Source organism: Cavia porcellus, unplaced genomic scaffold (genome assembly GCF_034190915.1).
Source record: "Cavia porcellus strain 051 isolate PalLab524CR breed Dunkin Hartley unplaced genomic scaffold, mCavPor4.1 scaffold_3, whole genome shotgun sequence".
Taxonomy (NCBI): Eukaryota; Metazoa; Chordata; class Mammalia; order Rodentia; family Caviidae; genus Cavia; species Cavia porcellus.
Genome location: NW_026947486.1, coordinates 32,814,357 through 32,926,528, shown reverse-complemented (window position 1 = coordinate 32,926,528; position 112,172 = coordinate 32,814,357). Strand labels below are relative to the sequence as shown.

The 112,172-nt window shown below is 38.6% G+C and overlaps 1 protein-coding gene across 1 annotated transcript; it reads left to right on the top strand.

Annotated features, from left to right (window-relative positions):
- Positions 1-18,364: 18,364 nt before the first annotated feature.
- Msn (moesin) lies at positions 18,365-86,834 on the top strand. Its single transcript, XM_003462751.5, has 13 exons — positions 18,365-18,574; positions 59,038-59,121; positions 70,946-71,041; positions 72,749-73,023; positions 74,305-74,388; positions 75,955-76,101; positions 77,144-77,240; positions 78,986-79,149; positions 81,572-81,702; positions 81,950-82,110; positions 83,562-83,654; positions 84,003-84,227; positions 84,723-86,834. The coding sequence occupies exons 1-13, from the start codon at positions 18,563-18,565 to the stop codon at positions 84,885-84,887; spliced, it is 1,734 nt and encodes a 577-aa protein (XP_003462799.2). The 5' UTR covers positions 18,365-18,562; the 3' UTR covers positions 84,888-86,834.
- The last annotated feature ends 25,338 nt before the right edge of the window (positions 86,835-112,172 follow it).

The following is a 112,172-nucleotide window of genomic DNA, read 5'->3' as shown; positions in this document are numbered from 1 at the left end:
AAGTATTTATTTCAGATACCCATTTTTAAATAGGGTCTTGAAATTTGGGATATTCTGATTTTTTTAGTTCCTTTATGTATTCTAGATATTAGTCCTCTGTCTAAGGAACAGTTGGAAAAAAAAATTTTCCCACTATGGATTGTCTTTTAACTTCATTGTTAGTTTTTTTTTTCCTGTATAAAAGTTTTTAATGAAATAAGATGGCAGTTGTTTTTTCTTTGTAGCATTTTCTGTGAAATTGGAGTTTTGTTCATAAAGTCTCTGCCTATACTTATGTCTTCAAGGGTTCTAACTATCCTATTTTTCCTGCAGCTTTAGTGTTTCTGTTTTAATATTTAGATCTTTGATCTATTTTGATTCTCTTTTAGTGCATGATAAGAGACTTGGGTCTAATTTTAATCTTCAGCATATGTAAAGCCAATTTTTTCAGCATCATTCATTAAAGAGGCTATTTTTTTCCCAATGAATGTATTTGGTCCCTTTATCAAAGATAAGATGGGTGAGAGTATTTGTAGTTGTTCCTGCAGCTTCTCATCTGTTGCACTGAACCTCAGGACTGTTTTTGTTTTGTTTTGTTTTTACCAATAACATGCTGTTGTATCACAGTAGCTTTGTAGTATGACTTCCAGTCAGGGATCATAATACCCCCTGCTTTGCCTTTGTTTCCAAGGATTGCTTTTGCTATTCTAGCTCTCTTCTAGTTCCAAATGAATTTGAGGATTTTTTTCCCTAATTCTGTGAGGTATGTTATTGGTATGCAAGATGGCATCTTTAATTCCAGGTGTGGTAGCCTATGCTTGTGAAGTAGGAGATTGACTCAGGAAAATCACAGATTTGAATTCAACCAGGGCAATTTAGTAACTTAGTGAGATCCAGTCTCAAAAAAATTTAAAAGGTGAGATGGGGATGTAGTTCAATATGTATGTCCTGGTTTCAGTCTACAGTACCACTACCACCAAAAAAAAACAAAAAACAAAAAAAACCCCAAAAAACAAAAAACAAAAAAACAACCGCCAAAATCTGAATACAAACAAATGATAGGCAGATGGCACCTTCAGTGCTGTGTTCTCACAAACTGATGCAAGTGATGGGCAAAAAGAACCTAGCTCTTTCTCTCAGGCTCTAATCCTGTTAATGAAGAGAGAGCTCCCATGAGGTAACCACCTCCTAAAGGCCCCACTGGCTAATACTGCTGCATTGGGCTTACATTTCAGCATGAAATTTTCAAGCAACACAAATGTTCAAACCAAAACAAAAGAAGTACCTTGTGAATGAGCAGCGTGTGTGTGTGTGTGTGTGTGTGTGTGTGTGTGTGTGTGTGTGAATCCAGAATAACCAAGGGAGTATAGTAACTAAAGAGATGGGGCTGGGAAGTATAGCTCAATGGTAGAGTGCAGGTTTAGCATATATGTGACCCTGGGCTCAATAACTAGCACCAAAATGAAAACAAAATTAAACAAATGGTGTTAACCTTGCGTCAGAGCATTTGGGCTCATGTCTTACCAACTTTAGGTACAAATGTCCTTGGAAAAGTTATTTTTTATCAGATTTACCTTCCTTTTCTATATCACAGAGACAATAATGACATTTTTCAGTTTAAATTGTTGAGACAATTAAAAGAAATACTTACGCATATCCAGTATTCAGGAAGGTGCTTACATCCTAACAAGCACTCAATGCCAACTGAGTTTTTGTGAGTATAAGGAGTGTACAGAGGTAATAAATACACTAGTGAGGTTGAAGAGAATCAATTGTGTTTATTCTTTTCCATTTACTTAGTTTGTTTTGAGAGAGGGTTTTGTTATGTTTCTCAGGCTAGTTTTCAACTCCTGGCTACAAGTGATCCTCCTGTCTCAGTTATTCAAGTAGTTGATATTTCAAGCATGCAACACTATGCCTCACTTTGGTAGCCTTTAAAGAAGGATATGTAGCTGGAAATGTGAAGGGCTGGCTGTGGATGAGAAGAGAGTACTCAATATCATACTTTCCAGTTGTTACCAAGTGGAGCACCCAAACAAATTCTGACCTTTTTATTCAACTTACTGCTTCTTTTCACTAGGAAGAAAATGGAGGAAAAATAGTTGCTAAAAGTAAGGATGTATCACTTCAGTGAGGGGAAGAGAGAGCACTTAGGATGGGGTCTGTAGGACCAATATACAAGCTGTGTTTAAGAGAGCAGTGGAAGCAGATGAGAGTTAAACAAAAACACTGGCTTTGATCTTTGGATTCCAGCTCTTCTAATCACTGGTTGATTATGTAGCCTGGGGCAGTGCTTGTATAGTCTCTTAACCTTTTCACAGTACAACTAGGAATTCTTAACTTGCCAAAGCAAGAAGTAAATGAGGTAATATGGTATAACATGAGAAAATGGATACACATGACACATGAGCAAGCTCCTGGAATTACATATTGTACACACTAGGTGCTATAGGAAAGATTCTTAGATTGGAATCTACATCTGTGTGTGCAAGCATGTGTATGGGTGTGTGTGTATGTGTATAGAGGGAGAACATGTATACATTCACGTGTGAATAAAAACATAGTTGATGTATAATTCATGTTAGTCCTTTACAAAATATATAAATGAGATATAAATGATAAAGGTTTCCAAGACTTGCAAATTCTCTTATCTATTGGATGCTATCTGGGGAGGTGTTGACTTTCTTTGGGCTCAGCCCCTTAAATGAAATGCCATCCACCCCATATTGAAGGACATTACTGAGGAAGAATGTATAAGGTATACCCACGTTTTATTCATTTATCTAAACCAATGAATACTAAGTGAAATTCTACTCTCTGTGCCAGGCACTGGAGCCTTGCTGGTGAGCAGAACAGGCAGAGTTCCTATGCTCAGAAAAATAATACTGTAATGGAGGAATTATAATAGTTTTCCTTGGTTATTATAAAATCATTATAAACTTGATATTTTAAAACAAATTTATTTTATTATAACTCTGATAGGACTTGGAAATGGACTTTGAAATTCTAAAAATGATCAACAAGGATACATTCCTTTTAGAAGTTTTAGGGGAGAGTCCACTTCCTTGCTTTTTCCAGATTCTCAGACTGCCTGCATTCCTTGGCTTGTGATCTCTCCTTCATCTTCAAATCTAGCAGTAACAAGTTGAATCTTTACATCACTCTGACCACCTTTCATGCTTCTCTTATAAATGCCCAGTAGTTACATGGGAACACTTTATCTACCTTGATTCTATCTGTACCCTTAATTCCTCTTTGTAATGTAATATAACATTCATAGACTCTCAAAATTAGAATGTGCACATCTTTGGGGGACATTATTCTGCCTACTTCTGAGAGATAAATTTTAGACAAGTAATTGTACAGTTAATGTATTATTGCAAATGATAACAAGTATTGTGAAGGAAACAAACATCTGAGATTGAGAATAAGGGGTTTGTAAGAAACAGTCTATTTTAAAAAGAATTAGCAAGAAGAGAAGTGATATATAAACTGACATTTGAAGGAAAGGACAAATGCAGTCATGCAAAGGGCCCAAGGCACAATGTTCCAGGAACAGTGGACTAGGAAGAAGGAGCAACATCAATAATAAATCTAAAGTGGAAACTGAAGAGGAAATAGAAGTAGCCTACATCCAGCCTTGTTTAGGAAGTGGGAAAGCTCAGATGGCAGAATACTTTGTAAAAGATACATGAGTGAATGCATGAATGTGGTGAGGAGAGGAAATAGCATTATCTCTATTCCCAGATCAGTCTATGAGGTCAGATCAATGGAGAAAAAGTAGCTCCCCGAGAACAGTAAAACAAGCCCATACTCCCTAGTGTGTACTGTGCTGTTTCAGACTCCTATATGGAGGCAACTAGAATGTGGAACATCAAAGAGCAGTTGTATTTCAGGGAGCAAGTCAGCCAGTGTGTGAATCCATCAGAAGCTTTTGCTCAGGGAGCATCATCAATCAAGAAACTTGGCACTGGGCAGGTTTCTAGGAGATAAAAAGAGAAAGTAAGCCACAAACCTTTCCCACAGGAGCTGTGTCAAAGACTGCAACCCATATCATAGAAGAAATAAAACTTCTCCAATTTTCTCAAGAAAGCCTGCTTTTTTTTTTTTCCTCCTGGAACTCAGATCTCTGCCTTGAGCCTTGTACGTTATCAGACCAGTTTGACTTTCAACAGAGACACACCAGCTAACCTCTGAACTTTTTTCACTCTATAAAAACTACTACAATTGTAAATTCAAGAGATGTCCTCAAATCAAGAGAACTATAGGGCATTCATCATTTTCATTAAGTTACTTGATCCTTACTGCTCTTGTATCTGGAGATCCACAGGAAAGAACACTGATCTGGAAGTCAGGAAAGCTGGATTTTTCCTAGACCAAGTTCATTTATCTCTTGGCCTTAGCTTCCTCATGTATAAAGTGGGGACATGTAGTACAGAAGAGGTTAAAGATGTGATAGTTTAGGATTTTAATTTCTGTTTTCATTGTTTCATGAAGATGCCAGGGAGGTAAAATAATTAGTGATGGAGGACTATGGTATAAGAGTCACTGTTTCTGTGAGTTAAACACAGGGTTCTCTCTTCTTCCAAACATTCTGATACTCAGAAAAAAAAGGCTGGATAATTTTCAATTCAGTAATACAGAAATACATTTAGAACTCTGTTTGAGCCAGACTGCTTTGCCCCAATACCAATGCTTTGTTCCTTTTCCCCTGTGGCATTATATCATCATCACAACATCCTATAGAGTCACTGGGGAGGCCCAGGAACACGTGATGAGGCTGGCATACTTTGAACCCAGAAGAGGACCCTGCCTGTTTCCTGCTGAGACACAGCTATATATGGGCTCACATCTGTATGTACACGTTGGAGGGCCAAATATAAAACAGTACTTTTGTTGCAGTGGGAAGTAAGAATAAGATTCTTCAAATATAGTCAGGGATGTTTGAGAACTGTGTTTCTCCACTAAAAGAATGTGATAATGTTTCCTAGTCTGAAACTAGCATCTAAATAATGAACAAATGTTTTTCAGGATGGAAAGCTGCAGAAAGAAGAGCCTACTATATTCTGGACCTCCTTGGAAATTCAAATCAGGCCCAATGAAACACATATAGGCAAATGGACACATAAGCAGGCAACCATGGGGGCATATGGACAATATATATATATATATATATATATATATATATATGAACAAACAAAGGTATAATTAGGTCCAGGAAGGACACGGCACTTTATTTGCACCTCAAATACACCCAAATATGGTAACTCTTTTCACATGCACAAACATTTTATGGTTTTGAATAGTACTCATTGTATCCAACCTTATTTATCCTCCTGAAAATTCTGAGAGATGACTACTATTACTACCCCAATTTTTACTGATGATGAAAGGGAGGCTTGGATTAGTCAGCTGATTTACCTGAAGTTATTGAACTAATGAGTGACAAAGATGAGGCTAAAGCCATTTCTTCTTCTTTGTCCTCCTCCTCCTCCTTCTTCTGTCTCTGTCTCTGTCTCTCGTACACACATGTGTGCATGCACACACGAATCCTGCAGTTATCCTGCTGCACATTTATAAAGTCAGTATGGAAAAAGATAAAACACGTATACTTTCAGCAACAGCAGGAATTACTGTGCTAGGATCTTATGAAGGCCTCAGGATTGGGGAAAGTGGCTTTGGTCAAAGCTCTGGGCCATCATCATTTCTTTGTCCATTTATCCACGGATGGCATTTACCAAGCATTTAAGATGAGAGCTTTATATATTGGGCCAATTTTTTCAACTAACTCTGCTTAGATGAACTCTTTGATCTCCGCGCTCTACCACTTAGAATGTAAGAATTTTTTGTTTTTCATATCAGTACTGAGGATTAAAGCCAGGCTCACTCTATTACTATCTTCAGACGTTTCTGTTTTTTATTTTTGAGACAAAGGCTTTCTAAGTTGCCCAGGCTGACCTCAAACTTGAGATTTTTCAGCCTCAACTTCCCAAGTACCAGGGATTATAGGTGTGTACCACTGCACCTGGTTGGAATAATAAATTTCTTTCTTCCTTTCTTTCTGTATTGACTATGAAACCCAGGGCCTCCCATGCGCTAGCCAAGTTCTGTACCACTGAGATACATCCTCTGTCTGGAAGAATACATTTTGATAGTATTCCTCTCTGTCTCTCATACCAGATGGTAATCTTTGAGGTGTTATGCCTTCATGTTTGTATTTATTGAGCACAATATAAGGCTGTGTGAGCAGTAAACATACACATAAAGGTTTGTTGAATCAGTGAAATGAATGAATAATAAAGTCAAAAGGCCTGTTTTCAAATTCCAGTGTGTAATATTATCATGGCCAAGTAACCTCATTTCTTATCCATAAAATATTGACACCTACACTACTTAAGCTGTTTTTAGGAATGAAAGACACCATGATTTGAAGAAGTTGTATTCACCTGAAGACTTTTAACTTATCTGGCTTAAAAAATTCCTAGAATGTAGAAACTTCCTCTTCAACTACCCAGAGTGTAGATTCATACTTCCTTTGTTTACACACTTCCAATTATGAAGAACTTGGTAATCTCTGAGCAACTCTATCCAGTATTTGACAACTGTGGCCAAGGGAACCAGGAGAGAGGAGGAGAACAGGGAGGGGATAAAGGGTTTAAAATGATCAAGAGATATTATACATGTACCAAATCCAAATCATGAAATTATATTTGTGTGTGTGTGTGTGCGTGTATGTGTGTGTGTGCGTGTGTGTGTGTGTGTGTGAGAGAGAGAGAGAGAGAGAGAGAGAGAGAGAGAGTCTCACTCTATAATGCAGACTGCCTTGAACTCACAGTGATCCTCCTACCTCAACCTCCTGAGTGCTGGGATTACAAGCCTGTGCCACCACATCCAACTGTAACTTTTATGTATTGAAAACATACACTAAAAAAAAGAACCTCCTCCTTTGTGTTGCACTATGGCTTTCTCCCACTTTACCTAGCACCATTCTTTGACATTCAAAAATTCAAAGACATAGATAATATACTCTCCCCAATCTTCTCAACATTGAATAACTTTTGATCCTTCAACTATTCTTCATGTGTCTTGGGGTGCTAGACTTTTCCTAAACCATCTCACTTCCCTATAGGCAAAATTTAGTGTGTGTGTGTGTGTGTGTGTGTGTGTGTGTGTGTGTGTGAGTGTGTGTGTCCCCTAAAATGTGAGTGTGCACGGGAAAGTAGAAAGCAGGTTGCAGATCTCTGAGCAATGTTTGGCAAAGGAGAAAACATCACTTCCTCACTTTTCTTAAACATCAGCATTCTAGGTTTGAATCAACTGTTCTGACAGTCACAGTTCACTCTTAACATTATAAGATTTATTATCAACCAAAACCTCAGAGACTGTAACCAAAAATTCAGTATAATTAATATGATTTAATAAAAACTCAGAGATGTTTTTATCTATTCTGCTGCTAGGCCACATCTTACCAATGTTTTCCTAGCAAGGTTGACTTACTGGAATCAAGGATAGTCTTTATATTTGCTCCACTTTTAATATTTACCATTATTTGGATTTGCCATAACGTATTCTGACTTTGTTCCGCAACCTACATACATTCTCTCCAAAATTCTTCATATCTCTTCTTCTCTTCTTACTCCACCTTCTTCCTCTTTCTTTTCTTCTTATCTTACAAACTCTTCCTTCTCTTCTACTAAATTTTATATTATTAAAAAATAATTTATACTCATTGATAAAATCAAAGAATACACAAATATATACAATAAAAGGTAGAAATTCTCCTTTTATTCTCTTCTTCAACCTCAGTGGCCTCTATAGAGATTACTGTTGTTAACAGTTTTTTGTGCATTTTCTCTTTTTTCTCAGTACTTATTCTTTTCTGCAGTACTAGAATTGAAGCCAAGGACTTCTTACTGAACAAGATCTCTGGCACTTTTTTTTTTTTAAATTTGAGACAGAGTCTCACTAAATTTCCCAGACAGGCCTCAAATTAGTGATTCTATTGCTTCAGACTCCTGGGTAGCTACGATTACAGACATACACCACCATATCTAGCTTCTAAGGAACTATAAACATGTACAAACCTGTGAATACTTTAATTCATATTATTGATACTGTCCTGTGACTTAATAGTAGATCAGAAGTATTTTTTCATGGTAGCTCATGTTTTCAAAAGGCTGAACATGGGCCAGGGATTTAGCTCAGTGGTGTAAGTGCTTGCTGCCTGCCTGGCAAGTGCAAGGTCATGAGTTTGATCCTGGGTACCCCAAAAAAAGACTGAACCACATCTTGTTGCATGGATATAACATCATGTTTCTCTGTGTGCTAGAATTAAATAAATGTCCTTATATATGTTAAGTGCTATTTCACTGAGCTAACACCTCCAGTACCATCACAATGTCTTTGATCTCCTAGTGATAAACATTAAGGTTGTTTCCTTTAATTATTATAGTATTGCAGTGAAGATTGTTTAAAAACCTCTTGGTGCACAGTAAAATGTTCCTCTAAGGTACACTGAGAGCAGATTGGCAAAACATGTGTTCTCACTGTAGGCTGGACATATAGGCCACATTCAATATTTAGCTCCTATAAATTATGCTGCGATAAGCATGGGTATGCATGTATAACTGCAGCATAATGTCTTTAACACTTTTGAGAAGGTACCCAGCAAAGGAGTAGCAGGGTCAAATTGAATTTATAGTTTTAATTTTTTGAGTATTCATCATACTGGTTTCCATAGTCACTGAACTGGTGTATGTTCCCATCAACAATGTAGAAGAGTTCTTTTTTTCCTTCAAACTTGCCTGAATATATTACTATTTTATTTCATGATGATGGCTATTCTTTCTGGGATAAGATGAAATTTCAGGGTTGTTTTAATTTGCATTTCTGTAATGGCCAGAGATGCTGAACTTTTCTTCATATATATCCTAATTCTTTTGAAGAATATTAAAGTGTCGAGTGGTAAACTTTTAGTTGATGCTCATGAAGAGAATGTGTACTTTAATTGCTGCTAAAAGAAAGAAATCCTACCTAAGAAAGTGCACTTTTTTACAGAGCTATGTCATGACACCCATTGGGCCTCTGCAGGAAATGTAGAGTAAGTTCTGAAATAATGTTTTTTTTTTACTTGTATCTTGTAGTATTACAGGTGTAGGACAGTTCCACATCATAGTTCTGTGATTTTAAAATATCTTCTACTGCTCTATGTTATGTAGTAGTGACCATGCTTTATCAGAGTTGTTTTAATGAGGTTACTCTAGAATGTTTTCTTTCCAGATGATTGATAAGATTCTGGCGCATCCAAAAGATGAGAAGTATGAAATAAAAGTGGCTTTTATTCTGAGAATGTGGAGAGAATAAAACAAAACCCCCTGACCACTGAAGTCTGGCCTTCTCTCTGGCAGACATGTGGTGTGGGGGCATACATGTATCTTAGGTTTGGGGTGGTGCCTAAGGGGCATTAGTGATGCACAGGTAGCCCATTGGTATTCATTTCATGCCACAGGTAAATCGTCTAGGGGTGGGAAAAGCTGACCTCAAGATAGAGCCTCCTGGTTCCGCCTCCCAGCATCCTCCCAGCTACAGTATCCGGCCTAGGGCAAAATTCTTTCATTCTCATCTTTTGATTATTAGGAAAAAGGATGAAGATTTCTTTCTTGAACTGATTCCTGCTGGAAGGGGGCATTGTACTGGTATTTAGGAGTGTCGATGGGATGACGGTTGATGCCCATGTAGAAGCTGGTGCCAGGTATTTTAGCCAGGACAATTTTATCACTGGTGAGTGCACATATGTTAGACTGGAAAAACAAAAAGACAAGGTGTTATGAGGAGGCAAGCCACTATCATATTTAAGGACCTAGGTAAGGTAGAAGGAAAGGTGCCTTTGTTTTGATACGTCATTGTATCAGGACCATGTTGAGGTAGAATCATTGTCATGGTGAGGTAGAATTCTGAAAAATAAGCATGGGGTTAGGAGGAGTGAAGTTATGAGAGGTGATTATTCCCCCATTTGAAAGGGTAAAAATTAAGAGGGTAGGTAGGTAAGACTTGTCTCAGGTCCAGGAGTTGAATTGGAAAAAATAGGGGGAGTGGGGAAGGCCGTGGCTTTACCAGTATAGGGAAGGTAAGAGCCTAGGCCTTCAGGGATGTCATGTTTAACCAAACAGCTGAGGGTGGAAAGAACTAAGAGAGTTGTCACATAGAACATTATGAAGATGATCTTACACATGATGTGGGAGTCTTTAGGAAAGACTGTTAAGAGTCCTGCTGTAAAAATGATAATTAATAGAATGTAAGAAATTAGGAACCAAATTGGATAACAAAACATGACTTAGCCTGTGAACTGTGGTTGTGAGGGCTTCATGAAACGGAGACAGGTGGGTGACAGAAGATGAGATGACTACTCAGAATGATCAGATTTAGGGCTCGGAGGGCACCACTTAGCCTGAGTGATGTGAAACCAGGATGGGAGTCCAATAACTTTGACCACTGTAGGGGTTGTCAAGGAGACCAGATAGGGGGCACTCCACCTTGGTTGTAGTACTGTGGATTTAGAACATTTGAGATAAATTAAATCTCCTGGGGATATGGGAGGATCTGGTTTGGCCTCTCCAGAGGGTTGTGGAAGGCAGAGATCAGCATGTTGTCACAAGTGTCGGAGGAAGGAGAGGACTGGGACATAGCAAGGGGAGGGAGAGTTTGGGGAGTAGAAAGATTGTGGAGTAAGAATGGTCTGCCATACATAAGTTCAAAAGGACTTAAGAAGGTAGGAGCCCAGGGAAGTGCCCTGAGCTTGGCTAAGGCTAAGGGTAAAGTTGAGGCCAATTGCCTTTTCTACTTTTCCTGAGGATTGTGGATGGTATGCGATGTGTAGGTGATGTGTAAGCTTGAGGATACCTGTTGAGTGATCTGAGAAATAAAGGCGGGACCATTATCTGACTGAATACTCTGAGGTAGAGCAAACCTTGGAATGATTTCTTGTAATATGACTTTGGTAACTACATCAGCAGTTTCCCTCGTTGTGGGAAAGGCTTCTATCCATCCTGAAAAGGTACAAACAAAGGTGAGAAGACATTTGAGAGTTTTGTTGTGGGGCATGTGTGTAAAATCTATCTGCCAGTCCTGACCAGGTGTGTGTCCTCGAAACTGATGGGCAGGAAAGGAAGGGGTGCTATGTGTCCCTGAGGAGAGGTCCTAGCACAGAGATAACAGGTGTGAGTTATCTTAAGAATGATAGCTTTTAGAGAGGGGTGTGTGAATATTGGGGCCTGTGATCCTATATGAAAACAGTTGTGTAAGTCAGTGATGATGTCTAAGGCCTGTTGATGTGGGAGAACAAGTTTTGATCCCTGAAAAATCCATCCTTGAGTGTTTTGTGTGTAACCTGGTTTATGAAGTAGCTGTAATTGCTTTGGTGAATAATTAGGCTGAGGTAGACTGTTTGGGACTAACGGGAGAAGATGAGAAGGGCAGGGTCCTTGTGAAGCTAACTTGGTTTGTGAATCTGCAAAGGCATTGCCTTGAGCAATAGGATCTGTAGAGTTTTGGTGTCCTCTACAATGAATAACTGCTACCTGCTTTGGGAGTTGGGCTGCCTCTAGAAATTTAATGATAAGGGGAGCGTTAATGATGGGGGTTCCCTGAGAGTTAATAAAACCCCGTTCTTGCCAGACAGAGGCATGAGAGTGTAAAATGCTAAATGTATACTTTGAGTTGGTGTATATATTTATGACTTTGTCTTTTGCTAGTGTAAGAGCCCTTGTAAGGGCAATAAGTTCTGCCCTCTAGGAAGAGGTGCCAAGTGGCAGTGGATTTGCCTCTATAACTTTTGACTGGTTAACTATTGCAATAATGATTGGGAATCTGATAAAAAAAATGGCGCCAGATATGGCAACAGTAGCAGATCTTTGTTATTTTCTGTTTTTTCTTCTTTTTTTAAAATGGAGCATAGTATATATTTCCATAATCTTGCTCAGATGACTGCAGACCTTGGTACTGCTGTTGCCACTAAATGTAAATATATATATATATATATATATATATATTATACATATATAATTTGAATTGTTGGAACCTTTATACTGTCAACTTTGGAAAAAGTTACTTTAATTTATCATATTGAACTGGCATTGTACAGAAATTAACAGACACATTGGTCTAGAAACATTAAGCTTAATTTTTTCAGTTTACACAAAGATAACATACTCTATTCAGTATGTAAGGTCTTATCTACATGGGTTTGATTATAAAAACTAATAAAGTATTTTTTAATGAAGATAATAAACTGATGTGGAGTAAAATGTTATGATGTTTGTAATTTAATACTTTTGAAAGAATGATGAAGCAAACATGGCAAAATACTAACAACTGCTAGATGATGGTTATATGTGATTTACTATACTATTTTCCTGGTTTTAATTTTAAAATTTTACTTAGTTTGTTGAGACTACAGCTTCATCCCAGGTTCTTCACAAGGAGGTATATTCCCAGCCCTTTCTCTTTTTTTAAGAATCAGGGTCTCACCAAGTCACTTCCAAAGTTTCTCATCCTAGGATCAAACCTATGATCCTCCTTTTGGATTACAGTATTCAAAAATTTTTTAAAAGACTGTGGTTCCTGGAGCCAGCTGTCTCAATTCAAAGTCAAGTTCTGTCAGCTTCTTTTTTTATGGTTTGAATTTTCTCATTTTTTGTGCATAGTACTTTATTTTTATTGGTACATGGTTGTAGTACATAATGATTATATTCCTTGTGGAGAGTTAGTACATATACATAACACAACTAAATTCTTTATTTCATCTCCTTCTGTCATCATCTTTCTCTCTCCATTTCCTGATCCCCTTCTCTTCTGCAAAACACCTCTCTTTCTACTTCCTGTTATCTATCTTTCATTTTATTCTTTATATTTTGGGTTTCTCATAAGGGAAATCATGTAACATTTAAACTTGTGTTTTGGGACTTATTTTACTTAATACTTAATACTGAAGGTACATATATTTGCTACAAATGACTCAAGTTTATCTTTCTTTGTGGCAGAGTAGTACTTCATTTGTGTAAATACAATAATTTCTTTATGCATTTCCCTCTTAGAGGATATATGGGCTGTTTTCAAGATTTAGCTATTATAAATTGGGCTGCTATAAACATGGATATGCACATGTCATAGTAATATGATGCTTTTAATTCTTTTGGGAAGATATCTAAAAGGTGAACACTGGGTCAAAAGGAATTTCTAGTTTTAGTTTTTTGCTGTCAACAAACCATGTGACTTTTGCATAAGTTACTTAATTCCTCCGAACCTCAGTGTCTTCATTCTCTAACAATTCTTGTGAAGAATTGCTCTCTCCTCCAATGCTCATGATAGGTACCTCATTAATATTAATATATTTTATATCTGTCATTTGAACAGTTTTGTTTTTGTTTTTTGGTTTTTTTTTTTTTTTGCTTGTGATAAGTTAGCGAGGGTATTTGAAAACAAGATTTCCCTGTTGTTAAATTTACACTTTCTGCCCCTTTGTGCCTGTTTCCCTGGGGCAGAAAACAATACATTTTTATCCTATTAATTTGTTTGTGTAAAGAGCACAGCTAGTTAAGTGTTTGCCTGCTGGTCTACAAAAATGAAGAGAGTGACAAGGTGTCAAAGTGTGTAGCCTCAAGCTGATGTTTGTCTTCATTTCTTTCTGACACATTTCTCTTCTGTGAATGGAGAAAAGCAGCTTTGTTGATTCTTTTACTAAGGATCAACCAAAAACAAATGTGCTGAGTAAAGCCTAAAAGATCTAGTTTAGGTGTAAGAAGGGACTTCCCAACCCCGATGAAAATGAAAAGCAACCCACAAAACATTTTTGTGATGGGGGACTTTCAGCTGCTACCATGCGATACACTGGGTGGGGGATTTCTTCATCTGAATTATCCCTGAGATTTAGGATTGTTCCACACCCAGTTCATTTCGGCTGTTTCCTCTTTTGTTGTACTGAACTATGTCCTCTGAAATAGGATTGCCACTCAGAATGCAAAAGATATTTTACTATAATGAAGTTAGATGTAAGGTGAAAACAATATAGGGGGAGGTGATTACAAGTCGAATTTATCTCTATTGAGCTTGGCAGATGTTTTCACATAAATCAGTCTTATGTAGGTTTTTTAAAATGTATTTTTTTGATATTTGGTATTGAACCTAGTATCTTCATTGAGCTACATTTCTGTCCCTTTTTACTTTGAAACAGAGTCTCACTAAATTGCTGAATTGATAGATTACAGGCTTGTATCACCATACCAGGCCCTTGAAACTGCTTCTTAACTTTGCTTTTTATCTCTATCATCCCATATTCCTCATGGTAACCTTGGGTAAGTCCTTTCCTCTTTTTGATCTTCAATTTCCCTAATTTGAAGTGAAGACTGGAACAAAAGTCTAATATTCTCCTTTCATTTCTTACCCTTCTCCTTCTCAGGGGTCCAACCTTACCCCTTTCCCTCACCTCCTGTTTCTACCTACTTCCTCTGATACCACATCCTGTGAAATCTTTCACTGTCAGTTGGACTCCTGTTGCCCCCAATTTTAGTAGGGTGTTTATGCTATGCTAGCAGCTTGACATTCTGCTCAGCTCTCCTGTACATGTGTGTGTGTGTGTGTGTGTGTGTGTGTGTGTGTGTGTGTGTGTGATGTTGGTACAAGAGATTGACAATAACATATAGGGGGTTTCCACTTGTTAAAACGTTGAAGTCCCCAATCGACTTCTCCTTTCACTTTAGGCATTTAGCTTAGTGCCAAGCCTCTGTGGCCGCCCCTAGGTGAATGTGAATGAAGGAATCAGTGACTTTCTTAAACCTCTGAGGGAAAAGGGATCATAGAAGTGTCAAGGAGTGCGATTGGCTGCCATTCTACCCTTACTGGTGAGGCTCTCTGGTAAATGCTGCTATACCTGAGAACAAATGCTCAGCTCAAAAAGTAGTTTTGGCAAGGAACTTTGCTTACCATAGCACCATCAATAAATCTTTCTTTCCTTAATTTTATTTTACTAAACTGTAAAAATCTTCCACATAATGCTAAACTCATTTAAAAACCATGAGTACAACACTAGTAAATATATAGCTTATGAATAATTTCCCATTTTAAAAGGCAACACACAGCATACAAAAATGTAAACAAAGAAGTTATAATATGGTATGTGATTGATGTGTCTAAAATGATATATATATATATATATATATATATATATATACAGTACATAATTAATGTTAATTATGGACCAGTATGTTTTTCTATGATTTTCCCGTCTTGTTTCATTTTTCTCACAAACTGAATTCTGAACTTCTGCTTCTAAAATTGGTACAATCAGGCTATCCTTGGACATAAAATTATATTTCAACACAAATTTAGTAAAACAATGACACAAAAATATTTCATATTCATATTCATCAAATATCTGCTGGTGATGAAAAAATAAGCATGTGAAAATATTCTGTAAATCCTATGACATACAGATCTTAATTTTGTTACAGATGATTCTTTTATGCTAATCCTGCTGGGAAAATGTTCATTATTATTCAGGAGACATTCAGCACCATAAAGTATGTGTCTAGTTTAGTTTATAGCAGGACATACTTGGAGTTTTATGAATTGTACAAGAATAATCCATTGTTCAGTTGCTGTAACTGAGTACAAGTATTTGAATGACATTCACTTTGAAATCTGACAGCAAGTCTATTATTTCAAGGTAGAATTGCCGAACAAGAAACAAGTTGGTGGGGCTGGGGATTTAGTTCAGCGGCATAAGCAGCTGCCTTGCAAGCACGTGGTCGTGAGTTTGATACCGGTAAAAAAAAACAAAACAAAACAAAACAAAAAACGAAAAAAGAAACAAGTCTGTGTCATGCATGGGCCGCTGGGGGGAGAACCGGACTTCAACCTTTTCCTGTGAGACAGTGCCATTTTTGGACTGTGGGAGAAGAGAACAAGAAGTCACCAAGAAGGAAGCCCTCCTTGTAAGTTGGTGCCATGCGCAGTTATCTGGATGAAGAGCCAAATGCCAGTCCCTCTGGTACATGAGTTGGAAGACAAAAAGGCTACCTACCTCCCCACACTGAAAGCAACCAGCTGATCTGGAGAAACACAGGCTCTGATGATAGCTATTGGGGGTAAAATATAATTTAATGCTTGCAGTGTTTAGTGTTTCACTGACTTTGCAGGTCTAAAGCCAGTAGACTGATCATCTATTCAGAGGATAACAATACACAATGTAGCATCTACGGGGGGTTTTCCTTCTGAAGGTGGTAGCCATTGTTAATTCCTTATTATCTTGTTTTGAAGTCCTATACTATTTTCATTGTTTTGTTGGGTTAGATTTTATTCTATTTTGTCTTGTTTGATTTTATTATATCCAATAGCATGGGCAGCTATTTCAAAGACAATAAGATATATTATGGTAGCCATTTTGGGTTTATGATTATCTTATTTTGAAGTCTTTTATTGTGCTCATTGTTTTGTTTTTATTGGTTCTACTCTGTTCTGTATTGTTTGATTTTTACAACATCTGAAGAAATAGGCAGCAATTTTGAAGACAAGAGGCATAATGGTAACTATTTTTGATTTCCTATTATCTTGTTTTGAAGTCTTTTATCACTTGAACTTTTTTGCTTTGATTGGCTTTATTCTGTTTGATTTTGCTTGGTTTTATTCTCTTTAAAATAAAAAAAATTGTCTTAAATGTTTATTTATCCGTATCTTCAACTTGGCTTTCAGGTGGTTCAAATGTTTTGTCAATGTTATAACAATTTGCTTTTATGTTCTGTTGAATATACTGCTTAACAGCAAGCATACTGTTTACTTCATCAAATGACTCATAAGAGCAGTTATAGAAATCTTGGCCTTGGCGCATGATCCGTTCTACATCAGCACTGCTGTCTCTTCCACCATAACCACAGTGCCAAAATTGACATAGGACTGGTGGTGGGGCATCTGTAATTGAAAATTGAGGATGCTGAGAGGAGGTGGTGCTAGGCAGAATCCTGGGAGGAGCCTCATCAATAAATCTTAGCAGTCAAGAGAAAAACTGAGGCACATCAGCTCATGGCACTGTTAAATTGGAAAAGGAGTAGAGAGGGAACTAGGAAGTGCAAATAAAAACTCGTATGCAATCCTACTAGACTCATCTATCATTCTAGGCAGTCTGCTTCCTTTCTCATCCTTTCATAATGTAAGGGTGGGAAAAAAACCTTGGAAGCCCAGGAATTCAGTTATTTGTTATAGAAAAGGAGACTCAAGATTAGTGAGATGAGACTTACCCAAGACAGAGGTTACAAAGTGATTTAGTGGCACAGCTAGGAGTAGAAGCCAGGTGTCATGAGTGCCACATTCAAATATCCTTTTCACTATTCTACACTGGGTCACAAACGGTACTCAAGCTGTGCTTCTGCACAGTTGCCAAGGGAGATGGCAAAAAAGAACTATGGTCAGTCACTTTCAAACTGAAACTCGGACTTAACTGTATGACCTCTCCTATCTAGAATACTGCTGTTCTGGGATTCTTTGATCTCAACAAGAAATAGAAAAGGAGCTCTCAAATACATTCCAAGGGCCTGGACATCGGTAGCATCTCACTTGAGGGAATCACAGCTTCACCAAAAAATGAATGTATTGAAGAGGGCCTAAAGGATCAGGGCACTGATCTGAGGAGAACTGGATTTGGTAGAAGCAAATAGAGTGGGGGTGCAGAATCCACATCATCAATTATGATGAAAAAGACGGAACAAGAACTGAGCAAAGATAGAGAGAAAATGTAGTGGAAAAGACTCTGTTACAAAAGTGAATGGACGAAGCTTTGGAAGAGATAAAGTAGTTTAGACAAGAGAAGTTTCCAGGGGTCACAGGATCTTCAGACCTCTGAACTGGTAGGGACAGTAGAGAATTTGTTGTGGCCCCTAGGAGCATAGCTGAGATCCACAGTTGGAAATCACCGGGGAAAAGAGTTCAGATACACTCAGGAGGACTGTTCTGAAGAACAAGGCTGCCTTGAGAGGAAATAGGCAGTTTTGTCAGGTTTGAGTTCCCCATTAGTGGAAAGTTGCCTTCAGGGACTGCATAAGCATCTGCCAGGGTGCAGCCCAGGGTCCAGCTCTGGTTCAGAGTGAGGAGATGGGGCCAGAAGGCTCAAACGTGGAAGGTTAGGGGCTGTGAGGAAGGCGGGAGAGGAGCATAGTAGGCTTGGGTCGAGTGCAAACCCCACGTTGGGGTGCCTGGCCCAGACCCTTTCCCCTTGTAGCTGAAGAGGCTGAGCTGGGTAGTGCTGGACTGGGCGGGGAGAGGCTGGCGGCTGTTTGGGAGGCGGGGCGAGGGCGGGGAGCAGCGCGGAAGCCCGGCCACATAAAGAAGCGGGCGGCGCAACGGGGGCTGCGTTTTCCTGGGTGGGGTTTGTGAAGTCGTGGCCCGTTAGCAGGAAGCGAAGCTGTAGTTCAGACGCTGGAGAGGAACCCAATCCGATCTCCTCCGTCAGCCCCGGAGTTTGAGCCTACATACTGTGTTCTCACCTCTGCAGGGCAGTTTGCATCCAAACTTCGCTAACTCCGCTTCCTTTGCCGCCACCATGCCCAAGACTGTGAGTATTGGAGATGGGCGCTGTCGACCGTAAAGGTTCTAATTGACTCCTGTAGCCCTAAACTGATGGCTGCCGGCTTGACCCACCACCGGCCGACTTGAGGTGCCGCGCCCTCTGCGGTGGCCTACGGTTGGGAGGGGACGCGAGTCAGAACCTGGTCTGGCGCGCCCTCGGGAGTGAGGGGATATCCCTCATGCCCTAGAAGCTTGGACAGAGAGGGGGTGGCCTCTTTCTCAGGTTCCAGTTGTCTGCGTCGGTAATGCAACAGTGGGAGAGGCTTCGTTTGGGGCCCAGGGTTTTTTAGTCCCCTAAGGGACGTGGGCGCAGGAAAAAGGACTCCAATTCCTCCAACTCGAAAATTTTCTGGGGCCCAGGAATTGGCGCTTTTCTGGGGGAAAGGCAGCAGCTGTCCAAGGGGCCCTAGAAACAGAAACTGGGAGTGAGGGGGCTGCTGAGGTGCATCCCGCACTCTTACTCACCTTTCAGACAGCCACCTTAGGCAGCTTCAGCTGTTTGTGTTTCGCACTAGGATGTGAGGAGAGAGCAATAGAGTGACACATAATCCAGGTTACCCTCTTTTACCCAGGAGTTCCAGCAGTTCACTAAGCACCACTAAACTGAGAGGCCTACCCAATCTACTGGGAGAGAGGAATAGTTTCTTCTCTCCACCCGCCAAAATCCTGCCCTTCTCATTACTTAATGCCTCCCTGTCTTCTTAAGACTGTTTTAAGGGGTGTGGGTTCTCTCCTATGGGCCACACCTTTCTAAAGTAGTGGTTGATTTTGGGATCTGATTGATCTCCACTCCCATGAGCAGTTATGAGAAGAGTGGAAACGTCCTGGGAGTGGGGCCTAGGGGGGCCGGATGCCCAGGAGGGAGGGAGGGGGGAGGGGCGTGCCTGACTAATGAGCTCTGCTTGCTTTTGTGCAAGTCATGCCAAATGGCTGCTGGGGCCCTTCCCTTGATTAGGAATGGCTGGTGGTCATTTTAGCTTGAGATTTACTGGCCAAGCACCTTTGAGCTGGCATGGGCTGTGTGTTGCTCCCAGACCCATCTCCCTAGGACTGACTTAGCCTTGTAGAGCTGAGAGTGATCAGTAGTAGTCTTGGGAAGGGTTGGGGGCCCCTGGGATGTGAGGAGTGGTGGGCCCAGTTTTTTGGTACATGGTGAGGTTTAGGTTCCACATTGCTATATTTCAGCCTCACTACCAAGTCATTTTTATTTTTCCAGAATCATGTGCTTCAAAAACACCAAGTTTTAAAGAAATACATGCTTTCACTATCTCTGTCTTTTAAATTGCTTTTGGTTTTATCAGTTGGGTGTTTTGCATACTTTCTTCCCAAAAGCCTTCTCCTATAAAGTAAGAGAGAGGTTTTACAAAAGAAGAGGGGGCTACTGTCTGCCAACACAGGATTATAAAGATCTTCCAGGAGCTTCTGGGGTTTTCTCTGGGTGATTCCTGTTTCATCATAAGGTGTGGCATTACCCAACCTTTTAAATGGATCTCTGAGAATATACTCTGCTCTGTGACCTCTCGTCCCTATTAGTATAGCTCTTCCTAAATTCTGAGACATCTGAAAGTTGCCTCTAAGTTACATTAATCATCCTATTTCAGACAAAAATAGCAAAGAAGACAGTGTATGATGATTCTTTTCCTGTGTATAGAGAAGGACTGGAATATAAGTTATTTCAGGTTAGGCTGGATATACTAAAAGTACCTGAATAACGAAAGTATTTTATGCAAATTGAAGCATGAATTGAGTTGGAAGATGAGGTTTGAATTTTCATGGACTGTGTTAAGAGAGTTTTGCATGCTGTTTAAATCAAGAAATATCTACTTGGGAAAAACAACTTATGGCACTGTTGAGACCATAGAATCGTAACCTGAAAAGGACCCTGGAAACTGTCTAGTACAATCTTTAAAAAACAGGAAAAAAAGACAAAAATTGAAGTCTAAAGGGAAGTGGCTGGATAAGGGGACCTGGTCATTGAGCCAACATACGGTCTAGGCTTTCTGTTATACATCTTGTTGACACTATAGTGTGATCTAATGGCTGAGTTCTTGAAGTTTGAATTCCCTTTCTTCCCTTACTTTGCCCACTATTCTCAGACATGCATAATCCTCAAGTAAAAGGAAATATTTAATATGGGCAAAGTAACCAATGGTGCTGTTTGTATGGTCTCCTGGTAAGATCTGGGAGTGTTACAAGGTGTCTCCTATTACCATTTTCATTCCTCATCTCAAGGCTGAGCCATCATGGGGCATACCCTTGTTCACTGAATTCCAGCTGGTAACCTTAACAGAGGGAAAAATTCCTTATTCTCTACTCCTTCTTCATAGTGTGCTTTAGGCTGTTTGTAGCCTATGACAGACAGAGAGAAGTGTAGTGGAAAAATCAAACCTGTTCATTCATGTGAACCATTTCTGTGATCCAGGATAAGTTTAATTTTATAGCCAATTGTTTCTTCTAGTCAGGCCAGCCTCTGTTAAGTCTTAAAACATGCCACACTCCCCTACCTCCTTCTTACCATTCTTAGACTTTGCTTCTGATTGCTGATTTCCTGAGTCTGTTTTAACACCCAAAATAAGCTTACTACCTGCCATCTATACTGCCTGATCGTAAGACAGTTACAAACAGGAAAAGTCTTTCTCTCTACTGGCCCTTGTAACTTTTTTTAAAAGATCATAACAGCTTTGAGGCCTAGATTCCCTAAAAGAGATTATTTTGAATTTTTAAGATGTCCTTGAGTTTTTTACTTCCCTCCTTCTGATTTACTAAATGTTTGAGTTTAAAAGGCAGTTCATAGCTATCAAGTCGAACCCTTCTGTTTGTAGAGATGGGGAAATTGAAATCCATTATGGAAAAGGACTAATCTAGAGTGATGTAATGTTCCAGTGGCAAAAAAAGTCAGGCTTAAATCTTGGTCTCAGTTACAGAGTCAATCTTGGTAAAACCTCTTTGATTTGCTGAATTTTTAGCACTGCATCAACAAATTGGGGGAAAAGTGATCAAGTGGTCATTTAATGGTACCATTCATGTTAGCAGACATGGAGCTTAATTTCTTGAAGTATTTGTGGGCTTCTGGGTTTGCATTCAGCTAAAGTTTAACAGGGGCTGTGTGAACTGTTTATTTTTTTTGCCATTCCTAGCATTACTTGAACCACTTGAGTGGCACTAAAGTGGTACTTGGCAGATATGAGTTAGAATATGTCTTTTAACCCTTGAAACAGCCCTACCTGTAGACTTCAAGATGGGGCAATGGATCAGGAATGGAGGTAGTATAAGAGAAGTTTTTGCCTGTCCACTTTTGATTCTCCACTTCATTAAACTCCTTGTGAAAGCACAGATGATAGAGACAGAGCAGGAATGATCTTGGAAATTTCCTTTAGGTTTGTCTTTGAAGCCAGCTGGAGGGGCTGGTATGGCAAGAAAGTCTTTGTGGGACCCTCAAAGCCACCAACTAATCTATAATCATGCATTAGGCTTGAGGGAAAAAAGGTTGCTGAGTCAGTGGTGAATCTTCTGACTTACCATTATTTTAGAAATAACTATAATAGTTGCCTGTTTTAAGGTTGGTGTTCTTTTCTCTTGCTTCTTCTCATGCAACTGCTTTACTGACTGGTGGAGCTGAAAGGATATTTAGAGGTCATCTGGTCTATCCCTCAGCTTCCAAATCTAATTCTCTCTGGATGGGATGAGATTATAGCTACAATTATTTTGAACTCTCTTCTAATAGTGTTGCTTGGCAACAGCCTATCTTAGGTCTCTTTGTATATTCCTTGGCGGTCACCCACCCACCCACCCACTGGAATTTTTTTTGAAGAGAATCAAACCAAACAAAATAAAACAGAACAGGCAATCAGAACAAAAGGATGAACATAGTATATGACTTAAAAACAAAATACAAGGAGATCAGTAATGGCTACCATAATGTCTCTTATTATCATTAAAAGAATTGCCCATGCCATCAGGCATAATTAAATCAAATAGTAAAACCAATAAAAACAAAACAATGGAAACAGTACAGGACTTCAAAAGAAGATAATAGTAAAACCACAATAGGTATCATAATGACTTTGGAATTCATAGACTCAGTGTCTCTGGATGGGAGAAGATCTAGCTACTAGTACTCTTAGGGTTGGGCCTTTCATGGCCAGAATTACTCTGATCTTCAAAGATAGAACTCGGTTTGTGTCTGATCTTTTCATGAGTTTATCATATGCCTCTTTCTTAACTCACAATCTTTTTTCCCTATTACCCATGGTCTTTGGTCCCAAAAGGAAAAAAAATCCCCTAAGGAACAACAACAACAAACAAATAACCCTTGCTCCCCCGCAAAAAAAAAAAAAAAAAAACAAAAAACAAACAAACAAAAAAAACAACCAAGCGAACAAAAGTACAAAGTGGTCTTTTGGGGGTAAGTTTATTGGTCAAGTGGTGGGGCCTGTCTTTTCATTATTGACTAGTTTTGCTGTTCCTCTCTCCCATTTCATGCTTGACAGAGCTGAAAAACTAAAGTTTCAGGTTCTAATTTGTGGTGCAGGGCCTGTCACTTTTTAGAGTTAGTTCAGGATTATATGAATTTGAAAAGCAGATGTTGGAAAGTAAAGTGGAACTGAGCATTTTTCTTTTCTTTCTATATAAGATTCTTTTTCTAGTTTTCACTTAGTAAAGTAATCCAAAAGAATTGAGCCTTTAGGAAAGTTCTTTCTTGCAAGCTCTCAGAGTCTCTAGGTAGTTATGGGAGAACTATGCTAGTAATAGGTAAACTCTCAGAATCCTTCCAGTACTGATATTCTTGAGAACATCAGTTCTTGAGTTGGGACAGCATTGGGCTTCCTGTCTCTTTGTTTATTTTTCAGATATTATTTCTTCAAAGTATGAGAACTTTCTTTGTGCCACAAAGCGCTGGGTATAAAAAGTGGAATAGAATTTGCTAAAATGTATCTTCTATTCCTTATGCTTCTGGAGTGTTATATCATCCTGAGTGTGAATTCAGAATAATGTTGGTTGCTTTTGTTGGACAACAATATTTGTGTGGGTACTCTTGGTTATTTCTTCTTAGTCTGGAGAGGAAAGAGTTGTATCTTTCTTTACTGTGGAAAGAATGAATGTAAGTGAGACTATATTAAGACGGTTACCAGTTGACTGAAGAGCTCTGGACAAACACCACACCAAAAGCTTTATAGGTTTCCCCACCTTCTCACATTTCCCAGTGCCTATATGATGGTAGCATAGGTTGTGTTTCTGATTTCTTCCTAACCAGATGAGGGTGTTAGATATATTGATAGATACTGAGAAGCTGGTAGGCATGAACAAACTTTTTAAATATTTATCACTAGTGCATTTGTTGCACTCCACTAGCTTTTATGCATCTATACCCAGAGCATCCCAGAGCTTCCCTAGTGTCAAGCTTCCTCTTAGCTGATCTGAATGGTTGGGGTTTCTCACAGGAGTGCTTTGAGCCACAGAACATCTGAGCTGGCTTTATTTAAATCATCTAGTTCAGCCATTATGCAATACATGCTTGCCTGCCTGCCTGGTTGTCTTTTGCACGTCTGCCTTTCTACCCTCCCCTTCCCTTCCCTTCCTTTTCCCTCCTCTCCTCCCCTCCATTCTGCTCCCCTTCCCTTTTCCTTCCTCTTCCTCCTTTCTTTTTTCTTTCTTTGGGGATTGAACCTAGTGCTCTCAACCTGAGCTACACCTGCAGACCTTTTATTTTTTATTTTATTTTGACACAGGATCTTGTTGAGTTGCCCAAGCAGGATTTGAAAGTTTGATCCTCTTGCCTGAGACTTCCAAAATGCTGAGATTACAGGTGTGCACCACAATGCCCAGTTAGCCTTTATTGCCTTTGATGAGGACACCATTATCCAGAAAGGGAAGAGATTTGAATGAATTTCTAATAGCTCCAGGACTGAATCCAACTTGCCTGACCTCTAGTGTAGAGGAGGAACTTTGAGTGCCTGCATTTTAAGTGGTACTCCGTACGGGTGCTCAGTGTTTTGTCCCTCTGTGCTGGGGATAACTTAACCTTGGAGTTATGGTCATTGGAAGAGCAAGTTCCACATGTGTAAAGCTGACCTTAGATGCTTCTTTTATATGGAAATGGTTCCTTCTGTGGTCCCATCTTGGGAACTCTTTGTAGCACTTTCTACGAAGGTGTTTTGCTTAGACTGTGGAGGGTGACAGAAGGCATCTGTGTGGGCTGAAGGGAAGCAGGCAGACTAGACCTGTGTTTTCCTGCTTGAGATTAGACCTTGCAGTCCTAAGAGTCTTTAGCGAGTAGGGTTATTTAATTCCTTTATTCATAGCCAGAGGGATTACTCAACTTGTTAGGGTTTGTGAAAGGTGGTAATAGCATTGGAAGGAAAATTCCAAGGTGAGTGTTATGATGCATACCTGAAATCCCACAAATTTGAGGCCAGCCTGGAAATTTATTGAGACTTTGTTATAAAGTAAAGCAAGTAAAATAAAGTAAAATAAAATAGTAAAATAAAGGGCTGGGGATGTATCACAGTGGTAGAGCATTTGCCTAGCATGCAGAAGGCCTTGGCTTCAATAGCTATTTGGCAACAAAAAAGGGTAGAGAGACTTGAATTTCTTAACTGCCCAAGTCAGAGATCAGTAGCTTTGCCACTCGACTTGTCTACCTTGGAAGAATAACTCTTTTTGCTTAGGGGACAAAAGCTTTCAGAGAGCTTTTCAGAGAGCTTTCCTTGTGATTACATTTAATGTGATGGCTGTAACCTGCTGTAGCAGGTTTCAATAAGTGACTTAGTTCTTGAGCCTCAGAGTGATTTTCTTCTCTTCTGTCTGTCACACAGATTCATTGTTTTCACTTTGCCCTTTTAGAATTTGTGCTCTGACTCAGTGTTCCTGCTTGACCAGTCCTTTGAGTTAGAGCATTATGGTGTTTTCCTTTCCAATTTGGTGATAATATATGAAGCCATTGCAATCATCTGAATGCAAACTGGAGTCTCTTGGCTTCAACTTGTAGCCACTCACTTCCAGGTACTTGGTAGGCCAAATATGGGGCAGGTAGCTAGTGAAAAAAGGATTTTTCAGGCCTTCATAGAAAGAGGGAATGCAGTTGTATTGAAAAGAACATACTCAGAACAAGACTGCTTAGAGTCAAATCCAAACTCTGTGACAAACTAGTTGTGTAACCCTGGTCAAGTTAATTAACTCTTTTCTAACACTTCTCCTTTTTTCCTCCCTTCCTTCTGTTGTATCTGGGAGATGAGCACCACTGCACTGTTGTCTGCATCCCACCAGGATCATAACTCAGCTCCCATAATGAATTAGAGGGACAAAGTTTAATGAAAGGAAGACATTTTATTTGTAAAGAGAAAAAAGAGAAATAAAGGAAAAGACAGCTACCTTTATAAAAAGAAATCAAGATGGGGACTCTGGAAGTAAGGAGAACCTGTGGTCCTTTGTTAGCTATTTTTATGAGGTAGGGTGAGTGACTTTTCATCCAGAACAAATACTTTTTTCCTTTCCTACCCTGTCCTGTCCTGTCCTGTCTTTTCTTTTCTTTTTTGAGAGGAGGTCTTCCTGTGTTTTCTGGGCTAGTCTCAAACTCATGGCACAAGTGATTCTCCTGTTACAGCCTTCTTGCACCACCATGTCCATTTTAAGTCACAACTTCCTCAATTGCAAAGTGCTGTCTAATCTCAAAGGGTTGTTATGAGGGTTAAGGCAATTCATATAAAATGCTTACAATTGTGCCTAGCATCTGATACTATTCAAATTATTGATGTAATTTTATAAATATATATTGAAATAATATAGATGAAATTTACTATTGATGAATTATCATTAATGAATTTATTATTTTCATGCCCATTTGTATTTTAGGTGGGATAGGTAAGAAAGAGGGCAGGAAAATTCATTCTCATCGTTTACCGAAGTTGCTATGTACTATTTAAATACTACAAAGGGTATAACTGAATGGAGAACACAATTTCTGCCTTCAAAAAGCTTCAGTTTTATTAGGAATTTAGGGCAAACTCACTTCAAAACAGCTTGAAAAAAACAGATGCATGACATTTTCTATATTTTACAAGGAGGGAACTTATTGAGACATTAACGGGATATTAAAGCATGTATACACTTGGGAGCAGTGGCTATTTTGGGTGGAAGAGTGATGTAGTTTTGGTACAGGAGTGTAAACTAGATGACACTAGGTCAGTGCCCTCTTGAGAGTGAATTTATCAGAGATGAAGGAAGGCTTGAGGTGGTGATTGTTTCAAGGGGAGCCACAGAGATATCCCTATATACATAGTTCATACATGTTTTTTTTCCCAGGGTCAGTTGGAGCAAATAATCCTTCATTACATGGAAAATCTGTTGCAAGGGTCTCTGTACAGTACCTTGAATCTTCCAGAACTGAGTGAATTAATTTTTAAAACTGTTGTCTTTGTTACACTTGTAGAGATGTAAAAGGGTCCTTTCTTCATGCTTTCATATACACTAAGCCAAGTAATAGGGATCAGTGAAGATACTTCATAGGTCAGCATCCTAGAAGCAGCTTTCCATTTTCCCAGTAGTTTTACTATGAGAATAGGAATTTGGGAAAAGGTGGGGTTGAGATAAACAGTTCTCAGTGAGGTGGTGTCATAATTGGAAGAGTGTGGCATTTTCTAGCCACAATCTTGCTATACTTTGAGCTTGGAGAAAAGAATCTTTTTGATTGTTTTTAAAGTACAGTTCTTTGGCCCTGCCTGATGTCAGACATATTAGATCTCATGATCCGTTCAATTGACTTGTGGGGGCATAAGTGTTGGCAAGCTCCTAGCTTACTGGATGGTGAATGACTCTGTGCTTACTTAGTAGTACTGTTTTGCCAGAAAGCTTTTGGGATTATTTACTCTGAAGGCTGATATTTAGTCCCATATTTGGCCACTCTTTTACTTGTGGAAATTTGATATATACTTTGTGTGATCAGGGGTACTGATCAAGGCCAAATGAGGGAAGAGTTGAGATGTGAGCATTTGGTTATAAATAATAAAGTATAATGCTGAAAAAAAATCTTTCCTGGTATATATTTGAATAAATAACAGGTGCTAGGCCTAGGAGGGTGAAAGGGAGGACCAATCCTTATCTCTCAGGATTGATCAGCTTTTTATTCTCTCCCTTTACTTCTGGACTCCCTAAGTACCTGAAGTCTTTATTTTTCTCAAGCTAAGTATGTTCAGATACTTCCTGATCTTACTTTTATGTTCTAATATTCCCCACCCTAGTATAGTCCTTTTTCAGATATCTCAATTTGGGTATTTGAAATATACCAAGAGGCTGTTTCTTAATGTTTGTAATCTTTAACTGAGATTGACTTATCTGTGGTGAGGAGTTGGAGGGTGGGTGCCAAGGTAGCAGCCAATATGGGTGTCTTTAGTTAAATTACACAAGTCTTTGCTCTCTTCAAGGATTTAAAGTAAGCTAAACCACTCTTCAGACATCTTTGTAGATACTTGTGAGAGACTGACTAATCCTCAGAAGTTCTTTTGAGCAAAAGTCACATGGCCTCTTTGTTTTTGGATTTTCCCTTTCCTCAACTGAAAATATCAGTAAAATCAGAAATATGTAAATGCAGTAGAGCAAAGCTGTCTGCTCCAGGTTCATTATTCCCCTTGGTGCTTTGGCCACAGTGGATCTAGCACACTCAGGTAAAAACATCAGCCATTTTACTTCAGGGTTACATTACTCCTCTCTGGTTTGGGTACTTGGAAGGCTGCTATAGGACGGCCTGATGTGGGTTTAGGGAGGATCTAGCCTGGTTGCTTTTCTCTGGCATAGACTTGGCGTTTTCCTAAAGTTGAGAGTTTGCTGCCTGGCCTTAGGCCAGTTGCCAGAGGAAACCGATGACTAAAGGCTTCCTCTCTGGGACGTCAGCTTCTGGAATCTTTCCTGATGGTTTATTACTAGTCAAGTCTGCCTTATTTGGCTATTTTCACCCCTTTCAAATGTCCCCCTTGTCTCAGCTAGTACCCTGATGAGATACTACCTATAAACTCTCCTGGATTGGAGCCCTAATGGGGGGAGTAGTAGAAAAAAAGAGAAAAAGGTGAGAGAGCTCTGGAATGATTATGATTTCTCCACTCTGCTTTCTTAACTTTTTTTTTCTTGTCCTTTTGATACTGACTGATTATTCCTCTCTTCTTACATGGATCTCTGACAGCCTAGGAGTGGTCTTCTTTGGCCTCAGAAGCCCAGTGTATGGGGTTAGGGTGAAGTTAGGGTATTAAGGATCAAAAACTATTGCTTAGAGTAGGCGAAGCCTTCCCTTTGATAAGTCAAGTTCTTGTCATGTGCCTGTTGTATGAATAGCATTCTCACTTAGCTTTCCTGAGTGGGATGAAATAAAGGACCTTTCCCTCCCCTTTTCAGTTAAGGAAATGAACTTTTGATAGTTTAAGCTTGAGACACTTGTCTGGGTTTCTTTTTGATGCCTTTTAGTAGAAATGGTGCAATGCAAATAATAGTGCACTGGATCACATCTGATTTTTAGTCTCTGTTGTTGTGACCTTGGATAATACGTTTTTGTAAGCCTTAGCTTATTTATGTGTGAAATAGAGAATTGCCTTTTTCTAATATCCTGATTATTGTATTGAGTTTTTAAAAGGATAGTATATATTGTTTGGAATGAATATGACAGTGTAGAGCACTGACACGATAAGTTGTTGTCTCCCATTTAGAATGGCGTTGAGGATACTGTATCCTCACATCTCCCTCAGCTATCCATATGTGAGCATTCCCTTCTATTTTAGTAACCTGTGCTCTGGCGCTACCACAGAGCTCACTGTGGGGATCTTGGTTTGAAGAAACAACTCTTGAATGAGTGTCTTGGGTGAGGCCTTGGAGTCCAGCTGGCAGACTATAGATGCTTGCTATTTTTGGTCACTGGTGACTCCAGAAAGAATAGAAGACCCTTGGATTGGTCATTGTTTCATCAAGGAGACCAAGAAACAAACCAAAACTGAGTATAAATCAGATCTGATTTCCTTTGCCCCTCCCCTAACAACATCCTTCTCCTTGGGGCTATGAATTTACTTCTGGCTGAGTTTTAAACTGCTAAGTTCCCCATCTCTTCCTCTGTCCGAGTCACTGGTGTCTATGTTGCCTTTGGGTAATGAGAACTTGGTGATGTGGGCTTGGACTGAGCAAGGGGAAAAGATTTCTAGCCAGGGAGTTTGCTATACACTTATTGCTTAGCATTAGGTTTTTAACTGATCCTCCATTTTGTGAAGGTGATATTGGATAGATCAAAGGAGAAGGAATTCTGAATTTCCCACTCCTGCTAGGCTGATAAGGCATAGAGGCAAGTTCTTGAGGATGTTACATGTACATTTACCTGGATCTGTTTTTACTCCTTTTATTTTGTCCAGTGCTAAGATCATAGAGCTCAGGCTGTATCTCAGTCACCTAATAGTTGGCCATAAACATGAGCCTCACCTGTTCTTGAGTCCTCTGGAAAAAGGCTAAGATAGAAGTTTTGGCACCTGTATTCCTTCCTATAGGAACAAGTTCCTAGGGCACTTTAACCAGAGAAGGCTTAGTTCGGTAAAGCTGGACAGTGCTGTTAGTAGCAAATTTCTTTCCCAGCATTGAACTGGGATGATCTTTGTAACATGAAGGATCTTGCTTCTGTGAGCAGCTCCTCATTCTTTTGTAGAACCTCTCATGGGTGGTTAAGGATAGCATTTACAGCTAGTGGATCCAAATAACTTTTGATGGGCGAGGGTAGGCAAGCAGATACAAGAAGGAGAAAAAAATATGGAATTGAAAGAAGAGTGATTCTTATTTTTATGTTTCTCCTTTTGGTAACGCTCTCAAGACATATGACACTGGCAAATAGAGTGAAAAATCATTCATATACCCACCACTTTAACATAGCAATTATTATTTGTATTTCTTGTCACGTCTTATCTTTGTACCTTAGTTTTCCATGGTGCAATCATGATGTATAAAAAAATCTTCTTTTTCTCTACTTAACATATTACTAAAAGCTTAGGTAAATGTTAGCTAGATTTTAAAAAGAATTTTAATGGCTTTATATAATTCTATCCAATGACTATGTCAAAATCTAATTAACCATTTTGAGGAGACATTTAACTGGCTGCAAGTGTTTTCCAGTTATGGAAACATAAAAAAATCTGAAGTCTTTAGTACAGCATGTGGGAATGTAGCATAGGTACTTGGCCCAATCCTGTAAGAAGTGGAAGGTGTCCAGGCTTACCTTCCACTTTTTACACACCAACACTGCTGTAGCTTTATGGGATCAAGTTTTCCCAAGGATGTAAAACCTTTTTTTTTCTTTTTTTTTAATCACAGTAAATCTATTAAGTATTGTTCTTGTTTCTATGTTTTTTTTCAGCTTGAAATGTCAGACGCCCCTTCTTCACTTAACCCCATCTGTGCTAGTCCCCTCCCCCTCTTCCTCCCATTCTCTGTTCTCCACCCTCTTTCCTCTCCTCCTCCTTTTTGGTGGTGCTGAACATTGAGTTAGGGCCTAGCACATGCTGTAGATGCATTCTACCTTTGAGTTAAGTATGTAGCTCCTCGAATGTTTCTTTAGTACTGCTAGGTGTTAGTCATTGCACCATCTGAGTGCCCAAGTGTATTCCATAAGAGCTTCTGTTATGATGCTTTTTTTGAAATTTTATAATTTGAACTCTGAGGCTTTTCACCTTTAGTAAACCTGCATATTTGAAAGCTTCTAAATCCCCCCTGCTTCAGGAAGGGGTCATCTCCAGATGGAGGTCGTTAGGCATAAGCAGACGATTGGACATTGTTTAGTGAGTGAAGAACATGCAATGGGGAAAGAAGCACCAGTGTATGCAAGGGAATCCCTCAATGTTGAATGTGCATCTGGTATGACATATTAGGCATTTAATCATAGAGAAAATACACGATAGTGTAGGGGATGTGCATTAGCACCTATATGAGAGGCCTGAATATGAGTACAGAGAAAGCTGATCTCAGTTTGTCAATGCAAACTTTCTTTGTCTGTCTGTCTTTCTTTCTTTCTCTTTCCTTTTCCTTTTCCTTCTTCTCCTTCCCCTTTCCCTCTGTCTCCTTTTCCTTCTTCTCTTTTTCTTTCTCTTCCTTCGCCTTCTCTCTCTTTCTCCTTCCCCTTCGTGTGTGTGTGTGTGTGTGTGTGTGTGTGTGTGTGTGTGTGTCTTCTGAAATACCATGTCACTATGTTGAATCAGGCTCGGGCTGAACTCCTATGTTCAAGTGATCTTCCTCCTTCAGTATCCAGAGTAGCTAGGACTACAGGTCTGTACCTCTATACTTAACTTTGAAGATATAGGAGAATATCCAAGATCCTACTTTGCAAAAGTTAACAGTGCCCTACTTCTTAGGATTGTGGTGAGGTTTCATTCAGAACATATACACACACCACACACATCTGAAAGTGCTCCATGAAGTGTGAAGCAGAGAGGAGAGAGGGGAGGGCTAGAGTTTTTGTTCCGAGTTATTATACAAAATTGGTCACATAAAGTTCTGTCTTATGAGTGTATCATATCAGGTCTCTCTCTGAGCCCAAAATACCGGATATTATAGTTTCTCTGAGGCCTATGTGGATGTCCCACCACCTAGTTGTTTTTAGTAGGAGGCATGCAGGCAAGTGTCATCTTGCCACTTACCTGAGCAGCAAATGCTCCAACTGGCCCCAGAATTGCCCTGCTTAAGAATGACCACAAGTTGCTAGGAAAACTGGTGTCATCTTCTCCTTTGCTCATTAGCATCAATTAAGTGATACTAGAATAGAATGTTTCTTAATATCACTTGCTGGAGGTAGGAATATTTAGAGAAGCTGCAGTAAAATTGAGCACCCTTCAGGTCTCCTGTTCCTCAAGTCTTGTTTGGACTGTTAGGAAACATCGTCATGTCTGTCACTGGCTATACATTTTTCAGAGGCCTGTCCATCTACCTGTCTTGGTCAAACAGCTCATGGGGACCTATCCAAGTAAAACTGGAGAACTTTGGCTAGAGACTTTGGCTTGAGCTCGCATGCTTTATGTTTTCAACACATATTACCCATAGTTTTTTGCTGCTGTATGTTGGCTTTTTGTAAAACTTTAATCCACTTTGGAATTTTATATTTTGTAAAGAAGCAAATTACCTGAGCCTGCGGTGAGGGACTTGTTTAAAGTAATGTATTAGTCAGAAGTAGAAGCTTGCCTTGAAGCTGAGACCCTAAGACGTTTGTTTTTTCCCATTATATTAAACTAGCCCGCTAGAATGAAGCCAGCTTCAAGGAAGCAGATATCATTTCCCACTGACTGTTACATCCCCAGTTAATAACACAGTGCCTGTCTTAGAGTAGATACACAACAAATTGTTGTTTAATAGACTTTTTATCAACTTGGAACTGTCTCCCTCTGATTCCTTTAGCTAGGTCTGCTAGAAAGCCAAGCAAAAATCCTCATTGTCTACTTGAACCTAGCTAATGTGGCTTCAAGGTGGACCCTAGCATAACTGAGCTAACTAATGACAGGGAATGGAAAGGTACTGTTTTTCTTGTGCAAATTAGATACTCTGTTTTATATACAAGTGGATAGCTTGTTCACAGCCAATATTCACTCCCTTTTTCCCTGTCTTCACACAAGACAGCAGTGTTCACATCAAGGGAGAATATTCAAATTAAAGCTTTCAGTGGATTCTAACCAGTGGTTATGTAAGCATTTCTAACTGTCTTTGTGAAGCAGCCCAGAGTTTGGCTATAGAGTACATATTTGAGACATTATCTAGTTTCAAATTTTTTGTATATGTGCTGCTTATTATGGCACAGCCAACAGGAAGGGCTGTATTGTATAATCTAATCAAGAAATTTGTGCCCTGAAGTTCAGGTTTGGCTTTGGTGCCCAGGTATGAGCAGACCCAGTCACAGATTCAGGAAGCGTAGCAGGAAAGATCTGGCGAGCATGATCTTGGAGAACCCAGCAGGTATCCACACCTGCTGTTGCTACTATCGTCACCAACACTAGCAGTGAGGTTGCCTATGGGCCCAGAGCTGCATATCTCTGTTGTTTTTGGCATGATTTAGTCAAGATAGGCTTATTTTAGGGATATTAGGAAGATTATTTTTTTCTCACTCATTCATCAAAGAGGAGCGTGACCAATATTAAAAAGGTTCAGGCTTACCAGGTTAAGATTGGATGCCTTAAAATAGAGCCTGTGAAAGTCACTTCATCTTTAGAGGACTTTTCCCCTTTTTTTGCAGTATTGAGCTAGACACTGTACAAGGACTATTAACAGAGTCTGTTTGTAGGGCAGACTTACATAAATATGTTTTATTTTACAATTCTGGATTAGTTTTTTTTATTATGAAATTTATACATATTTGCTCTAAGAAATGATAATAGCACTTAAAATATAAAGTCTTTGTCTTCTGTCCCTGACTATTCTCCAGATGGAATCACCATTAACCAATTAGTTATATAAGGGTAGACACCTAAAAATGCACATATATTTTTAAATGTACATGTGATACTGTCTATATTGTTTTTGTTTGTTTGTTTGTTTTGCCTTAGTATGTGGTGGCCATCTTTTTTGTGAAATCACATTTTAAATTCGATATGAGCTCATTAATAAGCAAGTTAATAAATGGGCAGAACACTTAAAAGCTGTACAAACAGGAGGGCCATACTCTTTGTTGAGTGAAAAATAAGACATTTTAAAGGGCTTGCCTGCTTGGGAAGGAAGGCTCTCTGAAGAATATGGAATTTGTGGCCCCCTTGGTATGAAAGGCGATGAGACCTGCGCCCTTTTCCATGCTTAGAGGGCCCTAGTTCTCGAGATTGCAGTGATGTTTTTTGTGTTTAAATGATGTTAGTGGTGTGATTGGCAATAAGGTAAGGCTCTTTCCTATCTTAACATGGCCCCTTGCTGTTCTGTGGTTTTTGCCAATTTTGTGTCGTTTATTTCCAGGCAGTACCTTATTGAGTACCTTGAAACTCAGAAGACCTCTGGCTGCTGGGGTGTCCTAGGTAAAGAAAGAAGTGTATACGTCTATGTGTTGGTGGTGGTAGGCACAAGCCTTTCCAGTTTTCCCCAAAGAAGTGCCGTGAGAGAACCTGTTTATTGTCAGTAAAGCTGAGTTAGAATCTCTTCTTCCCTCTTCCTGCAACATAGGCACCACAGATCTTGCTCATGTGATGGAAAAGTAGAAATTTGCAGAGTTCATCTGTAACTCAGTTACCCAGTTGAAAAATTTGGGGAAACTTGATTTGTGAAATAACAATAACTATGTTATATTTTGGGAATAAGAAGGAGCCTAACTGGCCAACAGTCATGATCTTAGAAGCTTGTTAGCTTAAGAGTGTTAATCACTTTGAAATGAGACAAGTAAGAAGAGGTGGGGAGGAGGAGGAAGAAGAAAATGCTGAATCTCTTTTGCCCACTCATAGTAAGCCCCACCCTTCTCTTGTCTTCTTAGTTCCCAAAACTTCTGCAGTGGGTAGCAGAGCTTTTGATTCCCGGGTCACCAAAAGTTGACCCTGGCTGGGCTGGGCGAACAGCCCACTGCCGGCATTATTGTCTTTCCCTCGAGACAAACAGGAAGCTGCCTAAGGACTAGTGATTGGAGCTTTTTGACTCTTTGTGGGGCAGGGAAACCAAAGTTCTGAAATAAGTCTCCAAAAAAGGAAAGGGAATGATATTTTTAAAAATGCTTTTGGCTGTTTAAGAAGGTCTGGATCCAGTGTATCTGCAGACATTTCTTATAGGCCAGGCTTGTAGGAAGGTCTGTGTTTTCATATTAACTAGCTGCATGATTTTAGAAAAATATCTTAATCTCACTGAGCATTGAATTCTCCCATTGGTAAAGTAGGGATGGTAATGCTAAGTAGGAAACTCAAATAAGATAACTTTGGAAAGCCCTCAAGTATTAGCTTGCTAGAAAATAAAACTTTAGGGATTCAGGTGCTCATAGAAGTTTAAATCATGTTTTAATTACCTCTGTAGACAAAGATAATAGAGGGTGTCAGTAGGTGAAAGACTTTCAACTCACCTTTAACAATAGTTAGGATCCTTTAGAGAATAATCTTAAGTTGTCAGGAAAAGTTCATGTCTGTAGAACAGCTCATTTATAGAACATTTGGGATCAATGAGGCATTGCTATATAATCAGCTTTCAATGATCCATAACAGAACTTGCTTGTTCCAGCTACTACATGTGAAATACTTGTTCTAAGCCATATGAGCTCAGGAAATACAAATTCCTTTTCCTTTTTTGATAGTCCAAATAAGATGTAATTAGTAAAGTAAATGTGTCCCAAAAATTCCCTAATGAAGTGGTTAGGTTTGAGTAATACGTAGAATAAATACCATAAATACCGTTATGTTGAAGTGGGTAACTGATCTTAATCACAAGAAAAATGGTGAACTTTGTCCCCAGGAACAAGCAATGTTACAGGCTTCTACTGCTCAGGTCATTTGCATGCTCACTGTCACATTCCTCCAGTCTCTCAAGTCAGGTCAAGGTGGCAAGTTTATGAGGCATGGATTGGGAGGGAGGCCATCCTTTAAAGACTGGTGGCAAAGTGATTCATTGGTAGAAAAATGGGTGTACCTTGAGACCATAATGTTAAATGAAATAAGTTAGATACATAAGTTTAAATATCATACAAGTTTAAATATGAGAAAACCAAAGTATAAACAGCAAAATAAAAGATAATAGGAAGGAGGAATATGAATATTTTTCAAATGAGGAGAGGATCAAGAGAAAGAGAGGGAGAAGGAGGAGAGGGGAAGGGGTTGAAGAAAGAATTAAGATGTGTTATGTACCTGTAGCAACTCCACAGGATGAATGCAATCATTATGTACTGCATATGTCCTAATAAAAACAAAAACTGAAAGAAAGAGACTATGTGTGAAAATTCCTTGTATGGACTGTACTCCAGGGAAGTTTTGAATAGTTCTCCCTTCCCCACTGCTACTGGGATTCAACCTTTGGTAGGAAGAACCAATACTGAAGAAATTTATGGAAAGAGCCCTAATGATAATGACTCTTTCTGGGCAAAATCCTCTGTAACTTCTACTTATTGAACAGCCTATGAAAGGAAATTTCAAAGGTTAGGAAGTGGAGTGGGAGTTTAGGGGAGAGCTGCCTGTTTTTCAAATAGTTCCCCAGTTAAAATATCCCAGTCATAAGTGAATTGAAGAAACCTCTACAGTTTAGCTGGTAATGGACTGTAATTATTTTCCCCTAGTTTTTCTTACTTTGTGTCTGGACTAAAAAATAGTCCCTAACACAAATAGTGCTAATTCTCTATATTTGTAATTTGCTTTGTGACTGTAAAATCTTTTTTATGGCTAGTATTATGTCACTTGATATTCATTAACTCTCTGCAGTTGGCACGTTAGGAATTACCCTTTTTTCCATATGAAGAAACTGAGGTTCAAAGAAGTTAAGTGATACTTTAAAGATTAGTTAGCTAGTTAGGAACAAAGACAGGACTTGAGTGGAAGGCAGCAGCCTTTTAGGCTATATGCAGGGACAGATGTGAGAATGGGAAACAAATGTTATTTCGTAAAAGCCTGGACATATATTCTGGTCTTGGTTAGGCAAGAGTTCTAAGAAAGCAGGGTTCAGTTTCAAATATTTTCAAACTCTTTCCCCATTCCAGTTGGCTGCTAACCTCTCTTCAAAAAGACTATGAATTCAGAATAAATTTTAAGAATAAATTTTACCATGCTTGTCTGTAACCCCAGTTATGGGGGAGGGCGAACCAGGAGGATTTCAAGTCCCAGGCTAGCCTGAGCAACTTAGTGAGTTCCTGTCTCCAAGTAAAAGAAAAAAAAAAGGTCTAGGTTAGTAGTGGAGTGTTTGCCTAACATGAGAGAGGCCCTGGGCAGAGAGAGAGAAAGAGAGAGAGAGAGAGAGAGAGAGAGAGACAGACAGACAGACAGAGATAGAGAGGTTTAGAGAAAATTCTAGCAGTTGGGACTATATAGGGATGGCCACACTGTGTTGTCTTCTGTCTCCTTAGGGACTGACCTGTTTTGGTAGCTGGCTTCCTCTGTCACCTTGCTACTTAATATGAGACCACTGCCTCAAAGGCTAGTTGAACCAATAACTTACTTGCTTTGTCATGTGCCTATACAAATGAGTTGCTTGTTAGTAAATGAGAATTGTTTAGAGACTGCTTAGACCTAGGTAATATAGGGTTTTGTTTATACCTTGGCAGGCACATGAACATCGATCCAGTTTCTTATTGAAGTAAGCAGGTATTGTGGAGTTGTGGAAGGGGCACTGTTTTACAGTTATGGAGCTCTGGTATAGTTTGGGTTCTTTTGCTAGCTTCTCTGGACAATCTTTCAAGTTTTGGTGGTACTGGGAATCAAATCCAGTGCCTTAAATATACTGAGCATGTGCTGTATCACAAAGCTATCCCTCTAGACTTTCCCAGGGCAATTTTTTCCCTGTCTGGACCATAGTCTATTCTACAAGGGATTAGTTTAGCTGATCTCTGGGAATATTTTTTTTACCACTTTGTAGTTCTTTGATTTATTCAGAAATGTTATACTTTCATAACATTGGAAATCGGTCTGCCCTACTGTGGGTGGGTGGATGGTAAGATGTGTCTCAGAAATGGTTTCTTTCTTTGAGCAGAAAAGACAAATGAACAACTTTACCAACTCAGAAATTGGTAATACTCAGCTGTGTCTGACTTTTGGAAGGTTTACCTCCATAGAAAGCCTTGGGCATGCTCAACAGCATAATTGAGTGAAAGGGCAGATGGCAAGGGTAGCACAAGTCAGTTTGGACCTAATGTGAGCGAGGAAGCAAGAGGTGCTCTGGAGAGAGTTTTTAGGAAACCCACCACAAACAGGTGACAGAATGATATCTTGTAGTAGTTTAGCATAGTTCTGGTCACAAGCATCTGACAGGCCCTAAGAAATATGACACCATCATATAGGAATGTGTCACTAGAGCTGCTGAAGTTTGTGGAGACAGAAAAAGCAGTTCCCCCTTGTCATTATACACTTTTAGTAGGGTGGAAAGTTATTAAAATTGGCCATAGTCACCATGTGTGGCAAATGATAAAAACTAGTTTTTAAAGGCAGATAACATTAGCACTTTGTTATTTCATTATTTTTTATTTTAATGTAATCCAAGTAGACGATCATAAAGGAAATATAAAGAGAACTTTTCTTATTTCAATGAAAAAAATAAAATTTTGTAACAAAATAATGAGAATAATAAGAATTAATACACTATATCATTTTCAAAGTAGTTATTCAGAGTGCAAGATAGAGCCAAAGATTCTCTCTTAAAAAGAAGAAACAGATAATAGCACAAAACTTTGTTTTCAGTTGACAAAGATTAGTAATATAAATGAAACAAATTAGCATATATATTTAATAGTTTTGAAACAAATAGATATTTTGAGGAATTATTTAAATTTCTCACTTGCTACTTATCTATTTTTTAAATATACATCTCCTCATGTAGGGGAAACCATGTGGTATTTAAGCTTGTATATCTGACTTATTTCACTACATTATATTCACAAGCTGCATCCATTTTTATCCTAGGGCCTCCAGTTTATTTTTCTTTATGGCAGAGTAATATTCCATTGGGCATCAGTACTGCATTTTCCTTATTTGTGTGTGGATGGACATATATACTATTCCCAAGAGCTATTATAAATTGTGCTGCTATAATTGTTATACATTTATCCCTGTAACGCAATGATAAAATTTTAACTCTTGGGAAGATACCTAGAAGGGGCATAGCTAGATGAAATGGAATTTCTGTTGTTAGTTTTTGTGGACTCTCCACATGGATTTCCATAGTGGTTTATTAGTTTATGTTGTAATAACAAATGCTGATGAGGATATAGAGGAAATACCTCTCCCTTACAAAAAAGAAGCAAACAAAACTTTTTAATAAAACAGACACAGGACAAAAATTTTTCAGTGAACAAGAAGAAATGAGTTGCACAAATGAAACGAATTAGTATGCACATTAAAATAATTTTGAAATAACAGAATATATAATTTGGGGAATATTTGAACTTGAGTTACCATCTTACCCCAAAAATGAATAATTGTTATCAAAAACTCAGATAATAACTGAGGCTGGCAAGGATATATGGGAGAAAAAGAACCCTTCTACATTGTTGTTGGTAATGTAAAGTAGTATAATCCCTATTGAAATCTGTGTAGAGATTTCTCAAAACACTAAAACTGGAAATTTCATTTGATCCAGTTATCTCTCTTCTAGGTATCTCCTCAAAAGTGTTAAGTGATACTATTATGGGGGTACATGAATACCCATATTTGTAGCACCATTACACGTTGATAATGGCTAGAGTTTAGAAACAGTGTATATGTCCATCAGCAGATCAATGGATAAAGAAAATGACATTTATACACAGTGTAGTAACACTAGGAATTGAGAGGACAGAAAAGTTGTAATACTTGCTTAATGTCAAAACATGTAGAGTTAGATTTACTAGTGCTGATACATTTTACCTTTTTTCTTATGGACTTGGTGTAAAGATTGGAAAAGGGGGAAAGTTTAATCAAGACCCTACTGGCCCAAGAATGAAGCTGGAAGTTAGTTGTTAGAACTGCCCTTCTCATGATATAAGGCTTAGTTTTTCATGGAACCAACTAACCTTCCTCTCTTCTGGTCTACTTTGTCTATGGCATGCCTGGAGGCTTGTACAGTTGGTATTATCCAGTATGTAGAAGGATATGTGGGCTCTGGTTGGTCTGAATTAAGAATGTGTATATTTATTTATATCTATACCTCTATTTATATCTATGTCTATCTATTTGAGATAAAGGTCACACTTTGTAGTACATACTGTCATAGAACTTGTTATTCTGCTGCCACAGCCTCCCAATTACTGGGATTGCAGGCATGTGCTGTCCTGCTTAGTTGGGGTCAGACTTTTTGAGAGCTCTCCAAAGTGATTAGGACACTGGACAAGGATTGAAATTATATCTTTAATGGGAGATTTTCCTTGTTACCTATAAGAAAACTGAACTGAGAAGGAGGGGTCTTATTTCCATGCCCACATAGCACTGATAAAGCTGAGCTGAGACTTTGTTTAGGACCATTTCTTTTCTGGAAGCTAGAGGTAAAGGTGACCCTGACAGCCAAGTTGAGCATCCTCTAAACTTGAGCAGAGAATGTGGAGTACATGTCCGTTTCAGGCCTGATCCACAAATGGTAGAGGAAGAGGTGGAGCTCAGAATAGCTAACAAGACCCAAGGGAAAGGAGTAGCTCTCTTTAGAAAGCAAGTTCACTGTCTGAGCATGTACAGACCAGTAGTGGTGGGGAGGATAAAACAGTATGGGAAGTGACTAATGCAGTGGGTGCCAAGACTTTCAGTTAGTGAGAACATCACAGGCTGTTGGTGAGTAAGAGCCTGTGGACCTGGTGACTTCACTTCTCAGCTCTATATGGAAGTGCTGGGGTGAAGCCCTGTCTTGTGTCCAAAGCAGGATACTTGGGAACTGAGGACTGCTTATTTTCTAATTCCTCTTTCATTGGGGTAGCCTTTATACTTGATTAGTAAGTTGACTCAGTCTCTCATAGGCCCCAGACATTCTTTTTCCTGTATCTTCAGAGTAGGTCTGCTTCATTCCTGGCACCACATCAAAGTGTGGTCATTGATTGTTTTCCCCATTTTCTAGGTGGTGGAAAAGGGGCTATGTGTTCTCACAGAGACATGTGAATATGTTTAATGTGAACCACAAACAGCATCATGAGGACAATTTGAGTTTCTTTTCTCTCTCCATCCTGGAAAGAAAAACTTTCTTTGGAAGAAAACTTACTGAGAAGCCACTTTGAAGTAGTTGTAACATTAGGTTGGTCAATTTAAATACTGTAGCTCCCTGTTGAATCCAAACACAATCTTTACACACAAATGTTAATGCATACAAAGCAAAAAGACATTGTTAAAACTATAGTTAACTGCAAATTAGGTCATGTGACTAATTGCACATGACTAAAATTACATTCTGCATTCACATCTACAGTACTTGTCTACCATTTAGCATTTCAACCAAATCATTACACATACTTTGAGAAGTAGGATGTGAAGAGCCTACTAATCCAACTTTCAGTCCTTCCAGATAGTCAGTTGGAGTTATCTGCCTACCAATATTTGGTCTAAGCTCAGTCAATGGCAAATTTACCTGTGGTGCTTGTTTTTGTATGTATGGTAAAAATGGGTTTTACATTTTAAAAATCATTATTAAGCCAGGTATAGTAGTGCATGGACTCCCAGGACTTGGGAGGCAGAGGCAGGAAGATCATTGCAAGTTCGAGACCATTGTGGGCTACAAAGTGAGCTCAAGGCCAGCCTGAGCTGCATAGCAAGACCCTGTCTCAAAAAAACCACAATAAATAAATAAATACATAAATTAAACAAAAATAAAAAAGCATTATTAAAAGAAGACTATGTAACCAGCACCATTATGCAGACCACAGAATTACTTTTCCAACCCTATAGACCAGTGGTAGTAAACCTATGGTTTCACATGTTTCAGCAAGCATGCAGTGCTCTCTTTTTTTTTCCTGTCAGCACATAAGCCAAGTTGCCTTAGCAACTGAACACGGGATATTCAGGTTTAATTGCAGTGATTACACTTCATGATAAATAAGTGTGCTTTGGGTTGCAGTTTGGGTACTCAGTATCACAGCCATACACTATGCTTTGGACTACCGATTTATTGTATACCCATTTCTTTTTACTGATTTTTAAGACAAAAGTTTCACTATGTTGCCTAGTCTGCCCTTAAACTCAAGCAATCTCCTGTCTCAGCCTCTTAAGCCACTGGGATGAAGGTCACATGCTGCCAGGCCAGCTTATACTCATTTTTATATTCACTTTTATAGTCACCTCTTTGCTGAACCAGGTACACTGTAGGCCTTTGAAGTCTTATTTAGGATTACAGTGCATGTTGTCAATCAAAAATCTCTTCCATGTTGATTAACAAATTACTAACCCACTCTGTTTTCTACTGCTGTACACTTGAGATCATAGTTATTTCAGGTATCCTTGGAGTGGAAAGCACTAGATAAATGAAATATTTTTCTAGTTCACTATCCTTTGTAAAACTTTGCTTTTCATCCCAGATCTAATAAGTGTGCAGCTGCTGTTGAGAGTAATTAGGGAAATTTGAAAACAGAAACATAAAATCCAAAGCTGTATTCAGTAGGAGATGCCAGAACTGGGGCCAGCTGTTCCTGTTCTTTTCCCCACACCCTATCCCTGGCTTTGTTGAACCTCCTAAAATCAAACCTAGCTCTTTGAGATGGTGCCTCCATTGTGTTAATGTGGAAGTACAGTTATACTTTTGATGGAAAATAGTCAAACTGTTTAGGGAAACTGCTTAGAGTTGTGAGAGTTATATTAAAGTGTGGCTGTGGAGGTAGGCTTACCAGTCCAGGGAAACTTTGCCAGACATCCCCATCTATAGTCTTTTACCTGCTTCACTATGTTAACTGTTGCCTGTTTATGTGGGAGTGTGCATGTTTGGATACTCATACTATTCCAAGTCTTTGTAAATCTTGGAGTGACCTTGGAGTGGAAGATTATGGGCCAAAGAGGGTCAGGGTTATAAAAGGAGCGCTAGACCTGCTCTGGAACACTTTCTTTTCTTGGTGCTTCTATGGCTACCTTCCCCATTCATAGGTACAGTGATAGATACCCAACATGGGCTACTATGTCTGAGAGACACCATCACTAGACTTCCTGACTTGGAGTAATACATGGGACACAAAGGTATAAGCAGTACTTAATCAAGGCTGCTTGTACCTGCCCTGTCCCTAGTACTTGCAAAGACTGGTAACTCTACCATCAGTAGTTGAATAGATGTGAAAATTATGCTAGATGCTTCTGCCCCTTAAGCACTGAAGCACATTTGTAGGCAGTGAGATTGGCTTAAATGATTTTCAGATGACAATCATGGTGCCTATCCCTCGGAGAGTTGCCTCAGTTTTTTCCATGACTTTTTGGGATCTGGGGTCTAGTTAGCAGTGCCAAAGATGATTTAACAGAAGCAAGGTAAGTAGTCATAAGAAAAAGAAATGGGCTTATAATTGTAGTACTTTCTTATCTTCAAACATTATTTATATTTGCATGATCTTAGGTAAGGCATTTTACTATCTCTGACCCTTAGCTTTTCTTCAAAGTGGAGACTAGTAAGGTTGCCCACTTCTTTGAGATTTATTAGAGAATCAAAGAGTTTGAGAGTATGAAAGCATATCTAGCAGAATATCTGAAATACTGAAGATGCCTGATAAATGTCCTATTTCCCTAAATCTCTTACATCACATTTTTTCTTTTAAGTGTTTGAGAGCAAAGGATTTTAGGGCCCTGTTAGACTCTACTTATAATTTGCAGTGGATCCCCAATAATGTGCTAGCTCTGTATGCTTTTATTTTTTATTTCTTTGAAATGGAGTCTTGCTATGTAGTCACAAGAGTATATGATTTTGAACTCACTGTGTAACCAAGGCTGGTCTCAAACTCTCCATCCTCCTATCTCAGCCTTCAACTGTTGGAATTTATAGCTATGTGACTTTACCAGAATGAATTTTTTAATGGATGAAAAAAATGATACTTGAAACAGTGATACACAAAGTTGATCCAGTTTGTGGTGAGCTCTACCATATGTTGTGCTGCTGCCCGTTGTGTGGAGGTGAGAGGTCAATTTGAGAATCCTTGTGGATATGTCTGTCACTTTGTAAAGGGAAATTGGTGTTCTGGGGAGCTTTCAAAGTCCCAGCACATGAGTCAGTGAAAGAAAAGGAGAAGAAATATTTGAGACTCAGGGTAGGAAAGGTGATTGTAGGGTGGGAAGAATAGAGGATGTGTTGAGAAAATGATTAAAGGAGGACAAAACTTTGTGAAATCAGTGGATTCCTGGCCTTTTGCAGAACCCGCACAGCCTTGGCTGGGGCCTAATGCAGTCCCTTACTGTGTGGGTAGCTTTCACTTCCTCCTCATGTGTATGTGGATTGGAGAGGAGAGGTGTGAGTGTAGGGAAATCATATTCTGGTTTCCCTTCAGGTCTTTCTGTATGTCAACAGGTTCTCCACATGGAATGAAGCATGTTGTAGTGGACTCACTCAGTTTTGGGCATTGACTCCCATGATATGTATGGGAGCTAGGGCAAGGAGTGCTCATTAAACAAAGTTCATGACTCAATGGGTTGTGGGAATAGAATCAGCTTTCTACCTGTATTTTGTAGATAGCCAGCTTGTCTGGCTTTGTCTTCAGAGATTTCTGTACTGCATATGGTACACATTTCCCCTAAATCTGATGAGTTGGTATGTAATACCATGTTGGTGAGAAGGTTTATAATTTATGTTCTTTGGATAGATTCTGGAAAGAAGGTCAGGTAGCTGAAAAACGGAGGTCTTTGTCATTAACTTCATGCTTTTGCGAGAGTATAGTTTAACTGGATGTAAGTTTTTCTGTGGCATTTGGAGGTCAAGCATTGTGTTTCTTGCCCTATGTCTTTGTATGTGCCATGTCTCTATCCAGAATACCACAAGAATTCCACTTTCCTTTTAACCTTTTTTCAGTCTTATTTATGCTTCAGGACCTATCAGCTCTTTCTTTTGAAAGCTGTTTTCTCATCTCCTTTGTTTCTCTACTTATTTTCCCATTATGGTCTGGGTTCCTCAGTCTTTGTGTTCCCACAGTTGTTTCTTATTATCTGTGTCACTGCCTTTGCTATATGGAATGGAGCTACTTATTTACATATCTACAAGTTGCCTTTCTCCAACAAAAGTTCAGTCTCAATCTCTCTCTGTCTGTCTCTCTGTGTCTCTCTCTCTCTCTCATACACACACACACACACACACACACACACACACACACATACACAGACACACACACACAAATAATATCAGAGCCTGGTCTATACTGAGTGTCTGATAATTTCATAGTATATAAAACCAATATGTGTGTATAAGTTTCTGTTCGAATGTGCATTTTCTTTGAAACTTTGAGGTAGGTATAAAGTAGATTTATTTGCTCTTCCAATGTAGTAACAAGAGACAGTACAATTTAGGTTTTTTTTTTCTTTTTTTCTATTTTTTATCGTAAAATGACATAGGGCAAGTGTAGCAAGTGCCTGACTTCTAAACAAGTTACATTCTGAGAGAACATTTGTAAGATGAATTCTTTTGTAAGTCTGACAAAGTGATTCTCATACACCTTTGACAAAGATATACAGTATAAACTGCTTTGCTCTTCCTAGCAGTCCCTCCGCATCACAACTTCTTTTCTTCCTGCTTTTGGATACCCGAGGCTCTGGTTGAGCACTGTACTATTTAATTCAGTATCACACACAATGGCACAGCTGTGACAATGTCCAGCAGACATATAAGCTACTTCCACTGTTTGTTCAGATCTATGAATGTTCATAATGCAAGGTCCATTCATATGTGTGACAGTTCCCAAGTCGAATATTTGTAAATTGGGGATTTACTGTAATTTCTATAGAGATTCTGATTGGACATTTCCTGAAGCTTTCTGAGGAAACTAGACCAAATTTAGAATGATGGGAAGAAAGGTTCTTGGCCTACCCAAAGAACTGACCTGTCTGTGTGTGTATGGGAGGGGTGAACTGGGTGGGTTCATATATGCTTACCTCAATAAGGGTGCTAAAAAGTCCTTGGTATTGTTGCTGGACAAGTTAAATAGTTCTTACTGCCTTCAGTAAATTGGCAGCAGAGTTTGTGGTTTGGAGGGTAAGATGTGGCTTTTTCAACTCGAAAGAAAAAGAGAGAGAGAGAGAGAGAGAGAGAGAGAGAGAGAGACAAAGAGAGACAAAGAGAGAGACAGAGAAAGGAAATCCATCTTTTAGAGAAGTTATATCAACTTGTGGGGACCAAAACTAGTAAACTGTATGCTATGTATTCCCTTACCTCCCTCCCAAAGGAATTTTCCAAGTAATCGTAGATCCACAGAGCCTGAAGGCGTTATTTCTGCTATCTGTACTGTATGTCTACCTCTGGGATTGGGGTCATGACAAAAATGAAGGCTGTGATCCAGTGGCTATAAATAGAGACAGTTGAAGCAGGTCAGGTTTCAGCATATCCACTGGAAGTGGATATTTTTAATTTTAATTTTTCTTTTTGGTACCGGGTATTGAACTCATGACTTAACGCTTGCCAGGCAGGCAATTATGCCACTGAGCTAAATCCCCATCCCTAGGTGGATATTTTTGAAAAGCTGTATTTTCTTAAGACTGTGTAATAAACCTTGTCCCATGATTTCAGGGCAAATGTTGGGTTGGGCAGCCAAATTAGGTGTAAGGACCATTAGGCTTCCTGCTTAGGGATGGTGAATTCAAGTCCTTCTTACAAGCTCAGCCAAGGATTATGCCATGGTAAAGGTCTGCATTTAGTGAAGCAGTGTTGTGGAATGTTATCTGCCTTCTGCCTTCTCATGGCAGATGAATGAGAAGATCTTCCCTGAATATTTAAATGGAATGTTCAGCTACATTATTTGCTATGTTTACAGTCTGGAAAAAGAAGATAAATGGGGGAGCTAGGGAGTAAACTGGTTAGAAAGGAATGAAGAGAGATTTAGAAGTGGCCGAGGCTGTGATATTCTACCCCTTCTTAGAATTTGTTGGAGGAACTGGTCCTATAGATTTGAAGCCATTTTGTTTTCCCAAGTGTCTAAATCCACTGTAGGTCTATTAAATCATGTTGTGTTAGCAGAAATGCCGATACTAGCATCTAAAACCCATGTGCAGTGAGACTTGTGTGACATTTGGGAGATTTTTTAAAAATACAGTTTTATTGTGGTTTTGCATTCCTCTGCTTCATGGATTAAGGAAGAACACTGGCATGCTGTCTTCCAGTGTCCAAACATAGAAAAAAATGGGTAAGTTTTTCCAAAAAATTCATTTTTCCAGAAGTACTTTGCCCTATCACCATCTATCTGTAGGAATGGATCCTCCAATGTGAATGATGCTACCAATGCTAGTTAGTCACCCTTCCTGTCTCCCATCTGTGCAACTGTGAGATTAACTGTAGTTTGTTCAGCCTGATGAGGCAGAGAACTCTACCTCTCTCCCCAGTCAACCAAAGCCTCCAGTGAGAGGAAGTGTGGTAGTGACATTATCTTTCCCCAGGCAGCCACGTGTTCTCTGAGAACAGGATGTGGGGAGGGCTGGGTCCCAGTCACAGGGTATGGGGCAGTGCAGGAAAGTAGAAGTATAACCATGAGTGTTGGTGCCTGCCTCCTCAGCTTTGAGAAGCTTAGAAGAGCCTCTTTTTTCTTAAGTGTTCATTCATGTGTATACCCCCACTAATAGCGTGTCTATATTCTTACCCCAAGAAAGACTTTATCTGACAAATATATCTGTATGAAGCCTAGCCTTTTGATCTGCAGAGATCAGTGGCATGAAATGGGTGATCTGAAGACTACTCAATGTACCAGCCTATGCCTGAGATTTTGGCGAGGTGTTTTTCATTGAGGAGGACCCCAGGAGACAATGGGGCAGATTTGCTGCCCTTCCTCAGTGCCCAAAGTGTTTGCTTCCCCACTGATGGCTCCTTACCACACTGAGGTTATTTGCATATTCTGTTTCCTTTTAGGCCCCAACTTCTCCCTACCCCCACTGCTTTTGCTGAGGACCTTTGGAGATGTGTTGCCTGGGGTGGGGAAAAGAGGATGTAGCTAGCTTCCTGTGTAAGAAAGGGTGGGGCACCTGCCTTCCTGCCTGCCTGCCTGCCTGCTTGCCCAGCTACCATTTACACAGAGCTTGAGGAACTGCCTAAAGAGTTCATTTCAGAGTCACCAGAGGATAAAGGAAATCTCTGGAGTGCAGGGATGATGCTTTGCTCATGCCCTCTGCACAGTAGGGATGGCTAGGCTCCCTTTGCTGGAGTCACAGTGATGAAAACATTTTTAGAAGCCAACTGGTCTAACTATGTCATATTATATATGAAGAAACAGAGGGCCAAGAGAGTCCTATGATTTCCACAAGAAATCAGTGCCAGAGCTAGGTGAATACAATTTTAGAAGGTCAGACCTGGGATTGTCTCTCTATGTCCAAGCTACTAATCCAATCGATTGCAGACTGGCTAAGCTGCCTGCTAACCTGTAGCCCATATTAAACCAGAACAGTCATTTTTTTGCATACTTCGTAATTTGAAGTTTTATGTAATTTTCTGTTTGTGAGAGTGATGGAGGCATAAAGTTGCTAAAATGTAAAAATGATAGAAGCCACTGAATAAGCCACCAGTATAGTTGGGAACATACAGACCTAGAGGGAGAAGAAAATGTCACAAGGTTACTAGAACCAGACCCACACCTAATCTCTGGACCACCATTCTTGGGTTGTTGGTCCCAATTAATGTTGTGGGTGCCTCTGCCAAGCAGGACTACCCTTCACATGTGCTGTCTTGTTCTCTTCCTAACTAAAGGAGAACCCCTCTTATAGTACACTAAGATAAAGGTGAAGGTCAGAGGCCACTAGATATCTTGGATGAAATTAATGATAATGGTCAAGACTTTGGAAGAATCCTCTGTGACCGTAAATGAGAAACTTGGAAGAGAAAAAACCAATGTACTGATAGTTGGGGAGACTAGGATTCTATTATTTTTTCAGTGGTCAAGTAAGATGCTATTTTGTTTGTCTTTCCACCTCAGTGTGAGACTCTGTTTCTCCCTTCTGTAAAATGGTGCTTGTCTTTGCCTTGCCATCCATATGAGGTTAAATCCTGTGAGAGAATATGTGTAGGCAAGTCTTTTACACAGTAGAGGACTGTATGGTGACAGGATGATCATTGTATACAAATAGGTCAGAGACTTGGGAAAAAACTGAGTTTATATTGAAGTTGCTGGAGAAGAAAGTTCAAATTTACCAAGTATTTACAATAATGCTGTCCTTACAACAATCCTATGAGGTAGGCATTATTACTCTCATTTTATTTGTAGGGAAACTGAGATTTCAACTCTAGGGACTTACAATGTCTCAGGGTTTCACTTTAGAGCCTTTGGTCTCTGTCAAGTATTTATGAGAACCTTTAAGAATGTGCTGTAGTTTCTACTGGGGCTTTCTAGCCCACTCCCTGACATACACCAGCTTCTCTCTGAGGGAATGAAGCTGTCTCTCACTGCTTTTATGATTCATGTCTGGTTTCCTAACCCTAAACTTTCCTTGGTGATGCACCAGATACAATTATGTGGCCTTGTTTAGCATTTACCTGATGAGGATCCCACTTTTTGGCTGACTGGAGGAGCCTCCTACTACCCTGAAATGCTAGTAAGAAAAGCCAGGGATTCGTAGCTAGCCAGAGAGATCTGGCTTTTGCTCAGGGTCATGCAGCTCAAAGATGGTTACCTCTCTTCTCTGAAATTCAGTTTCTTAATTTGCAAAGTGGGTTTAATGGTATTTATTTGGATGTGTTTTAGGTCTCGTGCTGTGGCTATAAATATTTAACTGTCAAGTATCTGATAAAGTCATTTGTTGGGTAATGTTCATTGTAAAAAATTTCCTCTATGTTCAAGCTACCAACATAAAGTCCTTGTTGGAGGAGTTGGGAAGAGGTATATTATGCATGGTCATATTTAGTTTAAGCTAGTTCTAGTGTACCATTGCTAGTCACACTTATCTTAGACTCACTCATATCCTCTCCCCTCTTATCTGTGTAAATGAAGCATTTCTCACCACACCTCTTAAGTTCCTAGAGTATCCAGGGATATAATTTAAGGTCTGCTTCTTCACGGAAAGTTCTCCTAGGAAAGCAAAAGAGGAGGTGTGTCTAACCTGTGGCCCGCTGGGTTTTTTGTAACCTAAATTTTTTTGAGTGAAGAGGAATTAGCTTGGGCCACATATCAAATATATATATATATATATATATATATATATATATATGTAATAAAACTTCTTAATTTTTTTTTAAAAAAAGTGGTTGCTTCAGTGTTTATAAGGCTCATCTGGGAATGGCATGCCTGTAACCTTAGCACTATGGGAACCTGAGGCAGAAAGATAACAATTTCAAGTCCAGCCTGGGCACCTTATTGAATTAGTGAAAATCTGTCTCAATAAAAAATAAAAAAGGAGGCTGGGGATATAGCTCAGTGTTAAGGCTCTGGGTTCAAACCCCAGTTTTGAAAAAAAGGCAGACAATACAAGAGCGGGGGGGGGGCTAATTAATGAAGTTTGATCAATATATTTTAGCTGCTAAGGTATATGCATCAGCTATTTTCTCCCTCTGTGTGGTTAACTAGATAGGATGATGGTTGAATATTCTGGACAATGAACCAAAGGTTTGGTGCATTTAGCTTTCTGATTGGAATGGCAGAGCCTCTTCATGCCTGCAGTGTCAGATCTTCTGGGTACCAACTTCAGGGTCCCTGTCATGGAGATCTCTGAATTGGAAGCATTTTGGAGGACTAGACTTCTGGTTATGTGCTCTCATCTCACCAGCATCTGTATTGGAAGTTGTTTCTTTAAACTTGCCAGACAGTAAGAATCACCTGAGGTATTTGTTGAAATATGAATTCCCAAATCCTTCCTCTGGAGAGTAAGCTTGGGATAGTGATCCATGAATCTGAGCTTTTGACAGGTGACTCAAATGCTTATAATGTTAAGTTTGGGAAACCCCTTATTAGCATGTCACAACAGGTTGGCATCTTTATGCGCATTTTACAAGTGGAATTTGAGAGCTTATGGCATGGTGGAGCTAGATCTTGATTTTCAGAACATAAAGTGGTGTTCCTCTTATTACAGAGATATTATTTTAGTGCACAGTAGTGTCTGTGGTGGTGGTCAGTGCTGATCCCTGATAGAGAGGAGCAGGTGTAATCCTTGGACTACTTTACAGACCAAGGTGCAGAGGTATTTAGGGGTAGTACCAGCACTGATTACCTTGTTCAAAGTTTTGTGGGTATGGCTTGTATTTGCCGTGGAGAATCATTTACACATAAGGTCCAATAGCGCTGATGTTGTAGTTGCTCTTATTTGCTGTTTCTTTTTGGTCAGAGATTGTAGCCTTTATTATTATTTTTTGACAGTACTAGAGATTGAACCCAGGGCCTTCACACTAAGCTACATTCCAAGCAAGCCCTACATGATTATTTTTTTTTATTTTGAAAAGAGATAGGTTGTTAAGTTGCCCAGTCTGGGCACAAACTTGCAGTTTTTCTGTTTCAGCCTCCCAGAGTGCTGAGATCACAAGAATGTGCCCACCCAACTTCCCTTTAGCCATTTTAGCACTAGCTCATGAGTGATTCATTGGTTCAGGCAGCTATAATCTATAATTAGGTTATAGTCTATAATCTCCCAAATCTGACTTGTCCTTGAAATTATATGAGACACTTAACTTCTGATACTAGAGAAATGGCCAGGCAGAATCCAGAAGGAAAGATTAGATAGTTTTTGAAAAGGATAAAGTACAGTAGGCCCTCTGTAGTGTTTTGTTTTCTCTTAGGGCTCTGCTTCTTGGGGGAAGTTTCTATCCCTCTCAAGAGAGAAAACACTTAAAATAATGCAGGTGTAAGAATGTGTCTCATTGTTGTGCATTGCTTCTTATTGTCTAAGGCAACTAAAAATTTAATTACATTTTAGAGTTTGCCCCCAACAGAAGAAGGCATTTATGCTGAAAGAGCTCTTATAATTTACTTAGGCAGCTTCTCATCTTTTATAGATACAGGTTTTTGTTTTAAATCATGTTTGTCAGATAGGATATTTGTAGTAAAATGACTGAAAAGGGAGGAGTTATCACATTCTAATTATGATGTGCCAAGTACTTACAAGTGACCTTGTAATGAGGTTGATATTATTAGGCCCATTTTTTAGAGTAGGAAGCCATCTTTAGTTTTTTTTCACCTGCAGTGCTGGGAATTGAACCCAGGGCCCCTGGCATTGGAGGCCAGAACTATACCATTGCCAAACCTAAAACTGTACCACTGCCCGCCCTAAAACTGGTTTTAGGGCTGCATGGTAGTTAAAAAGCCAACCTTATCTCAACCCTGGTGTTAAAAATACAGTTATTTGTTGTTATTTGATATTGGAGATTGAACTCTGGGAGCACTGAGCTACATCTCCAGTCCTTCTTTTGTTTATTAATTTTGAGAGAGGGTCTTGCCAAGTTGTCCAGGCTCTCTTCATTCTTGTGATCTTGCCTAAGCCTCCTGAGTTTGGATTACAGGTTTGTAAAGTTTGTAACACCGTACTTGGCAAAAACAGCGCTTTTTAAGTAGGGCCCTGAACCCTCCTCCTGCCCCTGCATAATTGACTGATTCTGGCTTCAGTGGTTTTGAGATCTAGGGGCACTGCACAAGGGCCTAAATCCCTCAAGCAATGGATAGAATTCCAGTCAGAGCTTAGATCAGCTCCAGTGTGGTGCTCTAGGTTGCTGGGCTGTGTTCCTGAACTGAGGGAACAGAGCCCTCTTCTGGTGCTCCAGGCATAGCTGGCATCTTCAGGCAGGCGAAAATGGTTTGTGTCTCTAGTCTACAGATACTTCATGTGAAACTTGAAGGCAGGGAGCTGGGTCAAGCAGAGAGTGAAGCTCAAATGGGTGTGGCTAAGGAGAGCAGCTTCACCTATTTGAAAACTTTATTAATACTGGGCCCATTCTTTCTTTCTTTCTTTCTTTTTTTTTTTTTTTGCACCTTCAAAGTTTTATGGATATTGAAAGAACCTATTGTTTTTGGCTGCCTGGAAGCAAACCAATTCCTCAAATTCTCTGCTTTTTTCTTTCTCTATTATTGTAGAAGATTTGGTGACTTAGCAAAGCTTTGTCCCAAAATAAAAAAGGAATGGGGAGTTTAATCTCCAGTACCTAAATAAATAAATAGTCACTCTCACTAGAATGGATGGTGGTAAACATCTTAGCCTAAAATGCCTGGCCTTTCTTGAAAGCTGGGTTTCTAAGCAGTATCAGCTTGGAGTTTTTTGTGGAATCAAGCTAGTACATTCTCTTCCATATAATTTGTTCATAGCAACTTTAGTATGTGTGAAGTATATGTTTTCTAAGAACTATGTGGCAATATAGCTTACTAAGTAGGCTGTTGATAAATAACCAGAATTTTAATCCCTGCTCTCATACTACCTAGCAGAAGTATGGACCTGGGACAGTATGTTCTGATCTCTGGATCTCAGTTTCCCTAGTTGTATATTGATGAGTTTGAGCCAAGTAATCTCTGAGGTCCATTTCTGATCTAACAGTTTCAGATTGTTTATTGTCTTGGAGAACAAATACGAAAATTTCAGAAGGGAGAAGCTAGATGAGATTCTAAGATGAATGGATTGATATAATGAAGAGCTGTAAAGAAGATAAATGGCCATTGCTCTGAGCCCTCCTCTTATACTGATAAGATAGTTTTATTTTCATTGGTAAGAGGTGTCAGTGTCCCAAACATGGTACTGTAATTGGAAGAGTAACAATCTCCATATGCCCTTATCTCTCCATTGAGATGCTTGGCACTCATGCCTTCTGGAGCATTTGCAGGGGTTGAAGAACTAATATTGACCCATTAAATTGTGGATGTAGGTGGGGTTGGGTATAGTTCTTTCTAGAAACTACTGATAAAACACAAAGGGATAGGAAAGGTTAACCTGCAGCAGTTCTTACTGACTGTGATAAAGGCCTAGAAATAGGCAGGAAAAGGTCAGAGCAGATAGCTATACCAGGTACCACTTCTAAGTCAACAAGGAAGAGTCTGAATTGTTGGGAAGTAAATGAGTCGGTGGTAGTGGTGGTAGAAGTGGTGGTGAGAAGACAGTGGCTCCTAGGCTGGAGATTCAAAGCAACCCTTGTTTTTCACCTTTTGGAAAACGGTGCTTAAGGGGTGCTACCATTCCAAGAAGCAAGATAGACTAGGCCCTGGCCCACCCTGCCATAGTACCAGTCCTAGCAGTTGGAAATGGTGGGTACTGGAGTGCAAATAATGGGAATTGGCTTCCAGACTGCTGAAGGTGGTTTGGATGACACTGATAACAACTGTTTCAGAGAAGAGACTGAAGTTCTAGGATTGCTCTGGTAAATCTTAACCTTTCTTTGGTTCCCATCCCCCAATTATAATTGCCTACTTCATCACATTAGTAATTCCATTGAAACTCTGGGGGAGTGGGCACTTGGAGAATGAAAAGATGGCAGATGGGAGATGAGGTCATTCTTAACTGAACTGACTCACATGTTTTACCCTCTGGAGGCAAGGAGCTTTCCCAATCAGTGCTTCTCAGTTATACCCAGACTTACTATATGACAAAGTATTTGGGTTTTGGCCAAAATAGTTGCCAATGCAGTGCTGTCTTCAGACAGCAATGAAATATGCATGACTGGAGAGGTGGGTGGAATTGTCGATGGAGCTTTAGGAATGTCCAGAAAACCCGCCTTTGCCACTTGCTGGCTGAGTAAATGTGACTTCAGTGATATTAAGTGAGACTATGGGTGATGGGGCTGGTGCATAGTTGGTATGCAGTAAGTGTTTCTTTCCATTCTTCTGTGACCTCTTCTATGTACTTCATTTTTTTCATCTATGAAGTGGATCTAGTAATGTCCATCCCTGCTGGATTGGAGGTAGTGTATATGCTTTAGGCAAAGTTAATTGTGGTTATTTCACTGCTTTTCCCTCTGCTTCTCCCCAGTCTTTTTTACACAAAGGAATCATCTTATAGTTCAGTGACATGGGGCAAGTGAGTACAAACCAATTCCAGACTCTTGATAGAGCCTGGCTGCTGCTCACATGAATCGTCTGGCTCTAGGGAAAGATAGGGACCCTCATGTGAAACTGACCAGGCCCATAGAACAAAGTGCCCCAGCTGTTGTTGCTAAGGCAGAGAATGGTAGTACCTAGTCTGATTATTTTTTACCTTAGTAAGCCTCGTGAAGATGAGAGAGATCCAAGTTTTTTTTAACGATTTGGATGGTAGATCACCAAGATGGATTTGTTAATGCTCAAAGAAGAGCTTGGTGTGAGAAGTGTCTATATTTTTGGACTAAAGTTGGAAGGCTAGTGTGTGTGAAAAGATGACAACTGCCCCCAGATATTTCTTTGCTGTTCCTTAAACTGTTCATGACATAGTCTTTGCTCTCAGGCTGAGTCTATATCTTCAGGCTCAGCTAAGGCAGGGATTAGTTCTATAAGCAGTTCTCTGGTGGGAACTGCATTTTGAAATGCTACCCTGCCCAAATCAGCTCCTCTACTCTTCCCAAGCTAAGGGGCTGCCTGGGAAGTTTCTGCTGCATTTGGAAGCTTCATTTTCAAGTTTTTGTCTCTCACATGAGACTACTACCTTCTTAGTTAGAGAGCAGAGACCAGGCCCAAAAGGGTAAATGGGCTTATGGGCCCTGTGACAGTACAGCTCATCTTGTGTAACTTGGATCCCAGATTCTTCTAAGAGCAAGCAGACTTTTGATCAGATCTCCTGCCCTACTCATCATCTTTGGGTCCCAGTTGTTATTAACCCTCTTCTTCCACTCCTCTCACATACTTCTGACATGCATAGAAAATGGGAGGGCACATACCCATAAACTTGTCCTTATGACTCATATTTTCCTTTGAGTTAAGTGATGGCAAGTATGGAAGTTGCCTTTGGGGGTTTTTTCCCCTAATTTTTAAACACCTGTCCTATTTCCACAGTAGAATTCAGGAAAACGTCAGCTACTATCCCCAGAGAAGCAACCACAGCCACAGTGGAGTGACAAAAGCCCTGAGTAGGAATTTAGGGGAAACAGGTTCCAGTTCTCTTTGAGTTGGACCGCTCTAGATTTTAGGAGAGTCTTTATTCCAGGTTGATGCTGTATCTATGAAAGAGGAAACATAGCCAGCACTAGCCTCTCAGATATGCTTGTTCCTGATTCAGAGTAGGCCCCTCTTTACCAAGGAATTTATTTAAGAAACATTTCCTGAACAAATACTTGAGTGCCTGCTATGGGCTGGCACTATGCTCCATGCTTGGTCAGTGCCTGGAAGATACTAGGTTGACATGAGCTTCATCTGATTTGATCTGCAAGCAATGCTATTATCTTACTTCCTTAAAGTATTTCTAATAGTATGAATTCAAAGAGGGCTCCTAAGTTGTGGAATGTTTTCCTGGAATTGTACTCCCTTTCTCAGCTCACAGTCATTTTTCCCCCAAGAACCCAGTTCTGCTTCTGCTCCCATTTCCATTCAGAATCTATGCTGGTCACTGCCCAAAGAAGTTAGATCTAGTTTTCTAGTGCAACCTTTAAGGCCTTCCACTTGTCTTCTCAATCTTTATGCTTCTCTTTCACTAGAGGGAGGGCATTATTCCCTCTGAAGTAGGTATATATAGTGTTACTAGGTTTTATAACTCATCTAGAGTTAAACAGGAGAATGTGTGAAGTATTAGATGCAAATACTTCACCATTTAACTTGAGCAAATTGACCATCAGTAGAGTTACCGTATTTGTTTTCACTGACTTCTAACTTATAATTTAACTTCTTTTTTCTGGTATGAATGCGGGACAAAACAAATTAACTGCAACAGTATAGGCAGTACCTCTGACTTTGTCATCAATGGAAATCTAAGATATTTTTATGTCATAATATAGTTATTATAGATTTCTCAAGTATAATTTATATCTAATGCAAATTTGAAATTATAGAAGTAATAGTGAGATTCAGTGATAAGTCATTACTTAATATGAATACATATTAAATTTTGGTATCTTCAATGTAATTGTTCTCTTTGTATTTTCTTTATTTCATACATTGACAAATATTCTGATATGGGCTCCATAGGCTTCATCAGACTGCCAAGAAGGGTCCATGGCATAAAAGGGTCAAAATGCAAAATGTCTTCACCTATGTATATGCTATTTTATATCTATTTCTTAAATTTCCTCATTTTATAGCTATTCATGTAGTCAACATTTTGTGAATACCCAGTGAGCCATGGTACTATAGAGGTAATTCAAAGTTAGACACAAACCTTGACATGAAAATGAAATCCAATACACTAGAAAATCCATTGTATGTATTCTACTCTTCCTGTCCTCTCAGTCATTTGTGCTTTGAGGTCACCCCTGACCCAGCTCAAGAGTAATTTGAAATTGGATATGTAGTAATGTACCCCAAATTCCAACCCCCCCTTGGCTCCATTTCTCTTACTTTATGAGGGTCCTTTCTTCAGTAGTCACTGGATTGGTAAGAAAACTAAGGTAGCACCAAGTTAGGGTGGCTAACTTGCCTTACTCCCATAGGGTTCTTGTCTTACTTACTCCTGCCTTCAGGGTCTTTCCTGTCCCATTGACAATCCTGAAATAGACTTCCTCCCTGGGTCCCTGGTGAAATTTATTTATGGAATCATTCTCTGGGCTGGGCCTGGTTTTCATCAGAATTGTGTAGCTAGCAGAATGGCTGTCTGGTTCCCTCTTCTCTGCTGCCTGACCCCTTTGCTCAAGAAAGGCCCAGAAGTTCAAAGACTAATAAAGTTTAATGTCTTAGTCACTGCATGAAGATTCACATCTTTGACTGTTCTCTAATTAATCTTTCCCTCAATAGTGTTGTAAGTCGTATGTTAGCATCCTGGAAAATACTTCATGTTTCACAGGTTGATGGATAATATTAAATGGGATATTGCGTATGAAGTGTCTAGTGAGTAGTAACTCTGAATACATGAAAGCTGGGACTTGTTATTGTCGCTACTACTGCCATCCCTGCCAAGTTTTCAGTCAAAGAACAAGTCTCAAATAATGAAATTTCAGCTATCATTAAGTTAGGTTAGGGAATATATTTGTAAAAATGATTCCTACATTTTCCAGTTTCTATGAAATCATGTGTGTGCTACCTGTTATTTTGGTCTGGATCTCTCCTTGTCCTTTTATTTCTCTATTGACTTGATTTTGATAACAACTTTATGTTGTCCACACCCATCTCTCCTAAGGCTCCCTTCCTCTCTTGTGCCCACAGAGACAACTGAAACAGAAATAATAGAAAATATTAATCACAGATTAGAGAAACTAAGGCCCAGGAAAGAAATAAGAGTTATTATGTTTGACCCTAAGATTATGTTTGACCCAGTTATAGTGCTAGGCTTAGAACCAGATATATTATTCTTTATTCTTCTATTAACTTGTCCTTGAAGTTTTCTATCTGTGCTATAGATAATCCAAGCTGTATATAAAGAGATAAGAAGAGTGTGTTATGGGCTGGAATTGGTTGGTGTAAGTGGGAAAGACTTTGGAGGAAGTATAGTTAATGTTTTGTTATTCTTGATTAGTAGGCTGATTTGCATTCTTGTTTGCCTTTTGGTAAGCATTGTTCTGTGGCTGTGTCTTTTGTTTTCAACTAACTGATTGAAAGCAACCACTAGGTTGTGACTTGTTTGTAGTTCTCCTTTCATTCCACCAGTATCTGAGTTGCTCAAATTCTTCGCATCCTACATCCTTCCTCGGTAGTTGAACGCTTATCCCAGCCTCTGCCAAGCACAGAGCTAGATGACTAACCTGTCTTCTTTAATCTCATTCTAGATTAGTGTGCGTGTGACCACCATGGACGCAGAGCTGGAGTTTGCTATCCAGCCCAACACCACTGGCAAGCAGCTGTTTGATCAGGTAAGTGAGGGACTCTTTGCTCCTTTGCCACCTTCTCTTGTCTCAGTAGCTCCTACCATAATACAAATTATCTGTGCCTTCTATTTCTTTTTAGAAAGATCTCTTTTTCTACTTAATTTGGCAAGATAGATCAAAAAAGAGGCTGACTCTGACCTTAAGAAAAAGGAGACAAAGGTTAAATTTGGTAGTCTGCACGTTAATTAATCCTATAATTGGTTATGAACAAAGAGGAAGAGAGAAAGGGAGTATGATTGCTGTCTTAGTTATATTTTTCTAGTTGCTGAGATAAAATACCAGACATCCAAAGTAAAAGTAGGAAAGGTTCTTAACTCAGTTCATAGAGATTTCAGTCTGAGGCTGACTCAAAGACAAGATGGCGTGGCAGTGGGGCATGACAGAGGGAAAACGTTCATGGGCAGCAGAAAGCAGCAAAGCAGAAAAGTAGTAGGCAGAAAGCAAAGCAGCAAGCAACAAGCAGTGACCTTCTTTCTGTCCTTATATCTTACCCAAGATACCCATCCTTAAGGTAAGTAGCACTCACACTCACAGTGGGGCAGCCTTAATCATAGCATTGCAGCAGGACTCAATCTCAGCATCGCATTGTTGATCTGAACAGCACACAACTCAGATCTAGTAACCTCTGAAAAGCTCACTTATGGCCACATGAAGCTTTGGGAAGTGGAGAATTTAGATATAAGTCATAACAGTTGTATATCAGATGCTTTAAAGACATGAGCACACAGGGACTTCCTTCCAACCTTGAAAGATGTAAGTGATCTCATCTTTATTTTAATATGAAATTCAGAAGTTAAATAACCTAATTACACTCGGTGCATAGCTGGGATTCTTGCCAGTGTACTATAAAGCTTCTGTCACTTTTCTGTCTCTCCTCTCTTCCTCTCCTCTCCCTTCTTTCTCTCCCTCCTATATTCCTTCTCTCTCTCTCTCTCTCTCTCTCTCTATCTCTATCTCTATCTCTGTCTCTGTCTCTCTTCCCCTTTCTCCTTTTTTTCTCTTTGTGCTTCAAAGAGAAGGGAAGTGTATACTTTTCTTTTAAAGGACTGTCTGGATTTAGGACAACACTAGGAGTGATGAATGTGGTAGGAGGAAGTTTTATCTCTTGCCGGTATGCCATGGAGATAATTGCTTTCTCCCTATAGATAAAAAGGTTATTTCCATCTCTAACTGAAGAGTTGTCTCTTCACTAAGAATTGTCATTTTCAGAAGAGATGTGCTAATAATAATCTAATAATCAGATGAAGGCTACAGGATCTTTTGGCATTGGAAGACTTGCTAGGGGCCAAGGGAATATTTCATCTGTGGCCAAACTTCCAGGAACAAAAATGGGGATCTCATTTTCAGCGACTGAGACCTCATAACATGGGCTGTTATCTCATATCCCAATCGGCCTCTAATTGAGTGGAAGTTTGATTTATTGTTCAAAAGATTGAGGACGCTTATCTATGGATTTCCAAGATGCCCTTGCTTCCCTGTGTCCCTGTACTGTATAGGGACTTCTCTGCTGGTACAGAGCGAAAGGAAGAAAAAAGAAGTAGATTGGTGCACTCCTGCAATCCCAGCACTTGGGAGGATGAGGCAGGAGGATCGTTGCAAGTTTGAGAGCAGCCTGGGCTACAAAGTGAGCTCAAGGCCAGCCTGAATTGTGTAGTGAGACCCTGTGTAAAAATGTAGGTTGGATTCAATGGACTAATTCTGTTCCTATAAATATTCCATTGGGTGAGAGGAAAGACAAGAGATGATGGAGATGGGAAAGGGCATTATTTTTCATTCAGGTCTTTATGTAAGAGGAAAAAGGACTATCTAGAAATCTAAAAATAGCTGGGATCTCAGTCACTGATATTATATCAAGTAGGAAAATTGTTGCCTGGCTATTATAGATGAGAGTTAACTTTTGTTTGTCTGAGTTACTATATGCTGGTACTATGACAAAACCCTCTGAGTGGAGGAACTAGTATTGACTTCACTTTATCAGTGGGAAAACAATATCTTCATTAGACACTGGAGGAAAACTTCTTGGACCTCTCTGGATTGATATCCTCATGTTTAAAAAAACAAAAGGAAATGAATAAAGTAATACCTACCTTGAAGACTTTCTGTGAACTTATGAAAAAGTATGTAGTATTACTTTTTTGTCATCTTTGTGAGACAGGGTCTTGCTGTGCTGTTCAGGTTGGCCTTTTTCTCACTTTGTAGCCCAGGCTGGTCTCCAACTCGCAAGGATCCTTCTGCCTCAGCCTCCTGAGTGCTGCGATGACAGGTACATACCACCACACCCGGCTTTTAGGATTATTTATGTATCTCTTACTATCCAAAAATTAGGTATAGTGGCTTGTAAGGTTGAATGAAATCCAAAAAGATACATTATAAATAGAAAAGAAAGACAAAAGAAAATACAAATGGGGAAAAGAATAGTATGCACAGCAATCAGCATGTAGTACAGATTTAATAGGCTCCCTTCCCGGTACCATGATGGTTCTTGTCTCTGTCATGAGGTGGGGATTGGGAATAAGCTTGATAAATCTCAGAATATATAACTTTGTATTTTGCTGGAACTTACTTCTTCTCTGGAATATGTTTTATGTTGTTGTTTTAAATGGTGCTGGATAGTCATTGATTTTTAGTTTGTGGAAATACAAGTTAGTGTGAGGAAATAAAAAGAATTTGAGACAGGATGTGACTAAGATACAAAGTTGCCAAGGCTGGACTGGAACTGGTGATCCTCCTGCCTCAGCCAACCAGAGTGCTTAGATCACAGGTGTGCACCACCTATGCATGTGCAGTCTGAGGAACTTTTAAACACACACATGCACACACACACACACACACACACACATTTACTATAATTAATGTGCTGATATCTAGATTGCAAATGATTACAGCACTAGTCTGAAATAACTGTGCTTCAATTATATTAAGATTTTGCATTCTGTTTGCATGCAAATTTTGCATGCAGAGACCTTTTAAAGGGACAGTCTGGTGAAGTCGAAAGGGCACTGGATAGAAAGAAATCTTAGACTCTCAGACTGGCTCTCTTATTAATTCTCTATGATACTTCACTCAAACCTTCCCTTTGTTAGGCCTTAATTTTCCTATCTTTGGTGTCTAAACTGTCTCTCAAATCTGTTTATCACTCAAAACTTTATTTCTGGCTCTTGTATATTCTGTATATCTTTTTATTCCATTTTCTGTTCCTACTATTTGGGTTTCAGACAACCTGTTTCTGTAAAAAGAAGAGAAATGCTTCATTTTAGAATGATCCGCTGTTGGTGTATGTGGGGGGTAGGAGGCAAGGTAGCTGGTGGGTATTACTGCATGGTGAAGTTAGTGGATAAATTTCAGGCTCTTTTGTATGAGCAAATAATTACAAGTATACAATCCAAGTAGCGAGCGAGAAACAGCTACATTTATTGAAAATCACAGAAAGTTGTGCTTAAGGCAAGTCTGTGTGACAAAAAATATGGCACAAACAGAAAAGTGTTTCCAGAGTGACAGGATACCAAAAGGACCGCACACAGATCACAGCACACAGCAGCCACTGATAAATGAGGCTTTCAAAATTTAAAGGATCTGCACCTCAGCCCAGGTGTCTGCTCTGAATCTGTAGGTGTGATTGACAGTGTTTTCAGTTATCTCAGGGGCTCTTAATATGTGTGTGTGTCCCAAAATTCAATCTGATGTTGATTGGTGCATGAGTACTACATGTTTATGAACCCTTAATAAAGATTGAGTCTGGTGAAGGTGACCAAAGGTAAGACTAGGCGATCCAATGCATGTGTGCTGTCACCTAGAGCATCAGAGATCACTTGAGTTATTATGTGATTTTTCTCTCTTAGGACAATGGGAGGAAGAATGGCCCTGGGATGCTGTTTAAAATGAAGTGAATGGAGGAAGTGACTTCCTTTGCTCCCTTGTTTCTAACTGTACTAAAGGGACATCTCCTCTTGGATAGTCTACTGTTTCTGAGACAAAAGGGAGGCATCCTTCTACTCCTAGAGTCCTTTGTTTCAAACAGTAATATCAATCCAGGCAGAGGCAATAGAGAGTAGAATACCAGTCAGAATGGGTTTTATGGTCCTGATGAGCGCCTAGGGCTACTTTGGCCTCTATTCCTGATTCTCTTCATTACTTCTTCCAAACCAAATGATGCCCATCCTCTGTCCTCAACACTGAGGGCTTGCCCATTAGCATCAGAGGAGAATGACTTCAGCCTATTAGCATCAGAGGATGAAGACTTTATTTAGAGCCTAGGACAGCTGAATCTTTGAACAAAGAAATTTATTAGCTTTAAAAAGCCACAAGCCCTGGTAATTCTTTGTTAGTATTGATTTGGTTTATGTACTGCGGGTGTAATTCTTAGAGAAGTCCAGATGGTAGGGAGCCATAACCAGATTGATGTGCCAGTTTTAAAATCTGGTGCTTTTCAAAAAAAGCCTTTGAGAAACTTGAGATTTTCTTAGTGGTTGAGGAAAAAAGGAAGAAGATATCAGGCATTTCTCATCCAGAAGAATAGTGTTGCCTTGAAAAACATCATTTACTGATCGCCTATTGTACAGTGTCCTTGGTAGGGTGCTTTATTTTTTCAAATTAATTTTAAATACAGAATAAAAATGTATATATTTGTCACCCACAATGTAATGTTTTAAAATATGTACATGTTGTGGAATCGCTAAATAAAACTAACTGGGTTTATGACCAAAGGAAATCAAGTCAGTTTTATATATATATATATATTTTAATCATATGTACCATTTGCAATAATATGCATAAACCTTGAGGGCATTATGTTAAGTGAAAGAGTCCAAGCACAGAAAGAGAAACACTGTATAATCTCACTCATGTGGAATCTGAATAATGTATATCTTATAGAACTGAGAGTAGAATGGTGGTTGACTGCGGCTAGAACAGTTGGGTTGGGGATTGGTATATAATGCTGGTCAATGGATGTAAAATTTCAGTCAGAAAAGAGTAGTAAGTTTGAAAGATCTATAGTATAATATTATTGTTAATGACAATGTGTCATATTGAAAATTGCTGAGAGTAGATTTTAAGTCTACTAACCACATAAAATGATAAGTATATGAGGTAATGTGTATAGCTAGGTGTTTTGATCTTCACAGTAACCCTGCAAAGAGGTGACAGAAAATATCCAGAGGCATATAGTTAGTTAGTAAGGGCCAATATGTAATTTCCAATACAGCAACTTGAGCAATTGTGTTTCTCCCATTCCTCACTGCGCTACATGGTTTGGGGTGAATATGGTCTTTCTTAACTTGAAGAAGACTCAGAAAAGATGTCTTTTCTGTCTTTAGACCTCTAAGATGCTGTCATAGGATAGAAGAGTAAGAGAGAACAGAGCTGACACCTCATAGGTTAAAAATTTCAAGGAAAAAGATTTCAGCTGAAAACAAGGAATTGGCCATTTGGCCCTCTAGAAGCCAAGACAAATCAGGACATATATCCACAAAACTGTTTATAGGTAGTTGAAAAGTATGAGCTTTTCCTGTTCTCTAACTTGAGGCATAAGAGAGGAAGTTTGTTCTGCCAGGGAGTTGAGAACCATCATTCAAGGAGGTTCTCCTGATAGAGCCAGCACCTGAAGAACTAGCTGTAATCCTTGAAAGAAATTTACAAAAACTGTATGTCCATCCTAGAGTGCAATAGTCATCTGACCGATGGCGAGAGAGAAAGTAGGATGGAAAGGAAGCATCCTTCTTGGCACCAGTGCCAGTGATAGACAGCTATCAATAGTGGGAAGCTGTAGTATGAGCAGGCTTATGACCTGGTGTGAAATGAAGTGGGGCCTACTCTTCCACAGGAACATTTACCTGTTTCTTCCTGTGAGTGTTCTTACAGGGAAGAAACCACATATCTTGCCATTGATACTCTTGTCACTTAACATTTAAAAGCTGAGCTTCCTCAAAAGGTTTGATCTTGGATTATCTAGATGCCTCTCGGGAGTGGTATCACCACATTGAGTTCCATTTTTTAAGAACCCTCTGCCTGGCTCCAGCTTTAGCTCTACTTTATGTCTAATCACTTGTTCCCTTCAAAGTCTCTGAGACCTAGGAAAAACATGAAATCTCTGCACATCCCATTAATTCATCAATTAATTGACTCATTCAATATTGACTGAAGGTCCACTGTATCTCAAGAAAAATCCTGGGACCTAAAAAATACCATTTCTACCTTTGAAAAGTGAGGTTCCTGGGCTAGGGGTTTAGCTCAGTGACATAAATGCCTGCTTGGCAAGCGTGAGTTTGTGAGTTCGATCCCCAGTACCAAAAAACAAAAACAAAAACTTGGAGTTCTTTATGGAGATGTAGATAAGCACATGCAACTCTCTCCCCGCAAAGAATAAAAACCATTGAGGCTTTGATTTCATGGTGTGATGTATACAACATAGGATTTGGAATAATTCGTGGTTCAGATTTTGTCCTGCTATTTGGCTGTGTGACCTCAGTAAAATGGTAATCACACTAAAATCTTAAGAGATTTTGTGATTTAATTCTGAAAAAGTAAAGTACCTGCTGTGTAGTAGGCATTCTAGTATCAGTTGTTCCTAATAAGTTGATGGACATTGCCCTAGGAATTCAGATGAAGGAGCTGTGAAATCAGCAAGCATTTATGGTTTGGTAATATACTTAGGATGTGTGAACTATGCAATTGAAGACAACAACTCTTTCTTCTGTTCTTATTTTATGAACTGACTAACATCTGCTTATTATAGTCACATACCCATATTACAGATGAGAAACTGAGGCTTAGAGAAAGGAAAAGATCTCTTCAAGATCACATGGGTATAAGAAGTGGTGTGAGTGGCACCTGAACCAGGAAGGATAGTATTTCCAGTTTTCCCAGTGCCTTTTGTCAGCTGTGTCCCCTGAGACTTCTTTTGCCTGTTTTCAAAACTCAGAACTCTAGCTGAGTGTGTTCTCTACTGTATAGCAGGTTCTACTGACTAGAATATAGGCAGTAGAATAGCAAAAGCAGCAATGGTGTTATTTTCTCTTGTAACTTTCCACTTGTGCATTGACTTATTTTCAGAGAGGTGTTTGATGCAGCCACTGTGAATCCTGAAAGAGATCTCAGTGGAGCCTCAGATGTTTGGGCATTGACATATTTTTATGCAAAATTTCTTATACAATTCTTCTCTTGAGATTTCAGCTCTGCTTCCTGATCCTGAGCTAGGGTTTTGTTGTGGCTGATGATGTCACTTGTTTGTGCAGATAGATGAATGAGGGATTCAAGGATAGGGGATCATGGCTCTACTACTGACCCCTCTGCCAGACCTTAGGCTTAGGCACTGCACAGTTGAAGAAGAGGTAAATGGGATTCTTTATTATACCCAGAAGTTCCTGGTTATCAGTAAGGATTTTTTCAGAAGCAGATCTCTTCTGCTCATTGGACTTCAGGTTTTCATTTTATGCTGCTTTAACATTATTAACTCTCCACACTCTGTGTTGGAAATTTGTGTTCTGGGGCTAATTAGAGTCCACAGTTTCCAGTTTCTTAAGCCAATATCTTACAAAATAAAATCCTAGTTCTGGCAGATTCTAGGAGGGACAAAATCTTTGGGATAAATGTGATTTAACATGTATCTTTGAGTAAGAATTTTATCTATTACAATAAAAATGTCATCGTGTAAGGAGTAGATTATAAAATTTTCACAAATTATTAATGCTTCAAAGAAATTCTGACTGGCTTGCATCCAGCCATTTATCCTCCTACTTTTATATCCCTATTCCACAAAACTTGGAATCCCCCAGATATATACATTCCATATTTTACATTCCATATTTTCTGCTGTTTAAAGATTTCTTCCATGCAACCTTTGAGGAAATACTGGTTCAGATTAGATGATCTGGCTATCTGGGGCCAAAGGGAATCAAGAAAGAATTTTTTCTCAGGGATAGAGCATTTCTTAAGAGTCAAATGATAAGAATTCTAGTTACTGGATCCACAGAGGTTTTTCCTGAAGTAGAAGCTAGATGATGATCTCTCACTTGAAAATGAAGCCCCTACCCTAGCCTATGGAGTAGAGGTATCAGTTGGAAGCAAAGCCTGAAGCAAGCAAAATTTGTCCTCGTTTGCAATTGGGAATTGGAAATGAACCCAAGACTTGCCTAATCAAACGGTTCTTGACATCCCATGGACCTTAATTGGAAATTTCCTTATAGGAAAGGAAAGGATCATGTGCTTTATTCTGCGTGCTTTCTTTTTCTGTCTCAATTATCACTTCAGTGCATATACTTGACCTCCTGTATTCTTGTTTCGTTACTTTGGAACATTAGTAATAGTGCTCATGTCTGCAATCCCTCGATCCTAAAGAAGTAAAACATATGTGTTTCTGAGTTTTCTATCTTCACAAAGGAATAGGCATTGCTCAGAGATAGCAAAATTCCCCAGTGACCCTGAAACATTTGTTTTTGACAGTGTTTTAGCTGTTACTTTAACTTCATAGAGTTACTCTGACTCCCATGAATCCTCCTCTTCTTATCACACCCTATCCATTCTGCTAGCAAAACAGGCAACATAGCACAAAAAGAAGATAAGAAACTCATTCCTGCTATCTTCAAAAAATTGTGTAGTCTGCCTTACTTACCTTCAGTCCTAGCATCTTTTGAAACTACAACTGGCCCATTGCTATAGGCAAAGGCAAGTGTTACTCTACTGATCTGTTCTTACTTTGCTGCATTAAGCCATAATCTAATATCTTAGTTCTGAAGGTCCATCCTGTCTTCAGAATCTGCAATGAATATTTTTTTTCTTGAGACTAAATTGTTCCTTGGAACTTGCTTCTTTTCACCAGTTGCATCTATACACTTAGTCTTCTTTTTTTTTTTTTTTTTTTTTTATCGGTACCAGGGATCGAACTCACGACTGCCTGCTTGCAAGGCAGGTGCTTATGCCACTGAGCTAAATCCCCAGCCCCTACACTTAGTCTTCTGCAGCTCTGTGGAAATTGGATAGAACTTGTTAATTTGGACTAATATACGTTTAGATTAGATAAAAAAAATACTTTCAACACATTCACGACAATACCATAATTCATATGTCTCACTGCCAGACAGTCCTGATTTGAGCATGTTATATTCCTCCTGTCTTGAACTGCCTGTGGTAAATGCATGACTATCCTGTGGGGTGCCATGGGAAGTTTGTGCATGCTTGGTGTTGGTTCATGCTGGTGGAAACATGTTTAAAAACTTCTTTTTCTTTTTTAATTTTTACTTTTTATTTGTATATATTTGTATATATTTGCAGTATGTAATGGTTATATTCCTTGTGAGGAGTTGGTACATGTACCTAACATCTTGATTTTTTTCTTATCTCCTTCCCCTCCCCACCCTCCTCCCTCTCATCATCTCTTGGTCCCCTTCCATTTTGCAAAAGATCTATCTTCATATTTTGTGATATCTGTCTTTTACTTTGGTCTCTGTATTTTGGGCTTCTCATATAAGAAAAATTGTGATATTAGTGCTTATAGGTCTGATTTATTTTAATTAACATTATGGTCTCAAGGTATAGCCATTTTCCTACATAGACTCAAACTTATCCTTTTTATGTCCAGAGTACTACTCCATTATTTCTAAATACAACATTTTCTTTATTAATCTGTCAATGGAATTTTAGGGCACTTCCAATATTTAGCTATTATGAATTGTGATGCTATAAACTTGGATATGGATGTATCACTATAATATGATGTCTTTAACTCTTTTTGGAAGATACCTAGAAAGGAAATAGCTGCGTCAAATTGAATTTCTAATTTTGTCTTTTTGAGGAATTGCCATAATGATGTCCATAGTGGTTGTACTGGTTTACATTCATACCAGCAATGTAGAAAAGTTCCTGTTTCCTGTAGCCTCTCCAGCATTACTTATTATCAGTATGTAATTTCTTGATGATAGCCATTGTTTCAGGATAAGATGGAATCTCAATGTTCTTTCAATTTTCATTTATCGAATGGCTTAGGATGCTTAACAATTTTTCATGTATTTATTGGCCATTTGGAGAAGAGATAATAGTAGATTCCTTTTCCCCCTTTTTTAAAATACCGGGAATCAAACTCAAGATGTTTTGCTTGCCAGGCAGGTACTGTACTGCTGAACTATAACCCCAGATATTGGCCATTTAGATATCTCTGTATCTTAGATTCCTTATTCACTATGCTCTAAACCCATATTTCCACCCCAACACAAAGAAAAGATAAATAAGACTGCTTGATGACAGGCTGACCTCATTAGGATGTGGCTTAGCTTTCCTGTCTCAATCTCTGGTTGTGGGCTTGCAGGAGTTGAGGTGACAATCAGACTATTAACATGCTAGTACCTGAAACTGGAGAACAATCTCCATCTGTCTTTTCCTGGCAGGCTTCTCATTCTTGACCACTGTTTAGCAAAGACTACTATAGTGAGGTATCTACCTTGTTTTCATCTTCAGTCTATGTGAGGATAATCATGACTGGGCTCTTTCTAGGACTGGAAAAAGTATTGTAAAACTTAAGGACAGTAGAGCTTCAGTATATATATATATATATATATATATATATATAGCCACACTTTCTTGGGTATTATAGATGGGAATCAATCTTAAAGTTGCAGACATTATTCCCAGTTGCTAAAAATAAGGAACAACAGAGTCTGAAGTTTCTATTAATTTATGTCATTTATGTCCACATGATAAATCCTTCACAAAAATTCAAAGGATGTGATTTGGGGAGCCCCTGGATAAATAATCGTGTGGTGTTCCAGAGGGTGATGTGCTGGAGGATGTAGAAGCTCTTTACTCCTCCAATAATACACTCTTTGCATTTCTTCCATCTGGTTGTTCATTTGTATCCTAAACACCCTTTATAGTAAATGGGTAAATAGCTGGAGATTTAGCTCAATGGCATAAGTGCCTGCCTAGCAAGCACGAGGTCATGAGTTCAATTCCTGGTACCAAAGAAAAAAGAGATATTTGCAGATGAATGGGTAAACATAAGAAAAGGTAAAGGACAATATATGGGAATAACCCAGGAAAATAAAATGCAAGAGTTACCCCAACAATCTCTGCCTTAAATTTTTTTTTATTTTATTTAAAAGGAAAAAGAGAAAAACACCAAACAAACAAAGCGGTGTAAGGGTACACGTAATACAGAACTACAAAAAAAAAAACAGTAAGAAATCACCTGTTAATAGATTACGTATTATCATCTTAGAAATAGTTGCTCAAATCACAGTATCAAAGAATACAAAGTGGACATTCAAACAGAGAGACTGCAAACAGCTATGTTCAATGATCCAAAAACATTAATATAGTCAGGTATTTAACACCCCTAAACACACTTTTTTAACCTATTCTGGGAGTAGAGAGCTACATGGTGTAGCAGAAGGAAGGGGGAAGTGATAGAAAGTTCACTGGACTTGAATGGATTTGGAGTTAAACAGACTGGTTTGAATCCTGCCACTCATTACTGAAAGCTCAGGCAAATCATTTCAATTCTCTAAAATGTTACTATCTGTGAAATGGGCCTAATTGATGTATATCATAGTGCTGTTATGCAAATTAAAGAAGATAATGGATGTAAGATTCTTGCTGTGTGAATTGTTAATACATAATAGATCATTTTTTTACTTCAGCAATAGTACTTTGGTACAGAGGTGCTGATATTGATTCTTGACTGCTGTTCAAATGTATTTTTTCTGACATGAATATCTTAAGCCCTTTAAGGTCAGAGGCAAGGTTGGCTCCACTTTTGTGTCTTCTGCCTAGCACAGGGTAGATATTCAACCAAATATAATATTTGTATTTTCTCTTCCAGGTGGTGAAAACTATTGGCCTGAGGGAAGTTTGGTTCTTTGGTCTGCAGTACCAGGACACCAAGGGTTTCTCCACTTGGCTGAAACTCAATAAGAAGGTAACTGTTTACTCCTCTGTCAGGTTTGGAATGCTTGCCTCTGTCAGAACTTGTTTAGGGGGATAATGTATGCTAGCTAGCAAGCCCAGGTTACTTAGGCCTGTGTGTGTCACTGGGTGGTCTGCTAACCACCTGGATCAGAATATTGGTAGAGGACTCAAGCAAGGCAAAGCTTTTATTCTGTCTCCACTTTGACTTCTGACAATGAGAATAGTTGCATCTAAGAAAGAGCACACTTTTTCTTCCCACTAGGATCTCTGTCTTTAATTTTGACTTAAAAAAAACGTAAAGCCATTAGTGGTTCTTTGAGAGAGGATTGGCATCCTTTTCTTGATTTCAAACTCAAAGGCTGTGGGAGAACTGTTAAAACAGAACCTCAGACTGTTTTGTACTGGAGAAAATTGTAAAGATCTCACAGTCTTATGCTAATCTTCTCTCACTGGAACACTACTGCCTGACCACATACACATGCTTCCTTCTTTCTTGATCTTCTGCTTCAACTAGATTACAACCGGGATGGTTTGAGTACAATCAGGCTTTCTTCCCCAATTAGTATCTCTGCAAAAACCTGTCAATCCCTCATGTAAGTATCCTCAAACCAGCTGATTTCATTCTTGGAGGTCTCTGTGCTGTGCTGTGGATTGTTTCCTTAATTGCCTCTGGGAAGTGGATATCCCACTTTCTGCTGGTAGAGTCTTGTTTTTCTCAAGGAGTTGAGACATTTTCTAGTCAGCTACAAAGCCATTAGGAGCCAATTTCATGCCTTAAAAGGTGATCTAGTTTTGTCTGGCATGGTAGCATTTGCCTATAGTTCTAGCAGTCAGGAAGTTGAGGGAGGGAGATTATGAACTTGAGGACAATACCTGGGCTGCATAGGGAGTTCAAGGCTGGTTTGGACTACATATTGAGATGTTATCTTTAAGAAACAAGAATTTAAAAACCAGTAAGAGATTATCTAGTTTGTGTCTTTGCCTGCCAATTCTGTGGCCCTAAGCATAGTTTACAGTCTTATCTTCACTGCTTTATGGAGTTGGAGGATCCTTGAAAGAACAGCTTTCTTACATGTACTGTTAAAATTTGAGGACAATTGGGTATATTATCAGAAAGTGGTTACTTAAGGATTTTTAATCATTGTGTTGGTTACTTATCACTCATTGCTGAGACAAAATACCTGGCATCTAAAATGAAGAAAGGAAAGGTTTATTCACTCACAGATCATGGAGGTTTCAGTACATAATCTTCTGGGTCTGAGGCAGGGTAGCTCATGGCAGAGGGCAACAATTCATGGCAGCAGAAGACAGAAAAAGCAGCAAAAGCAAAATGGGAGGACAGTGAGTGAACAAAGACTCTTTCACTCCCTTATATTGTATGTAGGCTCCCCACCCTAGTTTGAGTGTAGCACTCACACCCATAATGCCAGCATTGGATCGTGAATAAATCACAGACTCTAGAAGCCTGACCCCATGGCTACATGAGGCTTTGGGGGACATCCAGACACAAAGGTTAACAATCATTAAGTTCAACATGGACATGAGACTGGGAAGGGTCTCCAATGAAAGTAATGTCTCTTTTTTAAATTAAGATTCCCACCTAGCTTTGTAAGATTACTCAAACTAATGATCTTTCAGTATCTTCTCCTTAAGCTACAGTCATTCCCCCACCACTAAATCCTGTTTTTTAGAGATTATAACCCCTTGCTGATCCTAGGTGACTGCACAGGATGTGCGAAAGGAAAGCCCACTGCTCTTTAAGTTCCGAGCCAAATTCTATCCTGAAGATGTATCAGAAGAATTAATCCAGGATATCACCCAGCGCCTGTTCTTTCTTCAAGTGAAGGAAGGTATTCTCAATGATGACATTTATTGCCCACCTGAAACTGCTGTGCTACTGGCCTCTTATGCTGTTCAGTCCAAGTATGGTGACTTCAACAAGGAGGTGCATAAGTCTGGCTACCTGGCTGGAGACAAGTTGCTGCCCCAAAGGTAAGGTGACACCCTAGTCTCTTTGCTCTTGCTAAAGGGAACTGCAACTCAAGAAGGACTAATACTTGTTCCACAGGAGCTGCAGGATCTTTTCCTATTCACTATGGTCTGCCTAAAGACTGTGTTATGCTGCTTAGAGTGGCTTCTCTGCATGTATCATCATGCCCTCTTGTTTCTCTGGCTCTCAAAATAAAAAGCCTTTTATTTTTACATTATGCTCCTTTATTGAACTTTATTATCTTAATGATAAGTACCTGTATAAAAGCAGACATAGATTCATTTTCCCCTAGTTCCATTTTTTCAATCTCTTTCACTGATTTAGAACTTTATTTCTCAATTTCATAGGGGAGAAAGAGACATACAAAGGCCAGAAATTTTACTCTTTTAATATTGGTAACCAGCATACAGTGATTTCTGCTTATATTTTTGTTTTAGTATCACAACACATAAAATGAATAAGGCAGGTATTATCCTTATTTCCTGTTTTAGGAAATGGAAAAGTAGTTGCCCCATCTCCCATAGCTCATTTGGGGCAGAGCTATACAGAAATACCTAATTTCTTATTTTTTTAAACTAGTTCTTTTCTATAGCATCTAAATATCATTTCCATAGACGTTTGGATTAGAAAAAAAAAATGAAATCTCATTCTGGGATCCCTGGTGCCATTGGATCTGTGTCATATGTACAGTCTATCAGAAGGAATTAAGGATACTAGTTGTGCCTTGGGATGCCTTGAGTTGTCATAATATCAGAGGTGGCATGTTAAAAGCAAGCCCCTTTTATGATCTAGTGAATTTGGAGTTTGGACCTATAATTTCTCTCAAAGACATTTGGGCTTATTTCTCTGTTGTGTAGCCAAAAGCTGTCCTCCCATATCCCTGAGCAATATTCTTACAAACCATTGTTCTCAACAAAATCTAAGAAAGGATTCTATCTGTTTCTGTGAGGGCCAGCCTGACGTTTTGCCCCTCAAATCAGCACATATTCCTTATAAATCACTGTTGTACTTGGAGACCACAGGATATTATTGAATTTTCTAGTTAAAGCAACACAGGAAGGTATTCCTATTGTCTTTCTCAGTTTTCTATAACCTATAGCTCTCCTACCTCTTAGGAAATCCCTTATTTAATATCTTCTGCTGTAATTTCAGTCTACTTCATGTATGACCTTGATAGACAACTCTACTTTCAGATCAACTTCTTTAGAGAATTACATGGGCTTCCTTCCCTGCTGCACATGGGCTTTGTACTTCAAACTAAATACTATGCATTATCTTTCCAGAGTCCTGGAACAACACAAACTCAACAAGGATCAGTGGGAGGAGCGGATTCAAGTCTGGCATGAAGAACACCGTGGTATGCTTAGGTAAGCCAATCCCAGAAGCTGTGGGCTCCACTATCCTTGCAGAGTGAATAACAGTAGGTTCTGTGGCAAAGAGGCAGATGATTAGGGACATTACTGGATATTGGAGGAGAGACAATAAAGCACTTAAAGAAAGAAAGCAAACTTGAGCCAATGTGTGTGTGTGTGTGTGTGTGTGTGTGTGTGTGTGTTGGTGAATATGACAACTATTAGTCTAATTTTTACCATAAAGAAATGGAGGGAACTTTGGATCCCCAGAGAGCATCAGTGCTACCAAGTGGCTTCTCCCAAAAATGAAGAAGGAAAAGAGCTCTTTAAACTGAAAACATCATGCCACTGTGATATATGTGCACCCATGTTTATAACAGCACAATTTATAATAGCCAGATCTTGGAAACAACCTAAGTGTCCGTCGACTGAGGAATGGATAAAAAAGTCATGATATTTTTATGCAATGGAGTACTACTCCGCTATAAAGGATGATCACATTGAGATATTTTTAAATAAATTGGCGCAGCTTGAGACCATACTTATAAGCGAAATAAATCAAACTGAATGTATAAATACCGAATAGTTTCCCTAGTATAAGAAATGGTAAGAATACATAAAAGTATGTGGTAATCACATTTCCCCATTATATTGTTTTGAAGCCTTATAATGTTTTCATTTATTAATTGGAATGGTTTTATTCTGAGGTGTTTGATTTTATTGTCTGTGATGGTATGAACAGTTATTTTGAAGAAAACCAGACATCATAATATCTAGTGATCATATAATATCAGCTTGTTTTGAAGTCCCATCAAGCTTTTGTTCTTCTGTCTCTATCGGTTTTATCATGTTGTATCTTTTTGGATTTTATTATATGTGATAGTATAAACAAAATTTTTTATAGACAAGGAGATAATATAGAAACCATTGTTTGTTTTCTGCTAGTTGGTTCTAGATACCCTGTAATACTTTCATCCTTTTGATTGGTTTTACACTGTCTTGTTATGTTTGATGCTATAGTATACGAAGTTATACTCAAATATTTCAAGGAAAGAGACACTGTGGTAACTACTGTTATGTTAGGTTATCTTGTGGTGAAACATTGTGTTGCTTAAATTGTTCTGTTCTGACCTGTGTTGTTATGTCCTCTTTATCTTAATCTCCTTTATTATTTTTAAATAAAAAAAATTAAAAAGCATTTAGGGTAGTCTAGCTGAGGAGCAGATATTTTGCTTTCACCACCCACTGCCTAAGCTCTGCTCAGAATGTATGAGAGACTGTTGCAGTGAATGACAGAGAGAAAATAGTGTCAATGGCAGCTAATATGCCAAAGGTCAGCAGAGATCATCCCACCCTTATTCCCCTTAAGCACTTCAGACCTGAGGTTCCTTTCAGCAAATTTTGCTTGACAAAAATCATGTGTGCTCTTTTCCATCATCTACTTATCTTCCATCCCTTTTCCCGTTTCTGATAGGAAGGTCCTTGTCAAAAACACAAAAGAATGTACACTTTTCTATCTCCCTGAGTCTGATTCAGAGGCTCCCCTCTATGACATCTTCTCTTTTACCCTGTTTTTGTTAGAGAGGATGCTGTCCTGGAATATCTGAAGATTGCTCAAGATCTGGAGATGTATGGTGTGAACTACTTCAGCATCAAGAACAAAAAAGGCTCAGAGTTGTGGCTGGGGGTGGATGCCCTAGGTCTTAACATTTATGAGCAGAATGACAGGTATAACTCAGACTTCTTTTAGCTTATTTGGGTCACCCTGGTACCTAGGGCTTACTCCTCATCTTGGAGCAGGACTATGCCTCTAGAGTCTCACCTTAGTTTTTTTCTACCTAATTTTGATGGGCCCAGATGATTGTACAGCCTCCTTCAAGCCTATAAATCCCATATTGCCTCGGCTTGTACTGTCTACTATGTTGTCCATGAGCCACATGTGGTTGGTGAACGATTAAAATGTAGGTACTCTGAATTGAGACATACTACATATAAACATAAACTGCACATTAGATTTTGAAGACTTAATGTGAAAAAATAAAATGTAGAATGCCTCAATATTTTTAAAGTACTGATTTATGTATTTAAATTATAGTATTTGGGGTATACTGAGTTAATTAAACTGTACTGTAATTAATTCCTCCTGTTTATTTTTTTCTTTACTCATGTTCATGTGACTAACTAGAGAACTTAAAATGTGACAGTTATATATACTATGATTTTTAAAAGACAGTTCTGGCCTGTAATCTACCTTGTCAGGATTTGTAAATGGTTCTAAATCCCATGTGATGATTAAGTGCCTTTTGGCCTATAATTCTCTTGTGTGGCCTCATCTTACTTGAATATTCCTTAAACCACTTACTCTACTGTTGGTGAGGATAAAGATGGATATTATTCTTTATAACTTCTGAACCTTGGAATTCAGTATTTATCTTCTCTCTACTTTTTTATAACTTCAGAAGAGTCTCTGTAAAATAGGGCTAGTGATGCTCTTAAAGGACTTTTACAAGGTCCATTCCTCTACCAAAGTGGAAAAAAAATCTCAAAAATTAAACAAAGAATAGTATGTTGGTTGTAGTATCAAGAAGTCCTTTACTCAACATTAATCCTGGCAATTGATCTGGTAGCGTGTTATGACACTGGTAATGGATCTATGTCCTCAAGAAAGAAGGTTTTTTTGGGGGAGGCCAAGGTTGAGTTCAAGGCACTAACTCTCTATGCTTTTCTTATCTTGCCTTTGTGCTGATGCTCTTAATCTCCACTGCTACAGACTGACTCCCAAGATTGGCTTCCCCTGGAGTGAAATCAGGAACATCTCTTTCAATGACAAGAAATTTGTCATCAAGCCTATTGACAAAAAATCCCCGGTGAGTGACTTCTCCATTTGATAATGACAAGTAGTCACTAAGGCCAATATTTTTCTAAGCATGATCATGCCATTATATTTGTCTTTGTTATTCTGAAGTTGTGTGTGTGTGTGTACATGTGTATACACACATGTACAGGAATTATAAATGTATATTGATGTGGAAGGAAATATCAGTGCTAAGAATTGGCTATGAATCATTCTGTACCTGATGCTGTTCTACTATCTGTGTCTCAATGGCACCCTGACACCTCTCTTTCTGTCTCTCTGTTTCTGTCTGTCTGTCTCTCTCTCTCTGTCTTTCTCTCTCAGTAAGAGAGTCACAGGCTGTCCTAAATGCCACATCTTACCAATTGTGTTCTGCTACTCTGAGACTGTACTCCAAACAGAGTATATCTCATCTTTCTTAGCCCTTCAGTCCTAGAAAGTAGATTATATTCACATACATTTTATCTTTAGTTAGGATAAAAGGAGAGAGCAAAAATAAGCCCAAATCCAAAGATTATCTTCTAAATTTGCTTTTTGGTAGAACTTTATGGGTGCCTTCTCAGACTTCCTTCTAGAGCAATCTAAGATTAAGAAAATACATTGAGTCCAGATCTTACTTTAATGTGTTCACAACCCTTCTTACCTACTTTGTTGCCTATTGCTAACAAGACTAGAAAGCTGGTGATAGAGGGTAAGATAGAAACTCACATGAAGGTCTACTCTTCTGGTATACCTTGTGTCCAACAAGGGCCAGTGGCCTTGTTGAGCCTGACCCCTTTCATGAGGGCTCAACCTTCTTCTCTAGCCCAAAGATGTCTGCACTTCCTTTAATAGGTAGTTTTTATGTATTGTCTCTTTAAATGCTCAATAACTTCATTATGTGGGTATATGCATTAAAATGTTGAAATTAATATTCAGAGGGATGTAGTGATTTGCCTAAGATCACATAACTAAAAGCAGTATGCCTGGGTCATTTGACCTTAAGAGCCTGTGTTCTTTCGATTGTACTCCAAGCTGTATGAAATGATAGCAGTTTGGCTTTGACAGAAGAAGTAGTGGTTAACCCATTAACTGATGATCTTGGTCCAGTGGTATTGGTAGTAAATAACTCAACTCACTGGATTTTCTTGTGTGTTTTTTATTGCTGCTATGCTCAACTTTCATCAGAAAAAGGTAAGTAACAGCAAGCTGAGATAAAGGGCTCATTTAACAAACAATAACCAGTAAAATCAATGTTTACGAAATATATGTATTTATGAGTGTATTTATAATATTCCTTGTTGTAATAAGCATTTAAAGGTCTGAGTCAAGGACATGATTTTTGAAGATTACACCAACAGTTCAGTCACCTATATTGTACCCAATAGGGTAGTGTGCAAAGATTGTGTGACTTATAAAAGAGGCCCTCTAAAGATCAATATCATATCTAATTAGTAGAAAAAGACAGCTCTGATTTTTCATTTGAGTTAAGGGTATTTTAGAATGCTTTTTGTAAGTAATGGTTGAAAGGAATTATGGTTTGATGGACTGTACTGATTGCAGAGTTAAGAAATCAGAATTATAGTTTTTGTGTACCACTAACCTGGCCATCTGACTCTGGGCAAATCATTTCACCAGTCTGATAATTAGTTTCCTACCTTGATGGAAAGGATTGGATAAACAATCATCCCAATACTTCTGGATTTAGGTTTTCATAAAATAGAATTTCTCCTTTGTGTGTTCTTCCAAACTCTTTTTAAACTGCTGTTTTCCCACCAGGACTTTGTCTTTTATGCTCCTCGGCTGAGGATTAATAAGCGAATCTTAGCCCTGTGCATGGGGAACCATGAGCTATATATGCGCCGCCGCAAGCCTGATACCATTGAAGTGCAGCAGATGAAAGCACAGGCTCGGGAGGAGAAGCACCAGAAGCAGATGGAGCGGTAGGTGCTATGGAGCAGGAGTGGGAGCCTGGATGAGGGCTTGTGCTGGGGAAGGGAGCTGCTCAAAGTTTCTGAACCTTCCAAGGCAGGATGTGAAGTCAACCTAGGACTGGGAGTGAGAGAGCTGCAAGGATGATACCCCCTGCATTCATTCTCAGGTGTAAATATCCTTGTTCTTAGGAAGCAGCTATCAGAAGCATATAGGATGGAGGGGCATTTCATAGTTCCCCATTGTCTGTGAACCTCAAGCCATTGATATGCTAGACATTGCTCCAGGCTGACTAGTATAGTAGCAGTTGTGGAAAGCTCTATGCATGTTTAAGACTGTTCTGTAGAGTTATGTGAGCAGAAATGAACAAACCCCCAGGAATTTTCTCTATAAGGCCATAGTATTTGTTGTATAGCATCTTTCTACTCAGTGTAATCTGAGGCTCAGCATCATTATCATCAACTTGGGAACTTGTTAGAAACGGAAGATCTAAGACCCAGCTCCAGACTAGTGATCAAAATCTGTATCTTAAGATCCAGGTAATCATTTCTTCAAGGAAATATGCAGATGGCCAACAGACATATAAATATCCTTTGTCATTAGGTAAATGCAAAGGAAAACAACAAAGAGGTACTACTTCATACCTTGTAATGTAGACACAAAAAATAAAACTGGAAATAAGTTCTGTAGACACAAAAATAGAACAAGATAATAATGAGACTGTGAAGAAATCATAATCCACATACATGGTAGTGAGGATGTAAAAGGGTTGAAAGCTGTGTGACAGTTCTTAAACCCAGAATTACAGTGTAATCCTCGAATCCTACTCCTACTTAAGTACCTCCAAGTAGTTGAAAATGGATGTTCAAGCAAATATATATATACATATTTATAGGAGGTTTCTTAGGAATAGTTTATCAATGGATAAAGGTTTATCAATGGATAAATAGATAAACAAATTGTAAATACATGTAACAGAATATATCTTAGTCTATTTTGTATTGACAGAAGAGAATTCCTGAGAGTGGATACTTTATAAGTAGAAAAGGTTTATTTTGGCTCATGGTTTTAGAGGCTGAGAAGTCTAAGATCAGGCACTCACATCTGGTGAGAGATTTCCAGTATATTATAACATGACAGAGGGGAATCATTGTATAGCAGAAGCACATACAAGAACAGAGTAGTACGTGAGGAAGAAGGATTCAGGGGAGATGCCAGAATTACTTACAATAACATACTTTCACAAATACGAATGCAGTTCTGAAACCCAAACCACTCACTTTTGAGTCTTGTTCCCTTAATGATGTAATCATCTCTCACTAGACCCCATCTTGTGAAGTTTTCACCACTTCTCAATACTGCTACATTGTGGAGTGAGCCTCTAATACATGAACCTTAGCGGGACAAACCACATCAAAACCACAGCAGAATATTTTTCAGCCATACATGCTATAATATGTTACTAAGGTTGACTTTTATTTAGAAAAAAATTATCAAGATTGGGGTCAATTTACAGAGCAGAAACAGCCTTCTAATGATCTATTAAGAAACAGTAGAAAAATAGTCTCTCTCTCTCTCTCTCTCTCTCTCTCTATATATATATATATATATATATATATATATACTATATATAAATATATACATACTCTCTCTCTCTACTATATATATATATATATATATATATATGTATATGTATCTCAAGGTACAAAGACTGTTCCATTTATTCACTTAAATATTTGTTGAGTGAGTGATGAAAAAAGACCAAAAGTTCCTGTTCTAGTTGGAGGAGACAAACATAAATAAATTACATAGTATTGGTACGGTAAAAAGTGCTATGGAGAAAAATAACAGGAAATAGGGATGGAAAAAGGAATATACACAATATGTTGAGGGCTCAAAGGGAGAAAGATCATCTAGTCAAGGGATATGAAGTCTTTCTGGAAGGGGATGCTAGAGCAAGATAAAGAAAATATTTATTCTAGATTTACAATGCAGTCTTGGGGAAAGGAGCCTACAACCAGGCTTTAGCATAGGTAAAGTTAGACCTAGTTAGAGGGACATCTAGCCTGAAGCATACTGTTCTCCTATGGAGCAATAACTCTACAAAGCAGACAGAATAGGACATATAGGCCATTTTACAGAGAGGCGAACAGAGAATAGGAGCAAAGCAGCAGCATAGGTAGGGTGACTTAGTGGGTTACTTATAGATCAGGAACTCCAGACTGCATTTCCTGACTCAGAGGCAAACTGCCTAGGCCATGAGCATACCACCCTATGTGAGGCTGTGATATGTAGGCAAGGATGTGGGGGAAAGTTGTCCAAACACACAAACTCTGGGTGCCCTGGAAGAGTGGGGGCTGTGGGGAGCCTAGGAATTCCCAAATTTCTATGTAGCTTTGTTACTTTTTACATCTGTCCTTCTCCTTTTCCTAGTGCCCTACTGGAAAATGAGAAGAAGAAGCGTGAGATGGCAGAAAAGGAGAAAGAAAAGATTGAACGGGAGAAAGAAGAACTGATGGAGAAGCTAAAGCAGATTGAGGAACAGACTAAGAAAGCTCAACAAGGTGAGACTTGAAGTTACCATAGCAAATGAGTTTCCCTAGATTTTGACTGTGTGAGATAGAGACCTTTCTATATGAGCTATAGATTCAGATGACATAGTACAGGTATGGGCACAGACTAGATGAATGGGAAAGGAAGAATTCTGAGAACTTTATGCCAATTGTGGGGTGGAGCATTTCCAGGAAGGAAGATAGTGTACCATCTTCATCCCTGTAACCTTCACTGCCTCTCCCTTCCTTTTCTACCTAGAACTGGAAGAACAGACACGCAGAGCCCTGGAACTTGAGCAGGAACGGAAGCGTGCCCAGAGTGAGGCTGAAAAGCTGGCCAAGGAACGTCAAGAAGCTGAAGAGGCTAAGGAGGCTTTGCTGCAGGCCTCCCGGGACCAGAAGAAGACCCAAGAACAACTGGTAAAACTGCACAATGGGCAAAGATTGTGGGTGGGACTGTGTTTTCTCTTTTTTCTGCTTGCCTGTTTATAGCTACTTCAGCCTGAAGGGTTAACTCTTTCTAGCAGGTTTCCATTCTATAAGCTCTTAATAGCTCATTCAGAGGCAAGCCGAGGGGTCACTGGTATGGCCCATAAACCTTTGCAAACAATCTTTCTTTTCTTTTCTTTTCTTTTCTTTTCTTTTCTTTTCTTTTCTTTTCTTTTCTCTTTCTTTCTTTCTTTCTTTCTTTCTTTCTTTCTTTCTTTCTTTCTTTCTCTCTTTTTTTCTTTTTTTAAGACAGGGTCTCGCTATTTAGTTCAGGCTGGCTTGAACTCACTATGTACCTTGGGTTGGCCTCAAACTCATGGCAGTCCTCCTGTCTCAATCTCCTGAGTATTGGGATTACAGGCTACAGGTGTGTACCACCATGCCTGGCTTTATTTATTTTCTTAACCACTGGAGATCTGAGCTGGTAACCTGACAAAGGAAAAGGAATGAAGAGTGAAGGAACTCATGCTTAATTAGTAGCTGCTGTGTGTTAGTATGCTAGCCATGCTTCCCTTTTCCTTCTTTGTTTTTTACCAGCAACCCTATTGGATTAGTCCCCATATAACAATATTTCCAGATAAGGAAATTAAGTATTAGTGAGGTTAAGAAACTTGCCAAAGGCCACATAATTGTAGATAAACAAGGATTAGAACCCACTTCTGCCTTGGAGTGAAGGGTCTGTGCCTTGAAACCACATGTAAAACTGTGTGTCCACACATTATTGGCAAGGGGAGGAGGACGGGTGTCCATATCATAACCACAATTTCCAAGGTTTCTGTGACTCAGAAGTTAATCTGTGGTCTAAATTCCTTAACATATCCTCTACCTTTGTACTATTTGAAGTGGGAATTGGGGGAACTGAAATCTAACACAAAAGAAGCTATTTTGTGAAACATGCTAAAGGTATAAAGATGTGTGTAAGCATTTTTCCCTTGTTCAGGTCACCTGGTGACATTTGAGTTCTTTCCATTACTTGTCCTGGAAAGAATCTTAGCAGAGACCTGTGCATCTCAGGATAGCAGAGAAGAGTTGGCACTTCAGTCACCTCCAGAGCTTTATGTAGGCCTAACTGCATGCACACATGACAAGAGAAGAAGGAAAGGGAGGGAGGAAGTGGGACAAACATGAGGAAGATACAGAAAGCACATTTTATAGTTTTTGCAATGCCTACAAGTCTACGAGAGGAGCTATGATTTATTAAGGAAGTTCTAGGTAAGGAAGATAGCAGGGAAATGGAGTGATAGTGGTTAAAAGACCTGCCAATGCAGCAAACAAGTGAACTAGCAATTTTCCAATTGGTTCTTTAGAGGAATTGGGGTTGAAAACAACTGGGCCTGAGGAGCAGAATACCCTACCCTCACAGGCTTCTCATTTATCTCTAGGCTTCAGAAATGGCAGAGCTGACAGCTCGGATCTCTCAGCTAGAGATGGCACGGCAGAAGAAGGAAAGTGAGGCTGTGGAGTGGCAACAGAAGGTAAGCCAAGGCACAAGAACAAAGTACTATGGGAAAATAAGCTACATGCATACATTTCAGCTCCTTAGTTTCCTTAAGTTTGATCTCTTTCTACCTCCCACCTTTTCTGTACAGCTGACATGGTAGAAGAAGATGCTCAATGTTTCTCAAATACTTGCCAAAATTCCCCAGTACTCCTGAGGAAGTTGATATAAATGCTTCTGTTTTGTAGCTGTAGATACTAGGAATCAGGCAGTTGATATTTTTGACCCATTTGGCATGTGCATACAACCAAACTATTTGTGGCGTGCGTAGATTGCCACAGGTTACTTGGTCTAACTCTTGGTCTGTCTTTCTGATGCTGGACAGGCACAGATGGTACAGGAAGACTTGGAGAAGACCCGTGCTGAGTTGAAGACTGCCATGAGTACACCTCATGTGGCCGAGCCTGCAGAGAATGAGCAGGATGAACAAGATGAAAATGGGGCAGAGGCCAGTGCTGACCTGAGAGCTGATGCTATGGCCAAGGACCGCAGTGAAGAAGAACGTACCACTGAGGCAGAGAAGAATGAGCGAGTGCAGAAGCACCTGAAGGTATCCAAGCAGCAGCAAAGGGTCAAGGAGATTATGACCATAACATTCCCTAGGCCACAATGGGGGAGTAGTTATAGGAAACTGTCCGGGTGCTGCATGGAGGTCTAAGCCTATTTCGAGTGAAACTTTAAAGTGGCCACCTCTCACTTTTTAATCATATCCCAGTTTACTACTACTTTACTTGTTGGGATTTTCTCTCAGGAAAACCCATTGTCAAGTAGTCTTCTGGGTTTGAATTTTTTTGTTTGTTTGTTTTTTGGTTTTTGGCCCCACAGCAGTCCTAACAAGACTGGTTTTTCTCTCTCTTCCACTTTGCCTCCCTCCAGATAGATGGTATATGGACAGATAGACTGATGATATACATATAGATGTAGATACAGCTATATAATAGATTTATTAAAGACAGAGGGAGAAAACAAGAGTAATCTGATCAAATTAAGTACAGCTAAAATGAGAGGAATTTATTGATCCCTGTATCTACTTGTATCTTCATAGGCCCTTACTTCAGAACTAGCCAATGCCCGTGATGAATCCAAGAAGACTGCCAATGACATGATCCATGCAGAGAACATGCGACTGGGCCGAGATAAATACAAGACCCTGCGTCAGATTCGGCAGGGCAACACCAAGCAGCGCATTGATGAATTTGAGTCCATGTAATCATGTAATGAACACCCAGCCTCTAGGGACCCCTCCTTTATTCTTCCTTATACACTCTTGTCTAACTCACACTGTCCTGGAGCCACTAACTAGAGCAACTCTGGAGTCATGCCAAGCATTTATTGCAGCCATGGAACCAAACCTTGCCCATTACCCTACTCAATTCCTTGGGCAGAAAAAAAGGTCTATTGTAGTGCCAATGAGACCCTTTCCCCCTCTCTAACCCATTTAATCTAGCTTGCTAGAATAGTTTACCTCCCCAGCTCAGAGGCATTTTCCATTTGATTAGGCAAAAACTTCCGCACTTAACTGCTGCCCAATGAGAGTTAACTGTAGAGGAGGTTGAAATCTATCCCTACTTTCTTAGACCACCATTGTCTTCCTCTTTCATGTCATATGATTTTTTTCAGGGATGGATTACAGGGTTTAAAAAAAGAGGTAGGGCCCTGAAAGAGTCAACTGACCTAGAATTTGGCATCCCAGAGCCCATTCCTTTAGAGACTTTCTAATGCTGGGACAATAGTCATTATTGTTTCTGCCTCCCAGATATGGACTGTTACAAACTCAGTTCTAATATACCTTTGCTCTGAGTTCAGGAACTAAGTTTCTCCCTAGAGTAGTATACGAAGACAGTGCCTTCAAGAGGCTTCACATCTTACAAGGCCTTTGATCCTTTTGTTCAGGTAAAAATGGGTAAAAGACCCTGCCCCGATGCCTTATGGGAGACCGAGCTTCAATTAAGTCAACTCTTTGGGCAGAGATATACCATGTTATTCCAGGTCCCAAGTTTTTTTCTGGATGTTTCCCTGCCCCCCTCAATCCCTAAATTCCCTCCAGCTAGAACAGTAGGAATGAATACTCAAAAGCTCAACCGGCCCCATATATAGCTCTTGCCAAAATAAATGTTCACACTTTGTGTCAGTATTTTCCCTACCAATCTAAGGCACATCCCTCATCAGAACTAGTTGGCCCACAGCTTCTGCTTCACAGCTCCTTGGCCTTAGTATGGTGAGCCCTAGATCCTGATGCCAGTAGGCTCAATAAAGGATTGGACAGAAGAACATACATATGGTAAAGAAGCCCATGCTTCTAATCCTACAGTTTACTTAACCTTCTCAGGTGCCTAATAGTTCTTCCCTATCACCTCTGTCCAAAGTGGTTCCTGGGCTGTGCCTCTCACAAACCTCTAACCTAGGTTTTCTCATAAATTATGTGGTCCCATGTCCTATGTAACATAGAGCTGCTGGGGATTTTGACCTGGTCCCTTATGCACTCCCATGCTTTGCCCTCTATCCAGGAGTAGCCTTCCTTCTCCTTTCCACCTCATGTATACACTTTTTCTACCAGTATTATATATTCTAGTGATATCTAACTCAGTATTGATTTCTACCTTTCTTGCTAATACACAATTAGAAGATACTAGTCTTGGGGTGGGATCATTCTGGCCTATCCTTTACTGCCCCTACACCTGGGAATCATATACTATAATATAAAAGGATATTTTGCCAGAAATTTAATGTAAGACGCTTTCAGTATTACTGTTACCTGTCACTATAGGTCATACAATCTATTCTTAACAAATTGGCATTTGTTGTTATTGTTCCTATTTGCTTTCTCCCCAAGATTCATTCCCCAAGGGAATGCAGTGCCCCAGCCCAATGCCTCTCTGGACTCCTCCTCCTAGACTTGGGGGGTGTTGTGTGCATTGTTGTAAATTATTTTGACACTCGTTTATGACCTATATTGTCTAAATTAAACCCTGGAATTGTGGCACAATTTAAGATGCTTTAAGTAAGGCAGTGAGCCTCCACCTGGGAGGCTGGGGAGAAAGATTAGATTTTATATTCATATCTTTTGGTGTATTCTTGAGTTTTTAAAAAATTGTTTTTGGAGAGGTTTATGCTCAATCCATTTTATATTTCAGTGCCAATAAAATTTAGAAAGACATCATTGTGACTCAACCTTTCTTTGTGGTATGGATGGGTGACTGTAAGATATTTCACTTTAATTTCTACTTTATAGACTGCCTTTCTACCCTTCCTCTGATTTCATTCTCACTTAAATTGTATTGAATAGAAGGGCATGACTATCCCCATCTTAACAACAGGGACCGAGCTCACAAAAGGGATATAACCTAACTATAGGACTACCTCACTTAATAGACTGTCTCCTTTCTGCAGCTCCAAGTCAACTTTTCTAGTGTGATTATGGGCTCTGTATTGATCATTTGATGGCCATACAATTACTTGGCTTGGGACCTCAAGGTTCCTTACTTTGGTCTCCAAACTCCTGAAGTGTCAACATCTGTCTTGCCTCCTTTTTAGGAAGGCCTCCAGGTTTGTTATACCTCTTAAAATCTTTACTTACTGTAGTGCCAATAAATGACAGGGAAACTATCTTAGGTCTTGTTACAGAAGGCAGTGGAGAATGGATTATAAAGTGAAGATGGAAAGAGTATATGTGTATGAAAGCTATTGGGCTGCAATTTTTTATTTTTATTTATTTATTTATTTTTTGTCTTTTTAAGACAGGGTCTCACTATGCGGTTCAGGGTGGTCTTGCGCTCACTTTGTTGGGTGTGTACTTTTTAAAAATTAATTTTATTGATATATTTTATCAAATTCTTAATAGGGAATTTGGACCAGATCTTTTTTTCCCATTTCCCCTTCCCTCCCTTTAACGTCTTTCCCCGTTTTTATTTATAAAAGCTTTGTTTCCATTTTTTCCTGATTTCCTTTTCTTTCTTTCCCCCTCCTCCTTCCCTAGTTCCCCTTCCCATTTGAAAATTTTCTTCCTATTTTAGTATATCTATTATATATTCCTTATTTACACTTTTGGTTCCTCACAACAGACAATGTGATTTTTACACATGTGTTTATTTCACTTGACAGTATAGTCTCAAAGTATACCCATTTACCTAAAAGATGTCTCAAGTTTATCTTTATTTATATCTGAGTAGTACCCCATTGTATTAAAAAATACACATTTTTATCCATCTGGTGATGGGTATTTGAGCCATTTCTAAGATTTAGCTATTATAAACCGTGTGGCTATAAACATGGATATGTGTATATTGCTATGGTATGATGCTTTTCCTTCTTTCAGGAAGACACCAAGAAGGGGCATAACTGAGTCAAATGGAATCTCTAGTTTTATTTCTTTAAGGAATCTTCACATGAACTTCCACAGTGGTTGTACCAGTCTGTACTCCCACCAACAGTGGAAAAGGGTTCCTTTTTCTGCACATTTCCACCAGCATTTATTATTGGTTGATTTCTTGGTGATAACCATTCCTTCTAGAGTGAGATGGAATCTCGGGATTGTTGTAAATGGCATTTCTCATATGACTGATGATGTTGAACAGGTTTTCATAAATTTTTTTGCCATGTGTGTTACTTTATCTGAGAATAATATGCATTTTACATGCTCATTTTCAGATCTGGTCTTTAATTAAATTTGGTATGGTCTAACTTTTTGAGTTCTTCATAATTTCAAGATAATTAGTCCTTTATCTGAGGAAGATCTGGCAAAATTTTTTCTAACACTGTGGATTTTTTTCACTCTGTTGGTGATTTCCTTTGCTATGAAAAAAGCTTTTTAATGAGATGACATCCTAGTTGTTCTGTAACATTTCCTGTGTGATCAGAGTTTTGTTTATAAATTCTTTGCCCACATCAGTGTTTTCAAGACTTCTACCTTATTCTTAGAGCAGATTTAATGCTCCTGTTTTAATATTTAGAACTTTGATCCATTTTGATTTTATTTGAGTGCATGGTAAGAAACATGAGTCTAGTAAAGTCTTTAGTATGTGGAAAGCCAGTTATTCAGCACAATTTATTAAAGGGATTGTTTCTTTTAGTGAAAGTGTTTTACCCTTTGCAAAGGCAAGGTGCCTGAATATGTTTACAGTTGTTTCTGAATCTTCTATTTGTTCTATTGATCCTTAGATCTGTTTTTGCCTAGTACCTTTTTTATTTTTATCACAGTAGCTTTGTAGTATAATTTCACATCTAAAATTGTGATGCCCCTGCCTTGCCTCTGTTGCACAAAATTTTTTTGCTATTATAGATCTCTTCTGGTTCCAAATAAATTTCAGTGGTGTTTTCTTTAATTCTCTGGGGTATGCTATTGGCATTTTGATCAGAATTGCATTAAATCTGTATAACAATTTTGAGAGTATGATGTTTTAGTATATTGTTTCTTACTATACAAGGATAAAAGATATCTTTCCATTTTTGATAACCTCTTTGATGTCCTTTTTCAGAATAATATCATTTCCAAAGTAAAGGTCTTTTCCTTCCTGCTTTCAATTGATATTTTTCATTTTTGTGGATGCTACTGTGAAAGTTGCTATTTTCCTAATTTCTCTCTCAGTGCATTTTTTATTTTGGTACAGGAATGCTTTTGATTTTTGAGTGCTAACTTTATATCCATCTATGCTTCTGAATTTAGTCATTAAATCTAGGAGTGTTTTGGTGAAGATTTTGGAGTCTTCTATGCAGAGTATCATGTCATCTGTAAATGATGATAATTTAACTTCTTCTTTTCCTATTCTTATTCTTTTTATTTCTTTCTCTTGTCTAATTACTCTTGCTGATATTTCCAGAAGAATATTAAATAAAAGAGGTTACAGTGGATATCTCTGTCTTTCTGATTTAGAGTAAATGTTTTCAGTTTTTACCATTTAGTAGCATGATGGCTAATTGATTTTTCATAGATGACTTATCAGATTAAGATAAAATCTATTCAAATTATCTGAAGAGTTTTTTTTTAAATCATAAATGTGTGTTAAAGTTTGTCAAATGCTTTCCTGCATATATTGAGATGGTCCTATAGTTTTTTTTTCTTGCCTTTGTTAATATGGTGTATTACATTAATTGATTTGTGTACACTGAACCATCTCTGTATCTCTGGGACGAATCATACTTATTCATGCTGTATAATCTTCTTGATGATTTGCTGCATTCTGTTTGCCAGTATCTTATTGAGAATTTTTGCATCTCATTAGACAATTGTCTTTTCTGGTTGGATCCTTCTCTGGTTTTGGTATCAGAGTAATACTTGCTTCCAGGAATGACTGTGGGAATATTTTTCCCTTTCAATTTTATTAATTAATTTGAGAAGTAGTAGCATTAGGTCTTCTGTAATTTTTGTGTACAATTTCTCAGTGAATCCCTCAGGGCCTGTCTTTTTTGTTGGTGGTGGTAGGTTTTAATTACATTTTCACTGACTGATACTAGGTTATTTATTTTATAACTTCTTGATTCAACTTTGATAATTCTTACGAATCTACAAATCCAACCATTTTTTTTGTCTTTTCTATCTCAAAATAAATATTGATGATCCTGTGGGTATCTGCAGATCTTTTCATTCTTATTTGCATGAATTTGAGTTTTTCATTTTTTGATAAGGTTGGCTCTAGGTTTACAGTATTGTTTATTTGTTTATTTATTTATTTATTTATTTTAATTTTTTGGGTACCAAGGATCAAACTCAGGAATTTGTGTTTGGAAGGCAACTGCTTGTGCCACTGAGCTAAGCCCCAGCCCTCAATGTTATTTATTCTTTCAAATAACCAATTTTTCAATTCATTGATTCTTTGTATTGTTTTTTAGTCTCAATTGCATTAATATTTGCTCTGATCTTTATAATATCCTCTCTTATGCAAGCTTTGTGCTTCACTTATTCTTTCTCTAGAAGTTTGAGGTTCAACAGTAGATGGTTTATTTGAACTTACTCTGTTTTACTAATGTAGGTATTCATCAGTAGAACTTTTTCTCAAATGAGTGCTTTCATTTCATTTCATAAGTTGTGTCATGTTTTATTAACATTATCATTTAATAATAGAAGGTCTATAATTTCTTAAATATCATCTGTGAGCCAGGGTATTGTTAATTTGTACATTTATGTAGTTTTGTGGTTTCTTTTGGCATTTATTTCCTATTTCGCTGCACTATGGTCTGATAATATATGCATGGGATAATTTCAGTTTCTTTACATTTACTTAAGCATGTTCTGTGAGCTACTATGTGGTCTATTTTGGAGAATTTCCAATGAGCAGCTAAAAAGAATGCATGTTCTGAGATTGTGTAGTAGAACCATGTCAGAATACACTGATCTTTGTAGGTCTGCAGAGTCCATTTGTTCACTAGTTTGGTTTAGTTCCTATATATTTTTTATTTGTCTAGTTAATCTGTTTGTGGCAGTAGGGTATTGAGGTCCCCCATTACAATTGTGTTAGTGCTGCTTTGGTCTTTTATGTCTGTTAATATATGTTTCATATAGTTGGGTGCACCAGTGTTTTGTGCACATTTATTTATGAATAAAGTCTCTTCCTCTCAGAGTTTTACTTTAACAACTATAGTGACATTGTTTGTTTCTCTTGATCAGTTTTGGCTTAAAGTTAACTTTATCTGTAAATACTATTGCTACCTGTTTTTTCCATGTTCTTGTCACATGAAGTATTGTTTTCTATCTCTTGACCTTCAGTCTGTGACTTTTTTAAAGTTAAATGTATTTCTTGCATGTAACACATTGTTGGATATTTTCTTGTTCTATTCTGCCAGTCTGTTTCTTTTGATTGGTGAGTTGAGATCATTTACATTAATGGTTATATCTTATATTCACTTATCCTTATGATATCATTTTCCTTTTGTTTTCCCTGTCTTTCCCTTTTTGATTTATTGCTTGCCTTGCCTAGTGGATTCTTTCTATTTGGGTTAGTGAAAATGTAGGCTTCTCTTTTTATAGAATATCCTTCATAATATTTTGGTGTTCTGGCTTGGTGGTCAAGAATTTCTTCAGTTGTACTTGTCTTGGAAGTGTCTTATTTTTCCACTGATTTTGAAAGATGGTTTTGCAGGATATATCAATCTTGGTTGGAGGTTGTTTTCTTTGAGAATTTGAGATATTTTACTTAAAGCTCTCCTTCATTTAAGGGTTTGTATTGAGAAGTTTGTTGTGATTCTGATGGGCTTTCTTTTATAGATGACTGTTTCTTTTCTGTAGCAGCTTTTAATATTCTGTTCTTATGTTAAATTTGTGGATGCTTGACTGTTATATGCCTTTGTGTAGAGTTGTTTTTGTTTTCTTTATGGCTAACTGGAGTTCTGTATGCTTCACTTATCTGTATGTCAAATACGTTCTTTCCATGCTTGAAAAGTTTTCTGCCATTAATCGTGTGAACATGTTTTATGTTTTTTTAATGTTATTCTTACTGTTTCTTGCTTTTTGTTTACTTTTATCAATCATGTTATTCTTTGTGGCATTGTCTGGAGCTGTTAGAATTGATCTGTTGTGGTACTTTGCTATTTTTAATAAATTTTTCAGTTCAGAATTGCTAATTGCAATTCTGTGTTCTAGACCTGTTATTCTGTCTTCATGTCGGTTCATTAGTCTGTGTATAATTTCAATACAAGTTTTAATCTGCATATCTGTTTGAATCTATTTTATGGATTCTACCTCTTTCTTATGTTGAGCATTGGTGATTTTCATCATTTTCCTAAGCTTCTTTATTTTTTCATGTATCTACTCTAGATTCACTTAGAAAGTCTTTCATTATAATCATCATTTCCTTTTTGACCGGAGAGATTATTTCTTATTTGCGTTTCTCTAAAGACTCATTTATCTATTTTTATTTATTTTCAACTTTTGCTGTTACGACTTTAGAAAGTTCAGGTGAGAACCTTCTCATTTTCTCTGTCTCATCATTGTTCCCCTGGATTTGTCCTCTATAAGCTGGAGATCTGAGATTGAATTTTGCTTCTGTGTCTTGTCATCTTCTATTTTTTAAATCTTAATTTGTTTTCTGGTTTAATGCTTCTAAATTACTTATGGTAGGTACTTTATCACTAAAATTGATACTTTCCTCAGAAATAACTATTCATCAGAGATATACTCTAGGTCTTGCTTGCTCTTGGCCTTTGAGTCTATCTAAAGATCTTACATGCAGAATTTATTAGGGAGGAGAAGTTGCTATTTCTTTGGCTCAGTATTCAGTCCTTTGGTACTGGAATATGGTAATTATGACCCTAAATAATCTCAGAGTTGTTGGAAAAGATAGAGCAACTGACCACAATAGGTATTAAACCCTGGTTATTGTAGTACAATTAGCAATAACAGTACAGCCTAGAAACTCAAGCACACCCTAGAAACTCAAACTGTGGTAACTATTAATTTGTTAACTTTACCCACAGGAGCAAGATTTATAGTTATATGACAAAATACAACAAAAAACAAAAACTTATATGTGATGACTTTACCCCTTAGTGTGCTACTTTACTCTGGGTGAGTGGTTTAAGAGGGATTGGAAGAAAATACAGAAATAATGAAGAGAAATATAGTATAAGCAAGGTTGAAGGGCAAATGATGATTACCCTAGCTTCGAAAACTCAAGAAGACAGGAGGAAATCATCAATGGATAACATAATGTCTTTTTTTCTTCAGAGTAGCTGTTCATTTCATCATACATAATACAATTGATTCTCGTAAACCGTTTAGAAGTTCTAGGCATGTGTAAGCCTCTACATGTATACCTATCCTTTCTGCATTAGAGGGAAAAACAAATTACTAGAAAAATAGAAACAAAAAATACAAATGAATAACAATAGCAAAGAGCCCAAAACAATGATATTGGCCCTTCAAAACAAGGTGGTAAGAACATAACTAAAATTGTTATTTCTCATGGTGATCTTCAAAAGAGTTCCACAGATCACCAGACACAAACATGCAAAATTTTTCCAATCCTATAAATGTTAACTGTTTTGTTTCAAGAATTTGTAGAATTTGTAGCAGAATCATCTTAGCTACACTAAGTGTGTTTATACAGTTTTAGATATTTTTCTTTTCCCTTCTTTTTTTTTCCTCTCCTTTTCCCGAGATATTATTTTTTCCCCCTTTGAGGAGATTCTTACCCTGGATTTGTTGAGGATTTTGTATCTTATGTACTATTACCATTTCTTACTCGAGGGAGACAATATGATATTTACACATGTGAGTTTGATGTATTTCACTTATCAGTTGCACCCATTTACTTATAAATATTTCAATGTGATCATTCACTATAGCTGATTAGTACTCTTATATAAAAGTACCATATCTTTTTTATCCATCCCTCAATTGATGAGCATTTAGGTTGTTTCCAAGATTTGGCTATTACAAACTGTAATGCTATAAACATGGGTGCACATATATCACTGTGATATGATATTTTCTGTTCTGGGAATATTCTCAGAAATGGAATAGCTGGGTCAAATGGGACTTCCAATCCCAGCTTTATGAGGAATCTCCAAACTGACCTCTACAGTGGTTGTACCAGTCTACACTCCCACTAAAAGTGTGGGAGAGTTCCTTTTTCCCCACAACCTCTCCAGCATTTATTGTTGGTAGTTTTCTTGATCCTGGCCATTCTTTCTGGAGTGAGATGGAATTGGAGTGATTTTAATTTGCATTTCTCTAATGACCAATGAAGCTGAACATTTTTCTATGTATTTATTTGTCATTTGTATTTCATTATCTGAGAACTGTGCATTTATCTGAGATGCCCATTTTTGGATTTGGTCTTTGAGTTTCAGGGGTCTGATTTTTTAAATTATTTATATGTTTTAGAAGAAGTCTTTGTTTGAGGGACAGTTGACTAAGATATTTTCAAAGTCCATCGATTTCCTATTTACTCTGCTTGAGATTTCTTTCTACGTGTGAAAACATTTTAAGACAAGATTCCAGTTATGGATTCTAGGAAGTAGTTCCCTTGCAGTTTAATTTTTGTTCATGAATTCTTTGCCTACCCCTATGTCTTCAAGATTTCTTCCTATTTTGTCTTCCAATAGATTTAGTGTTCCTGGTTTACTATTTAGAACTTTGATCCACTTTGAATTTAGTTTAGTACATGGTGATAGGCATGGGTCTAGTTTTAGTTTTTAGCATATGGAGAACCAGGTTTTCCAGCATCACTTATTAAACAGACTATCTTTCTTCCAATGAATATGTTTGGCCCCTTTCTCAAAGATAAAGTGGCTGAGTGTTTTTGTACTCATAGTTGTATCTTCTAATGTATTCCATTGATCTTCAGGTGGGTTTTTATTCCAGTATCATGCTGATTTTATTATAGTTCTTTGTAGCGTAACTTCAGATCAAACATTGTGATCCCTCCTGCTTTGCGTGTGTTGTTCAGAATTGCCTTTGCTATTGTAGGTGTTTTCTGGTTCCACATGAATTTTAGGAATTATTTCTCTAGATCTGTGAGATATGCTAGTGGTATTTTTATTAGAATTGCACTTAGTCTGTATTACAGCTTTAAGAGAATGGCTATTTTCACAATATTTGTTCTTCCTATCGATGAACAAGGAATATCTATTCATTTTCTGAAATCTTATTCAATTACTTTTTCAGGATATTATAATTTTCCCTGAATAGATCATTTACTTCTTTAGTTAGATTAATTCCTAAGTATTTCATTTTTTTGATGCTATAATGAAGAGTGTGGCTTCTCTTATTTTTCTCCTAGTGAGTTTGTTGTTTGTGTATAGAATGATTTTTGAGTGTTGACTTTGTATCCAGCTACATTACTAAATTTAGTTATTATACCTAGGAGCCTTTCAATGGAGTTGGGGATGGTCTTCTATGTAGAGTATCATGTCATCTGCTAATGATGGTGATTTAACTTCTTTTTTTCCTATCCTTATTCCTTTTATTTCTCTCTCTTGTCTAATGGCTCTGGTTAGTATTTCTAGCACATTATTGAATAGGAGTGGTGATAATGAACATCCTTGTCTTGCTCCTGATTTTAGAGTAAAGGCTTTCAGTTTTTGGCTGTTTAATATAATGCTGGCTGTTGGTTTGTCATAGATGGCTTTTATCATATAAAGGTAAAGATAATCTATTCCAGTTTTTTGTAGTGTTCTTATCATGAGTGAGTGTTTGACCTTATCAAGAAATTTTTCTGCATCTATTGAGATGATCATTTGATTTTTTGTCTTTGGCTTTGTTGATATGGTGTATTACATTTACTGATTTGCATATGTTGAACCATTCCTGCATTTGTGGGGTGAACCCTACTTAGTGATGGTGTATAATCTTCTTGATGATTTGCTGCATTCTATTTGCCAGTATTTTACTGAGAATTTTTGCATCTATGTTCATTAGGGAGATTGGCCTGTAGTTCTCTTTTTTGGTTGGGTCTTTCTCACGATTTGGTATTAGAGTAATATTAGCTTCCAGGAATGAGTTAGGGAGAATTGCTACCCTTTAAATTTCATTGGAGAATTTGAGGAGTGTTGGCAGTAAGTGTTTTTTAAATTTCTTATAGAATTCTGCAGTGAAGCCATCAGGACCTGGGCTTTTCTTTGTTGGTAATGTTTTAACTATATTTTCAATTTCATTATTTGAAAGTGGATTATTCAGCAGTTCTACAATTTCTTGATCCAGCTTTGGTAATTTATATGTTCCTAGGAATCTGTCCATTTCTTCTGTGCTATCAAACATATGAGAGTAGGTTTGCAAATAGGTATTGATGATCTTCTGTATTTCCACAGAGTGGAAGTGATTTTGCCCTTTTCGTTCCTTATTGCATGAATTTGAATTTTTTCATTCCTTTTTAAAATAAGGTTGGATAGGGGCTTATCAATTTTATTTATTCATCAAAGAACCATTTTTTGATTCATTGATTCTTTGTATTGTTTTCTTAGTCTCTATTGCATTGATTTCTGCTCTGATCTTTATAATTTCCTCCCTTCTTTTGGCTTTGGTCTTGACTTGCTCTTCTTTTTCTAGATGTTGAGGGGTAGCATCAGGTTGTTTATTTGTGTTTGTTCTCTTTTTCTGATGTGGGAATTCACCACAATAAATTTTCTTCAGAGTACTGGTTTCATTACATCCTACAGATCCCGGTAAGTTGTATTTGTATTTTTATTTTCTTGTAGATATTGTTTAATTTCTTCTTTAATTGCTTCTGTGACTCACTGATTGCTCAGGAGTTTATTATTCAATTTCTTTGTGTTTGTGGGGTTTTTCAGTTTCTTTTGTCATTCATTTCTAGTTTCATGGCTCTATGATCTGATAACATGCATGGGACAATTTCAATTCTTTTTCATTTACTTAAGCATGTTCTTTGGTCTAGTATATGGTCTGTTTTAGAGAATGTCTCATGTGCTGCTGATAAGAATTTACATTCTGATGTTGTTGTGTGGAACACTGGACACGTACACTAAGTCCATTTGTTCCCAGGTGTGATTCAATTCTGTTATTTCTTTGCTGATTTTCTGTCTAGTTGACCTGTCTCTTTGTGTCAATGGGATGTTAAAGTCTCCTATTATAATTGTGTTATTGCTTATTTGATTTTTCATTTCTGTTAATATTTGTTTTGGATAGCTGGGTGCTCCAGAGTTTGGTGTGTAGATATTTAAGTTTGTTATCTCTTCCTCTTGAATTTTCCCTATAACTAGTATGTACTGACCTTCTTTATCTTTTTTAATCATTCTTGATTTGAATTCTACATTGTCTGCAAACAGAATAGCTACCCCTGTGACTTTTTTTTTTTTTTGGTTCGTGATGCATGAAGTATTGTTTTCCATCCTTTGAATTTCAGTCTGTGAGTTTCCTTTTGGGTTACATGGATTTCTTGTACATAGCATATGGTTGGATGTTGTTTCTTGATCCATTCTGCCAGTCTGTTTCTTTTAATTGATGAATTAAATCCATTTACATTAATGGTTATAATTGATATATATGGGTTTATTTTTCAAATCTTATCTTTCTGCTGTTGATTCTTTACCTTTCCTGTCTAATTATTTGCCTTGCTTAGTGGTTTTTTCCTATGTCTATCTAGAATGTCTTCCAATATTCTTCGCAGGGTTTATTTGGTGGTCATTAATTTCTTCAGCTGTTCTTTGTCAAGGAAGTATCTTATTTCCCCATCCATTTTGAAGGACAGTTTTGCAGGGTAGATCAGTCTGGGTTGGAAGTCCTTTTCATTTAGGATCTGAAATACTTCATTCCATGCTCTTCTTGACTTCATTGTCTGTGTGGAAAAGTTTGCTGTGATTCTGCTATGATTTTCTTTATAGGTGATCTGTCTCTTCTCTCTAACAGAGAGATATTCTGTTCTTATTTTGGATTTCTGGGATGTTGATTATTATATCTGGGTGTAGTTTTATTTTGTTTGTGGTTATTTGGAGTTCTATATGCTTCACTTGTCTTTATTTCAGTTTTCATTCTCATTTGGGAAATTTTCAGCTATTACTTCTATAAATAGGCTCTTGATACCATTTGTGTTGTCACCTTTTCTATTTATACCTGTTAATCTTGTGTAATTTTTTTGCATCATCTTGCAGCTGTTGAATTGTTATTTCCTGATTTCTGTGTTATTTTTAAAAGATCTTTCACTTTCTGTGAAAGATCTGTTTAGTTCCAATCTTGTCTTTGAAGTCTGAAACTCTATTTCAGTTTTATTGAGGTGGTTTTTACCAACTTTTGATGGAATTTTTGGTTTCCTGTGTATCTGTTTGAATCTGTTTCATACATTGTTTATTTTTTATTGTTCTTTCGAAGTTTCCATCTTTTTATTGTTCCTGTAATTTTTTAGTTATGTCTTTAGATATGTTCAGCATTTTTTCATTACATTTATCATTTTTTCTTTTACCTGGGAGGTTGTTTCTGATCTGAGTTCTTTTATAGCTTCCCTGAGTTGTTTCTTTACTTCAATCGCTATCATTTCAGGAGTTTCAGGTGTGTGGCTTACATTTTCTTCTATGTCCATGTTCCTATGCTTTCTTGGGATGGGCTGGAAGTTTGAGATTACATTTTGCTTTTTTGTTCTGTCCTTTTCCTATATTACTTTAGGGAACCTGAAGGCAACGTCTCAGTTGTTTCCTGGGTTGAGAATACCTATCCCAGTTTGAGGGAGTTTCCCCAGTTCAGTGGAGCTTGTTAGACAGGTCTTATTAGGTGGCTCCCAGCCACTGGGTTCACTGGGCAGGGCTCTAACAGTCTTCGAGAGCGAAACTTCAAGGCTTCACTGTGAGATGGAAATTGCTGTCCACATATTCAGCTTACAAGGCAGATCACAGATCGCTGTGGGCCATTCTAGCATCAATATACTTGCTGATTCCAATGTATCTTCCTGGGAGAGGACAGACTTTTACTTGAAAGAGAAGAGAGTTTGAGAATATCAGTTCTAATATTACAGATAAAATTCCAGGACTATAGAATATCAGTGTAGGAGGCATTAAGGATCTCTGATATTCATTTTCCCTACTACTGTATCCCTGGAGATTGAGAGGGTACTAGATCCCCTCTAATTTCAACCTCAACCATGGGATATCTTTTTATTTTCATTAATCCTTTCCCTCTATTCATTCAAAAGAGAGTCTAGTGCATGGGGGTCAAATGTGAGCATTGTCATTTTTTCTTTCATAGAAGAGAAAAAACTTTATGTCCACACTTTTGCAATGACAGGAAATGTCTTTGATATGTCTATTTTTACACATTGAACTGTCTGTGTATAAGTAGTTTATTTTAAAGATAGGAAACCGGTGAACTTCTTCCAGGAAGATGGATGTGATAGGCATTATAACAGCTCCTGAAAAATGTCCATGTTCCAAACCATAGAAGCTATGAATATGTTCCTTTACATGCAGAAAGGACTTGGAATGTGATTAGGTTAAGAATTTTAAGATAGAGAGATGATGCTATATTATCCAAGAGATCCCAATATAACCGTAAAGATTCTTGAAAAATGTGAGAGGATGACTTACGGAGGTTTGAAGATGCTGTGCTATGGTTTTGAAGATTAAAAAAAGGCCACAAACTGAAGAATGCAGGCACTGTCTACAAATGGAAAAGTCAAGGAAACAGATTCTATCCTAGAGCCTACACAAGAAACATACCCCTGCCAGTGGCTTGGCATTAGCTGAATTTTAACCCATTTTCAACTGCTATATAATCTCTAGCATGGTATAAAGTAATAAATATGCGACATTTTACGCAATTACAAATTGTTCACCATTTATTGACATTCACCATTCTTTAAATGACCATGTTGTATAAGTGAAGAAGAAAACATATTAGTGGTTACTAGCAGTTAAGAAGCATGGTAGAAGGTGGAGTGACCCAGGCTGTGGGTAAGTCCACAGAGACCCTAGAGGGAGAGTGGGGATGAAAAGGAAACAAGAGACACAAAGAGTGGAGACAAGTTCAGGAAGTCCAATCAAGTCTCTCTTTATTCAAGGAATGAGGATCAAATATATAGGGTATTGGGGAGGAGGGATTTGGGTTCTGAGACATCAGCAGGTAACTTAGCAACAGTGGCAAGACCAAGGTTTATAGGTCAGTTCAAATTTCTCCCGCACACAGGATCAATAAGCATAATCCCTGAATAATGGGACAGGCTAAACAAGTTATGCAAGGTGCTGCTTAATTACCAAACTTAACTCCTAGAGGGAATTAAGGTGGTGCAGCCTGTAAATATAAGGTGGCAGGCAATTACGGGCTTCCCACAGGTCCCCCTTTACTTTAAAATATAAGAGGTTGCATCTTTGAGGAGACTGTGCCTGTCTTGGGTCAGGGCGCTTCCACAGGGGGGCCAACCTAGCCGCAGCCATTAACTTTTCAGAGATGAGAGGCCATTGATTGACCCATACTGGCTCCTCTGACAGCCACATAATTTTTTTCTGCATGGATTGCAGGAGTGTCAATGGCCCCTATGGAAAATGGCCCAATCTGGCTTGGTCTGTTTTTGGTACAGTCTCTATGGGCTCTGTCATTCCTGTATTATTTTTTCCAAGGCCCATACCAGGTGAATATTCATTATTTAACATTTGAGCAGTGACAGTGGTATTTGGGCTACCCATAATTAACCCCATTTGTGCCAGTAGATCTCTACCCCAAGGATTTATTGGTAATCCAGCTATGACATATGGCTGTATTGTGTCTTGATTGCCTTCTCTGTCCTTCCAGGTCAGAAGTTTTGAACTTCTTTCTGGATTTTGGCTTTGACCTATGCCTTTTAAATGAGTCAAAGTAGTATCTAAGGGCCAGGCCAGAGGCCAGTCTTCCTTTCTTATAATAGTGACATCCACACCTGTATCTATAAGGCCAGAGAATTTTTTACCACCCAGCCATAATAACACAAGGGGTTTCTGAGTGGAAATTACTTTTGCCCAATAGACATCTGAAGATCTAGATCCTTTATCACCTCGTTGTTGGGAGATTATTTTATTAGGGGGTTGAATTAGAGGCAAGAGTAGTAACTGAATGAACATTTGTCCATAAGTGATAGTAGTAATGTAGTTAGGTGAGGATGTCATGACCTTTATTTCTCCAGAATAATCATTATCAACTATGCCTGGAAAAACCTGTAGTCCATCAAGCGTTGTGCTGCAGTGTCCTATTATAAGGCTGAAAGTATTTTTTGGTAGGGCCCCAAAAACTCCTGTAGGGAGGGCCTGAATTCCCATTTCAGGGGTTATAACTGTGTGGATGGTGTAACTAGGGTCCAATCCTGCACTCCTTGTTGAGGCTCTAAAGAGGTCTGAAATGGATTTCTGTTTGTTGAAACAAAGCTTACTGCCCCAAAGTTTTGTTTGGGTTTGGGGGCCTGGGGCTGGCCCTGATTCTCGTTTCCCTGCAGTGGAAGCAATTCCTTTCCATTAATATCCTTTTTAGATTTGCATTCCTTAGCCCAATGGTATCCCCTTTTACATTTAGGGCATAATCCTGGTGCTTTGGCTTTTGCATTGGCATTGGAATCTCTATTTCTGGAGTCTTTTTTGCATTTCTTTGCAAAATGACCAGTCTCTACACAGGTAAAACACTTTTGTTTATGCTTTTGAGATAAGAACTGTTTAACTGTAAACCCTTGCAAAGCATCAGCCATAGCAAGTCCCTGCTGATAAGCAGTTCCAGTGTCACAGCAAAGGCATATATATCCTGTTACGTCTGTTTTATTTTTATGAGGTCTGATAGCGACCTGGCAGGTGGTGTTGGCATTTTCAAAAGCTAGCTGTTTAATAAAATCAGTGCCTAGGTCGGCATGGCCAAAGATTCTGTTAGCAGCAGTAATCAAATGATCGACAAATTCTGAAAAGGGTTCATCTGGGCTTTGCTTAATGCTAGTGAGAGAGGAGCTCATATTATCTTTTGCAGGCAGCTTTCTCCATGCTCGAGTAGTTGCTGTTTGAATTTGAGTGAAAAGTGCAGGATTAAACTCCTTTTGAGCCTTTCTGCATGGATAGGCACCCTCCCCTATTAACATAATTAAGGTCCCACCCATTGCCAGCTTGCGTATTACACCTGGTGGTCTCTTTGCAATTTTCTATATAGTCTGATTTCCACAAAAGATAATCCCCACCTGATAAAGTCACTCACTCGGACCAATCCTCACCAATCTGTAGGTGTGAGACAGACATCAGCCAGAGAATCTAAAATAGCCAAAGTGTAAGAGGGGGTAGCGCTGTATTGTGCCACTGCGGTTTTTAACTGTCTCAGCTGTCTGAAATTAAAAGGGGTATAGTGACAGATAACCTGATCTTCTGCGCCTGTTGTCTCAGTTACAGGGAAAGCATTTAAGTCTGATATGGGGTCAAGCCAAGGGTTAAATTTTGGAATCACATCCCTCAAGGGGGTCACTGAATGGGAGAGGCTCCGGAGGAAATTTCGGGATTAGTTTCACTTTTAATTTTAAATTTAGCTGTTCTTAGTTTTTCTAATAGAGCTATCAAATCCTGATGTTCTTTTTCTAGTACAATCTGTTGTTTTAAAGTTCAATTTTGCATTTTAGCTCTTTACTAGGATCCGAATCTGAAGCAGGGGTGGTACATGGCGGGGAGGGAGCATGGTAGAGACCATGCTGAGGGTTTTCTCTGCACCCACTGCCTGCTGTGAGGTGGGGCTGCAGCTTACTAAATCTGGAGGTGGTTGGGCACTGTCCCTTTGCTCCCAACAAACAAATTCATCTATTAAATCCCAGTAAGTGAATGCCATTACCGGGATCTTTTCTGGTTCAAAGAGGTCACAGTAATCTTTAAGTGCTGTGCCAACCTGTTTCCACTGTTTGGGATCAATAGTGCCTTGCATAGGGAACCAAGGGCAAACCTCTTTTATAAAATTGAAGTATTGGCATAATTGTTCAATATTCACCTTAGCTCCTTGTGTCTTTAAAAATTTTACTAAATTTTCAACAAAAATCTCATGCTGGCTAATTTCTTGTCCCATAATCACTGTTCACATAATCACGAGTTCAGCGGTGTGGCAGGCTCCCACGTCAGTCCTCTATTTTCTTTTCCTTTTTCTACTTTGGGCCCATGATCCGCGGCCCTCACTAAGTCCTCCCGTTCTCAAGTCCCACATTGGGGCACCACTTGCCCGGGCCTGTGGGTAAGTCCACAGAGTCCCTAGAGGGAGAGTGGGGATGAAAAGGAAACAAGAGACACAAAGAGTGGAGACAAGGTGAAGAAGTCCAATCAAGTCTCTCTTTATTCAAGGAATGAGTATCAAATATATAGGGTGTGGGGAGGAGGGATTTGGGTTCTGAGACATCAGCAGGTAACTTAGCAACAGTGGCAAGACCGAGGTTTATATTTCAGTTCAAATTTCCCATGCATGGGCTCAATAAGCATAATCCCTGAATAATGGGATAGGCTAAACAAGTTATGCAAGGTGCTGCTTAATTACCAAACTCCTAGAGGGAATTGAGGTGGTGTGGCCTGCAGATATAAGGTGGCAGCCAATTACAAGGCTTCCCACAGTGGAGCATGTTTGAAAATTGTGTGTGGCTATTGAGTTTTGCCCTAGAAGAAGTTACAGGATTGGTGGTGGGAGGCTGAATCAGGTGATACTTAACCTTGAGGTCACTTTCTCCTTCCCCTATTATAACTTCCTTTTTCCTTTCCCAGTGCATGCAAAAAAAGTTCCTATCAGCTCCACACGCATCATCAATGCCTACCCTAAGCACCAGCCCTGGTCAAAGGTTATATGTATATCCCATACCGTACTTTCTGGTCAGAGGAATCCAGACCAGCTATGGTCATGGATTCATCTCCATGTCCTTCGAATAAAGGCTACTTTTTACTTTATATTTTGCTCTTTTATTGTACCACAGACACTAACATAATGGTGACATGACTTGGATGGCAGACTGCATTAGCTCCTGGGAGTCACTCCCAGTTTGAGCTACCCTGCCTATGAAGCACCTATTTTTTCCTCCAGGACTGTTTACTTGCCACAACTAACCTGCATATAACAGCAACCTTCTTCACTCATCACAGGTGAGCTGCCATCCAGTATTTTATGTTTCCATTCTTAAAATTTGCAAGCTTGCATCAGAAAATAATCCGTTGTTGCTCTCCCTGGACAGTGATAGCAGTTTTCATGCTCCTTAGGCCATACAGCCTGAGGCAAAACTGTTATTTTTGTTCCCTGGAACCCTGCCCCACACTCTTTGGTGATGGAGGAGGAGAATATGTTTTGGGGCTTTCTGGGTCACACTTTCAAAACAGGTGACAACTCTTTTTGATAGGTGTGACCTAGGACAGCTTCCATATTCCTTGGAGGAGAACTAAAGCTCTTACATCCCTAGGTGGAGTTGTTCTCTCAGCTCACTTATAATTTGGTCATGGGGACTACTTCCTGTCCCTCAACAAACACACCTCTGGGGTGCTTGGTTCATAACCTTGGTGCTCTTGGCATCATGAAGGCTATGAAAACCAAAAAGCTGATCTTTTATTTATGCTTTTGTCACAATGGTGGCAAGTTGGCAGAGACCCTTCATTTTTAGGCCTTTTTTTGCTTTGAGAACATATCCTTTTCTCACTGTGGCCCAAATACTTCTGGCTCACTCTGCTCTGCCAGACCCCTTAGATGATGCATCTCTCCCCTTCCCCTGTGTTGCCATTTTCTCTGCTGGCCCACTATACGTGGTCTCATGCGTTCCAGCATTCCAGCAAGCCACATGGTTCTCAGCAGCCATCTTGCTGCAGCTTGCATAGAGGACAGTCGCCCTCTTGTGGTCCCTCATCATGGGACCAGCAGCAGCCATCTACAGGCTGGTCCCCAAGGGATTAGATCATATTCATGTTCCTTTTTCCCTCTCTGACTTATCTCAGAGTAACCCTAAATTAGATTCCTTTTGTGATATTCTTATTTCAAGAGATCTCTATTAATTAATCTAAATGGTTATTTAGATTGGTTCTAAATAGATGGTTCACACTAGTCTATTTATTATAGTTCAAATGGTCAAATATATTTGAGTGCACTCTGATTTTGTAACATGTTTGTCAGTCTATATATCTGTTGTCTGTTTGTCCAGTCTGTTTATACTGCACAGATTGTCTGTCCGTGTTTGTCCATTTGCCTGCTCTGTAAATGGATGTTCCTTTTTATTTGAGCTCAACAATCTTTTTCCTTTTTCTTTTGCATTTTCAGACCATTTAATCAAGATTTCTTTGGGTTATAGATTTAAAAAACATGCTTCCACCTAGGTTGCCAGTGGTCAAAATGATGCTAGATTTGGTTAAGCAAAATCCCTTGTGAGGAGACATTGGACAGGACTTCAACTGATAAATAAAAAGTGGCCACAAGGTATCTTTAACCTGCTCTTGTTCATTAATTGGAGGCCCCAATAATCTCTATAGCCTATGGGAGACACCCCAAATAAACTTCATATGACTAAGACAATTCATTGTTGCTGATCTGATGGTATATGCCTTCAAATATAAAATAGGGATTGTTTAAGATGATAAATATTTTCTTTCAGATCCAGACATCTGCCTTTTTCTTGTGCTCCAGCCAAGAGATTCAAATCAAATCAACATGAGGTCATCAGTCAAATGATAATTTTTAAACAAAAATTTATATAATGTCCATCAACAAAAGGACCTAAGAACCAATGAGTTACAATTGTTATAACCCAAAAGCAGTTTCTAAACTTAACTGTCAGCTCTACTGGTCATGCTTTGATTATACATATTTTATACTTTTATTATGCGTGCATTGATTAATGTTTATTCTTGCCAAAAAGGTGCCAAACCACAAGGCATCATAGCAAATATACTAAATTCTTTTTAGATTCCTTTTACTGGGATCCACCATTCCAGAAAAAGGTTATATGACACATGTTGGGGCCATAATTAACTATACTCAGCTTGCCTTAAATGATACTGCAGCTGATCTCTCTCCTAAAAAAGGTAAAATTAATAAAACATGCCATTCTCCAAAAATCAGATGGCATTAGACATTCTAACAGCACAGGAGGTTCTTATAAAATGGTAAAACCTAAATATGTGTATGACAAATGAATGACATATCAGTTTCTAAAATTCCCTGGACCTTATCTTTATCCTCCTTATGGGAAACCATTACTAAAATTATACTCATATATACCCTGTTGATTGTTTCATTTGACTCCTGATACTTAATTGATTCTTTGCCTTTATCCCTTTTAAACTTAAAGCTGTACACCATACTCTTAAAAGCACCTCACTTACATCTGGAACTAGCACTCAGCTAGCAGAGCTCATAGCTCTAACCAGAGCCTTACAAACTTAGCAAGAGACAAGAGGTTAAACTTGTCCCTCAAACCCACAGGGATACCTTCTGAATATGGCTTTTCATGCTTTCAACAACAGAGATAAAATCAAAAGAAAAAATAATTACCTGATCTTTTACCAATGACACTTGGAACTCTGAGACAGGTAAGCCAAGACAAGGTGGAGCTGCCAGATTCCCTGCTGGACCATGCTTCAAGTGCAACAAGGAAGGACATTGGACAAGAGAGTGCCTCAACTCTGGCATTCCTCTAGGGCCTTACCCCATTGCAATTTCAAGGACCATTGAAAGAATGACTGCCCTAGCTGCCAGAGAGCAGGTAAGCCATCCTCTAACTCCTTGCCCTCACAGAAGATCTTGTCACCACCGGATTCATCTACTCAGACTTGCTGCTGAAGATTGATGGGGCCTGGGTCCCACAGCCCCCATTAAGGTGTCCTTCTCAGAGTCCCAAGTCCCACTGGAGGTCTCAGGTAAGACATTATCTGTACTTGTGGACATAGAGGCCATATATACAGTTCTTCCTGAGTTTTCAGGCCCTTGTATTAAGTCCTCAGTCTCTGTAGTGGGTGTTGATGGCCAGCCTATGCAGTCTTTGCAGACAGGGCCTATTCCATGCAGGTTCCAGACTCTCTTCATTACCCATAGCTTCCTATAATCAAGCAACTTTAGGACAATGGTTTTCTTAATCCTACCCATTCACCCTATAATATTCCCATTCTCCAGGTGGGAGAATGGGAATTCTCAAGCCTGATGGGTCTTATCATCTAGTGCAGGACCTTAGGGTAATCAATAGAACTATTGCCCAATCTACCCAGTGGTGCCGAGTCCTTATACCATGCTCTCTCATATCATTCCCTCCACCACTCATTTATAGTCATAGATCTTAAAAATTACTTTTTCTCTTTACCATCCCCCCTATACCCTAATTGTCAAGATTCCTTTGTTTTTATGTAGATTGAACCAGACACTCTGAGGTCTCAACAAATTATACCTGTCACCTCTATAGTAAAACCTCTCCTCGGGGACACATACTACCTCTTTCCTTTGCTATTCATCAATTTCACAGACACACCCCTCATCAGGACTGACAGGTGGATTTGACACACATGCCCCACCACAAAACTCTCAAATATCATCTCACCTTTGTTTATAATTTATCAGGATAAATAAAAGCTTTCCCACAACCAGGGAGACTGCTGATATAGTTACTAAATTTTTGTTACAAGAAATAATCCCAAGGTTTGGTTTACCTCAGAGTAATCAGTCAGAAAACAGTCTAGTCTTTATTTTTCAGATCTCTCAACAGGACCACAACTAAAATGGAGTGCCCCCTACCTGGTTTTCCTCAGAACTTCAATGGTGGTCACGGTTGCTGGGCTATCATTTTGGTTGCACATCGTTCAAGCTAAGCGGTGCCCTCCTAACCCTAACTCCCCTTACACTACACACTCTGAGAGGTCCTCTCATCTCCTACCTCCAATCTCCATCTCACTAAGGCCCCACAGCCACAATTTTCAAGCTAGGTCATGTTTTGTTATGCTATTTGGTTCCTGATCACTTACATTTTATTAGTTAAATTTTTCACTATAATTATTTTAGTTTCCTCTACCCTCAGCTGTTTAGTTAAACATGAGATCCCTGTGAGTTTGTGCTCTTATCTCCCCGATAGTGACACAAGCATAGCACTCCCCACCCCTACTCTGTAATTTCCCAAATATGATTGAATCATCAGGCCTTATATTTTTCATGCTTCTTATTCTTTCCAGCTCAACTCCTAGATCAAAGACGAGCCCTAGCTACCTACACTTTTAGATTTTACCCTTTCAGATGAAAAAATAATCACCTCTCATAACTTCACTCCTCCTAACCCCACACTTATTTTTCAGATTCTACTTCACCATGGCCTTAATGGAATGGCATATTTAAATCAAAGATACCTTTCCTTCTACCTCTCCTGGGTCCTTAAATATGATAATGACCTGCTTCCTCATAGTACCTTGTTTCTTTGTTTTCAAATCTAGGATGTGGGCATTCACCAATGATAAAGTTTTCCTGGCTAAAACACCTGGTACCAGCTTCTACATGGGCATCAACCATCATCCTGTCAACCCTCCTAGACCCCAATATGGTGTCCACTTTTAGCAAAAAATAATAAGAGAGACACTTCACACTTTCCTAACCATAAAAAGATGGAAATTAAAGAGTTTTGCCCTAGAAGAAGTTACGGGATTGGAAGTGAGAGGCTGAATCAGGGGATGTTTACCTTGAGGTCACTTCCTACTTCCCCTATTACAACTTCCTTTTTCCTTTTCCAGTGCATGCAAAAAAAGTTCCAATCAGCTCCTCATATGTCATCAATGCCTGCCCTAAGCACCACCCTGGGTCAGAGGTTATATGTGTATCCCATAACCCACTTTCCGGTCAGAAGAACCCAGACTGCCTATGGTCATGGACTCCTCTCCATGTCCTTGGAAAAAAGGCTACTTTTTACTTTATGTTTTGCTTTTATTGTGCTGAAAACACTAGCAGCTATAGGAGAAGAATGGTGATATTCTGTATCTCCACTGTTTGGATATCCTTGGCTGTGACACTGCAGGATAATTTACAGTATTTTAACACAGTGGGGGCATAACCTGAGTTAACAGCAATGGAATCTCTATTTTATCTTATAATATATTACAGGTGAATCTACAGCGATCTCAAAATAAGACTTCTAATTTCAAAAAAGTAACTTCAAAAAAGAAGTTCCTGAATATATAACCATGAGCAATGAGTGTTTGTATCAAACAAACATAGCAATACTTTTTGTAGTAGCTTCAATCTGGAAACAATCCAAACTTCCATTGACAAGAGAGTGAATAAAACAATGGTATACTGCCTAAGCATAAACATAAGTGGACTACTATCAGTATAAACAATGTGTGAATCTCAAAACCTGTGGTATAACACAAGGAAGAAACAAAAATATACTATATAATTCCATTTACATGAAGAGCAGTCATAGTACTTGAAGCTAAGGCAAGTGAAACTGACTTTCTGCAAGGAAGAACATAAGAAAACTTCCTAGTGTTGTAGAAATATTTGTGCTAGTTATGGATAATATAAATCTGTAAAATTAATTAAATTATATTCATATTATAAATTATTTCTATTTCTATTTCATTTCTTTTTTCTTTCACTAGTGCATATTATATAGAATAATAGGTTTTATTATGGCATATTCATTCATGAAAATAGCATAATTTGATCTTATCTTCCCCATTCCCTTTCCCTACTTTCTATCCTTTAACCTCTTCCTCTTCTCTAATAACATCACTTTTACATTCATGTAGTCTTTCCCTTAAAAAGGAGTTCCTTCAGTGAAAAAAGTTTGTAAAGATCTAGAACTATGGTTTTCAAATTTTAGTATGTGTCAGAATCACCTGCTGTTTTTAAAACATTGTTGGGTTCCACCCCAGAGTAGATCACAAATGGATCCTGAATATTTGCATTTCTAACAAGTTCTGAGTGGTTGCTGAGACTGATGGTGGTTCAAAAATGCATTTATACACTGCTGTAAGGCTCTAGAGAAGACCAACACTGGTATGGATGGAGTTCCAGAGAGCTAAGGTATTTAAGGTCAACAGCCATCAGGTAAGTATGTACCTAGAACTTATTTCCTAACTTTTCCCTGAGTCTTCAAGGCCTGGGTCAGGCTTTCCTCATCTTTTCAAGGTTATTGTCACTTTATAATTTGTGCGCTTTTGCATTATTTTCAAATTTAATTATAATATATGGGCAGGAGAGGACCCCAGAGACACTGGATTCAATGCTTCCTTCCCATGTAACAAAATAGGCCCAAGAATCAAATGGATTTATTTATCATCACAGAAGCAGAACTTGTCCTTAATCTTCTCCATCTGCCCAAGACCTGTGCACAGTCTAATATGGAGCATCCTTGCTGTAACAGCTGCTTTGCTCCTAAACTTTTTTTTAAAAAAAAATGTTTCACTACCACTACAACTACATTTTACGTACATCAGCACAATGATGGCCCTTTAAGCTTTCAGTCAAAAGCCAAAGAAAAGAGTACACTACTTCTAGATTCCCTTTTATAACTGAAATGGAAGGCTGCAGTTTCTAATAACATTTGTTCCCTCTTCTTTTTAGAGGCACCCTGATTGAGACCCTTGTTCTCTTTGTAGTCTAGATCTGCCTTAACTTTTTCCCCTCCACTGTACCTGAAATATTGTATAATACATAGCCAAGCAAACTAATTTCTGGCTTAATACCTTATTCTGGCTCTCTATTGCAGAAAATCCAAAATTCCTAATCCTATAGGCAGTCATAGATCCTCACAATTTGACTTGTATTATCTTTTACTAGCCATGATCATCTGTTCCTCTCTAAGCAGTTTTGACATTCCCAGCATAATATACCTTGGAAAGCCCTTTAATATTTCATATTTGCTCATGCCCACATACCATTTTAAGTAATTACAATTAATGTTTACTGGATACTTATTCTTTGCCTGACACAGCTCAGTATGTTTTATAATTATTGTATTGTGTTACCTTCACAATATCTCTAATACCAAGGCTGTTATTACAGTAAGAAAATTAAAGCATAGAGAAGATAAGTAACTTTCCCAAAACTAAATTACTTGCAGGGACAGAGGCAAGATTTGTGTAATTCCTGAGCCTCAAGCTCAAAATGGCAGTACATTATCTTTATTCTCATGACACTATTTATCCACTTATATTCCTCCCTCATTTGGTGGTACCACTATTCTATCATTTTCTTTGAATAAGAACATGTACATCTTTCCCTGACATTTCTTTTCTGTGCCTAATTTCTGTTTTCTGCCTCTTGCATTTCATTCTGTACCCTAAATTGCTTTTTATATGCAAAATTGATTTTACTAATCCTCTGCTTCTGGACTGTTGCCTCTAGTGTTTTCCTCACTAGATCACCAATATGATTTCTACTTCCCATTGCCAGTCATCTTCTAGAAACCCCAAACCTTCCTCTCTCTTTGTTTTCTCACCTTTTCCTATCTAGATTGGTCACAAGTTTTCTACATGGCAGAGGTGACCTCATCCAGGTCAAAACAAATACTGCCTATGTACTCTTGGCTTCCATGTTTATGTCTCTCTTTAGTTTAATTTGGGCATCTCAGTACTCTTGATACCTTCACCTCATATCAAGCAGAATTCTTAAGGATTAATTTAGTCAAAACAGAACTCTTGAAATTTTTGCCAAAGTTTTTTCTTTTCATCTAATTAACCTCTTTAAATGATACCACCATTATCCTGGTGACTCAAACTATTGAATCAGAGAACCATCATTCTGAGGAAGGATATTAGGGTGTGACAAACTGGCTGTGGTAGTGGAGGTGACCTGTGGATCACATGGCTCCAGGACACATCCACAGAACATTTTTCAAGACCTGCAGTTAGAATCAGAGAGTGCTGTCTTCAATTCTTCTTGTGATAATTTGAACAGGTTTTTGATAGTATGGCCCTGATATGATGTCTGCCTGAGGAGTGAGAGATAAAAAGATGGCCACCTTTGAGCTCTTGACACTGTGCTTTTTCTTTCACAGTGATGTACTCTTACCCTGTAGACCCTACACTGTACACTGTACTTCTTTTCCTACTTTTAAGTGTCCCAAACTCATTCTGAAGAGCATGTTTACTTTTCTCCCTTTAATAAATGTAAAACTTCACTATTTTTTGTGGTTTTCTTGACTGATTGTTCAGGACA

What these genes read in the sequence shown, in the direction of transcription:
- Msn (XM_003462751.5), top strand. An exon ending in GACAAGTTGCTGCCCCAAAG is followed by an intron (nt 73,024 to 74,304) that starts GTAAGGTGACAC and finishes TTATCTTTCCAG; the next exon opens with AGTCCTGGAACAACACAAAC. An exon ending in CACCAGAAGCAGATGGAGCG is followed by an intron (nt 79,150 to 81,571) that starts GTAGGTGCTATG and finishes TCCTTTTCCTAG; the next exon opens with TGCCCTACTGGAAAATGAGA.